Here is a 144,179-nt window from a genome sequence, read left to right on the forward strand (position 1 = left end):
AGCTCATTACCTTTGTACCTAGTTCAGCTATCAAAACTTTGGGGGCCCAGTCCCTGGACCCATTACGTACCTCTGTAATCTGTAAATACCTTTGTAACTTGTCATGATTGTGACCAGACTTACCTGGAGTTCATTACCTTTGTAAATTGTGAGTTCATTACCTTTGTAAATTGTGAGTTCATTACCTTTGTAAATTGTGAGTTCATTACCTTTGTAAATTGTGAGTTCATTACCTCTGTAACTTGCTCAGCTATCAAAACTTTGGAGTCCAGTCCCTGGACCAATTATGTACCTCTGTAATCTTTTGACTACCGCCCACAGGATGGGTATGGGGTGCATAATAAACATATTAAACTAACTAAACTAACCCCCCAAAACTCTTCTTAAATCACAACCAAAGCTTCGTCTTGAAGCCAAACATGATGCCTTAAGCTGTATTGATAACTTAGTCACACAGAACAATCTTTCACAAATTATTTACGTTGATGGTTCTGTTCACCAGGCCACTGGTGCAGCTGGTAGTGCTGCTGTTGTCACACAGAGTGATGGCTCTCATAAAGAAATTGGAGCACGCATCAATAACTGGGCCTCTACCCTTCAAACAGAACTGTTTGCCATACTCCTTGCACTCAAATGTGTCCATGTATCTAAGGTTGACACTTTAATTGTAACTGATTCTCTGTCATCCATAAATGCTCTCAACTCATTAAGTATAAATTGTGGCATGCTTGTGTCAGAAGCCAGACACAGGTATGGTAAGATTGTGGACAGTGGAGTCAGAGTGCACATGCTGTGGATTCCATCTCACATTGGTCTTCAGATGCATGATAGAAATGATAAATTGGCTAAGCTGTATGCTTTCAAAGAGGGGGTAGATTACAATCTTGGGTTGTCAGTTAGCAGTTTGAGAACAATAATACGAAAAGAACTTCAAATGAACTTTATTGACTTAAGACTTAGGGAGATTGACACAAGTCAGTCCATCTATCATCATTCCATCATGCAGGAGGAGCCACATGTCTATGGTGCATCAAACAAGATGAGCAGACTCTTGGATGTCACTACTGCCCGGCTCCGGCTGGGTTACAAGTATCTTTGGCAGGTTAAATCACCACCACCAGATGTAGACCAAACGAAATGTAAACTTTGCCAGATGGACTATTGTCACACATTGCGTCATTATGTACTGGAGTGTTTACCTGGAGTTTACCTGGAGAGAGTTTCGGGGGTCAACGCCCCCGCGGCCCGGTCTGTGACCAGGCCTCCTGGTGGATCAGCGCCTGATCAACCAGGCTGTTGCTGCTGGCTGCACGCAAACCAACGTACGAGCCACAGCCCGGCTGATCAGGAACTGACTTTAGGTGCTTGTCCAGTGCCAGCTTGAAGACTGCCAGGGGTCTGTTGGTAATCCCCCTTATGTGTGCTGGGAGGCAGTTGAACAGTCTCGGGCCCCTGACACTTATTGTATGGTCTCTTAACGTGCTAGTGACACCCCTGCTTTTCATTGGGGGGATGGTGCATCGTCTGCCAAGTCTTTTGCTTTCGTAGTGAGTGATTTTCGTGTGCAAGTTCGGTACTAGTCCCTCTAGGATTTTCCAGGTGTATATAATCATGTATCTCTCCCTCCTGCGTTCCAGGGAATACAGGTTTAGAAACCTCAAGCGCTCCCAGTAATTGAGGTGTTTTATCTCCGTTATGCGCGCCGTGAAAGTTCTCTGTACATTTTCTAGGTCGGCAATTTCACCTGCCTTGAAAGGTGCTGTTAGAGTGCAGCAATATTCCAGCCTAGATAGAACAAGTGACCTGAAGAGTGTCATCATGGGCTTGGCCTCCCTAGTTTTGAAGGTTCTCATTATCCATCCTGTCATTTTTCTAGCAGATGCGATTGATACAATGTTATGGTCCTTGAAGGTGAGATCCTTCGACATAATCACTCCCAGGTCTTTGACGTTGGTGTTTCGCTCTATTTTGTGGCCAGAATTTGTTTTGTACTCTGATGAAGATTTAATTTCCTCATGTTTACCATATCTGAGTAATTGAAATTTCTCATCGTTGAACTTCATATTGTTTTCTGCAGCCCACTGAAAGATTTGGTTGATGTCCGCCTGGAGCCTTGCAGTGTCTGCAATGGAAGACACTGTCATGCAGATTTGGGTGTCATCTGCAAAGGAAGACACGGTGCTGTGGCTGACATCCTTGTCTATGTCGGATATGAGGATGAGGAACAAGATGGGAGCTAGTACTGTGCCTTGTGGAACAGAGCTTTTCACCGTAGCTGCCTCGGACTTTACTCTGTTGACGACTACTCTCTGTGTTCTGTTAGTGAGGAAATTATAGATCCATCGACCGACTTTTCCTGTTATTCCTTTAGCGCGCATTTTGTGCGCTATTACGCCATGGTCACACTTGTCGAAGGCTTTTGCAAAGTCTGTATATATTACATCTGCATTCTTTTTGTCTTCTAGTGCATTTAGGACCTTGTCGTAGTGATCCAGTAGTTGAGACAGACAGGAGCGACCTGTTCTAAACCCATGTTGCCCTGGGTTGTGTAACTGATGGGTTTCTAGATGGGTGGTGATCTTGCTTCTTAGGACCCTTTCAAAGATTTTTATGATATGGGATGTTAGTGCTATTGGTCTGTAGTTCTTTGCTGTTGCTTTACTGCCCCCTTTGTGGAGTGGGGCTATGTCTGTTGTTTTTAGTAACTGAGGGACGACCCCCGTGTCCATGCTCCCTCTCCATAGGATGGAAAAGGCTCGTGATAGGGGCTTCTTGCAGTTCTTGATGAACACAGAGTTCCATGAGTCTGGCCCTGGGGCAGAGTGCATGGGCATGTCATTTATCGCCTGTTCGAAGTCATTTGGCGTCAGGATAACATCGGATAGGCTTGTGTTAATCAAATTTTGTGGCTCTCTCATAAAAAATTCATTTTGATCTTCGACTCTCAGTCTGGTTAGCGGCTTGCTAAAAACTGAGTCATATTGGGACTTGAGTAGCTCACTCATTTCCTTGTTGTCATCTGTGTAGGACCCATCTTGTTTAAGTAGGGGCCCAATACTGGACGTTGTTCTCGATTTTGATTTGGCATAGGAGAAGAAATACTTTGGGTTTCTTTCGATTTCATTTATGGCTTTTAGTTCTTCCCGCGATTCCTGACTCCTAAAGGATTCTTTTAGCTTAAGTTCGATGCTTGCTATTTCTCTGACCAGTGTCTCCCTGCGCATTTCAGATATATTGACCTCTTTTAGCCGCTCTGTTATTCTTTTCCGTCGCCTGTAAAGGGAGCGCCTGTCTCTTTCTATTTTACATCTACTCCTCCTTTTTCTTAGAGGAATAAGCCTTGTGCATACATCGAGTGCCACCGAGTTAATCTGTTCTAGGCATAAGTTTGGGTCTGTGTTGCTTAGTATATCTTCCCAGCTTATATCGGTTAGGACTTGGTTTACTTGGTCCCACTTTATGTTTTTGTTATTGAAGTTGAATTTGGTGAATGCTCCCTCGTGACTAGTCTCATTTTGTCGGTCTGGGGCTCCACGCATACATGTCTGAACCTCAATTATGTTGTGATCTGAGTATATTGTTTTTGATATGGTGACATTTCTTATCAGATCATCATTGTTAGTGAAGATGAGGTCTAGTGTATTCTCCAGTCTAGTAGGCTCTATTATTTGCTGGTTTAGATTGAATTTTGTGCAGAGATTTAAAAGCTCGTGTGAGTGTGAGTTTTCATCAGAGCTGCCTCCTGGTGTTATTACTGCAACAATATTATTTGCTATATTCCTCCATTTTAGGTGCCTTAAGTTGAAATCCCCCAGGAGCAAGATGTTGGGTGCAGGAGCTGGAAGATTTTCCAGACAGTGGTCAATTTTTAACAGCTGTTCCTGGAATTGCTGGGATGTTGCATCCGGAGGCTTGTAGACTACCACAATGACTAGGTTTTGGTTCTCGACCTTTACTGCTAAAACTTCCACTACGTCATTTGAGGCATTAAGCAGTTCTGTGCAAACAAGTGACTCTGCAATGTACAGGCCAACCAAATTAATGAATTTAGAAACAACTCACTCAGAAATGTTCAAGAAATGGCAAAGTATTTTATCCACAGTGGTATATTACAGACCATTCTGGAGAAATACCCTGACTTTGCTAGCTGTAAATAATGCATTACTATGTGTGTGTGTGTGTGTGTGTACTCACCTAGTTCTACTCACCTAGTTGAGGTTGCGGGGGTCGAGTCCGAGCTCCTGGCCCCGCCTCTTCACTGATCGCTACTAGGTCACTCTCCCTGAACCGTGAGCTTTATCATACCTCTGCTTAAAGCTATGTATGGATCCTGCCTCCACTACATCGCTTCCCAAACTATTCCACTTACTGACTACTCTGTGGCTGAAGAAATACTTCCTAACATCCCTGTGATTCATCTGTGTCTTCAACTTCCAACTGTGTCCCCTTGTTACTGTGTCCAATCTCTGGAACATCCTGTCTTTGTCCACCTTGTCAATTCCTCTCAGTATTTTGTATGTCGTTATCATGTCCCCCCTATCTCTCCTGTCCTCCAGTGTCGTCAGGTTGATTTCCCTTAACCTCTCCTCGTAGGACATACCTCTTAGCTCTGGGACTAGTCTTGTTGCAAACCTTTGCACTTTCTCTAGTTTCTTTACGTGCTTGGCTAGGTGTGGGTTCCAAACTGGTGCCGCATACTCCAATATGGGCCTACCGTACACGGTGTACAGGGTCCTGAACGATTCCTTATTAAGATGTCGGAATGCTGTTCTGAGGTTTGCTAGGCGCCCATATGCTGCAGCAGTTATTTGATTGATGTGCGCTTCAGATGTGCCTGGTGTTATACTCACCCCAAGATCTTTTTCCTTGAGTGAGGTTTGTAGTCTCTGGCCCCATAGACTGTACTCCGTCTGCGGTCTTCTTTGCCCTTCCCCAATCCTCATGACTTTGCACTTGGTGGGATTGAACTCCAGGAGCCAATTGCTGGACCAGGTCTGCAGCCTGTCCAGATCCCTTTGTAGTTCTGCCTGGTCTTCGATCGAGTGAATTCTTCTCATCAACTTCACGTCATCTGCAAACAGGGACACCTCAGAGTCTATTCCTTCTGTCATGTCGTTCACAAATACCAGAAACAGCACTGGTCCTAGGACTGACCCCTGTGGGACCCCGCTGGTCACAGGTGCCCACTCTGACACCTCGCCACGTACCATGACTCGCTGCTGTCTTCCTGACAAGTATTCCCTGATCCATTGTAGTGCCTTCCCTGTTATCCCTGCTTGGTCCTCCAGTTTTTGCACCAATCTCTTGTGTGGAACTGTGTCAAACGCCTTCTTGCAGTCCAAGAATATGCAATCCACCCACCCCTCTCTCTCTTGTCTTACTGCTGTCACCATGTCATAGAACTCCAGTAGGTTTGTGACAGGATTTCCCGTCCCTGAAACCATGTTGGCTACTGTTGATGAGATCATTCCTTTCTAGGTGTTCCACCACTCTTCTGATAATCTTCTCCATGATTTTGCATACTATACATGTCAGTGACACTGGTCTGTAGTTTAATGCTTCATGTCTGTCTCCTTTTTTAAAGATTGGGACTACATTTGCTGTCTTCCATGCCTCAGGCAATCTCCCTGTTTCGATAGATGTATTGAATATTGTTGTTAGGGGTACACATAGTATCATGTGGGAGTTCGACACGTGGATTAGGTAAGAAATACTCACGTAGGCTGGTAGTACGTATAATTATAGATAATGTGTGTAACGCCCTTGCAGCCGTACCTATCTCCTTGCTCACACTCGTAACACTGACTGACTGGCCGCCCGTACCCATATGTGAGAGGGTCTTTGAATAATGTCAGGTCAGCTCAATATGAATAGACAGTGACTCAGGCAGAGACGGTTGGTCGTGAGTCAACTGGCACAGTGGTTACTGGTAACTGGTTACTACTACTGAGAGCTCGGCGACGCTAATGTATGTCGTCCCGACATACAACTAATACAAACTAAGGCAGGTATACGGCTTGGGCTGATTCTATACAATGTCAAAGTACACAACAATTAAACATTATAACATACATAAGTAGAACATTGGAATGGAAGCTTACGTGACTGAAACTGTAATGCAATACAAGGTATACTATAGTACAACTTAAAACTCAACAAATGAACAACGAACTCAACGTTGAGATTACAAGTGATAAAAAAAAATTTTGATCGATCGATCTGTATTCATGTGATCTACGGATTCTGAGGAAGGAATATATACAAAGAAAGAGTGTTTAACAGAAAGGCAGATTCGGTGCACTCAAATCTAGACTGTTAACTCTCAGAACGCGGAGAGAACATGAACACAAAAAAAAAATTCTTGAATACTGATAAGTTGATACTGTAATTATTCATCTATACAGGTTATTTACATTTAACCCCAACTCTGCTAGGGTGAGATTGACATATGCAGAATGGGTGTCATCTCTGGGAGGATCAAACTCTGTAGCATTGGCTAACTCATGCTGTATTTGAGGCAAATCTGAATTGGAAGTTACAAATGATACTTGAGGATTTCTCAATACCTGTCGTGTACGTAGGGAATAACGACATTCAGGTTGATCATCTGACTGAGTATCAGAGGAAGAGAGTACAGGATCAGGAGGATTGTCAGAGTCTGTCACATTAGTCTGGGTTGGAACATCATTATCATCACATACTAACTTCATATGATCCAAATGCGATTCTTTATACTGACCAGTACTAATCTCTCTAACCTTATACTTATTACCAGTGATATGTTCAACTACTCGATAAGGACCAATAAACTTTTGATCAAGCTTTGGCATTGCAGACGTTTTGTTAAAGTTAATCAGCATAACTCTCGAACCTACTTTGATTTTGGATGGCTCTGATCGAGTGTTTGCGACTCTTGTAAATTCAGCTGTTGATTTATGAAGTGTTTCACGGATTCTTCTAAAAACACTTTGAGCTAAGCTGGTACGAGTTGCTATGAAATCATCAGGGTTGTAATTTGGTTTTGGATTAGAATATAACAACTCATAAGGCAAACGTTTATCTACACCATACAATGCATAATGTGGAGTGTCACCTATAGAAACATTGTAAGCAGAATTTATAGCACACTGCACATCAGGTATAACTTCATCCCAAGTTTCACTGTTGGGATTGATAGTGGCTCTCAAGACATCAAGTACTTTCTTATTGGTTCGTTCCGCTAACCCATTGCTGGCAGGATGATGAGGAACAATGATGGATTTAGAGATCTTGTACAAGGTGCACAAATTTTCAAGAATTTCATTACAGAATTCACCTCCATTATCTGTTACTAGGGACTTAGGAGTGGTATGCCTGCAGATAATGCGTTCTTTAAACGCTTTAGCTACTGTCTCGGCAGTCTTATCTGCAATAGGAACTAACTCACAATATCTGGTGAAATGGTCTACCATAACACACAGATGTTTGTTGCCTTGGAGGGAACATTGGAAATTAGTTAACAAATCTAGCGCAACTCTTTCCCAAGGTTCGCTAGTAGTTGGATATACTTGGATTGGGTTAGGACCATTAGCATTGCCTTTATGTTGCATGCAGACACTACATTTCTTAACATACTCAGAAATATCAGTTGCCATACGAGGCCAAAAGTATTTCAATCTGGCTTGTTTTACTGAACGATCCATACCAGGGTGTGCAACACCTGGTACATCGTGAACTAGCTGTAAGGCTACATTCACTAGTGACTGTGGAATTACTAACTGGTATACTCTTCTGCTAGGAGTACCCAACTCGGCTGTTCGATACAGTAATTCTTGGTTCATGACAAAGTCACTGATGGGTGCTGGTGGCTTCACAGTCAGAATAAGATCTTCCTGGAGCAGGAATCGAATCACACCAGACCACATGGGATCTGTTCGTTGAGCATTCTTTACATCTTCAGCACTAAATGGAGGGTCTGCAGTTACTATACTAACATGTCGCGATAAGGCATCTGCGACTACATTTGACTTGCCAGGTAAATGCTCAAAGGTGGGATTGAACTCTTGGATAGTCAAGGTCCATCTAGCTAACCTTCCAGTAGGTTGTTTGTTCTGGAATAAGGGTATCAGTGGAGCATGGTCTGTCAAGACATGAACAGAGTACTGATAAATAATGTCTCGGAAGTGCTTTAAAGACCATACTATTGCTAAAGCTTCTTGCTCAGTTACTGTATAATTACGTTCAGCCTTCGTAAGGACTCGGCTAGCAAATGCAACTGCGTTGTACTTGCCATCGGTCTTCTGAGCTAGTACGGCACCTATGCCAATTGAACTAGCATCAGTTGTCAGATAGAAGGGCTTAGAAAAATCTGGAAATTTCAAAATTGGAGCAGAAGTTAGCTTTTCTTTTAGAGTTTGGAATGCTCTTTCTTGACGGAAGGTCCAAACAAAAGGAGCATCTTTCTTAAGCAACTCAGTTAGAGGAGCAGCTATGGAAGAAAAATTGGCAATGAAAGATCTATAAAAACCTGCTAAGCCCACAAAGGATCTTACGGCATCAGCAGTTTTGGGAGTTGGAAAATTTAGTACTGCAGTTACTTTACTTTGGTCAGTCGTAACCCCTCTAGGAGTGACTACGTGACCAAGAAACTTAATTTCTGATCTGAAAAATTGACATTTAGACAGTTTGATCTTTAAATTGGCTTCTTCAAGCTTACCAAGTACTACATCAAGTCTTTTCAAGTGTGTATCCACGTCTTTAGACATGACGATTACGTCATCTAAGTACACCATAAGTGCATTACCTATGAGACCTCTAAAGATATTAGTCATGAGCCTTGAGAACGTGATAGGGGAAGATCGTAATCCAAACGCCATACGGAGGAAGTGATAATGACCTGTAGGAGTGGAGAATGCAGTTAGCTCTTGGCTGTCCTCGTGAAGAGGGACTTGCCAAAACCCTTGTAACAAATCCAGGGTTGAAAAGACTTTGTTATCTCCGATATTACGTAAAAGATCACCCAGTACAGGGAGTGGAAAGCGATCTGGAATGGTTTTCACGTTTAACTTCCTAAAGTCAATCACTGGGCGCCAAGTACCATCCTTCTTAGGTACTAGTATCAAGGGTGCATTCCAAGGGGAATTGCTAGGTGCAATAACTCCATCATCAAGCATTTGATTGATCAATTCTTCTGCGACAGCAACTTGTGAATGAGGCATTCTGTACGCAGGTATGTAGATAGGTCTAGTACCAGGTTCAAGTGGAATACGATGGGACAATAAGTTCGTTATACCCATCTTCTCACCTGGTAAAGCAATGGCTTTACGACGTTTGTTCAACAGAGTCAACAAACGCTTGACTTCATCTGGGAAGTCAGTGGGAGCTAAGTCTTTCTCCTCAACTGGTGGAACAGATTGATCCAGTGAAGTGGATGAGGTCTCCCCGGCAGAAATAGCACCGACCCACTGGTCAGGTGACAACTCATCCTCTACCTGAACAGGGTAAGGATAGTGAACAAGGTCAACAAGATTGGTATTTGCTCTGAGGCGAACACTGTGACCAGAAGTGTTGGCCAGGTAGAAATGGATCTTACTATCTCGTACAACATGTAAGGATGGTTCAACAAATAGGCCTTTTACTTTGCAAGAATCACTGTCAACTAGGACGTTATCACCATCTGGAACACTAGGTACAACTACAGACACTCTAGTGAGAGCACTAGCCGCAACAGAGACGTCTTTCTGCAGACGGCATGTGACATCAACAAGAGATGGCATTACTAGTTGCAAGTAATTGTTTTCCGACAAGGCGTCCCCTGTGGAGAAACTACTACTCGAACTAGCAGGCATTGCAGGGATAGGTTGTGCACTCAAGGCAATCTGAGTGTCCTCGGACACTTGAGGCATCGGACTATCCTGCAAGTCTGAAGGTATAGGTGGAACACTGATGGGAGTGACAGAATTACCAGTGCCTGACCGCTTGGGTACGCTACTGGAGAATGCATTAGCTTGTAAGGACTTAATCCGTACATCATACTCTGCAGCAGTATAACAGATTTCTGATCCAAGCTGGTAACCCCAGAATGGAACGATCAAGTCGTCAATTTGGGCATGCCATCGATAAGGGTCGAGCACAATGCGTAAGTCTCGCATGGAAGCAAATCCCAGTAGAAGGTCACCAGGGAAAGTAATCTGGTTGACAACAAGGAAGGAAACAGTGAAGTCTCTACCTTGGATAGAAAAGGTTAGGGAAGTCCGACCTCGGACACGCAGGTGAGAACCAGATACTCCACTAAGGGAGGACACATGAGTCGGTTCTACGAGAAGGACATGTCGTAACTTCTTATCCTTAAACAAAATAGACCTAATAATATTGACTTGCGCACCAGAGTCCATGAACAAATGAACGGGCGCATTATAAACAGATGCTTGCACTATAGGGCCTATGGTTGCATTGGAAGTTATGTGCAAACAAAAAGGTGGATTGTCATCAGAAAAGACTTGTTCTACTTCATCCCCAAAATCATCTATGTCAGAGACATGTGAAGCAACATCATCAGCAGGATTGTCATTCTCGAGACTGCTTAAGGCTTCAAAGGAATTGTGAACGGGGATGGTGTACTCATTATCACCTACTGTCACCATGGGACGGTTTGACTGGGGCGCTCGAATTCCCCCGAATTGGAAGAACGAGCCTGGTTCTGGTTAGTTTGAGAATTGGAAGAATGAGCCTGGTTCTGGTTATTTTGAGAACCACGATATCTGTTTGCTCTACGGGTTCTGCGGTTGGAACGGCCACGGAAAGACCTAGAGTACTGAAGGTTATAGAGAGCATTGCACTCAGATGTGTCATGTCCATGTATTCTATGATAAGTACAGTAGGAAAGATCTGGGTACTCATCATCGGTACGACGTCTCTTAGGGTAACTATCAGGACAATTAATTGCAATATGGCCACGGAAACCACAGTTGTAACAATTCCGCCGACTATGGTTACTGAATGTACTATGAATACTACGAGGTGTATAACGACTCTGTACACTGGTTCTTGGTGATCTCTGAGATGGTTGACGACCATGATTTGTCTCTGTGGCACAAACAAGAGGTGGTGCAGACTGAGGCATATGTGTGACATTACTTTTGATACAAGGGAAAGTACCCTGGGGGCACAAGGAACGTACATGATTTAAGGCTGTAAGTGGTTCCATCGTCACAGTTGGAGGATGAGCCTCATAAGCACACACAGAAGCAGGTGGCATTAGTTCTTTAATTGCTCCAAAAGCTGCCAATTTAGCAAACGATGCTGTGGATGGTTTATCCTCGTCAGGGACAAAAGATGATGATTGGACAGCATTGATAAATGATGATAAAAGTTTGTCTAATCTAACAGCAAATGCACTCAACGATTCATTACTCATGGGTGTAGCATTCACTAGTTCCCCAAGAACGACATATGGATCAGCTGTTTTTACTGGGACAAGGAAAGAACGAATCAGTTCCTCATATTGTGACCACTTAGTAAGATTCCTGAAGTCTCGCATATCAAGGAGATCAACAACGTGAACAGCAGCAGGGGATCGATAAAGAGCTTCTTTAGCAAGTCTGATAAGGCTTTCCTCTGAAGGAGGACCTTCAACTAGAGCACTAGCACGAGAACGAATGGCTGCAAACCATGCTTCAAGACTATGTACATGGCCATTGAATAAAGGTAACGCATCAAGGGAATCACGAGTATAACTATAGTATCTCGGTATCTGGGTCGGTCTGTCAGTCGCTAAGGAACTGTGAGGACTGATGACAGGGGCAACAGTAGCGTGAGAGGTCGGAGTGTCGACATTCACTAAAGTATCACTTGACGGTATGTGAGACATAATGGCAAAGTAGCACGAGAACAAATAAGGCAAAAATAATGAACAATAAAAATGATATAAAATTCTAGAATTGAAATAAAAGATATACAACTAATTCTGCAGAAGGAATAAAAAAAAAATGTCTAAGATACACTGCAAGAGGAAGGACAACTCAAGGTCAAGAAAAATTTACATTGAAATATACAAGTAAAAATATTACTGGAGACTGAATTAAATGCAAAATGAGCTGTCTTTACTCTTGCTAATAAAGAAATTAATTAATTAAATTTTAAATCAAAGTAAAAGTATAAAATAAAATTATTAAATTGTTAACTGGGAAATTTAAGTATTTTCTAAGAATGCATAGACAAAATTAAAATATAAATCATAAAAATATCAATAAAAGAAAATAATTCACTGCAGAACAAGTGCAACAAAATAATTCACTGCAGAACAAGTGCAACAAAATAATTCACTGCAGAACAAGTGCAACAAAATAATTCACTGCAGAACAAGTGCAACAAAATAAAGTGTAGAAATAATCACTGCAGTAATAAAGTGTCACTGGGAAAACTCAGGTTAAATGATAAAATTAAAATATGAAGAAAAAACTGATTGAACACTTTAACTCTTAATTGTAAATTAGACAAAACAATTTACTCAAGCAGAGTAAAGAAAACACTTTACGTTAAAAGTAATTAAAATTTCATCAAGAGTGAATTTGATCAAAGAAATATAAAAATATGAATAAAATAAAACAAAGGAACAAAACGGGTAGGTTAACACTTACAGTGGCAGGGCACACTTCATTATTATAATATATTCTTACAACAAAATCCTGCTGTGACTGATACGACAATACAACAAAATCTTGCTGTGACTGATACGACAAAAATTTGCTGGCAAAAATAATGGTACACAGTCTGCGAAAAAAATAGAGGAATGAGACACTGCTGGCATACAAAAAAAAAGACACACATAGAAATAAATGGATAATTTGGTATACTGGGGTGAATATCACTGCATGAAATACAATGACAATTACTGGAGAATACAACGCTGAAAGAATACACAATAAAAAAAAAATGAATCACTTCACACAGAGTGACTGACTGGTACACTACACAATAATACTTACTAGAGACAGGAGTAGCATAAAGAAAAACACAGATAAAAAAAATATAAGATGAGTGAAAACACTGAAAAACACAAGGTTTAGAGTACACAAGAAATTTACTATAAATGTCTCACACACGCAAATGTCTTTAAATGCTAGAAAAAATGACTCTAAATTATCACTGAAGTCTGTAGTAGTCGGGTGATTACTGGTGATGAGGGTAGGTTGTAGGTTGTCCTGCGCGGTGACTGATGCCTCCTACACTCACTGTTGTCGGAAGAAATGCGCTCACTCGGTGAACTCCCATAATTGGATTTTATCGGTGGCGCTCACCTACAATCTCTTGACCAATTATGTGAGCCAAAACAGTAGTAGGACCCGGTACAAGGGTGCAAACAACCACAGGTAGATGAGGTGGGTGTCTGGTGGTGGGTGGATAGTGTGTGGAGGGAGAGAGTATGGTGGGTGAGACTCTCGCTGGGGCACTGCCGCGCACCCCACTCTACCCACGAAGGTGGCTTGATAAGCCACTCTATGCCACAGGAATGGTGAAAACCACTCTTAGCATCCAACAGGGAGCACAAAGCGATATAGACAATACTTCAGAGGAACTTGGCTTACTTCTTACTGCGTGGCTTACTTCTCTCTCGCAGCTGGGTTAGAAGCTGGGTTGGCTGACTGGCTTACCCCACGAGAATGGCTGATTGGAAGATGTGTAACGATGCACAAAGCACGGAGGAGCAGTTGGATGACAGGAGACAGGCTGGATGATAGGCTGACTGGCATTCACTTCCACAGTCTGGCTTACTGACTGGCTTAATTGCAAAATCCGGGTCAACCCCTCGGAGATTGAAGCAATTAGCACACGAACTAAGCCAGGAAGCTTGAAACGGCTGCAACAGGCTTGCAGGCTGAAGGTGGTGAGTGAAGGTAAGGCGGCTGGCTGGGCTGGCTGGAGGTTCACCTTTGACCCTGCCGCTACTCACAAACAGACTTCTAACGTCTTGAATTACTCGTAAAAACTAAATCCACGCTCCACACCGGTGCCACCATTTATCATGTGGGAGTTCGACACGTGGATTAGGTAAGAAATACTCACGTAGGCTGGTAGTATGTATAATTATAGATAATGTGTGTAACGCCCTTGCAGCCGTACCTATCTCCTTGCTCACACTCGTAACACTGACTGACTGGCCGCCCGTACCCATATGTGAGAGGGTCTTTGAATAATGTCAGGTCAGCTCAATATGAATAGACAGTGACTCAGGCAGAGACGGTTGGTCGTGAGTCAACTGGCACAGTGGTTACTGGTAACTGGTTACTACTACTGAGAATAGTGCCTCTGCTCCCTCTCTCAATATGCATGGGGAGATGTTATCTGGCCCCATTGCCTTTGAGGTATCTAGCTCACTCAGAAGCCTCTTCACTTCTTCCTCGGTTGTGTGCGCTGTGTCCAGCACATGGTGGTGTGCCCCACCTCTCCGTCTTTCTGGAGCCCCTTCTGTCTCCACTGTGAACACTTCTTTGAATCTCTTGTTGAGTTCCTCACATACTTCACGGTCATTTCTTGTTGTCTCTCCTCCTTCCTTTCTTAGCCTGATTACCTGGTCCTTGAATGTTGTTTTCCTCCTGATGTGGCTGTACAACAGTTTCGGGTCAGATTTGGCTTTCGCTGCTATGTCATTTTCATATTGTCTTTGGGCCTCCCTTCTTATCTGTGCATATTCGTTTCTGGCTCTACGACTGCTCTCCTTATTCTCCTGGGTCCTTTGCCTTCTATATTTCTTCCATTCCCTAGCACACTTGGTTTTTGCCTCCCTGCACCTTTGGGTAAACCATGGGCTCATCCTGGCTTTTTCATTATTCCTGTTACCCATGGGTACAAACCTCTCCTCAGCCTCCTTGCATTTTGTTGCTACATATTCCATCATCTCATTAACTGGCTTCCCTGCCAGTTCTCTGTCCCACTGAACCCCGTTCAGGAAGTTCCTCATTCCTGTGTAGTCCCCTTTCTTGTAGTTTGGCTTCATTCGTCCTGGCCTTCCTGCTTCTCCCTCCACTTGTAGCTCTACTGTGTATTCGAAGCTTAAAACCACATGGTCACTGGCCCCAAGGGGTCTTTCATATGTGATGTCCTCGATATCTGCACTACTCAAGGTGAATACTAAGTCCAGCCTTGCTGGTTCATCCTCTCCTCTCTCTCTTGTAGTGTCCCTTATGTGTTGGTACATAAAGTTTTCCAGTACCACCTCCATCATCTTAGCCCTCCATGTATCTTGGCCCCCATGCGGGTCCAAGTTCTCCCAATCGATCTCCTTGTGGTTAAAGTCACCCATGATCAGGAGCTTTGCCCTGCATGCATGAGCTCTTCTGGCCACTCTAGCCAGTGTGTCAACCATCGTTCTATTGCTCTCGTCGTACTCTTGCCTTGGCCTCCTGCTGTTCTGTGGTGGGTTATACATCACTGCTATTACCACCTTGGGACCTCCAGAGTGAAGCATTCCCGCTATGTAATCACTTTCTTCTCTGCTGTCTCCTCTCTCCAGCTCATCAAAATTCCAGCGATTTTTGATCAGCAATGCCACTCCTCCACCCCCCCTGTTCCCTCTGTCTTTCCTCAGGATTTGGTATCCCGTTGGAAAGATGGCATCTGTTATCATACCTGTAAGCTTGGTTTCTGTGAGAGCTATGATGTCCGGTGATGCCTCTTTGACTCTTTCATGCCACTCCTCCCACTTATTTGTTATACCATCAGCGTTTGTGTACCATACCTTCAGTTTCCTTTCCAACACTGTGGTTTGTGGGGCCTGTGAGGGTGGGAGACCTGGTGGCATACTGTGGGATTCTATAGCTCGGTGTTGGGTGCAACTTCTCTTCAGAATCTCCCAAGAGCACAGTGTCATCAGCAAAGAGCAACTGTGACAACTCCCAATTTATGTGTGATTCTTTATCTTTTAATTCCACGCCTCTTGCCAAGACCCTCGCATTTACTTCTCTTACAACCCCATCTATAAATATATTAAACAACCATGGTGACATCACACATCCTTGTCTAAGGCCTACTTTTACTGGGAAATAATTTCCCTCTTTCCTACATACTCTAACTTGAGCCTCACTATCCTTGTAAAAACTCTTTACTGCTTTCAGTAACCTACCTCCTACACCATACATTTGCAACATCTGCCACATTGCCCCCCTATCCACCCTGTCATACGCCCTTTCCAAATCCATAAATGCCACAAAGACCTCTTTAGCCTTATCTAAATACTGTTCACTTATATGTTTCACTGTAAACACCTGGTCCACACACCCCCTACCTTTCCTAAAGCCTCCTTGTTCATCTGCTATCCTATTCTCCGTCTTACTCTAAATTCTTTCAATAATAACTCTACCATACACTTTACCAGGTGTACTCAACAGACTTATCCCCCTATAATTTTTGCACTCTCTTTTGTCCCCTTTGCCTTTATACAAAGGAACTGTTCAACTGCCTCCCAGCATACATAAGGGGGATTACCAACAGACCCCTGGCAGTCTTCAAGCTGGCACTGGACAAGCACCTAAAGTCGGTTCCTGACCAGCCGGGCTGTGGCTCGTACGTTGGTTTGCGTGCAGCCAGCAGCAACAGCCTGGTTGATCAGGCTCTGATCCACCAGGAGGCCTGGTCACAGACCGGGCCGCGGGGGCGTTGACCCCCGGAACTCTCTCCAGGTAAACTCCAGGTAAAGGGCTCCCATTATCATTTACACCTGGCACCCCAAACTTACCTACCACACCCTCTCTAAAAGTTTCTCCTACTTTAGCATTCAGATCCCCTACCACAATTACTCTCTCACTTGGTTCAAAGGCTCCTATACATTCACTTAACATCTCCCAAAATCTCTCTCTCCTCTCTACATTCCTCTCTTCTCCAGGTGCATACACGCTTATTATGACCCACTTTTCGCATCCAACCTTTACTTTAATCCACATAATTCTTGAATTTACACATTCATATTCTCTTTTTTCCTTCCATAACTGATCCTTCAACATTACTGCTACCCCTTCCTTTGCTCTAACTCTCTCAGATACTCCAGATTTAATCCCATTTATTTCCCCCCACCGAAACTCCCCTACCCCCTTCAGCTTTGTTTCGCTTAGGGCCAGGACATCCAACTTCTTTTCATTCATAACATCAGCAATCATCTGTTTCTTGTCATCCGCACTACATCCACGCACATTCAAGCATCCCAGTTTTATAAAGTTTTTCTTCTTCTCTTTTCTAGTAAATGTCTACAGGAGAAGGGGTTACTAGCCCATTGCTCCCGGCATTTTAGTCGCCTCATACGACACGCATGGCTTACGGAGGAAAGATTCTTTTCCACTTCCCCATGGACAATAGAAGAAATAAAGAAGAACAAGAGCTATTTAGAAAAAAGAGAAAAGCCTAGATGTATGTATATATATATATATATATATATATATATATATATATATATATATATATATATATATATATATATATATATGCATGTGCGTGTCTGTGAAATGTGACCAAAGTGTAAGTAGGAGTAACAAGATATCCCGGTTATCTAGCGTGTTTATGAGACAGAAAAAGAAACCAGCAATCCTACCATCATGCAAAACAGTTGCAGGTTTCTGTTTCACAGTCATCTGGCAGGACGGTAGTACTTCCCTGGGTGGTTGCTGTCTACGAACCTACTACCTACTACTAAATATAGCCCCAATTTCTCTATTATAGAACCTTTCACAATTTTTCTTTCCATCATCAATTTAATCTCATTTCCATAGATTTCTTCTTGTACCCTCTTTATCCAATATTCAAGAGGATGTGAAAACTTATATGAGATATTCATCTTGTTTAAAAATTTAAACACCAACTTAGTTACATTGATTAGTTTGAGTAAAGAAGAATATCTATTTATATCAATGGCTAGGGAAGGACAAACTATTGGAGCGGTGGTCACAGTAATTTCAACAGGAGCAATATATGCCTTTTGTACAGGCCAATTAGCTTTATTTACCAACCAGCTCGGTCCTTTAAACCATGATACAGCATTTACAAATTTAGCATAAGGTAAACCTCGAGACAAGAAATTAGCTGGATTCTCCTCACCAGGTATATGATTAAATGTTAACATATGCTAACCCAAACTATTATACTTCTCTTGCATCTGATTAATTTCAGCAACTCTGTTTTGTACGTACACAATTTTACTGTTTCCATTACGAATCCATTGTAAGGATACCTCATTATCAGACCAAATTACAGTGTTGCTAATATTTATCTCCTGCAACTTATTTCTTATATAATTAGCTAATTTGACACCTACATAAATGGCTGTTAATTCCAACTGAGGCAAGGTACGTGATTTAATTGGAGACACTTTAGCCTTAGACATAACAAAAGAAATAACACTATTACATTGAAGATAAGCAACTGCTCCATATGCCAATTTTGAAGCATCACAAAAAATGTGGAGTACATTTTTCCCATTTGGATTGGCCACCTGGCGTGGGAACTCCAACATTGGAATTTTTTCATAATCACCAGTTAATTCATCCCACCTGTTAATGAATTCCTCAGGTAGAATTTCATCCCAAGGACATTTAAGTTTCCAAGCTTCCTGTATTAATAATTTCCCTCTTATAGTAAGGGGTGACACTAAACCTAGTGGATCAAAACATTTGGAAACTTCAGCAAGCAAGACTCTCTTAGTTAATTTATTGGGCATACTGTAATTATTAGGTTTTAACATTAACAAATCTCTCTCAGTATCCCAAGTTAAACCCAATACATTACTACATTTTGGCACCTCATCTCCAGGGTAATCTTTACTTATTTTGTCCTTTAATTTGGACAAATTACTATTCCATTCCCTCAGAGGCATATTTGCACTTTGCATTATTTTATTAGCCTCTCTATAAGTCATTAACAGTTCCTCTTCAGTTGACGTCACACCCAGGAAATTGTCCACATAAAATTGTTTGCTCATTACTTTACTCAATGGACTTTCCATACGTTTAAGGTGTGCATTTATCGTCGCTTGAAGTAGGAACGGACTGGATGTAGCACCAAATAATACGCTCCTAAAGCGAAAGGTTTTCAGAGAGCTAAGTGGGTCACTAGGATTCTCAGGCCATAAGAAGCGGGTACAATCCCGGTCACCCTCTTGTAAACACACTCTTAGGAAAGCTTTACTTATGTCAGCCGTAAAGGCATAATTTTTTATCCTGAAATTTAATAAGATATCTCCTAATTTTTCCATCAACGACAGACCTGTCATCAAACAGTCATTTAAACTAGGTACATTTTTGTTACTTCTGGCACTACAATTAAACACAATTCTCAGAGGAGTGGTCTTAGAATCCTTCTTCACTCCGTGATGTGGCAAATAGTGACCATAAATTTTGGCTTGCTCAGGAGGTACCACTTCTATAAATTTATTAATTAACTGCTCAGCAATTATATCATTATAGGCAGTTAACAATTCTGGTGTCTTACTCAGTTCGCGGAGCTGAGCCTTAGTCATGAATTATTATTACAAGGAATCCTACCATACATTACATGGCCTCCTGCAGTCTTCAAAAGGGTGACATCACATTTCTTTACCATACCCTTTACAAAGGAGTCACTACCTATCAAAATATTTATTGGGCCTACAGAATCATCACTTACACCAGAAGGTGCTAAATTTACATTATGTGAGAGTCTTTCTGTAGCTTTATAAGCCCTGCTGTAGATATTTTCTCTGGAAGTCTATCTACAATTACTGCATTAACACGTTTTTTCTCATTGCCCAACCTGACAGTTACATAAACAGTGTCATACAATTGAGCTCTTTTATCTGAGAGAAAACCAGATAATTTTAGAGTGGTAGGATCGCCCATTTGTACTTTCATCCCATCAAGACATTTACGTTTAATGAAAGTACATTGGGATCCTTGGTCTAATAATGCAGTTACATTTTTTTTTATTTATGCCTTTTATCATCAATTTTTACCTGTAACACAGGCAATGCTACTTCAGCAAAACCATCATTATTAACATTAGCAGCAATTTTTTACATTAGCTACTGTTGTGTCAGAATTGTCAACATTATCATTGTTATCAACATTATCATATAGACCCTTACACATGACTATATGGTGTCTTCCTTTGTGACATTGATAACAGTTGTTTAATTTGGCATGACAACCCTTTACATAGTGATTACCTAAACACCTTATACATCTGTCAAGTTCCTCCAATCTTTCAACTTTATCATTCCATGAATTGTATGCATTGCAATTCTTAGAAAAATGAGTACCCTTGCAGAAAAGACAATCTATCTTTTCTCTGACTGGTTTCTTATTAACTGGGCTACTCTTAGGAGGGTACTTATTCTTCTTACCTTTTGGAGAATCATTATTTCTGATTCTTGCTACTTGATATGCACCTATGCAACTATTTTTAGGAAATGAATTTTGATTATTACCATTGGGATAATTTTTCCCTTTGTGAAACTTGACAGATACTTCAGAGTTATTATGTGTTGCATCTTTAAAATGAGTTGGTTGGCTGGTCTGCAACTGAACAATTAATTCTTGTAGACCTAGTCTTATTTCCTCTAGACCAAAATAACCCTTGTGATACTTGTTCGAGAACCATTCAAGTGTTTTACTGCTTAATTTATTCTGTACCATGGCACTCAATAACCAGTCTGATTCCTTCAGATTATATTAATTACTTAAAGTTTTGAGAGTGCTCTCCAGTTTAACTCTAAACTGCTGTAAACCTTTGTAAGTGTGATCTGGAGATTTTAAATTAACAATGATATTCACTAGATCCAACCTATTTTGTTCTATATTACCATAAGTGACCTTCAACAAGTCAACTGCTTCCTTGTAAGAGTCATCTACATTGGGAAAGGCTTGTATTTGTATGTGAGCATCTCCTCTTACCTGTCCTTTGAGGTAAAATAATTTAGTTACACAGGCTAGGTCACTCCTGTCATGCACAGCTGCTTTAAAAATTGACCAAAATTCCTCCCAATTTTCTCCAGGATTAAACACAGGTAAACATAATTCTGGGAGTTTTGGCAAAGACATATTATTTGTTGGAGCAGACTGATTAACTGCCTGGTTTACACATTTTAATTTATTCAAGACCTGACTTTTACAAGAAAGAATCTTTTCCTCTAATTCATAATACTGATTAATCATAAGATCTACTTCAGTCTCATCTACACAGTTTACTAACAAATCTCCTTCATATTTGTTGTAATATAATTTGTATGAATCATATCTATTACCTAAAGCATCTAAACACAATTTTAAATCATCAGTATTCACAGTTTCTTGATTCATTAATTCCAAACATTTATTGTATGCTTTTGTTACATGCCTTTTTCTAGCTTGCAGTGATGCTTTTTTTGATCTGTATTCCATATGTTTGTCTTCTATATTAATTTCCTCATTTTCAGCCATGATGCAATGTATTAAATTCAACTATATTAATAACACTGATTACAACTTACAACACTGATACAACTTACCTTTGAATAAATCCTAGCTACTTGAGCTTAGCAATTACATGTAAGAAAATTATAATATAAATTTTAGCTACACTTGAGCTTAGCAATTACACATATACTGATATAAATCTTGGCCAGAATTGGCTTATCAAAATTAATATTATACAAATACATTAATATAAATCCTAGCCACTTGAGCTTAGCAATTACATGCAAGAAAATTGCAATATAAATTTTAAATACACATTAATAATGTTAGCTACACTTGAGTTTAGTAATTACACATACACTGATATAAATCTTGGCCAGAATTGTCTTATCAAATTAATATTATACAAATTAATATAAATCCTTGCCAGAATTTGGCATAGCAAAATTAATATTATACACAATATGATCTTTAGCCACACTTGGCTTATCTAAATTAATATTATACAAATTAATATAAATCCTTGCCAGAATTTGGCATAGCAAAATTAATATTATACACACTAATATAATCTTTAGTCGTACTTGACTTGGCTTATCCAAATTAATATTGTAATAATTAAATCCACTACACATTAAGTAAATTTGTGAACTTAACATCCACCTCCTGTCATTTCACATATAATTATTAAGTAATTAACTAATTAATAACTTCACTAATTACATCCGGTTTGAAGGACCAATGGGCAAATTAAATATGGAAAATTACATTTATCTGAATGTAACTCATTATGTACATAACAGTAAATGATAACAAAGATAATTATTATTATCAGTTACATAGACAAGTAGGAATTTGGGACACCTAGGTCGCAAAAATGTCCCCCTTCGATACCTACAACTGTCTTATCCACAAGTTGCTCTAGACCTATTAATTACAAATGGAATATGTATCACCAGGAATTCTGGTAAATATATAAATTTGTGGACTGTATATTAAAAATAATAAATGATTATATATATATATATATATATATATATATATATATATATATATATATATATATATATATATATATATATATATATATATATATATATATACATATACATAACAGAAGGAGAATATCTTAAAATCACTCACCAATTTGACTGGAGATCAAGGTGTATCATACTCAGAAAAACTCAGTAACTAAATTTATGAAAATACTGGCCAGAATTATAACACGAATCTAGATAGCTTATCTGAGGTTCCTGGAGCTGTCTTGTCCAGTTGTCTGATATCTCAATTTATGCAGGAATGCATATCCAACAATTTCGCCTCCTATTTGAGAGGTGTCAACCCAATTTTACCTCTAGAGCACGAAAATTCTTCACATTATTAACTAACGTCTGCTACTCAATTCAAAACAACAATGGCGAGTCTCGTCTGTGCAGGCGCAGGCTTCTTTCCCATTTTTTAATAACATAAATTTTATTAAATACAGTATGGCCATCTATTTACATATAACTACTGTATTTTTGGAAAATATATACAGTATTTTCCACAATACTTAAATAATCATACCATGTTTTTTTCTTGGCCCATGGTGAGCTTTACTAAACACCCCTCAAGGGAGGTTCCTTGATATTGGTAAGGGGCTCTTGATCTAGGGAACTGGATCTTTGCTCAACTTCCCTTCCATCCCCCACATGCGCTATATAATCCTACGGGTTTTGCGCTCCCCCATAATTATAATAATAATAATCTGACAGGGTACTTAATAGTAACAATAAACTACGACAGATAAGTCATGCTGGATTATATTAGGTCAAATGTTACATAATTTAATATATATAAAACCTTTGTAACCGCTTAAAATTGAGCAAGTAGTCAAATACAATAAAATTTAGGTGGTGATCCCCTCAGAAGCATCTGGCAAGATGTCTCATTCAACACAGTTTATTTTTCATTGTCGCTATTTGCAACACTTGAGCCATAACATCAATATTACTTTATACACAAGATGGACGTTATAGTCGAAGAGAATAAAATAAACATTTGTGGTTCAGAGATGATAATATTGTTAAAGCCAATAAGTGTATTGGGGAAAATATAAAACTGTGCTAGATGAGAAGAGTGACGTCACTGTTTTCATGCTAACATCTGGTGCACCTAGTTACTAGAGCAGTACCTAGTGAGGACTTATACCTAGTTACTGGAGCAGGAGCAGCAACACCTAGTTACTGGAGCAGGAGCAGCAACACCTAGTTACTGGAGCAGCAACAGCACTAGGATGGGGGAGGCCGAGGAGAGTAGGTTGGCAGGTTATTATGGAGAGCTGAAGAAGTTTATTGAGAACAACAACTACCAGAAGGTCATTAAGGTTGCTAATAAAAGTAAGTAGTGGTTGATGGTGGTGGTGGTTGATGGTGGTGGTGGTTGATGGTGGTGGTTGATGGTAGTAATGGTGGTAGTGGTGGTGGTTAGTGGTGGTGGCTGATGGTGGTAGTGTGGTGGTTGATGGTAGTAATGGTAGATGGTGGTAGTGTGGTGGTTGATGGTGGTAGTGGTTGATGGTGGTAGTGTGGTAGTTGATGGTAGTAATGGTGGTAGTGGTTGATGGTGGTAGTGTGGTGGTTGATGGTGGTAGTGGTTGATGGTGGTAGTGTGGTAGTTGATGGTAGTAATGGTGGTTGATGGTGGTAGTGTGGTGGTTGATGGTAGTAATGGTAGTGGTTGATGGTGGTAGTGGTGGTTGATGGTAGTAATGGTGGTGGTTGATGGTGGTAGTTGATGGTAGTAATGATGGTAGTGGTGGTGGTTGATGGTGGTAGTGGTGGTTGATGGTAGTGGTGGTGGTTGGTAGTGGTGGTGGTTGATGGTAGTGGTGGTGGTTGATGGTGGTGGTGGTTGATGGTGGTAGTGGTGGTGGTTGATGGTAGTTGATGGTAGTGGTGGTTGATGGTGGTGGTGGTGATTGATGGTGGTAGTAGTGGTGGTTGATGGTGGTGGTGGTGATTGATGGTGGTTGATGGTGGTGGTGGTTGGTAGTGGTGGTGGTTGATGGTAGTGGTGGTGGTTGATGGTGGTGGTTGATGGTAGTGGTGGTTGATGGTGGTAGTTGATGGTAGTGGTGGTTGATGGTGGTGGTGGTGGTTGATGGTGGTAGTGGTGATTGATGGTGGTGGTGGTTGATGGTGGTAGTGGTGGTGGTTGATGGTAGTTGATGGTAGTGGTGGTTGATGGTGGTGGTGGTGATTGATGGTGGTAGTGGTGGTTGATGGTGGTGGTTGATGGTGGTGGTGGTGATTGATGGTGGTAGTAGTGGTGGTTGGTAGTGGTGGTGGTTGATGGTAGTGGTGGTGGGGGATGGTGGTGGTTGATGGTAGTGGTGGTTGATGGTGGTAGTTGATGGTAGTGGTGGTTGATGGTGGTGGTTGGTGGTGGTGGTGGTTGATGGTGGTAGTGGTGGTGATTGATGGTAGTGGTGGTGGTTGATGGTGGTAGTGGTGGTGGTTGATGGTGGTAGTGGTGGTTGATGGTGGTAGTGGTGGTTGATGGTAAGTGGTGGTTGATGGTGGTAATAGTGGTGGTTGATGGTGGTAGTGGTGGTGGTTGATGGTGGTAGTGGTGGTGGTTGATGGTGGTAGTGGTGGTGGTTGATGGTAGTAGTGGTGGTTGATGGTAGTAGTGGTCGTTGATGGTAGTAGTGGTGGTTGATGGTGGTAGTGGTGGTTGATGGTGGTAAGTGGTGGTTGATGGTAATAGTGGTGGTTGATGGTGGTAGTAGTGGTGATTGATGGTGGTGGTGGTTGATGGTGGTAGTTGATGGTAGTTGAGCATCAGTGATCTCAGCCTCCTGAGGAATTGGTTTAGATTGATAGGGGTAAGTTTATTTAGGTACAGGTATACGTAAGTACAATTATCATACATAGTTTAACGTGTGTAAATTACCTGGAATGACCCATATCATCTTCCCATTGTATCTCATTTAGGTCATAATTTATAGGGTCCCAGTTGATGTTCTTGTTGAAATTTAATTTATTGAATTTACCTCTCACGACCGAGTATATTTCTGCCACAGGCCTCTGTGCACACTGGTCTGAACCTCGATAATGTTGTGGTCTGACACTGTAGAATTTGACACCATTATGTCCCAGACCAGATTCCATTGTTAATAAATATGGGGTCTAGGGTGTTTCAAAATATGGCCGTAGCGCTCCAAACCTTGATTTTCTCCATAAGAAAGCATGTAAAAAAACGTAGATCTACGTTTGGAGTGCCACACGAGTGAACGTAGATCTACGTTTGGAGTGCCACACGAGTGAACGTAGATCTACGTTTGGAGTGCCACACGAGTGAACGTAGATCTACGTTTGGAGTGCCACACGAGTGAACGTAGATCTACGTTTGGAGTGCCACACGAGTGAACGTAGATCTACGTTTGGAGTGCCACACGAGTGAACGTAGATCTACGTTTGGAGTGCCACACGCGTGATCTCGTTTGGAGTGCCCACGCGTGAGCGATAGATCTCGTTTGGGTGCCGCAGTGAGCGTAGATCTACGTTTGAGTGCGTTTGGACCGCACGAGGTGAGCGTGATCTCGTTTGGAGTGCCACCGCGGTGAGCGTGATCTTTCGTTTGGGTGCCACCGCAGTGAGCGTAGATCTACGTTTGGAAGTGCCACCGCGAGTGAGCGTAGATCTCGTTTGAGTGAGCAGTGAGCGTAGATCTCGTTTGGAGGGTGCCACCGCAGTGAGCGTGATCTAGAGTGCCACCTCGGTGAGCGTGTCCACGTTTGAGTGCCACGTGAGCGTAGATCTACGTTTGGAGTGCACGAGTGAGCGTGATCTCGTTTGGAGTGCCGCACGAGGTGAGCGTGGATCGTTTGGAGTGCCACCTGCAGTGAGCGTAGATCTCGTTTGGAGGGTGCCCGCGAGTGAGCGTAGATCTGCGTTTGGAGTGCCTGCAGTGAGCGTGAATCTGCGTTTGGGTGCCACACGAGTGAGCGTAGATCTCGTTTGGAGTGCCGCAGTGAGCGTAGATCTCGTTTGGAGTGCCACCGCAGTGAGCGTAGATCTCGTTTGAGGGTGCCACGGTGAGCGTAGATCTCGTTTGGATGCCACCGCAGTGAGCGTGGATCTCGTTTGGAGTGCCACAGTGAGCGTAGATCTGCGTTTGGAGTGCCACCGCAGTGAGCGTAGATCTACGTTTGGAAGTACCACTGCAGTGAGCGTAGATCTCGTTTGGAGTGCCACCGCGGTGAGCGTAGATCTCGTTTGGAGTGCCCTGCAGTGAGCGTAGATCGTTTGGGTGCCGCGTGACGTGTCTCCACACGAGGTGAGCGTGATCTGCGTTTGGAGTGCCACAGTGCGTAGAGCGTTTGGGAGTCGCGGTGAGCGTGATCGTTTGGGTGCCACGCAGTGAGCGTAGATCTCGTTTGGAGTGCCACGAGGTGAGCGTGATCTGCGTTTGGAGTGCAGTGAGCGTAGATCTCGTTTGAGGGTGCCACCGCGAGTGAGCGTAGATCTCGTTTGGAGTGCCACCGCAGTGAGCGTAGATCTCTACGTTTGGTCCTGCAGTGAGCGTGATCTCGTTTGGAGTGCCACCTGCAGTGAGCGTAGATCTCGTTTGGAGTGCCGCGAGCGTAGATCTGGAGTGAGCGGTGGCGTAGATCTCGTTTGGAGTGCCACCGCAGTGAGCGTGATCTGCGTTTGGAGGGTGCCTGCAGTGAGCGTGATCTCGTTTGGAGTGCCACTGCAGTGAAAGCGTAGATCGTTTGGAGTGCGTGCTAGTGCCAGCGGCGTAGATCTACGTTTGGGTGCCGCAGTGACGTAGATCTCGTTTGGAGGGTGCCACCGCAGTGAGCGTAGATCTCGTTTGGGTGCTGCAGGTGACGTAGATCTGCGTTTGAGTGCCACGCATGACGGCGTGATCTCGTTTGGAGTGCCACGCGGCCGAGGCGTGATCTCGTTTGGAGGGTGCCACCGCGGCGAGCGTGATCTCGTTTTGGAATGCCTACGAGCGAGCGTGATCTCGTTTGGAGTGCCACCTGACGTAGATCTGTTTGACGCGGCGACGTGATCTCGTTTGGAGTGCCACCGCAGCGAGCGAGATCGTTTGGGTGCCTGCAGCGACGTCTCGTTTGGAGTGCCACGCGGCGACGTAGATCTCGTTTGGGTGCCCTGCAAGGGCCGTGAATCTCCTTTGGAGTGCCACGCGGCGGAGCGTGATCTACGTTTGGAGTGCCACGAAAGCGGAGCGTAGATCTACGTTTGGAGTGCCACGGCGACGTAGATCTCGTTTGGAGTGCCACCGCGGCTGACGTAGATCTACGTTTGGAGGGTGCCACCGCGGCGGCGTGAATCTACGTTTGGAGTGACCAATTTGGACGTAGATCTACCGTTTGGGTGCCCGGCGACGTGTCCGTGAGGTGGGCAATGACGTTTAGATCGTTTGGAGTGCCCCACGAGGCGTAGATCGTGGAGGTGCACGTAGATCTACGTTTGGAGTGCCACACGAGCGAACGTAGATCTACGTTTGGAGTGCCACACGAGCGAACGTAGATCTACGTTTGGAGTGCCACACGAGCGAACGTAGATCTACGTTTGGAGTGCCACACGAGCGAACGTAGATCTACGTTTGGAGTGCCACACGAGCGAACGTAGATCTACGTTTGGAGTGCCACACGAGCGAACGTAGATCTACGTTTGGAGTGCCACACGAGCGAACGTAGATCTACGTTTGGAGTGCCACACGAGCGAACGTAGATCTACGTTTGGAGTGCCACACGAGCGAACGTAGATCTACGTTTGGAGTGCCACACGAGCGAACGTAGATCTACGTTTGGACAGTTTATGGGTTAAGGTGAATTTAATGCAGAGGTTTAATACAGTGTAACCTCGGTTGTCAACTGCATTAGTTGTCGAACAAATCGGTTTTCAAACTAGGAATTTGAAAAAAAAAATGACCTGATTTTTGTATGTTTTCTTGGTTGTCAACCGAAAATTTGAACATCTTGGGTCATGTGCTCACTGTCTCGCATGCTGTAAACATCTCTTGACCTTTTCTTGTGCATCGTGTGAATTTTTTTATTTTGAAGTTTTGGTGCAATTTTGTTTTATTGAGATAATCCATCATGGATCCAAAGAATGACCATTTCAATATCCTCACCTGTTTGAGGCTTATAGACAAAGCCTGGGGGAATGTGTCTTCCAGGACCATGCAGTCAGCATGGAAGAAATTGCGGCCTGACTTTGTGGCAGCCAGGGATTTTGAAGGCTTTGAAGATGACCCTGAGCCAGAAGGAGACCTGTGGAGTTGGTGGAGGAGCATAGAACTGGTATGAAGTGAAGGAGGTTTGCTGAAAAATATCCAGACAAAGCAGTGGCCATCCGCCTCTCTAACATGTACAGTGACAGTGTAATGTTACAGTTTAGACAAGTGTTAAAACGGAGCCTTAACCAAACCTCACTGGAAGCAGGAGGTGGAGGAGAGGAGGGGGTATGTTACTGCTTGGAGAGTCACCTTTTGTTACTATGTCAGGCAACTGTGCTTCTGGTGTTGCTTCTCCTTTTTTTCTCTTTTCACCACTAATACCTTATTCTGGCTCACTGAGACAAAGAACCAGTGAGCCAGAATAAGGTATTAGTAGTGAAAAGAGACAAAAAAAGAGAAGCAACACCAGAAGCACAGTTGCCTGACATAGTAACAAAAGGTGACTCTCCGAGCAGTAACATACCCCCTCCTCTCCTCCACCTCCTGCTTCCAGTATGCCATTAGATTTCCTCTGGCAGGTAAGAGGCAGTTAAATTTTCATTTACTGTACAGTATTTCAGTCAAAGTTTCTTTTAGTATTCATTTTTATAGTTTTATGTAGAACAGGTTGGCCATCACTAATCCAGCAATCAGTTATCTGGTTCCATCAGTAATCCGGCACTAATTTCGGCTAGCATAATCTCAAATTTCATCATTATACTAACTCGAAAATTGTGCAGATGGTTGTAAATCCACAGTAGCAAGCCAGTGGAGGAGAAAGCAGTGATGAAAATGAGGAAGATGTAGCAAAGAGAGTCTCTATTGATAGGTTAATTAAGTGTACTCTAACCTAACCACTCTGTAATTCAGCAAACTCGTTAATCTGGCACACTACAGGTCCCAGTGATGCAAGATTAATGATGGCCGACCTGTAGTAAGTACATTTTTAATAAATTATTATATTGTCATTTGGGTTCTGGAATGGATTAATTTTATTTACATTATTCTTAATGGGAAAAATTGCTTTGGTTGTCGTCCATTTTGGTTGTCAAATTGACATCTGGAACGACTTAAGTTCGACAACTTGGAATATACCTGGAGAGGGTTTTGGGGGTCAGCGCCCCCACGGCTCGGTCCGAAACCAGGCAGTGTGGTGGATCAGGGTCTGATCAACCAGGCTGTTAATGCTGGACTCTCGCAAACTGACATACGAACCACAGCCTGGCTGGTCAGGTACTGACTTAGGTACCTGTCCAGTGCCTTCTTGAAGACAGCCAGGGGTCTGTTGGTAAGCCCCCTTATGTATGCTGGGAGGCAGTTGAACAGTCTTGGGCCCCTGACACTTATTGTGTTGTCTCTCAGTGTACTCGTGGCACCCCAGCTTTTCATTGGGGAATATTGCATCTCCTGCAGAATCTTTTGCTTTCATTGGGAGTGATTTTCATGTGCAAGCTTGGTATTAATCCCTCTAGGATTTTCCAAGTGTGTATTATCATGTATCTCTCTTGCCTGCATTATAGGAATACAAATCAAGGGACTTCAACCGTTTCTAGTAATTTAGGTGTCTTATTGTACAGTGGACCCCCAAATTTCGTGATTAATCCGTTCCAGAGAGTCTGCCGAAAGTCGAAACTCACGAATTTTGAAACCATTTCCCCCATACGAAGTAATGTAAATCCAATTAATCCATTCCAGACACACAACAGTATTAACAAAAATTATTTTTTTTATAGATTAAATATAGATTTAAATACAGAAAAGAACGATAAATCGAGTATAAAACAATAACATCACACTTATCTTTATTGAAGACTCTTGTTGGTGTATGGATGATGGGAGGAGGGGAGAGGATGGAGAGGTTACACTATTGTTTGGAAGGGAAATCCCCTTCCATAAAGACTTTAGGTACCAAGTCCTTATCCTGGGTTACTTGCCTTCTTTGTTTTTTAATGGCACTGTGACCAGCTTGAGTCACTGGACCCGTGTCACACACAAAAAAAAAAAACGTCCAGAGAGCTCTTGCAGCTCTTCCCTCTACCATAATCACTACCACCATCACAACCACTACCACTCTCTACCACCATCACTACCACCATCACAACCACTACCACCCTCTACCAACATCACTATCACCCTCTACCACCATCACAAGCACTACCACCCTCTACCACCATCACAAGCACTACCACCCTCTACCACCACCATTTCGTATTTTTCTACAAACTTTTTCTTTAATTCTATCACGTTTCTCACCTTCTTTACCAAAGGGCTGGCACTAGAAGCTTTCTTAGGGCCCATGGTGGCTTATTTAGCAGTTGCAAGCACAAAAAAGAATGGATTATTTTGAAATGTATCGTACGAGTGCTGAGTGGACTAATAGACAGACAGGTTGTATTAGATTTATCAGTCATTTATATTTCACTTTCTGGGGGTGTTTTTTTAACACTATTTTTGAATCACTTGTAATATAAGAAACATTTAGAATCATCTAGTACATATAAAGCTGCATATTTTGGGCCATTTGTATATAAAGGTTTTGCTCAGGTTGAGTCATGCACTTGCAGTATCAGGGGTGTGTGCTTTTTGTATTGTTCCTATTGATGCAGCTCTTCAAGAAGCTTTAGGGCAGGATTTATTTATATTAGGTATCATATAAACCCTGTCATTAACTCAGGCCATATAAACTGTTCCACCACCAAGGTAGAGGCAACATGAAGACAATTGATAATGTTCTGTTCAGTTTTAGCTGATGACCCCAAGGAGGTGAAGGCTTGGCAGTGCAAGATTGTGGCTCTCATCCACCTCGACCAATTCTCTGATGCTCTCAACATCGCTAACAAGTCAAAGTTGACAGAGTGAGTCCTTGCACCATTGATACCTTCTATTTAATGTATAGCCATGATACTAATTGTCAAGTCTTAATTATGTACAACTGCCATTAATTGGTTAGGCTTAATTATATACAAATAATATACGTACTAATTTTTTACAACACTGGCTATCTTCCACACAGGCAAGGCGATTCAGAAAAGTAGGAAATATATTCACCTTTATTCATTCAATCACTGTGTTGCCAAAAGTGTGCTAACATTGCATTTCAGTTGATCCTCTGAACTGTAACGTCCTCACCCCTCTCCTACGGAGTGCAGTCACTGTACTTCCCACCTCCAGGACTGTAACATCCCCACCCATTGTTCATAGTACAGGCACTATACTTCCTGCCTTCAGGACTGTAATGTCCCCACCCTTTATAGTGCAAGCACTCTGAAGACTTTCTTTCAGATATATTTTACAAAGACTGTAGCTTTTAGTCACTCCTGCATGACTGCTGCACCCACCTGTCACTCCTGCATGACTGCTGCACCCACCTGTCACTCCTGCATGACTGCTGCACCCACCTGTCACTCATTCATGACTGCTGCACCCACCTGTCACTCCTTCGTGACTGCTGCTCCCAACATAATCAACTATGTGTTTCACATTGTCTTCCTCACAGACAGCTGGCGTTTGAGAAGGCATATTGTCAGTACCGGCTGAACCAAGTGTCAGAGGCCTATGACACCATCTGCAAGGCTGCTGATGTGACACCTCGCGTCCAGGAGCTCCAGGCACAGATCCTTTATCGTCTGGAGAGGTTAGTCACCAAGTTATCACCTGGAGAGGTTAATCACCAAGTTATCTCCTGGAGAGGTTAGTCGCCAAGTTATCACCAGGAGAGGTTAGCTGCCAAAACACAGATAACCCGCACTTAGTAGACTGAAACTTACGACAAAGTTTTGGTCCAACTTGGACCGTTAAAAAAAAACGTACCATGGGCTGGGATGGAATCCGTGATCAGAGAGTCTCAAAACTCCAGACCGTCGTGTTAGCCACTGGGCCAGCTAGCCGTTAACCTGAGTGACTGGTTAATGGTTCAAGTCAGACCAGAAAGTTGTTAAAAGTTTGTCTTCTAAGTGTGAGTTACTTGTGTAATGTTCCAACCACAGTATTATGACTATTTTTCTGAGGTTAGCCACCAAGTTATCATTTTCCGAGGTTAGCCACCAAGTTATCTTTTCCGAGGTTAGCCCCAAGTTATCATTTTCCGAGGTTAGCCCCAAGTTATCATTTTCCGAGGTTAGCCCCAAGTTATCATTTTCCGAGGTTAGCCCCAAGTTATCATTTTCCGAGGTTAGCCCCAAGTTATCATTTTCCGAGGTTAGCCCCAAGTTATCATTTTCCGAGGTTAGCCCCAAGTTATCCTCCGAGGTTAGCCACCAAGTTATCATCTCGCTGGCCAGCAAGACACTATATAACACAAGTTGTTGTGGCCTTATAAACCCAACTAGCTAAAAGCTTTTTTTTTTTTTTTTTTTTCTTCAACAAGTCAGCCGTCTCCCACCGAGGCAGGGTGACCCAAAAAAGAAAGAAAATCCCCAAAAAGAAAATACTTTCATCATCATTCAACACTTTCACCACACTCACACATTATCACTGTTTTTGCAGAGGTGCTCAGAATACAACAGTTTAGAAGCATATACATATAAAGATACACAACATATCCCTCCAAACTGCCAATATCCCAAACCCCTCCTTTAAAGTGCAGGCATTGTACTTCCCATTTCCAGGACTCGAGTCCGACTATATGAAAATAACCGGTTTCCCTTAATCCCTTTAAATATTACCCTGCTCACACTCCAACAGATCGTTATGTCCCAAGTACCATTCGTCTCCATTCACTCCTATCTAACACGCTCGCGCACGCTTGCTGGAAGTCCAAGCCCCTCGCCCACAAAACCTCCTTTACCCCCTCTCTCCAACCCTTTCGAGGATGACCCCTACCCCACCTTCCTCCACATATTTTAAGTGTAATAGTAGTTTTTCTTTGGTTTGGCTTTATAAAATGCATTTGTTTGTTACAAGTCTGGAGAGCTCCTATAAGTTTGTTTGGTACAGGTCTGGAGAGTTCCTATATGTTTGTTACAAATGTGGAGTTCCTGTAAGTTTGTTTTGTATAAGTGTGGAGAGTTCCTATATGTTTGGTGCAATTTGGCAAGAAATTTGGCTCTTATTTTGACAGTAGTTACACATAGTATGTGTTCGGTTGACAAATCTTCCTACATCCAAAGTAACCCAGCAGACCCACTAACAGTATGTAAGGCAAGATACAGTATTAATTTTACTAGAATTTAAAAATGTTTCACAAATTTGGAGGTGTCCAGATTGTATTCCTATATTTTCCACGAGTTTTTCACACGAGTTATTGCTGTTTTAGATTTGACACCTCTTTTTCAGGGTTGTAGCCTTAGCACTGATAAAGAATCTACTGCATGTTAGTTAGATTTGGATAAGAGATAAGCTTAAAATAATAACATTGTCTATTGTATAATTGGAACTTGTATCCTTTAGTTTTGCTGTATCTTCAACTCTGTGTCTACCGACAGGTACAGCGAGTGTTATGATGTGTACCGTGAAATTATTCGCACTACTAGTGATGACTATGATGTGGAGCGTGAGACCAACCTGACAGCCGTAGCTGTCAATTGTGCATTAGATGGAACCGTGAGTCTTTCTCTTGCTATTTTGATCTTCATAATGTTAGGTGTTTCAGAAATGAAATAAGGCTATACAGTGGTACCTTGACTTACGAGTGCCCCAACTTATGAGTTTTCCGAGTTACGAGCTGTTGCTTGGTTGAATTTTTGCTTTGAGTTGTGAGCCAAAATCTGAGTATATATCATGTTTCTATGTTATTTATATTGTTTGTTATGTCATACTAGATCATTTTGTTTTTTTTCTCTCGACAAACCCGCCGTATCCCACTAAGGCAGGGTGGCCAAAAAAGAAAAACGAAAGTTTCTCTTTTTAAATTTAGTAATTTATATGGGAAAAGGGGGTTACTAGCCTCTTGCTCCCGGCATTTTAGTCGCCTCTTACAACACGCATGGCTTACGGAGGAAGAATTCTGTTCCACTTCCCCATGGAAATAAGAGGAAATAAACAAGAACTAGAAAGAAAATAGAAGAAAACCCAGAGGGATGTGTGTGTATATATATATATGCTTGTACATGTATGTGTAGTGTGACCTAAGTGTAAGTAGAAGTAGCAAGACGTACGTGAAATCTTGCATGTTTATGAGACAGAAAAAAGGACACCAGCAATCCTACCATCATGTAAAACAATTAGATCATTTGTGATAGATAAATAAGCCGTAGAGTTGACATTAGTGTTATATTGAAGTATTTTTCTCCTGCCTCCCGAGAGCCAGGAATTCCGCTAGAACGGATTAATGGCATTTCAATTAATTTCAATGAGGAAAATTGATTTGATATACGAGCAAATTGAGTTACGAGCTCAGTCATGGAATGAATTAAACTTGTAAGTAAGGTACCACTGTATTAATAAGTAAAGAATGAAGTATTAATATAATTTTTTTTTTTTTTCAACAAGTCGGCCGTCTCCCACCGAGGCAGGGTGACCCAAAAAAGAAAGAAAATCCCCAAAAAGAAAATACTTTCATCATCATTCAACATTTTCACCACACTCACACATCATCACTGCTTTTGTAGAGGTGCTCAGAATACAACAGTTTAGAAGCATATACGTATAAAGATACACAACATACCCCTCCAAACTGCCAATATCCCAAACCCCTCCTTTAAAGTGCAGGCATTGTACTTCCCATTTCCAGGACTCAAGTCCAACTATATGAAAATAGCCGGTTTCCCTGAATCCCTTCACTAAATATTACCCTGCTCACACTCCAACAGATCGTCAGGTCCCAAGTATCATTTGTCTCCATTCACTCCTATCTAACACGCTCATGCACGCTTGCTGGAAGTCCAAGCCCCTCGCCCACAAAACCTCCTTTACCCCTCTTTCCAACCCTTTCGAGGACGACCCCTACCCCTCCTTCCTTCCTCTATAGATTTATATGCTTTCCATGTCATTCTACTTTGATCCATTCTCTCTAAATGACCAAACCACCTCAACAACCCCTCTTCTGCCTTCTGACTAATGCTTTTATTAACTCCACACCTTCTCCTAATTTCCACACTCCGAATTTTCTGCATAATATTTACACCACACATTGCCCTTAGACAGGACATCTCCACTGCCTCCAACCGTCTCCTCGCTGCTGCATTTACCACCCAAGCTTCACATCCATATAAGAGTGTTGGTACTACTATACCTTCATACATTCCCTTCTTTGCCTCCATAGATAACGTTTTTTGACTCCACATATATCTCAACGCACCACTCACCTTTTTTTCCCTCATCAATTCTGTGATTAACCTCATCCTATAAATCCATCCGCTGACACGTCAACTCCCAAGTATCCGAAAACATTCACTTCTTCCATACTCCTCCTCCCCAATTTGATATCCAATTTTTCTTTATCTAAATCATTTGATACCCTCATCACCTTACTCTTTTCTATGTTCACTTTCAACTTTCTACCTTTACACACATTCTCAAACTCATCTACTAACCTTTGCAATTTTTCTTTAGAATCTCCCATAAGCACAGTATCATCAGCAAAAAGTAACTGTATCAATTCCCATTTTGAATTTGATTCCCCATAATTTAATCCCACCCCTCTCCCGAACACCCTAGCATTTACTTCTTTTACAACCCCATCTATAAATATATTAAACAACCATGGTGACATTACACATCCCTGTCTAAGACCTACTTTTACCGGGAAGTATTCTCCCTCTCTTCAACACACCCTAACCTGAGCCTCACTATCCTCATAAAAGCTCTTTACAGCATTTAGTAACTTACCACCTATTCCATATACTTGCAACATCTGCCACATTGCTCCTCTATCCACTCTATCATATGCCTTTTCTAAATCCATAAATGCAATAAAAACTTCCCTACCTTTATCTAAATACTGTTCACATATATGCTTCAATGTAAACACTTGATCTACACATCCCCTACCCACTCTGAAGCCTCCCTGCTCATCTGCAATCCTACATTCTGTCTTACCTCTAATTCTTTCAATTATAACCCTACCGTATACTTTTCCTGGTATACTCAGTACACTTATTCCTCTATAATTTTTACAATCTCTTTTGTCCCCTTTCCTTTTATATAAAGGGACTATACATGCTCTCCGCCAATCCCTAGGTACCTTCCCCTCTTTCATACATTTATTAAACAAAAGTACCAACCACTCCAACACTATATCCCCCCCTGCTTTTAACATTTCTGTCATGATCCCATCAGTTCCAGCTGCTTTACCCCCTTTTGTTCTACGTAATGCCTCACGTACCTCCACCACACTTACATTCTGCTCTTCTTCACTCCTAGAAGATGGTATACCTCCCTGGCCAGTGCATGAATATAATATACGTATATAATATTTTATATATAATAATCCTTTATTTGGGTAGATTTCCTGTGAACAAATATGCTTTTATGTGATGATTTTGTTGACTCGTGAAATCATAATGACATGATTGCAAGCAAACCATGGTATGGGTGGGGATTGAGCATGTGGCAAGTGAGTCATAAAACTTCAGTGGCTTAGGTGCTGGCCTGGAATTTTATGACTTACTTGCCACGAGTTCATTCCCCACCAGTACTGTGGGATGATTCCATTTTTACCATTCATTCCATGTGCGCTGCATAAATGTGCTTATGTGTAGTCAGTGGCATTCACAAAATATACTTTAGGAAGGCTTACAATGTTGGGAGTGCCATGGACAACATTAAGGCTTCATGGGATGTAGTGAAGTCTTCAACCTTGAATGATGCTTACAAGCTCCTTGGGAAGACGCATTTTGAACTTCAAGAGCTTCTCCAAATTGTTCACAACTGTGTGAGAAGTCAAGCTGGGACAGAAGGTGGGACGAGAAAGTTGCTCACACCTTGAGGTGGGTCAAGAAGGTTGCTCACACCTTGAGGTGGGTCAAGAAGGTTGCCCACACCTTGAGGTGGTTCAAGAAGGTTGCTCACACCTTGAGGTGGGTCAAGAAGGTTACATCTTGTGGAGGAGGACATTTTGGAACTTTTTACTCCCACGGCTAGTCTGGGACTGGCTATGGGAGCAGTGACCCTTAGATTTGTCTACAGGTACAGGTCTAGAGGCTTTTTGATTTTCATTTGAGAGCCTGAATACAGTTATTAACATTCCTTCATTACAGAACTGCCATAATCTCCATTATTTCCTGTATATTGATTACTTTGGGAGCAAGGGGCTAGTAACCCCCCTTCTATATACATTACTAAAGTTAAAAAGAGAAACTTTCGTTTTACTTTTTGGGCCACCCTGCCTTGGTGGAATATGACCAGTTTGTTGAAAGAAAAAGAAGATTGATTGCTTTATCACCTGTCCAGCCTTTTACATGCACCACAATTACAGATACAAAGTACAGTGGAACCTCAAAAATCGAACGTATCACATATCGAACGTTTCGAAAATAGGACCATTTTTTCGGGACAAACTGTGTCCTCATTATCGAACGCGCCCCTATTTTCGGACCGCCGGGTACGGGACCTGTCTGCCGCCCGCTCTGTCCGCGTCCCCGCGCAGGCGCCGTGAGCAGTCTAGCTTTGTTTATGCTTGAGTGAACACTAACCTGCGCTCTCATTCACGCATTTTACGATTATTTCGTTGTGTTTAGTGTTTGTGGGACTGTGAAATAAGCTGCCATGGGCCCAAAGAAACTTGCTAGTTGTACCCCTGTGGTAAAGAAAGTGAGAAACACCATAGATGTGAAGAAGGAAATTAATACAGAAGTATGAGAGTGGTGCGAGACTTGTTGTGTTTACCAGGATGTATGGGAAAAACAAGTCGACCATCGGTTCTATCCTGTCAAAGAAAGAACAAATCAAGGAAGCTGATGTTGCGAAAGGTGTTAATATAGGGAGTGGATGAGGTGCCTTCTTCAAAGATTAAGGAGATTTGTGCCAAGTGGAATGATGTCCAAATGTTTGTGCAGAAGTACCACCCGGAGCAAGCTGAAACAAGCCATCTTTGCAACAAGTTCAGTGACAGGATCATGTCCCATTTTAGGGAAATGTTAAAGAGGTGCCAGAAACAGAGGACTGTATACAGTTATTTTGTGAGACAGGGGTCCAGTGACTCTCAAGCTGGTCCTAGTGGCATTAAAAGACAGAGAAGGGAAGTAATCCCAGAGAGGGCTTTACCTGAAGTCCTCATGGAGGGGGATTCTCCTACCAAACACTAACTACAACTCCCTCTCTCCTCCTCCCTATCTTCCAGATGCCATCACCAATCTTCAATAAAGGTAAGTAAAAATGTTATTTTATATGTATTACTTTACATAATTAAAAACTATAGTATTTGTTGTATGTAAAACTGTAATTAATCTCTATAAAATGTATTTTTTGTGTGAATATTTTTGGGTTTCTGGAACGGATTAATTGTATTTCCATTATTTCTTATGGGAAATATTGCTTCGAATTTCAGACTTTTCAAATTTAGAACTAGCTCCTGGAATGGATTAAGTTCGATTTTTGAGGTTCCACTGTATTAGTAAAGCTAATATCTGTAATTGTTGCTTCCATGTATTTTTTTTTTTTTTTTTTTTTTTTTTTTTAACATGTCAGCAGTCTCCCACCAAGGCAAGGTGACCCCAAAAGAAAGAAAAACCCAAAAAGAAAGAAAAAACTTCCATTATCAGTCAACACTTTCACCATCACTCATACATAATCACTGTCTTTGCAGAGGTGCCCAGATACAACAGTTTACTCACTCTAAACTGCCCGTATCCCAAACCCCTCCTTTGCAGACATTGTACTTCCCATTTCTAGGACTCCTTTTAATCTCCATGCTAGAGCTGTTAGTAATATCCCTTAATTTGCCCCCCATCTCTCTTTATGCTCACCTTAGATTGTATTTTATTCATCCCTCCTTCCTTAAGAATACTCCATGATTCAGGTTTTACTCTTTTCCTTCCAGGCCCCAAGGTTCAAATGTCTGCTATGAAGAAGTGCAGTCTCCTAAACATTTTCATTCATATTTGCACCCTACAGCAACATACACCTGCAGTTCCATATCCCCAGATGGTGTAGGGTGTGCTTTTTTTTTCATAATGAGTTAACCAAGGACATTAACTAAAATTGGCTAGCAGAGTAATCCAAGGACAGTAACTAGAGATGGCCAGCAGATAATTGTAAATAGTGGTACAGTTTGGGTCAATTTAGAATATGGTAATGTCTCAATGGAACAGTCTAAAAACAATTTACAATAACTGGCAGTAACAGATAATTATATGAGCATTATTACAAATAATGGCAAAAGTGGAATTGATATACAATATGAGTGTATTACAATGGGACAATTTAAAAAAAAACTTACAATATGAGATTATTACAATTTAGTATAATGTAATTTAGAACAATTAAATGTAATTAATAATTATTACATTTTAGTAATATTTAATGTAAAGAATTTAAGCATGTAATTTAGAGTAATGAGTTTATGGCTGAGTAATTTTTAGCACTATATATATAGTAGTGAAGGTGAATTAAGTTTGAGTTGAAGAGACTTGTATTATTTAGAAGTTTTTTATACAGCCATTGAGTAACTGGTAGGTATTGAGTATGGTTAGTCTGGTTAATTTTGGGTAAGTAGGTGATTTCTAAGTTGAGCCTTAAATTGATTTGCAGGCAGGGGTCCTTTAGTGTTCTCTGGCAATAAATTCCAGTTCTTAGGTCCCTTGATGTGCATTGCATTTTTGCATAGGGATAGATGGATATGAGGGATATCAAAGAGTGATTTGTCTTGTATTATGTTAAGTCCTTGTACAGTAATATATTTGGGAACAGGAGAACACTATTGGGTTTAGATACATGTAAATGGGAATGACATACATAAGCAGTGAGACAAGGGTTACAATTTAACTGACGAAACAGAATATTTACTTAAAATAAGTTCAGAGGGACAGTTCACCCCAGGTACTCAGTCAGATTCTAACCAGAGATCCCAAGACATGCACAGCACAAGCACTGCTCCAAGCCAGTACTCTGCCCAGTGTCTCCAACATTCTCTCCTCCAGAGACTCTCCAGCAGCCCTCTCCCAGAGGTCTGCACACAGGCCAGAGCTCCACCAGAATCTCTTCTCTAGCTGTTTCCTAGAGCTTATATGGTCCTCTCTGCATCCCCCTAAATTCCAGGTTTTGGGGGTAGATTTCACCAGTCTCTCTAACCACTCCTTACTGTCTCCGTCAAGAACAAAAGACCTGAGACCGCGATGGCGCCAAGTGTCTTTCTACAGTAGCACACTTCCCTGCCAAGGCAGGGAATGCGACAATTTACTCTGGTTGGTTAAGTCAAACTGTTGACCTCATAGTTGATCTACATCACAAGGTCATCTTCACCCAGTGGGGGGCAGCCGAAGTTTTAAAAATAATGATAATAATTATTAACAAAGAGTTCACAAATTAAAAAATGAATGTTTTTTCCCTTGGTTGTACAGAAAGAGGAAGACAACATTGAGTTGGATGACTCTTCTTATGAACTGCTGTACAATGGTGCATGTCACCTGCTGGCTGCTGGTCGTGTCAATGAGGCCTTGACCAAACTACAAGCTGCTGAGACCTCTTGTAGGGCCTACCTCACACAAGATGAAGCCACCACTGAGGAGGAAGTCAATGATGAGGTGGCTATTATCAGGTGAGTGATGGCACTATTGAGGAGGAAGTCAGTGATAGGGTGGCTATTATCAGGTGAGTGATGCCACCACCGAGGAAGAAGTCAGTGATGAGGTGGCTGTCATCAGGTGAGTTGTCAGATCCCAGTCTAGATAACCACAACTTCTGGTCTGGCACAGTAATTGTATTCAGGCTATTCTGGCCTGAATACAATTATTGTGGCAAAGAAGAGATACATCTCAGCTACCATGTCTTCTTTCACCGGTGTAGTGATTGTGGCGAAATCATTGTGTTGGTCTTCATATAATCAAAGTATCAATTCATTTCCCTGACAATAATTTCCATCATTGGTAGATCAAAAATTAGCTCAAAGATTTCTAGTTCACTGGCATTTTTCTCAAGGGTACAGTTAGGCAGGATTCCACTGTGGGTGTCATCAAATTGATGGAGATTGGGCACAAAATTTGCATGTTTCTTTCAATCCCAGATGCAGTCTGGTGGTAGGTACTGGATATTAGTAGCTGGTTGTGGTTGTGGTCATGCAAATTGTGGTGTGTGGGTGGTTGAGGATGCCTTGGGTCATTGTAATATTGATTGAGGGTCATGACTCCCAGCCTGGGGTATGGTTGGTGCCACATCCCTTGTGCCACCACCTACTGCCACATGCGGTCTAGTATTTATCCCAATTGAAGTGACTTGATCATCACTATCACTGTCAGTTGCTGGTGTAGGAACACGAGATGTACTCCGTCTTCGTGGGATAGCATATGGCACACTCCCAGACCGCATACAGCACCATATAAAATGACGCTTCATACGTAGATATTCATCACTGTCGTTACTCAGATGGTCATTGATAGGTAGGAAATCAAAATTCACATCATTATCATCAGGATTACTCTCATCTGACTCCTGACCATGGGAGAAAATAAGCTTTCGCTTATGGCATTGTAAAACCGTCGGTGAAAGCTAACTGTTAGAACCATAGAGCTCATCTTTGCCTCTATATTCCTCACTGTTAGAACTATCTCTTGGGAACAGAAGATTCTCAGTTCACTAAGGAGTGAGGTTTTTTCATCTGCGAGGCATGGTGAACAGAGGGTACTAATATGGCATTTCCACAATGCAGTGTGGGTGCCCTGATTTTTTTTTGTGTGTGTTTGTGTACTGTGCACACTAACCACACAGACTCATTCTCTCATATGTAGGCCTACCAGCCTTCTCAAACTAAATTTAAAACCGCTAAAATTTAGGTGTAGAACTACGGTACAGACCCTGAGCTCAAACCCGCAGTACTACATTATGGACAGCAAAAGGTTCAGTTTTGAACCTTTGTCAGTTACTAATTCTTTAGATGGTGTTCAGATACAATTACAAAGTAATGACAGGCCTTATTCAGGGCTATATCATGTAGAGTATAAATTATGATGACAGGCCATGTTCAGGGCTGTATCATGTGGAGTGTATCCTGTTATGAAAGGCTTTGTTCAGGGCTGTATCATGTGGAGTATAAATTATGATGACAGGCCTTCTTCAGGGCTGTATCATGTTTGATGCATCCTGTAATCATGTTGTAATAAAGTTGGTAGAATTACCGACAATATGTAAAGTAAAAGGACACAAGTGCAACTAATGTGACATTTTATTGTGGCAACGTTTTGTTCTCCAGGAGCTTTATCAAGCCAATGGCTTGATAAAGCTCCTGGAGAGCGAAACGTTGCCACAATAAAATGTCACATTAGTTGCACTTGTGTCCTTTTACTTTACATGTAATCATGTTGCAGGGTGCAGCAAGGTCATTGCATGCAACTGCTGGGACGGGACCGCGAGGCTCTCGCTGTCTACAATAGTGTGCTCAAGTCTAAGCCTGAAGACCCAGCTCTCCTTGCTATCATAAACAACAATTTGGTTTCCATCAATCGAGCCGCCAATGTGTTCGATTCCCGCAAGAGGATGAAGACTGCCATGGCACCTGGGCTGGAGCACAAGCTGACCAGCTACCAGCGCTCTACGATCGGCCTCAACCACTGCCTTCTTGCATACCACACCAATCAGGTAGTGTATAAAACTAATAAAGCAATAATAATATTGATTACTCTTGAGAGAGGGGTGTTAATGTTGCAGTTTTGTAACTGTAGTGTAAGCATGCCTCTGGCAAGGCAGTGATGGAGTGAATGATGAAAGTTTTTCTTTTTTGGGCTACCCTGCCTTGGTGGGAAGCAGCCAATGTGTTAATAAAAAATAAAAAAAAATATTGATTACCACTATTCTGCAGGCAGATAATTCAAGGGTGAATGAATTTGACTTTTTGTCAACTCGAGTTGATAATTATTTGATCATTTTAGGATTTTGCTCGAGATGACTTAATGAAGATATTAGTCACTGGCACCCATACTAAGGCACTGTTTTTTGTTTTTTACTACAATTACCTGACATCATGTATGGATCAAAGGATATTTCAGTGAAGTCACTGTAGAGATGGGTTCCTTGTTATATAATACAACAAGGTTATTTACCATTTTTCTGTTTACCCTAAGTACAATAACAATTTATCTATTTACCATTTGCTGCAAGACTGTAGTTCCAGTGACAGTACTTTAGCTATATCCTGTAGGTCTTTACCTTAGACTAGGAGAGCATTCTCATCTGTATTTAAAAAAGTTTGCATTCAACTCTAGTGGGCACATCATTTACATAAGAGTAAGGGGCCCCAAGATACAGGTTAGGTAAGGTTTGTCAGGAAACGGGACAAGTGTTACCTGATGAAGGTCGTAGTCATACAATGACCTGTAGCTGGAGCTTGTGGTCATCTGACCAAGGCCTTCTTGTGGCTATCCCATCTACCCCTATAAAAAATATGGTATGGATTATAACCATTTTACATTTATTAACACAAGATACAGTCAGCTCTTCGTAAATGTGATTGAAAAGTGCATCGGAACTTTAAATAGCTTTCTATGAGCTATTCAATTTTAAATGCACTATTTTTTTTCCATTGCATTTATGAAAAATTCCATTGAATAGAGGAGCCTTATAAGAGAGTTAATAACTGTACTGTCTTTGGGAACACGTTATATTATAAACAGGGGTTCTGATTCTGTATTATTGACCCTAAAAATTTGTTTACTGTTGAACCAGAAACCTGTTAAATTTTTTTCTGTCTTGAAGAATTGATTATCTTTTTTCTCATGACCTTGTCAGATCACATGTAAATATTACCAAGTTCTTTTACTTTCAACATACACTTGCCTATACTTTCTTAACCCTTAAACTGTCCAAACGTAGATCTACGTTTTTTCAACATTTGAAAGTATGTAAAAAAAAGTAGGTCTTTTTTTTTTTTTACATTTGAAAACTTGTAAAAAAAACTTTGATCTACTTTTTTTTTTTTTTTTATTTGAAAATGTATAAAAAAAATGTAGATCTACTTTTGGAGTGTTACGCATGTGAACGTAGATCTGCATGGACAGTTTAAGGGTTAATAGTTATTTATCTTGTGATACTCCCTTTTTAACCTAGGAGGCCTGGTTTGAGACTGGGCTGTGGGAAAGGTAATTCCCAGTACCACTTAACACAAGTCTATAGGACAGGTACTAATATCTATGGTTCACTGTATCAAATGCCTTTTGCAGGTCTAAAGTGACCATGCCTATGAAATCCCCTTTTCACAGTTGGGCTCTTATATAATCCATCAGATTAATTAAGGAAGTATCCATCTAGTGAGATCCCTGAAATTTGATTGGTAACTATGATATTATTTAACATCTTGATAATACAGGAGGGCCCTGTTTTACAGTGCTTCACTTTAGTGTTTCAATAATGCAGCAGTTTTCAATTGCACATTCTTCATTTATTCAGACTTCCTACAGTAAATATATTCACCACTAAGGGCAAAAATATTTTAAGGTAAGTAATGTGTGTACTATATATACATTTTTAAAGGCCTAGTTCTATTGATCACTTAATGTGATACTGTAAACATGTTATTAAGCTTTTATATGCAGTTGAAAGGTTAAAAAAAGGTTGTTTCACTTTACAGCAGTAGCCCAGAACCTAATTGCTGTATAAACAGGGCCTGCCTATATATACAGTACATATTTGCCCTAAAAATTTGACATAAAATTTTGTGCCTCATGATTCTATCTTAGTAGTTATCTTTCCTGAGGTTGTAAGATTCATTTCCCCTCTACCTATCCTCATAGTACAGGCTTTTCACTTCTAAACTAGTAGCAAACCTTTGTATCTTTATTGAGTTTCTGCAGATGCTTGTTTAAATGAAGGGCACATACTCAGTAATGGCATAGTGTCTCATTTATATAAATAAAATTCTAAAATATATTTTCCAAGTTCTTGAATGCTGAGATTTAGCAGTTCTGTACATGTCACTAAAGGAATAAGGAATAATTACTACATACCTGACATTATTTCATGTTTGTTATTACATCTTTTTTTTTTTATTATTAACACAATGGTCATTTTCCACCGAGGCAGGATGACCTGAAAAAGAAGGAACACTCATCATATTCATTGATGCATTATAATGCTAGTTATTTTGACAAGCTAAGACAGTAGATACTGTATCTTTTTAACTGTAGGTTTTGATCTTTAAATGTTGCAGGATGAAGTGTGCCGAACAGAAGCTCAAAAGCTGACAGAAGAATACCCACAACTGACTCTGGAAGCCAAAGTGATCCAAGCTGCCCAAATGGGACGAGAGGGCAAGCTGAATGAAGCACGTGATGTACTCAGACAGTGTGCTCAAGATCATCAAGATAAAGCTCTCTATATCAGTCTAGTTGCAACTCAGATTCTCTTAGCCAAGGTGGGAAGCCGCACTGTTGTATGTGGCTTTAGAGTAAAAATGTCTAATATTGTCACTGTTAGCTAATGTAGGAGGCTACAGTGCTGTGCTTGGCACTGTAATACTGTCACTTAGCTAATGTAGGAAGCTGCAGTGCTGGTCTGCAGACTGTCTTCTGCTCTGTCATAAGTACAAAGTGAAGTCAAGGTCTGACATCATCATCCACATTAAGGTTCATTTCATCCATGTCAAGTTCTACCTTAGTACCACTTTCATCTTGACTGGGTGTCACTTGTAAAAGTGTATGTGCTTGTAATAGCTATATGTGCTTATCTGGAAAAATAATTTTTATGCACTTACTGTTGGCATGTAATTGTTACCTTCACTATCACCATACAGTGGACCCTCCATTTTCATTAGGCGCTCTTTTCATGATTTTTCAGTTATCGCCGACTTTTTTCATAAAAATATAGGCTTTGTTTTTGTTACTTTCCTCTGTTTTTGTCAATTGTACAAAACACGTCCGAGTGGCCGCTCGCACACACAGCCTCCTACACATGCATTCTGAGTTAGTCTGGCATTGTTTCTTGGCAATTGAACATAACCCTGCGAGGTCATACGAAACATTTTGTAATAATCCATCATTTTTTGCACTTGTGTATTGTGTGTGTGACTGCCAAATAAGCCACCATGGGCCCAAAGAAAGCTCCTAGTGCCAGCCCTATGGTAAAGAAGGTGAGAAACATGATAGAATTCAAGAAAGATCTCGTAGCAAAGTACCAAAGTGGAGGAGGAAGAGAGAAGGGAGAATGTGCCTTAGTGAGTGATTCAGTGATTCTACGATATGTATGATACTAAAGCAAAGGACAGTGCTGAGAAGAAAAAGAGGATGATGTCCATGGAATTAAAGCATGAAATCATAGATAAACACGAGAGGTGTGCGAGTTGTGGGTTGTAGCATTAAGATCGTAGCAAATAAATCGGTGAAAAGTGAAGTAAAAAAAAATAAAAAAAAATTGTAGCAGTTCAGCAATAAATTGTAGCATTAAGAGTGTAGCAAGTAAATTAAGCGATAGGAAAGGGATGCAAGGAAACAAACTCCTCCAGTGTTGTTGTTGGGGTTTATAGGGCCACTGACAGCATATGCCACTCTGCCAGCATCTCTTCTCCAAGGTAAATATGTACATAGACTTTATAAAACCTGTTTATTTCTTTACATTCTCTGTTATGATTTTATACAATACGTATTTCTTATTTATAAATGCATTGTTTGTGTTTTCCCTATGAAACTAGTGATCTAGTGCAGTTAGCCTCATAAACACTGTTTTCTCTTAAAATAAGAGCATAGGAAGATATGGTCAGAGAGTGGGAATGGCCGCCACCACTCATCACATAATGACATATTTTATTCATTTTAGAGTATATATCATGTTTCTGTGTTATTCTTATTGTAAATTATGTCATATTAGATCAATTGTGATAGATAAATAAGCTGTAGACTTGATATTAGTGGTTTTTTTTTTTTTTTTTTATAAACAAGTCGGCCGTCTCCCACTGAGGCAGGGTGACCCAAAAAGAAAGAAAATCCCCAAAAAGAAAATACTTTCATCATTATTCAACACTTTCACCTCACTCGCGCATAATTGCTGTTTTTGCAGAGGTGCTCAGAACACAACAGTTTAGAAGCATATACGTATAAAGATGCACAACATATCCCTCCAAACTGCTAATATCCCAAAACCCCTCCTTTAGAGTGCAGGCATTGTACTTCCCATTTCCAGGACTCCAGTCCAGCTATATAAAAATAACCAGTTCCCCTGAATCCCTTAACTAAATATTACCCTGCTCACACTCAAACAGATCGTCAGGTCCCAAATACCATTCGTCTCCATTCACTCTTATCGAACACGCTCGTGCACGCCTGCTGGAAGTCCAAGCCCCTCGCCCACAAAACCTCCCTTACCCCTTCCTTCCAACCTTTTTGAGGACGACCCCTACCCTGCCTTCCTTCTACAGATTTAAATGCTCTCCATGTCATTCTACTTTGATCCATTCTCTCTAAATGACCAAACCACCTTGTTTATTTCCTTTTATCTCCATGGGGAAGTGGAACAGAATTCTTCCTCCGTAAGCCATGTATGTCATCAGTGGTGACTAAAATGCCAGGAGCAAGGGGCTAGTAACCCCTTTTCCTGTATACATTACTAAATTTAGAAAGAGAAATTTTCCTTTTTCTTTTTAGCCCATCCTTCCTTAGTGGGATATGGCTGGTTTATTGAAAGAAGTTTAAGTAAATTTGTGCTTGCACTTCTCATGACAAAATATCATTGTAAGAAGCACGCATGGGGTTTGATGTTTTCCTGATAATCCTTCAAAAGGCGCTCCCTCGCTGGCTTTACTTTTTACCAGAATAGTTTACACACTGGATTATTTTTTATTATGCAAAGTAGCCTACAGAATTCATCCAGACTTTATACCAGGTAATTATATTTGAAAAATAAGTCAAAATTCCATCGCTGGAACAGTTCACAAATAATCTGGACTTAGAAGGAAAAATTTTGACAGTATTTAGTCTGTCCTGGACCATCATCAAGTGACCTTGATGGTCCAGGTTGATAATATTATCTCATGTTTCCTTTCTAAATGTGGATTATTTGTGAATACAGTACGTAATTGTATTTGCTTGTAACCTGTGCTGAGTCTGTATGAATGTAGTGTTGTGACCCAGACTTTGGTGTCTACTGTCACATGACAGCAAGTGAGCACTGGCATCAGAAGTTCTAGTATTTTCTTATTCTTATTTCCCAGCATTAAATAAAGAAAACAATTATTTTATCTTTTTCTAGGGCGAAAAGAAGGGTGCCTGTGAGATGCTAATGTCCTTGGACGAGAGTGAAATGTACCGTCAAGGCATTGTGTCCGCCATGGTCGCACTGTACGTGTCATTGGAAGATCGTGGCAGTGCCTCTGCCATCCTGAGGCAAGCAGTGGAGTGGCACAAGAAAAATAAGGTAAGGAATTATATGTTAATGACAGGGATATTTTTATCGTTGCACTAAGTCATACTTGACTGATACAGTGAGTGCAATCCGGTATTTGTTGAATTATTGAACAAAATAATTTCATAAATACCTTAGTACCTGGAGTACATGAAACCTCCCTAACACTAGTGCTACTGTACTGCCAGGGCTGTGGCAAGGGGGTGTTGCTATTGCTGCTGTACTACCAGGGCTGTGGCAAGGGGGTGTCACTAGTGCTGCTGTACTGCCAGGGCTGTGGCAGGGGGGCACTGAAAAGCCAGAGGCAATAAGTTTTTTTTTTTTTTTTTTTTTTTTTTTGCTCAGGTGTACTTAGTGTACTTAGTACTTAGGTAAAGGTAGAGAAGTTTTCATTGCATTTATGTATTTAGAAAAGGCATATGATAGGGTGAATAGGGGAGCAATGTCGCAGATGTTGCAAGTGTATGGAATAAGTAGTAAGTTACTAAATGCTGTGAAGAGTTTTTGTGAGTGAGGTTCAAGTTAGGGTGTGTAGGAGAGAGGGAGATTACTTTCCAGTAAAAGTAGGCCTTAAACAAGGATGAGTAATGTCACCATGGTTATTTAACATATTTATAGATGGGGTTGTAAAAGAAGTAAATAACAGGATGTTGAGGAGAGGGGCAGGCTTAAATTATAGGGAATCAAATACAAAATGGGAGTTGACACAATTACATTTGGCTGATGATACTGTGCTTTTGGGAGATTCTAAAGAATAGTTGGAAAGGATAGTGGACAAGTTTGGGAGGGTGTGTAAAAGAAGAAAGTGGATATTAAACATAGATAAGAGTAAGGTGATGAGGGTATCAAATGCATTAGGTAAAGAAAAATTGGATATCACATTGGAGGGAGGCAGTATGAAAGAAATGAATGTGTTCAGATATTTGGGAGTAGATTTGTCAGCGAATGGGTTTACGAAGGATGAGGTTAATTATAGAATTGATGGAGGAAAAAATGGCAAGTAGTGCATCGAAGTATCTGTGGCGATAACAAAAGTTATCCATGCAGGCAAAGAAGGGAATGTATGAGAGTACAGTGGAACCTTGGCATACGAGTTTTTCAGGATACGAGCAGTCGCACGGTCAATTTTTTGTTTCTGGATACGAACAAAAATTCAGGATGCGAGCTTCCCCCTCAAACAACTTTTTTTTAGACTTCCAGATCTTACAAAAGTAAAAGTGAGTAGTATATAATTGTAGTTCATTGTTGTGATGCATTATGTTGTTTTTACTGCTTAAGACTATAACTGCAACAGAAATAGTATTAGTATTTCAAGTCATTCAGTCAAGTCAGTCAATCAGTCAGTCAGTCAGTCAGTCAGTCAGCAACACTGGTATGCCTACTGGGTGCCATGATTATGGTAATTAAAAGATCAAAACACAATTCACAAACACAGTGAAACTGAACAAGTAAGCTGGGATGGTAGTGTCAGGGGATGGCAGGAGGTCTCTCCTGGTGACCCAAAACAAGGTAGGAAATGGCCGCCACCACTTGTCATGTATTTTATTCATTCTAGAGTATGTATCAGGTTTCTATGTTATTTATATTGTTTATGTCATATTAGATGAATTGTGATAGATAAATAAGCTGTAGAGTTGATATTAGCATCATATTACTGCCTCCTGAGAGCAGGAATTGCACTGGAACAGATTAATGACATTTCAGATAGTAATTTAAATGAGGAAAATTGACTCGGCATACGAACAGATCAGGATATGAGCAAGGTCATGGAATGGATTAAACTCGTAAGCTGAGGTTCCACTGTATAGTGATACCAGCACTCGTATGTGGGTGTGAAGCATGGGTTGTAAATGCTGCAGCAAGAAGTGGGCTGGAGGCAGTGGAGATATTGTGTCTAAGGGCAATGCGTGGTGTAAATATTATGCAGACAATTCAGCGTGGAAATTAGGAAATATGGAGTTACTAAAAGTATTAGTCGGTGGGCTGAAGAGGGGTTGTTAAGGTGGTTTAGTCATTTGGAGAGGATGGAGGAATAGAATGACTTGGAGAGTGTACAAGTCTGTAATAGATGGAAAGCAGGGTAGGGGTCGACTTAGGAAAGATTGGAGGGAGGGGGTAAAGGAGGTTTTGTGGGCGAGGGGCTTGGACTTCCAGTAAGCGTACGTGAGCATGTTAGATAGGAAAGAATGAAGACGAATGGTTTTTGGAACCTGACAAGTTGTTGGAGTGTGAATGTAGATCTATGTTTGGACAGTTTAAGGGTTAAGATTAAAGTTTGTGAACATAAGAGATTACATATAACAGCTGTATTCCTCTGGTCAAACCACCTCACCTGTTCATCAGAGTTCATTCTGAATCTCGCAATCATCCTCCGAGTTCTGTATGACCTTTGTGGGTTTAGCGTTTAGTTGAATTTAAATTTAAAAAAAAAAAAATACACGAAGTCCAGATGACTTTAAAATTATAGCTACAGCACATAATTTGGATTTAGTCTTTCCCACCTAACAAAATTCTGATTTTTGGAGTTCATTCTTCTTTCATGTAATATATTTGATATTATACATATTGTAGTTGCTTTAATGAATTTTTTGTTGATTTTATTATCATAATTGAGTACTAAATGTTTTATCACCAAATACAGGCATACCTCACTAATACAGTGGGTTATGTTCCAGACCGTCACCTTAAAGTGAATCATTGCCTTTTTTTTTTCACTTGCCAGTGCATATAAAAACCTAGAAACATTTATTTTATCATTTATTAGGTATGCAATAGCACTAGGTCTTAAAAAAATGATGTAAAAGTAAAAATAATAAACACAATTTTTGAAAACTGCCAAAAACCATCTTAAAAGAAAGGCAAGTGCTGAAAATAATAAACATGAATATGCAATGAAACCCCGAATATTGGGCCACTCACTCGGTAATATTATTTTTACTTTTATTCTGTTTTTTCTTTTCATTTCTAATATTTTAATTCTTTCAAGTAACTTCTGTGGCCTGTGAGACCAATATAATGCATAATATACAGTGGCCCCTTGGGTAACGAACGCATCGTATAACGTTAAATCCACCCAACGAAGCATTTGAGCGTAAAAATTTTGGCCTGGCTAACGATAAAAAACTCGCCCAATGTGATTCGTCCTGAACCTGTCCGTCCAGCCTGAGCGCCTCAGCTGCCCTGCCGTCAGTGTTTACAAGCCGGGGTGGCCGGTTTCATGCATTCATTAGATACATTTTGTATTATTCCATTGTTTATAGTGCTTGTAACTGCTAAATAAGCCACAATGGCCCAAAAGAAAGCTTCTAGTGCCAACCCTGGGGCAAAAAGGGTGAGAAATACTATTGAAATATACTATCATACCATGGTTAGCTGCTGCTGCACCACCATCAGCTGTTGCTGCACCACCATCAGCTGTACTACTCGAAGATGTGGAGAGACTGTTGTTGGTGTGGCTTAACAAGAAATAATTACCGAGAAACAATTAACCTCAGAGGGTTAGCCACCCAGGATAACCCAAGAAAGTCATTGAGTCATCAAGGACTGTCTAACTTATTTCCATTGGGGTCCTTAATCTTGTCCCCCAGGATGCAACCCACATCAGTCAACTAACACCCAGGTGAACAGGAAGAAATGCCTGGAACTACTTCTCATATTGGTGAATTTAAGGCCAACAAAGGTTGGTTTGAGAGTTTTAAGAATCATAGTGGCATACACAGTGTGACAAGGCATGGCGAAGCTGAAAAATTCCAACCCCAACAAGTGCGTAACTGTGACTAAACAGGCCTGTTCTGGAGGAAAATGCCAAACAGGAACTACATTACTCAGGAGGAAAAGGCACTCCCAGGACACAAGCCTATGAAACACAGGCTAACTTTCTTGTTTTGTTGTAATGCTAGTGGTGGGGATCGCAAAGTGAAGCCTTTCTTAATGTATCATTCTGAATATCCCAGTGTGTTTAAGAAAAAGTCTCATCACTCATCAATACTCTTCAGTATAGGTAAGTGTCATTTTAACATTCATTTTTATAGTTATTGTGCATGTCTCATTGTTTTGTTTCTAGGGAAATGTATATTTCATTTTTTTTTTTAATACTTTTGGCTGTCTGGAACGGATTAATTGGATTTCCATTGTTTCTTATGGGGAAAATTAATTCGGCTACCAATAATTTCGTCTAATGATGAGCTCTCAGGAACAGATTAATATCCTTAGCCGAGGATCCACTGTATATATATATCCACTCGTTGTATGCAACACAATAACCACACAAACATTATCATTATATTGTTTACAAAACAGGTTTACACAAGCCCACGCTGTCCTTCCCACCCACACTGTCTTCCCCACCACCCATGCTTAACTTTTTTGGGTTATCCTAGATTCTCTACATAAGCTGCTGTGTGTGTGATAATTTGTGTAACTGTATTCGTGTATACCTGAATAAACTTACACTCTGTCTTCCCAACCACCCATGTTGTCTTCCCCACCCACACACCATCATCCCCACCATCCACGGTGCTTTCCCCACCACTCACGCTGCCTTCCCCAGACCCGTGCTGCCTTCCCCAGACCCATGCTGCCTTCCCCACACCCATGCTGTCTTCCCCCGACTGGGTACGAGGGTTGAAGACTTGGCAAGTTCAGTACAAGCGTAGCCCCTCTACTATGTGTACCTACGGGTTTAGCGCTTCCCCATGATGATGATGATGATGATGATAATAATAATAATAATAATCTACTATATGTACAATACTAAAGCAGGAGTCTATAAAGGCTATAGCACCAGCAAAGGGCATTACATTAATTTCTAAGCAGTGGACCTCTGTCAATTAAAAGATGGAAAAGCTGCTGTTGACATGGTTGATGGAGAAACAGCTCACAGGAGATAGGTAGTGTAGTGAGATAGACATAAAAATTGTACATAGCAGTTCTTAAGAAAAGTGTGAACTTCTGACAAGATATGCCACTCTGCATTTCTTCTCCAAGGTATCTAAATGTCGTATGTACACCAGATCTAATTCAGTTAGCCTCACAAACTTCGTTTTCTCTTATAATGACAACTCTGACGTTTTCATAGAGAGAATGCGCGACCACTCCCAACCACAATCCTCCTCCCTCCACAGTCCATGTAATGACATATTTTATTCATTCTAGAGTGTATATCATGTTTCTATGTTATATTGTTTATGTCATATTAGATGAATTGTGACAGATAAATAAGCCGTAGAGTTGATATTAAGGTTATTTTGTCATGCCTCCTGAGAGCAGAAATTCAGCTGGAACGAATTAATTGCATTTCAATTAATTTAATTGAAGAAAATTGACAAATCAGGATACGAATAAGTCCACGGAACAGATTAAATTCATAACCTGAGGTTCCACTGTATTATAATATTTCATAGTATGTGTTTGTGTTTTGGTATGTGTGTTGGGGAGGGGCAGCATAATGCCGTGACTAGCACTGTAATTTACAGTTTTAAGAAACTTTACACAAAAGCACTGTTTAAAAGATGCTTTGAAGTGACCTCTGAAACAGAGCTTACCCGTAGCAAATTTTGGAAAAATAATTTTGATATCCTCCAGTGTTTAAGGATATTAGACAAAGCCTAGGGGAAAAGTTTCTTTCAGGACAATGAGCTCTGCCTGAAAGAAACTGTGGCTAGACTGTGTGTCAGAGATTTTGAAGGCTTTGAGGCAGAGCTAGTAGTAAAGGATATTGTTTCTCTGGGCCAGTCCATGGGTTTAGAAATGGACGATGAAGATACAGAGAAGTTTGTTCAGGGTCACAAGAATGAGCTGACCACAGAAGAACTTCAAGACCTGCACAAGGAGCAGAAAGAAGTGATTGAGGAAATTTCTTCTTCAGAGGAGGGAATCAGTAAAGGCAACATATCCACTGCAGAAATTAAGGAACTGTGTTATCATTGGGCTCAAACACTGAGCCTGGTAAAAAAAAAAGGCATCCTAACATTACTGTTGTGAATAAGGGCATCATCCTGTTCAGTGACAGTGTTGTTGACTACTTTTGAAAATTTTTTGGACAGCTTCTTTAGCCATGGAAAAAAAAAATCAAATGCTAGTGAATTCCCATCATCTTTAAGTGCTGCTACACAGAGACAGAAAAGAGAAAAAAACACCAGATGGGCAGTTACCTGATGGCTTTATGGGCGATGACACCCTTTCCAAACAACATCTCTCCACCTTCCTCTTAGGCCGTCAGCACTCCTCAGTAAAGGTAAAGTAAAGTTAAATTTGCATTTATTTCATGTATTTATTGTTTTTATAGTTTTCATGTATGATTTTATGGATGCAAATATTACTATACAGATTTAAATAAGCAATATTTTCACTTAAAATGTTTTATAATTGGTAATTTTTTAGGGTCTGGAACAGATTAATCCAATTTACTATATTTCTTGTGGGAAAAATTGATTCAGTGTTTGTACATCTTGCTATTAGAACAACCTCCTGGAATGGATTAAGTTCTAATATTGAGGTACCACTGTAACTGAAGAGCACCATATTAGCGAAGCACTCTAAAGCAAGCGCTGTTTTAACGAGGTATGTCTGTAACAGTTCATTTAACATGGTCAGTGTCCCAAGTAACAACAAGAACATTCTTGATTCAGCCATCCTGTCTGAAAGAACAGATCAGTAAGAGAAGCAAATCAGTTAAAAGGATAGATTAGTAAGAAGATATATTGATAATAAAACAAGTAATGTAGTGGTAATTAAAATGTTTGTGATTGTGTGTGTGTGTGTGTGTATATGCGCAGACATCAGCTGTTCACCTGGGTGAGCTGTGGCGACACGCAGCTGACTTCCACCTGCGGAGTGGTGATGCTGCTGCTGCTGCAGCATCATTATTGGAACTTCGCAAACTCGACCCCAAAGATGTCAACACACTTGCACAATTGATTAGTGCATATGCAAGGGTAGGTCAGAATTATAGTATATTATTTTTAAATATATTTTTACTGTGATAAATGTTTTATTGACAGATGATTCTATACTTTATTACAATTGCTATGAGATTGGGCAAGTTTAACCCTTTCAGGGTCCGTCCCGTAGATCTACGGCTTTACGTTCAGGGTCCAAACCGTAGATCTACGTCACGAGCTCAGCTCACTCTGATAAACTGTGAGTGGTACATTTGGGTCTAGATATGAGAGAATACATCTATGTGGTATGTGTGCACCACATAAAACAGATCCTGCAGCACACTGTGTATAATGAGAGAAAAAAACTGAAATCATGATTTTTCGATTAAAACAGCAACTTTGCAGTGTTTTTTCGTATGTTTTTTATAGTTGTATTTGCGATTTCTTGGTCTCATTTGATAGAATGGAAGACATATTACAGAAATAAAGATGATTTTGATTGGTTTCAGCACTAGAAATGGCTTGAAACTGAGCTCAAAGTAGCAGAAATGTTAAATTTTTGCCGATATTCAAGAGTAAACAAACGACCTCGCACGTCTAATACACGCCAGCTGGTGGGTCTAATATGCATTCACAAATATGGTGATGATATACAATTATTACAGTATTGCATAATAGTAAATCTTCTATTTTTTGGTGTGAATAAAAATTCATTATGTGAATAAAAAATGAAAATGGAATTTATTTGTAAAGCCTCAAAACATAACTAATGAACAGAGGAAATGTTAGTTTAGTTCCAGGAATACCTACATTGTTTATTCTGGACCCTATTTTGAAATTGGAATATTTTGAACTTTGTGTTAAATTGGCCAAATTAACAATTTCCGATCACTTTAATTTGTAGTTGAAACACTTGACTTGGCGATTTCTTGTGCTCAATCGATAGAATAGAAGTAATACTAGTGAAATAGCTAAGAATTTGGTTGACTGGAATAATATAATTGGCCTAAAATGGGAGTCAAAGTCAGCAAAATCACCGATTTGTAAATATTGCTGACACATCAAAATTCGCGAGAGCATAATTTCGTCAGTTTTCCATCAAATTTCGTACTTTTTGTTTTATTACCTTCACAAAAAGATTCTCTACCATTTCATAAGAAAAAATAACTTTTTTTTTTTTTTTAAATTCTTGGACACTGGGGCACCACTTCAGATTTGGGCCTTGGACCCTGAAGGGGTTAATGTAAAGATGTGTATTTTGATGAGTGTATATAATGTACAGCATTCTGGGCAGATCTGTGTGAAAAATTTAGTACCAAACAATACACATTTACTCCATTCATGTGGGCAGATTATATTTAGTTGTGGTAATGTTTGATGTCAGCACACTTGTGGAATGACAGCCGTTGAATGAATAATGGTGAATGTGATTTTTTCTTTGGGTCACCCTTAATTTTAATATCAAATTTGCATTGCTTAATTTTAATTCCGCTTTAAAGATAAGGAAATTCGATATTTGTTATAAGTATTACAGCCTCTCCTCACTTAGCGACGTACTTGTTTACTGATGAGTCGGACTTTACAGCGGGCTCTCTGACCAGTATGCATATCTAAATAATGTACTTATATTAGAACTGATTTCCTCTATTCTGTTTATTACAATATACAGAACACTACTGTATAAACATTTAAAAATATACTAAAAATGTTATAAATGGTGCAAGGGTGACGTTAAAGCAATATAAAAATTGGTTGATATAAACCCACTACCATTATAGTATGCTCCTTGTTTAGCGACGAATTCATTTATCAAGTGGTAACAGGAATGGAGCTCTGTCGTTAAGTGAGGAGAGGCTGTATTATTTTATTAACGTCAATGGCAGAGTCCTACTCTACCATTGAGATTAATAAAATAATAATAATTATAATAAATATTGAATTTCCTTATTTTTAAAGCAGAATTAAAATTAAGCAATTCAAAGATGATATTAAATTTTTTAAATAAGTGATATTTGTTACTGGGTAAAATAAACAATTACTTAATGAAAATGTTAAAGTTTAGTAACTATTTTAAATGACATAATTTGGTGCGAGGGTCTTAGCAAGAGGCGTGGAGTTAAAAGATAAAGAATCGCACATAAATTGGGAGTTGTCACAGCTGCTCTTTGCTGATGACACTGTGCTCTTGGGAGATTCTGAAGAGAAGTTGCAGAGATTGGTGGATGAATTTGGTAGGGTGTGCAAAAGAAGAAAATTAAAGGTGAATACAAGAAAGAGTAAGGTTATGAGGATAACAAAAAGATTAGGTGATGAAAGATTGGATATCAGATTGGAGGGAGAGAGTATGGAGGAGGTGAATGTATTCAGATATTTGGGAGTGAATGTGTCAGCGGATGGGTCTATGAAAGATGAGGTGAATCATAGAATTGATGAGGGGAAAAGGGTGAGTGGTGCACTTAGGAGTCTGTGGAGACAAAGAACTTTGTCCTTGGAGGCAAAGAGGGGAATGTATGAGAGTATATTTTTACCAACGCTCTTATATGGGTGTGAAGCATGGGTGATGAATGTTGCAGTGAGGAGAAGGCTAGAGGCAGTGGAGATGTCATGTCTGAGGGCAATGTGTGGTGTGAATATAATGCAGAGAATTCGTAGTTTGGAAGTTAGGAGGAGGTGCGGGATTACCAAAACTGTTGTCCATAGGGCTGAGGAAGGGTTGTTGAGGTGGTTCGGACATGTAGAGAGAATGGAGCGAAACAGAATGACTTCAAGAGTGTATCAGTCTGTAGTGGAAGGAAGGCGGGGTAGGGGTCGGCCTAGGAAAGGTTGGAGGGAGGGGGTAAAGGTGGTTTTGTGTGCGAGGGGCTTGGACTTCCAGCAGGCATGCGTGAGCGTGTTTGATAGGAGTGAATGGGGACAAATGGTTTTTAATACTTGACGTGCTGTTGGAGTGTGAGCAAAGTAACATTTATGAAGGGATTCAGGGAAACCGGCAGGCCGGACTTGAGTCCTGGAGATGGGAAGTACAGTGCCTGCACTTTGAAGGAGGGGTGTTAATGTTGCAGTTTAAAAACTGTAGCGTAAAGCACCCTTCTGGCAAGACAGTGATGGAGTGAATGATGGTGAAAGTTTTTCTTTTTCGGGCCACCCTGCCTTGGTGGGAATCGGCCAGTGTGATGACAATAAAAAAAAATTTGGTGTCTCCATAGGAAAATGGAACAGAATTCGTAAGCCATGTGTGTCATGAGAGACAACTAAAATGCATGGAGCAAGGGGCTAGTAACACCTTCTGTATATATTACTAACTTTAAAAGGAGAAGCTTCTGTTTTTTTCCTTTGGGCCACCCTGCCTTGGTGGGATATGGCCGGTTTGTTGAAAGAAGAATTTGATGTATCTTAGTGCAGAAGAAACTTGACAACTAGCTGAGAAGAGTAACACTTTGTGTAACACTAACTAACATAACTTGGTGTCAATTTTTTTTTTTTTTCCAACAAGTTGGCCATCTCCCACCGAGGAAGGGTGACCCAAAGAGAAAGAAAATTCCCAAAAAGAAAATACCTTCATCATCATTGAACACTTTCACCACACTCACACATTATCACTGCTTTTGCAGAGGTGCCTAGAATACAATAGTTTAGAAGCATATACGTATAAAGATACACAACATATCCCTCCAAACTGCCAATATCCTAAACCACTCCTTTAAAGTGCAGGCATTGTACTTCCCATTTCCAGGACTCGAGTCCGACTATATGAAAATAACCTGTTTCTCTGAATCCCTTCACTAAATATTACCCTGCTCACACTCCAACAGATCGTCAGGTCCCAAGTATCATTCGTCTCCATTCACTCCTATCTAACACGCTCATGCACGCTTGCTGGAAGTCCAAGCCCCTCGCCCACAAAACCTCCTTTACCCCCTCTTTCCAACCCATTCGAGGACGACCCCTACCCCTCTTTCCTTCCCCTATAGATTTATATGCTTTCCATGTCATTCTACTTTGATCCATTCTCTCTAAATGACCAAACCACCTCAACAACCCCTCTTCTGCCCTCTGACTAATGCTTTTATTAACTCCACACCTTCTCCTAATTTCCAAACTCCGAATTTTCTGCATAATATTTAAACCACACATTGCCCTTAGACAGGACATCTCCACTACCTCCAACCGTCTCCTCGCTGCTGCATTTACCACCCAAGCTTCACATCCATACAAGAGTGTTGGTACTACTATACGTACTTTCATACATTCCCTTCTTTGCCTCCATAGATAACGTTTTTTGACTCCACATATACCTCAACGCACCACTCGCCTTTTTTCCCTCGTCAATTCTATGATTAACCTCATCCTTCATAAATCCATCCGCCTACACGTCAACTCCCAAGTATCTGAAAACATTCACTTCTTCCATACTCCTCCTCCCCAATTTGATATCCAATTTTTCTTTATCTAAATCATTTGATACCCTCATCACCTTACTCTTTTCTATGTTCACTTTCAACTTTCTACCTTTACACACATTCTCAAACTCGTCCACTAACCTTTGCGATTTTTCTTTAGAATCACCCATAAGCACAGTATCATCAGCAAAAAGTAACTGTGTCAATTCCCATTTTGAATTTGATTCCCCATAATTTAATCCTACCCCTCTCCCGAACGCCCTAGCATTTACTTCTTTTACAACCCCATCTATAAATATATTAAACAACCATGGTGACATTACACATCCCTGTCTAAGACCTACTTTTACCAGGAAGTATTCTCCCTCTCTTCTACACACCCTAACCTGAGCCTCACTATCCTCATAAAAGCTGTTTACAGCATTTAGTAACTTACCACCTATTCCATAAACTTGCAACATCTGCCACATTGCTCCTCTATCCACTCTAACATATGCCTTTTCTAAATCCATAAATGCAATAAAAACTTCCCTACCTTTATCTAAATACTGTTCACATATATGCTTCAATGTAAACACTTGATCTACACATCCCCTACCCACTCTGAAGCCCCCTTGCTCATCTGCAATTCTACATTGTCTTACCTCTAATTCTTTCAATTATAACCCTACCGTACACTTTTCCTGGTATACTCAGTAAACTTATTCCTCTATCATTTTTACAATCTCTTTTGTCCCCTTTCCCTTTATATAAAGGGACTATACATGCTCTCTGCCAATCCCTAGGTACCTTCCCCTCTTTCATACATTTATTAAACAAAAGTACCAACCACTCCAACACTATATCCCCCCCTGCTTTTAACATTTCTGTCATGATCCCATCAGTTCCAGCTGCTTTACCCCCTTTCATTCTACGTAATGCCTCACGTACCTCCACCACACTTACATTCTGCTCTTCTTCACTCCTAAAAGATGGTATACCTCCCTGGCCAGTGCATGAAATTACCGCCTCCCTTTCTTCCTCAACATTTAAAAGTTCCTCAAAATATTCTCGCCATCTACCTAATACCTCCCTCTCCCCATCTACTAACTCCCCTACTCTGTTTTTAATGGACAAATCCATACTTTCCCTAGGCTTTCTTAACTTGTTTAACTCACTCCAAAATTTTTTCTTATTTTCATTAAAATTTCTTGACAGTGCCTCTCCCACTCTTTCATCTGCTCTCCTTTTGCATTCTCTCACCACTCTCTTCACCTTTCTTTTACTCTCCATATACTCTGCTCTTCTTATAACACTTCTGCTTTGTAAAAACCTCTCGTAAGCTACCTTTTTCTCTTTTATCACACCCTTTACTTCATCATTCTACCAATCACTCCTCTTTCCTCCTGTCCCCACCCTCCTGTAACCACAAACTTCTGCCCCACATTCTAATACTGCATTTTTAAAACTATTCCAACCCTCTTCAACCCCCCCCCCCCCACTACTCATCTTTGCACTAGCCCACCTTTCTGCCAATAGTCGCTTATATCTTGCCTGAACTTCCTCCTCCCTTAGTTTATACACTTTCACCTCCCTCTTACTTGTTGTTGCCGCCTTCCTCTTTTCCCATCTACCTCTTACTCTAACTGTAGCTACAACTAAATAATGATCTGATATATCAGTTGCCCCTCTATAAACATGTACATCCTGGAGCCTACCCATCAACCTTTTATCCACCAATACATAATCTAACAAACTACTTTCATTACGTGCTACATCATACCTTGTATATTTATTTATCCTCTTTTTCATAAAATATGTATTACTTATTACCAAATTTCTTTCTACACATAGCTCAATTAAAGGCTCCCCATTTACATTTACCCCTGGCACCCCAAATTTACCTACTACTCCCTCCATAACATTTTTACCCACTTTAGCATTGAAATCCCCAACCACCATTACTCTCACACTTGATTCAAAACTCCCCACGCATTCACTCAACATTTCCCAGAATCTCTCTCTCTCCTCTACACTTCTCTCTTCTCCAGGTGCATACACGCTTACTATAACCCACTTTTCACATCCAATCTTTATTTTACTCCACATAATCCTTGAATTTATGCATTTGTAGTCCCTCTTTTCCTGCCATAGCTTATCCTTCAACATTATTGCTACTCCTTCTTTAGCTCTAACTCTATTTGAAACCCCTGACCTAATCCCATTTATTCCTCTCCACTGAAACTCTCCCACCCCCTTCAGCTTTGTTTCACTTAAAGCCAGGACATCCAGTTTCTTCTCATTCATAACATCCACAATCATCTCTTTCTTATCATTGCACAACATCCACGCACATTCAGACTTCCCACTTTGACAATTTTCTTCTTATTCTTTTTAGTGATCTTTACAGGAAAAGGGGTTACTAGCCCATTGTTCCCAGCATTTTAGTTGACTTTTACAACACGCATGGCTTACGGAGGAAAGATTCTTATTCCACTTCCCCTGCTCGCACTACAACAGATCGTCAGGTCCCAAATACCATTTGTCTCCATTCACTCCTATCTAACATGGTCACGCATGCTTTCTGGAAGTACAAACCCCTCACCCACAACACCTGCTTTACTCCCTCCCTCCAACCTTTTCGAGGACGACCCCTATCCCGCCTTAATTCCCCTACAGATGTATATGCTCTCCATGTCATTCTACTTTGATCCATTCTCTCTAAATGACCAAACCACCTCAACAAACCCTCTTCAGCCCTCTGACTAATACTTTTATTACTCCACACCTTCTAATTTCCAAACTCCGAATTTTTTGCATAATATTTACACCACTCATTGCTCTTAGACAGGACATCTCCACTGCCTCCAACCGCCTCCTTGCTGCAGCATTTACAACCCAAGCTTCACACCCATATAAGAATATTGGTACTACTATACTTTCATACATTCCCTTCTTTGCCTCCATAGATAAAATTTTTTGCCTCCACATATACCTCAATGCACCACTCACCTTTTTTCCTTCATCAATTCTATGATTTACCTCGTCCTTCGTAAATCCATCCGCTGACACGTCAACTCCCAAATATCTGAAAACATTCACTTCTTCCATACTCCTCCTCCCCAATTTGATATCCAATTTTTCTTTATCTAAATCATTTGATATTCATCACTTTACTTTTTTCTATGTTCACTTTCAACTTTCTACCTTTACACACATTACCAAATTCGTCCACTAACCTTTGCAAATTTTCTATCTCCCATAAGCACAGTATCATCAGCAAAAAGTAACTGTGTCACTTCCCATTTTGTATTTAATTCCCCATAATTTAATCCCACCCCTCTCCTGAACACCCTAGCAATTACTTCTTTTACAACCCCATCTATAAATATATTAAACAACCATGGTGGTGACATTACACATCCCTGTCTAAGACCTACTTTTACTGGGAAGTAGTCTCCCTCTTTTCTACACACCCTAACCTGAGCCTCACTATCCTCATAAATTTTTTTTACAGCATTTAGTAACTTATCACCTATTCCATACACTTGCAACAACTGCCACATTGCTCCCCTATCCACTCTGTCATATACCTATTCTAAATCCATAAATGCAATAAAAACTTCCCTACCTTTATCTAAATACTGTTCACATATATGCTTCAATGTAAACACTTGATCTACACATCCCCTACCCACTCTGAAACCTCCTTGCTCATCCGCAATTCTACATTCTGTCTTGCCTCTTCTTTCAATAATAACCCTACCGTACACTTTTCCTGGTATACTCAGTAAACTTATTCCTCCATAATTTTTACAATCTCTTTTGTCCCCCTTCCCTTTATATAAAGGGACTATACACGCTCTCCGCCAATCCCTAGGTACCTTCCCCTCTTTCATACATTTATTAAACAAAAATACCAACCACTCCAACACTATGTACCCCCCTGCTTTTAACATTTCTGTCATGATCCCGTCAGTTCCAGCTGCTTTACCCCCTTTCATTCTATATAATGCCTCGCGCACCTCCCCCACACTCACATCGTGCTCTTCTTCTCTCCTAAAAGATGATATACCTCCCTAGCCAGTGCATGAAATTACCGCCTCCCTTTCTTCGTCGACATTTAAAAGTTCCTCAAAATATTCTCGCCATCTACCCAAAGCCTCCATCTCCCCATCTACTAATTCCCCTTCTCTGTTTTTAACCGATAAATCCATTACGTAAAATCCATTACATTAAATGAAAGGGGGTAAAGCAGCTGGAACTGATGGGATCTTGACAGAAATGTTAAAAGCAGGGGGGATATAGTGTTGGAGTGGTTGGTACTTTTGTTTAATAAATGTATGAAAGAGGGGAAGGTACCTAGGGATTGGAGGAGAGCATGTATACTCCATTTATATAAAGGGAAAGGGGACAAAAGAGACTAAAAATTATAGAGGAATAAGCTTACTGAGTATACCAGGAAAAGTGTACGGTAGGGTTATAATTGAAAGAATTAGAGTTAAGACAGAATGTAGGATTGCGGATGAGCAAGGAGGTTTCAGAGTGGGTAGGGGATGTGTAAATCAAGTGTTTACATTGAAGCATATATGGGAACAGTATTTAGATAAAGGTAGGGAAGTTTTTATTGCATTTATGGATTTAGAAAAGGCATATGATAGTGGATAGAGGAGCAATGTGGCAGATGTTGCAAGGATATGTAATAGGTGGTAAGTTATTAAATGCTGTAAAGAGTTTTTATGAGGATAGTGAGGCTCAGGTTAGGGTGTGTAGAAGAGAGGGAGACTACTTCCCAGTAAAAGTAGGTCTTAGACAGGGATGTGTAATGTCACCATGGTTGTTTAATATATTTATAGATGGGGTTGTAAAGGAAGTAAATGCTAGGGTGTTTGGGAGAGGGGTGGGATTAAATTTTGGGGAATCAAATTCAAAATGGGAATTGACACTGTTACTTTTTGCTGATGATACTGTGCTTATGGGAGATTCTAAAGAAAAATTGCAAAGGTTAGTGGATGAGTTTGGGAATGTGTGTAAAGGTAGAAAGTTGAAAGTAAACATAGAAAAGAGTAAGGTGATGAGGGTGTCAAATGATTTAGATAAAGAAAAATTGGATATCAAATTGGGGAGGAGGAGTATGGAAGAAGTGAATGTTTTCAGGTACTTGGGAGTTGACGTGTCGGTGGATGGATTTATGAAGGATGAGGTTAATCATAGAATTGATGAGGGAAAAAAGGTGAGTGGTGCGTTGAGGTATATGTGGAGTCAAAAAACGTTATCTATGGAGGCAAAGAAGGGAATGTATGAAAGTATAGTAGTACCAACACTCTTATATGGGTGTGAAGCTTGGGTGGTAAATGCAGCAGCGAGGAGACGGTTGGAGGCAGTGGAGATGTCCTGTTTAAGGGCAATGTGTGGTGTAAATATTATGCAGAAAATTCGGAGTGTGGAAATTAGGAAAAGGTGTGGAGTTAATAAAAGTATTAGTCAGAGGGCAGAAGAGGGGTTGTTGAGGTGGTTTGGTCATTTAGAGAGAATGGATCAAAGTAGAATGACATGGAAAGCATATAAATCTATAGGGGAAGGAAGGCTGGGTAGGGGTCGTCCTCGAAAGGGTTGGAGAGAGGGGGTAAAGGAGGTTTTGTGGGCAAGGGGCTTGGACTTCCAGCAAGCGTGCGTGAGCATGTTAGATAGGAGTGAATGGAGACGAATGGTACTTGGGACCTGACGATCTGTTGGAGTGTGAGCAGGGTAATATTTAGTGAAGGGATTCAGGGAAACCGGTTATTTTCATATAGTCGGACTTGAGTCCTGGAAATGGGAAGTACAATGCCTGCACTTTAAAGGAGGGGTTTGGGATATTGGCAGTTTGGAGGGATATGTTTTGTATCTTTATATGTGTATGCTTCTAGACTGTTGTATCCTGAGCACCTCTGCAAAAACAGTGATAATGTGCGAGTGTGGTGAAAGTGTTGAATGATGATGAAAGTATTTTCTTTTTGGGGATTTTCTTTCTTTTTTGGGTCACCCTGCCTCGGTGGGAGACGGCCGACTTGTTGGAAAAATAAAAAATCCATTTGTTCCCTAGGCTTTCTTAACTTGTTTAACTCGCTCCAGAATTCTTATTCACGCAAAAATAGATTTACCAATCTATATCACGGATAGTAAAATATAACCAGGAAAGATTGGTCATGGTTTCCAGCATCCCAATAATTGAATCAGATCTGTTAACCCTTTCAGTGGCCATCACATAAAACTGAGACCAGGATCCCTATGTAGTTCTACATCATGAGCTTGGCTCACTCAGATGAGCTGTGAGTAGTAAATTTTGGCCTAGATATGAGAGAATGGGTCTGTGTGGCGCATGTGCACAGTATAAAAGGAAAAATTCCTTCCCCACGCGTTATGTGATGGGAAAAGCAAAGCTCAGACTGTGTGTATGGTTTAAAACAGCAACTTTGAGGTGTTTTCTGGATCGTTTTTATGGTTTTACTGGCTGTTTCTTGGCATCATTTGATAGAATGGAAGACATACTACTGAAATAAAGATAATTTTGATTGGTTTCAGGACTGGAAGTAGCTTGAAATTGAGCTCGAAGTAGCAGAAATATTAAATTTTTGCTAATATTCCAGAGGATGGGTAAGGCTTTTCCCCCTACAATCCCCAGTCTGTTTTTTAGGTTTCCAAACCTTTCACTGTCCAGACCCCTGAAAATAATACTCTTAGTTACTCCTGGCCTCAATGACATAGTTGTACATGACAGTGAAAGGGATAAGAAACAGCATCTTGAATTTAAAGAAAGTGTATTCACAGTGCTTGACTTTCCTTAATGTGCTTATAGCATCTGCTTGCCTTCTAAAATCATAATGCACTTTTGAGTTTATGGTTTTAGGTGAAATGAGTGTTTACAAAAGAAGTTTTGGCCATTTCAGAGAGATACAACACAACCTATTCTTTTCCATAAGTTATTCACTGCATATGTTGCATATTCACACATAGTTCAGTTTTTCTGGAACATATCTCGGATGAATTGTAGTTGTCTACTGTATTTTATCCTAGAAATAGGGTAAATCTTCAATTTTTTGTTTGGTGATAAATTCAAAATGGAAGGCAGGTGTAATATAGGAGAGGCTTGGAGATGTGATTAATTAACAAAGGAAATGTTTTAGTGGCTGGAATGTCTACAGTGTTTATTTTGGAATCTTGTTTTTAAAGTGGGTTTTTTTTTTTTTTAATTTTGTGTAAAATTGGCAAAAATTTGACTTTTGTATTTATAGGGTAATTTTGATATATGAATGGACCATTTCTTGTGTGCAGTTGATAGAACAGAAAGCATACTAGTGAAATGGCTAGGAATTTGGTCAAATTGTGCAATGAAACCGACTTAAAAGAGAACTCAAACTTGATGAAATTACCAGTGAATAAATAGCATCTGGACCTCTAACTTTGCACCTGTGTAATTCCATAAATTTTCCACCAAATTTCATATTTTTGGTGTCATTACCTTCAGAAAAAGATTCTCTTATTATTATTGGAAGAATTTTTTTTAATGTAGACACTGTAAGCACATCATTTTGGGGGTCTGGGCAGTGAAGGGGTCAAATAATGTACTTCAGTTCTGTAAGGAAATATTTGACGTGTGCTAGACAGGAGTGTGTGAAGGCAAGTGGTTTTTATGACTTATGTACTGTTGGAGTGTGAGCAAGGTAACATTTATGAAGAGATTCAGGGAAACCAGCTAGCCAGACTCGAGTCCTGGAGGTGGGAATTACAGTGCTTGCATTCTAAAGTAGGGGTGAGGATAATTGCAGTTTTGAACTGTAGTATTGGCACCCCTTTGGCAAGAGAGTGATGGAGTGAATGATAGTGAAAGAGTTTCTTCTTTTTTGAGTCGCCCTATGTCAGTGAGAGAGAGTTGGTTAGCTGAGAAGAAAAATCTAAAGCCAGAATGATTTAACATAAATAAGTTAGGTGCCTTAGGTTGATATGAATAAGTTGGATTAACAAATATCCACAGTATGATGTAAGTGCAGCTAAGACATTATCACGAGAGCTTCCACCAGTGAGTAGCATCGTTGGAAGTGTGGATGGAGACGCACTTGAAGCATCACTGGGTCACCGTTACTTCAAGAAGATCCAGCAGGCACGTGGAGAGGGATCACCCTCATCACCAGCCTCACCAAAGTCTGCCATGTTAGTTTCTCTCTCATGCTGTTGGAGTATGAACAGGTAACTTTTATGAAGGGATTCAGGGAAACCAGTTAACCAGACTTGAGTCCTGGAAGTGGAAGAGGCAGTTGCTAGCATTTTGAAGGATGGGTGAGCATGTTGCATTTGGGTCACTCTGCCTTGGCAGATGGCCATTGAGTTAAAAAATATATATAGTAATGAAAATAATATCAGTAATGATAGTTTATTTTCAAAGATACATATGTCTTACAAAATTGGATAACACTTAATGGTACACATGAAAAGCCCCTGGTTATGTAGAGCATTTTGGGCAAGCTAAAAATATGACATTTGATATGTGTGGTGCTGTACCCTATTTTTTCTTCCCCTCTTATTATTTTTTTAATCAGTGTAGTATTTACTGAATTGTAATTTATGTGCAAATTGTATCGTTAACCTTTTCGGGGTTAGTCCTGTAATATTATGGCTTTGAAGCCAGGGTTGATCCCGTAATGCTACAACAAAATTCTAGTAGCTTCAAATCTTGCAGGAGAAAGTTGGTGGTAGGCCTACATATGAGAGAATGGGTCTGCATGGTCAGTGTGTGTAGTATAAAAAATAAAAAATCCTGCAGCATGCAGTGCATAATGAGGGAAAAAACTGCGACTGTGTTTTTGGTGTAAAACAGTGAATTTGCTGTGTATTTTTGTATGTTTTTATGGTTGTATCCTCAGTTTCTTAGTCTCATTTGATAGAATGGAATATATATTACAGAAATAAAGATGATTTTTGAATGGTTTACAGACTAAAAGTAGCTTGAAATTGAGCTCAAAGTAGCAAAAAATTAAAAATTTTTGCCAGTGTTCAAGAGTAAACAAAACATATCACGCATACAATACACGTCAACTGGCTGGTCTAATATGTCCTCATGAATGCACTGTCATTATTTATACAATTATTACCATTATGCAGTAGTCTGAAAGACAGTAAATCTATTTTTGTGTGAATAAAAATTCAAAATGAAAAGTAAGCATAATATAAGAGGGGCCTGAAGATGTGACTAATGAACAGAGAAAATGTTTTAGTGCCAGGAATGTCTGTATTTTGAAATTGGCCTTTCTTGAAATTTGTGGGAAATTGGCCAAACTAGTAATTTCTGATCATTGTATTGGGTAGTTGAAATAGGTAAGTGGGCAGTTTCTTGTACTCAGTTGATAGAACAAAAAGGAGTTCTAGCTCAACAGCTATGAGTTTGGTCAATTGGAACAATGGAATTGGCCCAAAATAGGGCTCAAAGTGGATAAAATTGCCGTTGTGTAAATATTGCCTAGGCTGCTAACTTTGTGAGAGCATAATTCCATAAGTTTTCCATCAAATTTTGTGCTCTTGGTTTCATTACCTTCAGAAGAAGATTCTCTATCATTTCATAAGAAAAAATAATTTTTTTTAAATTCTTCAGCCCTTAAACTGTCCAAACGTATATATACGTTCACTCGCGTAGCGCCCAAAATTTTTGGAGAGAAAAAAATTCTTTTTTTAATAGGAAAAAAGACCATATGGTACCCAGGCATCCCCAATTATTTTAATATGGCGCACAGTGAGTGCACACACCCAGTCTCTCATGTCTAGGTGACTCAGGCTTATCGTGGCAATGTTGAATGAATGACAAAGAAAACGTATATATACGTTTGGGATGCTACACACGTGAACGTATATATACGTTTGGACCGTTGAAGGGTTAACCATGGGAGCAAGTTTGCTAGCAGGGGTCTCGACCTTCAAAGGATCAAGACAGGATACCATGACGGGGATAATACACACATAACCTGCACATAGACTGAAACTTATGAGATTTTGGTCTAGCTTGTGACCATTAACCATTTCATTGTTGGTCCCGTTGTATCACGGCTTTGAAGCCAATTTCAGTCCCATAGTGAGACTGGAGAAAATTCTTCATAGTCACACTATGTCCAAACAAAGATCTACGTTCACTTGTGCAGCACTCTGAATATTTTTTTTTTTTTTTTTAAATAAGAGAGGGCAATTTTCTGTGTGTTATAAGATGAAAACAAAAAAATTAGGATCAGTACTTATTGAGATAAGACCACGAAGTTGATGCTGGATGCTCACCTGACAGCAACATGGAGTCCTGCCGCTTGCAGAAGTATTGCTGATATACCTTTTTTCTCATTTTTATTTAAAAAAAAAAAAAAAGAGAGAGAAAAAAGGTATATCAGCAACACTTCTGCAAGCAGCAGGACTCCATGTTGCTGTCAGGTGAGCATCCAGCATCAACTTCGTGGTCTTACCTCAGTAAAGTACTGATCCTAAATTTTTTTTTTTTCATCTTATAACACACAGAAAATTGCCCTCTTTTATTTAAAAAAAATTATTTTTCATTTTGTTCTGATAATTACAATTTATAATAGTTCTTGTGATTTTATAGCCAGTCTTTGTTCTGACACTAATATTAGGTACTGAAATAATACTCAAATAGTCAGTCACACCAACAGGTGAATATTTTCACCTTCCTTTGTCATTTACTATTGTTTAGAAATATATACAAAGTATTTATAGGTCTCAGCAATGTTTTAGACATGCTGGAGTATGTGAAACTTCTTGAAGCATGGTGTTTATGGTGAGTCACTAAACTGCTGACATGGTAAGTGGTGGAGTGACACTTGATGATAAAGCACTGCTGCAGGGAACCCTGGTTTTTTGTTTTCACTGTTACACACAAACATGTATGTCTATCTGTCTAGCTCTGCTTATCTTTGTCTGCCTGTGTATCTCGGTCTTTCTGTCTGCCTATGTGTGTGTGTTTCCGTCTGCTTGTCTGTCTCAGAAAGCGGCTCGTAAGCCAACAGGTACAATTTACACACGATGCAGAAGTGACAGTGCACTGTATAGCACTTTGCCTGGAATTTTTGGGTTATCCTAGGTAATTTACATTGTGTATAATTGTACTTATGTGTACATGTGAGAGACAGAGATATAGAGATAGACAGATATAGAGATAGACAGATATAGAGATAGACAGAGATATAGAGATAGACAGAGATATAGACATATATAGGCAGAGAGAGATGTAGCCGGGCGGAGGTGTAGCCGGGCGGAGGTGTAGACAGATATAGATGGATGGAGATATAGACGAAGATACAGATATAGACAGACAGCGCCAAATCCAGCCAGCCGGCCAGCCTGATACCATTGATACCAATGGTATCAAAAATGAAAGGATGTTGCACAAATGTTACGCATGGGTTATTATCGAGGTTTTTGATATTTTCTCAACCACTTGTGGCCACATCCATCACTTTCCTCTTAAAATGGGAGTGTTAATATGACATGACATCAGTGAATCCCTGGTGTTTGCCACGCTATTTGCTCTAGCTGGCGCTCAATTGAACTGGTGCTTCCACAAGGTACTACATTGTCCCAGATTTTTTTAATACTGTACACACTGAGTGTTAATACCCATTCTATACTGACCAGGCATCTCAGGCCAGTCATGCCAAATTTGGAGGCAGGAAAAATAAAACGTAGATCTACACTTGGAGCGCTACGTGAGCGAATGTAGATCTGCATTTGGACAGTTTAAGGATTAAAGGGAGGGTAGCCCTCAGCCTCTCAGAAAGGAGCTGATGGACTATGACTTCCTTGTTCCCGCAACAGCTTTTTAAAGACATATGTACCAAGCATCACCATGAACGTCTCTCCTTGCTAGAATTTCTAAGAGACTACACAACCAGGGTTAAAGCTAGAGTAATTGCTCTTTTCCCATATCAGGAAAGTTACAAGAAAACCTGCGCCCCACTTAGTCTACAAGTCAGGGGCATTATAACTATTAGCCCATGGCTGAACAACAGGAAACATTCCTTTGTTAAACTACGTTGCAATGTCTAGCAGGAATGTCTATAAAGCTGAAATCAGCATTCCCTTTGTGGGTACGAGGAACAAGGTCACTAAGGAGGGTGGAGGGGTCAAATTGACTTCAGGACTCAGAGCGTATATACGTCACAAAATTTCCCATTGAGAACAAAGACGATAGTGAATTTGAGCGGTAAACTCTGAAATATTATCAGCCTCCACTAGGAAATTTAGCTGTGTAAACAAACACGAGTGTAGTGATCAGCAGTATAAATCATGATAAAGTACATTAACCTGTGTTTTGCGGCGTACACTCAGGCATGATGCATTACAAATGAGGACAATATAACTACACATCTGTAGCAACCGACTCAAGACAGTGATATCGGGGTCATTGAACCTCCCCTACAACAAGCTAGAGAATTGGGTCAGTTACAATACCCAGATAAGTTTAGTCACACCAACATCATCTTATGTTAGATGAAGCTAATAGGTTGATATGGGATTTGATTGGAGTTACCAATAGATCCCGTGACACGAGGGCAATACGCCTATTGCAAGTGAGTACCAAGGTGCATTTTATTTACAATCAGTTGAAAAATGCTAGATATATACACTCCTTTGGGGCAAATTTTAATATGTTACTCGACAGCTCAGTAGTGGGGACTTGACTCATTCGAAGGAGACTCCTTGAACCGCACCTGTAAGAAGTCTGAGTCATCACTGAAGCTAAGTATATTTCAGTTTATGTCGGAAAGTAGACTTGGCTGGTGAACTTCCCCATGGTGACGCCATGAGCTCAGCTCACTCAGATAAGCTGTGAGTGCTAAATTTGGGCCTAGATACGAGAAAATTGGTCCATGCGGTAAGTGAGCACTATATAACAAAAATCCTGTGGCGCATAGTGCATAATAAGAAAAAATTGACTGTTTTTGGTTTAAAATGGCAACTTTGCGGTGTATTTTTGTATGGTTTTTACGGTTGAATTTTCAGTTTCTTGGTCTCATTTGATAGAATGGAAGATCTATTACAGAAATAAAAATAATTTTGATGAGTTTCAGGACTGAAAGTAGCTTGAAATTGAGCTCAAAGTAGCAGATATGTTCAATTTTTGATGATATTCCATAGTACACAAATGACACCGCTTGTCCAATACATGTCCAACTGGTCAGTCTAATACACATTGAGGAATGCACTGACATTATTTATACAATTATTACAATAATGCAGTAATCTCCATAAAAGTAAATTTCTATTTTTTTGTGTGAATAAAATTCCAAAATGAAAACAAGTGTATTATGAGAGGGACCTGGATAAATGACTAAAGAGCAGAGGAAATGTTTATTTAGTGCCAGGAATGTCTACTTTGTTTATTATGGACCCTATTTTCAAATTGGCAGTTATATTTTGTGTGAAATTGGCCAAATTACCGATTTCTGATCTCTCTATTTTGTAGTTGAAGTAGGTAAATGGGCATTTTCTTGGACTCGGTCGATAGAAGGAATACTAGCGAAATAGCTGAGAGTTTGAGCGACTGTAACAGAAGCGTGAAGGGAAGGGTACCAGAATATATCTGAGAGGGGGTGGAGACAGGAGTGGTATAACAAGAGGGAATAGTACTATTGTGGTGGTGGTAGGAGTGGTACAGTAGTGTGCAAAATTATTGGGACAGGAGTAAATTTTGTGATTCTCCCCTAATATGTCTTAGTCTCTTGGCTTAATTAACCCTTTCAGTGTTGTGGCCCCTGCTCACAAACTTGCTCTTAGTGGCGAAGAATTTTCAAAAATAAATAAATAAATTAATAAATAAATAATTATTATATATATATATATATATATATATATATATATATATATATATATATATATATATATATATATATATATATATATATATATATACACAGTGGACCCCCGCATAACGATTACCTTGGAATGCGACCAATTATGTAAGTGTATTTATGTAAGTGCGTTTGTACGTGTATGTTTGGGGGTCTGAAATGGACTAATCTACTTCACAATATTCCTTATGGGAATAAATTCGGTCAGTACTGGCACCTGAACATACTTATGGAGTGAAAAAATATCGTTAACCGGGGGTTCACTGTATAATATATATATATATATATATATATATATATATATATATATATATATATATATATATATATATATATATATATATATATATATATATTTCTCTCTCTCAACAAGTCAGCTGTCTCCCACCAAGGCAGGGTGACCCAAAAAAGAAAGAAAATCCCCAAAAAGAAAATACTTTCATCATCATTCAACACTTTAACCACACTCGCACATTATCACTGTTTTTGCAGAGGTGCTCAGAATACAACAGTTTAGAAGCATGTACGTATAAAGATACACAACATATCCCTCCAAACTGCCAATATCCCAAACCCCTCCTTTAAAGTGCAGGCATTGTACTTCCCATTTCCAGGACTCAAGTCCGACTATATGAAAATAACCGGTTTCCCTGAATCCCTTCACTAAATATTACCCTGCTCACACTCCAACAGATCGTCAGGTCCCAAGTATCATTCGTCTCCATTCACTCCTATCTAACAGGCTCATGCACGCTTGCTGGAAGTCCAAGCCCCTCGCCCACAAAACCTCCTTTACCCCCTCTTTCCAACCCTTTCGAGGACGACACCTACCCAGCCTTCCTTCCCTATAGATTTATATGCTCTCCATGTCATTCTACTTTGATCCATTCTCTCTAAATGACCAAACCACCTCAACAACCCCTCTTCTGCCCTCTGACTAATACTTTTATTAACTCCACACCTTCTCCTAATTTCCACACTCCGAATTTTCTGCATAATATTTACACCACACATTGCCCTTAGACAGGACATCTCCACTGCCTCCAACCGTCTCCTCACTGCTGCATTTACCATCCAAGCTTCACATCCATATAAGAGTGTTGGTACTACTATACTTTCATACATTCCCTTCTTTGCCTCCATAGATAACGTTTTTTTTTGACTCCACATATACCTCAACGCACCACTCGCCTTTTTTCCCTCATCAGTTCTATGATTAACCTCATCCTTCATAAATCCATCTGCCAACACATCAACTCCCAAGTATCTGAAAACATTCACTTCTTCCATACTACTCCTCCCCAATTTGATATCCAATTTTTCTTATCTAAATCATTTGATACCCTCATCACCTTACTCTTTTCTATGTTCACTTTCAACTTTCTACCTTTACACACATTCTCAAACTCATCCACTAACCTTTGCAATTTTTCTTTAGAATCTCCCATAAGCACAGTATCATCAGCAAAAAGTAACTGTGTCAATTCCCATTTTGAATTTGATTCCCCATAATTTAACCCCACCCCTCTCCCGAACGCCCTAGCATTTACTTCTTTTACAACCCCATCTATAAATATATTAAACAACCATGGTGACATTACACATCCCTGTCTATGACCTACTTTTACCGGGAAGTATTTTCCCTCTCTTCTACACCCTAACCTGAGCCTCACTATCCTCATAAAAGCTCTTTACAGCATTTAGTAACTTACCACCTATTCCATATACTTGCAACATCTGCCACATTGCTCTTCTATCCACTGTATCATATGCCTTTTCTAAATCCATAAATGCAATAAAAACTTCCCTACCTTTATCTAAATACTGTTCACATATATGCTTCAATGTAAACACTTGATCTACACATCCCCTACCCACTCTGAAGCCTCCCTGCTCATCCGCAATCTTACATTCTGTCTTACCTCTAATTCTTTCAATTATAACCCTACCGTATACTTTTCCTGGTATACTCAGTAAACTTATTCCTCTATAATTTTTACAGTCTCTTTTGTCCCCTTTCCCTTTATATAAAGGGACTATACATGCTCTCTGCCAATCCCTAGGTACCTTCCCCTCTTTCATACATTTATTAAACAAAAGTACCAACCACTCCAACACTATATCCCCCCTGCTTTTAACATTTCTGTCATGATCCCATCAGTTCCAGCTGCTTTACCCCCTTTCATTCTACGTAATGCCTCATGTACCTTCACCACACTTACATTCTGCTCTTCTTCACTCCTAAAAGATAGTATACCTCCCTGGCCAGTGCATGAAATTACCGCCTCCCTTTCTTCCTCAACATTTAAAAGTTCCTCAAAATATTCTCGCCATCTACCTAATACCTCCCTTTCCCCATCTACTAACTCCCCTACTCTGTTTTTAACTGACAAATCCATACTTTCCCTAGGCTTTCTTAAGTTGTTTAACTCCAAAATTTTTTCTTATTTTCATTAAAATTTCTTGACAGTGCCTCTCCCACTCTTTCATCTGCTCTCCTTTTGCACTCTCACCACTCTCTTCACCTTTCTTTTACTCTCCATATACTCTGCTCTTCTTATAACACTTCTGCTTTGTAAAAACCTCTCATAAGCTACCTTTTTCTCTTTTATCACACCCTTTACTTCATCATTCCACCAGTCACTCCTCTTTCCTCCTATAACCACAAACTTCTGCCCCACATTCTAATACTGCATTTTTAAAACTATTCCAACCCTCTTCAACCCCCCCACTACTCATCTTCGCACTAGCCCACCTTTCTGCCAATAGTCGCTTATATCTCACCCGAACTTCCTCCTCCCTTAGTTTATACACTTTCACCTCCCTCTTACTTGTTTTTACCACCTTCCTCTTTTCCCATCTACCTCTTACTCTAACTGTAGCTACAACTAAATAATGATCCGATATATCATTTGCCCCTCTATAAATATGTACATCCTGGAGCCTACCCATCAACCTTTTATCCACCAATACATAATCTAACAAACTACTTTCATTACATGCTACATCATACCTTGTATATTTATTTATCCTCTTTTTCATAAAATATGTGTGTAGGGCAAGGAGGAATAACATCTTGTAGGAGTGAGGAAGAGCCAGTTGTGAGTGTGGGGGAAGTTCCTGAGGCAGTAGGTAAAATGAAAGGGGTAAGGCAGCCGGGATTGATGGGATAAAGATAGAAATGTTAAAAGCAGGTGGGGATATAGTTTTGGAGTGGTTGGTGCAATTATTTAATAAATGTATGGAAGAGGGTAAGGTACCTAGGGATTGGCAGAGAGCATGCATAGTTCCTTTGTATAAAGACAAAGGGGACAAAAGAGAGTGCAAAAATTATAGGGGGATAAGTCTGTTGAGTATACCTGGTAAAGTGTATGGTAGAGTTATTATTGAAAGAATTAAGAGTAAGATGGAGAATAGGATAGCAGATGAACAAGGAGGCTTTAGGAAAGGTAGGGGGTGTGTGGACCAGGTGTTTACAGTGAAACATGTAAGTGAACAGTATTTAGATAAGGCTAAAGAGGTCTTTGTGGCATTTATGGATTTGTAAAAGGCGTATGACAGGGTGGATAGGGGGCAATGTGGCAGATGTTGCAGGTGTATGGTGTAGGAGGTAGGTTACTGAAAGCAGTGAAGAGTTTTTACGAGGATAGTGAGGCTCAAGTAAGAGTATGTAGGAAAGAGGGAAATTATTTCCCATTAAAAGTAGGCCTTAGACAAGGATGTGTGATGTCACCGTGGTTGTTTAATATATTTATAGCTGAGGTTGTAAGAGAAGTAAATGCAAGGGTCTTGGCAAGAGGCGTGGAGTTAAAAGATAAAGAATCACACATAAAGTGGGAGTTGTCACAGTTGCTCTTTGCTGATGACACTGTGCTCTTGGGAGATTCTGAAGAGAAGTTGCAGAGATTGGTGGATGAATTTGGTAGGGTGTGCAAAAGAAGAAAATTAAAAGTGAATACAGGAAAGAGTTAGGTTATGAGGATAACAAAAAGATTAGGTGATGAAAGATTGGATATCAGATTGGAGGGAGAGAGTATGGAGGAGGTGAATGTATTCAGATATTTGGGAGTGGACGTGTCAGCGGATGGGTCTATGAAAGATGAGGTGAATCATAGAATTGATGAGGGGAAAAGGGTGAGTGGTGCACTTAGGAGTCTGTGGAGACAAAGAACTTTGTCCTTGGAGGCAAAGAGGGGAATGTATGAGAGTATAGTTTTACCAACGCTCTTATATGGGTGTGAAGCATGGGTGATGAATGTTGCAGCGAGGAGAAGGCTGGAGGCAGTGGAGATGTCATGTCTGAGGGCAATGTGTGGTGTGAATATAATGCAGAGAATTCGTAGTTTGGAAGTTAGGAGGAGGTGCGGGATTACCAAAACTGTTGTCCAGAGGCCTGAGGAAGGGTTGTTGTGGTGGTTCGGACATGTAGAGAGAATGGAGCGAAACAGTGTGTATCAGTCTGTAGTGGAAGGAAGGCGGGGTAGGGTTCGGCCTAGGAAAGGTTGGAGGGAGGGGGTAAAGGAGGTTTTGTGTGCGAGGGGCTTGGACTTCCAGCAGGCATGCGTGAGCGTGTTTGATAGGAGTGAATGGAGACAAATGGTTTTTAATATTTGACGTGCTGTTGGAGTGTGAGCAAAGTAACATTTATGAAGGGGTTCAGGGAAACCGGCAGGCCGGACTTGAGTCCTGGAGATGGGAAGTACAGTGCCTGCACTCTGAAGGAGGGGTGTTAATGTTGCAGTTTAAAAACTGTAGTGTAAAGCACCCTTCTGGCAAGACAGTGATGGAGTGAATGATGGTGAAAGTTTTTCTTTTTCGGGCCACCCTGCCTTGGTGGGAATCGGCCAGTGTGATAATAAAAAAAATGTATTACTTATTACCAAATTTCTTTCTACACATAGGTCAATTAAAGGCTCCCCATTTACATTTACCCCTGGCACCCCAAATTTACCTACTACTCCCTCCATAACATTTTTACCCACTTTAGCATTGAAATCCCCAACCACCATTACTCTCACACTTGATTCAAAACTCCCCACGCATTCACTCAACATTTGTGTTTCCTAAGAAAACACAAAGATCTACAGAAAGACTGGGCTTCAGCTGGCATAAATGTTGATTTTCAACTGTTTGATGAAGCTTCTTTGATGTGAGAACTGCCAGAAAGCTGGTAAAGAAACAATTATTGACTGCTGCTATGAAGAAAAAATGGCTGGTGTGGGCACTCGATCATAACGGATGGATGACAGATGAGTGAAAAAGTTATATTTTCAGATAAGCCGCATGTTGAAGTACTGTGCATTGGTACAGATCAATGGTAATGAGACAGAGCAGAGGGAAACCTCTTTGGAATGGACACATGCAACAAATGCTGAAACAGCCACCTAAGATGTTTTGGGGTAGTTTTACTGCTAAAGGCCTGGACAGCTTGTTATTGTTGAGGGAACGATGAACAGTGACAAATAGAAGGAAATCCAATTGTGGATAGAGACTTTCCTGAAGGAAAAGGCATTTTCCAGCAGGATCTTGTTCCTTGCTAAAATGTGTTCAACATTGGTCAATTTTATTCCAAAGCATGCAGCAGTGCTCATAAAAGCAAAGGGCAGTCATATCTCTTATTAAATCAATTATCTGTTATCATTGCCGTGTATGCAAATAAACGTCAGTTTTCCAAATGTGTTATTTCATCGTTGTCCCAGTTAATATGCACACTACTGTACCATCCCTACTACTACTACCACAATAATACTATTCCCTCCTCTTGTTGTATCATTCCCGTTCCTCTCCCCTTTCATATTCTGGGTCCCTTCCCTTTGTGCTTCTGTGTGACTAGGTCATGGTCCATGTCAGGCAAAAATATCAGCATAAGTTTGTCTCCTATGTACAGGTTTTGTGTAGTCTACAACACATCATTAAAGCATGCTAGATAGTGTGCATATCAGATAATACTTATTTACAGTTAGATAAGTTGTATAATACAGCTAGATAGGCAGTATAGTACATATATCATTTGGCTTCAATAGGACTCCAGGAACAGAGATAAAGAAGACGAAGACAAAGAAGAAAAGAAAGCCACGTCTTCCCAAGAACTACAACCCCAATGTCCCGGCTGACCCAGAACGTTGGTTACCCAAGTGGCAGCGCAAGGGTTACCGCAAGAAGAAGGATCGTCGCATCAAGGACGTGATGAAAGGAACACAAGGAGTGTCAAGTGATGCAGCTGATAAGTTGTAAGTATTCTCTCTCACTCTTACCTTAGTAATTTATCTCTATCACAATGGAGCCTTGTTATCAGGCTTCTTATAAAGAATGAATTTCACAATGGTGAGGTGACCACTTCAGTAAATGTAATGCAAATTTTCTTGAGTAGACGAACCTGTAAAAGAATTGCCTTCTTTTACCGTAAAACAAATCCAGGCCCAATAAAATATTTGAGTGAACCCAGGGCTGGAGCACTGAAAACTGGTCCTCTCTGGAAAATCTTTGTAAGTGCCAAAGTAAGAAGGAAGCTGATCCCTGATGGGTAGTTGGTTACAATAGCCAGTAGTCAGATGCAAAAACTTTATATATTTGCTAAGAATTCCAACATAATGGCAATACTGTACAGGAGAGCCCCATTTATATGGCTCTTAGGGTTCTGACTCCGTCCAGTAAGTGAAAATTGCCAGTTGGTGGAAAAGTTTTTCATTATCGATTGCCTCTAAAACTCCTGATAATGTGTGTATCATATATTAAGTGTTCAGTACAGCTATGCATAATAAAAACAGATTAAGTAAAATAAATACCCTTTGTGTGGAGTTACTAAAAGTATTAGTCAGAGGGCTGAAGAGGGGTTGTTGAGGTGGTTTGGTCATTTAGAGAGAATGGAACAAAGAATGACTTGGAGAGCGTATAAATCTGTAGTGGAGGGAAGGCAGGGTAGGGGTCGTCCTCAAAAAGGGTGGAGGGAGAGGGTAAAGGAGGTTTTGTGGGCGAGGGGCTTGGACTTCCAGCAAGCGTGTTAAGAGTGAATGGAGATGAATGGTTTTGGGGACCTGACAAGCTGTTGGAGTGTGAGCAGGGTAATATTTTGTGAAGGGATTCAGGGAAACTGGTTAGCCGGACTTGAGTCCTGGAGGTGGGAAGTACAATGCCTGCACTTTAAAAGAAGGGGTTTGGGATATTGACTGGAGTGACATTTAAAGTGTTATATCTGAGTGCCTCTGCAAAGGTAGTGATTATGTGTGAATGATGGTGAAAGTGTTTCCTTCTTTTTTTGGGTCACCCTGCCTCAATGGGAGATGGTCAACCTGTTAAAAAAAATATTTCAGAGGTTCATCATTTAAGAAATATTTATAAATCATACTGATAAGTGGTTATGCTTGCAGTGACATCACCAAAACAGCGGGTCAGCATAAACCAACGCAAGCAGTGGTCAGTCCACAAGCAGAGTCTCAGGGACCACGACGTAACATGCAGAAGAAGAAGGGTGGTAACAAGAAGAAGAAAGGCAGTGGCTGGTAGTGAAGAACATATAAAACAAAATTGAGATGGCCGATTCAGATCAAGCACATCCTTTGTGTACCACCACATTCAGTGGATACAATGTGTAATGTTTCCAGAGCTTTTCTCAAAGATAAATTTGACTGTGCAATGTTGTAGGAATATAGTATGGGTCAGGTCAGTGAAATAGGTGAGGACCACTGTCCACATCATAGTTAATTTTCTTTCATTTATTTTTATTTCTTAGAAGCATGAAGACTAAATCCTTTGAGGTTATACAGCATCTTGGGGAATGGGAAGCAATCAGATTTGATCCAAGGAAAGGGAGGGCACTTCTAATTCCTTGAATCAAGAGTGCTTCAAGGAGCCTCCTCTGATAGGAACTTCCCTTCATCTTCTCTAAGATGTGGAGAAAACTCATCATCCAGGTATGATTCAACAATATTTATTTAACCAAATAAAACATTTGTTATGTATAACTCGCAGCTTTGTTTCCGTAATATTTTCCAGTTTAAAAACACGCAGGTGATGGCATGGAAATGAAGCATTTTTAAATTAAAAGTATTTTTATATTTTACTCTCCTGATTATATCTGTTATTTAAATAGACCTTTGACACATTATTATTGTTAAACTAATAGTATAGTGCCTGTGCTCTGAATGGTAGACAAATGGAAGATGGCAACACTGTGCCAATATTGAAAAGAAAAAACCTGCCCACGAAGACCCTTTAAACTATAGGTAAGTTTTTTTCAAAAAATATTGGAAAAAATGCCACCAAGAAAAATATGAAAGTGAGGAAGATCAAACAATGCTAACTGCTGGATAGTCTGGTAGAGTATACAGCATTACAGTATGGTATACAGCATTACAGTACGGTATACAGCATTACAGTACGGTATTCAGCATTACAGTATGGTATACCTCATTACAGTATGGTATACAGCATTACAGTACAGAGCGCTGGGTGAGAGAATGTAGATCTACATTTGGACAGTTAACGGGTTAATCAGATCCTGGAAACTAAACCAGTCTTTCATATGGCAGATGTTGCAAAAGCTACAGAAGGGCTCTTGATCCAAGGACTAATACCTGATTTCTCTTTTCTTGGTTCAAGCCTGATTCCCTCCCACTTTCCCAGGTGCTATAAGACCCCATGGGTATGCACTCCCTGACACTAACTCTTTGAGGGTCCAAACCGTAGATCTACGCCTTGTCCACAGGGTCCAAGCCGTAGTTCTGCGCCAAGAGCTCAGCTCACTCGGATAAGCTGTGATCAGTAAATTTTTGCCTAGATGTGAGAGACTGGATCTGTGGTGTGTACCTTATAAAACAAATCCTGCAGCAAGCAGTGCATAGAGAAAAAAAACTGCAGCCATGTTTTGGATTAAAACGGCAGCTTTGCAGTGTATTTCTGTATGGTTTTTATGATTGTATTCATGGTTTCTTGGTCTCATTTGATAAAATGGAAGATATTTTACAGAAATAGAGATGATTTTGATTAGTTTTACTACTTGAAATTGAGTTCAAAAGAGCTGAAATGTTCAAGAGTAAACAAATGATGTTACGTGTTCAATACACGTCAACTGGTGGGTCTAGTATACGTTCACGAATGTGCTGATATTATTTATACAATTATTACAGTATTGCATAACAGTAAATCTTCTATTTTTTGGTGTGAATAAAAATTCTGTGAATAAAAATAAAAATGAAATTAATCTGTAAAGCCTGGAAATATAACAATAAATGAAGGAAATTTTGTTTGTGCTGGGAATGCCTGCATTATTTATTCTGGACCCTATTTTGAAATTGGAATATTTTGAACTGTGTGAAATTGGCCAAATTACCAATTTCAGATCACTTTATTGGGTAGTTGAAATAGTTGATTGGGCAGTTTCTTGTGCTCATTCGATAAAATAGAAATAATACTAGCGAAATAGCTTAAGAATTTTGTCAACTAAAATTTGTCGCCTAAAATAGGAGTCAAAGTGGGCAAAATCGCCGATGCATAAATATCGTTGATGCAGTATAATTTGCACTAGTGTAATTTCATAAATTTTCCATCAAATTTTTTAATTTTCGTTTTATTACCTTCAGAAAAGGATTCTCTACCATTTTACAAGAGAAAATAGCAAAAAAAATTTTTTTGAAAATTCTTGGACCCTGTTGACAAGGCATATATATATATATAGTATATAGAACTACAGCTTGGACCCTCAGTGGGGTTAATGTACAGTGGACCCCCGCATAACGATTACCTCCGAATGCGACCAATTATGTAAGTGTATTTATGTAAGTGCGTTTGTACGTGTATGTTTGGGGGTCTGAAATGGACTAATCTACTTCACAATATTCCTTATGGGAATAAATTCGGTCAGTACTGGCACCTGAACATACTTATGGAGTGAAAAAATATCGTTAACCGGGGGTCCACTGTAATAATAAATGTATGGATTATTACAATAATGACTAGGCGCTAAACTCATAAGGGTCATACAGCGCTGCACACGTTTGGAATAGGAAGTAGGTTACCAAGAACAGCAACTATTATGTGGATAGTGAGGCTCATGTTAAGGTTTGTATTAGGGAGGAGGATTGTTTTCCAGTAAAAATGGCCTGAGGCAGAGATATGTGATGTCATAGTTGTTTACCATATTTATAGACTTGGTGGTAAAAGAAGTGAATGCTAGGATATTGGGAGGTGTGGGGGGTTACAAGATGTTGGCTCTGATACAAAGTAGGAGTTATCACAGCTTCTTTTATGGGAAAGACTGAAAAGTTACAAAGGTTGGTAGATGAATTTCAGAGGGTATGTAAGAGAAAGAAATTAAAAGTGAACATGAGAAAGAGAGAAACAAAAAGTTTAGGGAATGAAAGATTGTATACCAGATTATCTGGAGGAGTAAATGGATTTAGATGTTTTGGAGTAGATATGTCAGTAAATGGGTCTATGAAAGATGTGACGACCCATGTGATATACGAGTGGGAAAAAAGGTAGGCGTGTCGAGGCATATGTGGAAAGAAAAAAAGTTTATCAGCAGAAGTCAAAAAAGGAAATGTGCCAGAGTATCGTGGTACCAACACTTTTATATGATTTTGAGCATAGGCTTCAAAAGTTGCAGCAAAGAGGAGGCTACTAGTAGTGTTATGATAAACTCGAGACGTGCAACACTTGTCGGTTCTCTGAACCATTTTTCTGCATTATTATCTTTGAGAGCAATGTGTGGTGTGAATATTATGCAGAGAATTCAGGTAGGTTCACCAGGACTGGTCCTGGCCTGGGTCTTCTCCATGTGGTGACCTCGCAAATCACCTGTGAAACTGCAGCATCACCCTGACCCCTCAAGAAAGGTGCTAGTGAGGGCTCTTAATCCTTCCCTTTCTTGGATTAAACCTGAATGCCTCCCTGATTATAACTAAAATTGGCTAACTTCCTGAATACCACAATAGTCATAGGTGTATGGCATCAAAGCTTTCTAAAGGACAGACACAAAATTGCCTGAATTACCCAAATTCTCTCTAGGTTCCTAGCAATGAAATCAGAATTGTGAATGATTTACATAGACTGCTGCACTGAATTTTTTTTTTCTCGTGCATTTGTTTGATTTTCTGTATAGTCAAAATCGCACATCTTTCACACTGTGATGATAGTGCTGGCTGCATGACTTCTTAGACCAAGATGCTAATGGCATTATTGCACAACTTTGTGCCATGACTTGTGGGCAATGGCTACTAAGAATCTGAAATCACACTAACTGGCTGTCATTGTCTGAAACATGTTGCTATTTGGGATTGAAAGGATCAAAATTATTTCTAAAATACCCCTCAGGGAAGGTTCCTTGATGTTGGTGAGGGGCTCTTGATTTAGGGAATTGGATCTGTGCTCCAGTTCCCCGAATTAAGCCTGAATGCCTTCCACATCCCCCCCAGGCGCTGTATAATCCTACGGGTTTAGTGCTTCCCCTTGATTATTATAATAATATTTCTAAAAAAATTATAGAGGAATAAGTTTACTGAGTATACCAGGAAAAGTATACGGTAGGGTTATAATTGAAAGAATTACAGGTAAGACAGAATGTAGGATTGTGGATGAGCAGGGAGGCTTCAGAGTGGGTAGGGGATGTGTAGATCAAGTGTTTACATTGAAGCATATATGTGAACAGTATTTAGATAAAGGTAGGGAAGTTTTTATTGCATTTATGGATTTAGAAAAGGCATATGATAGTGGATAGAGGAGCAATGTGGCAGATGTTGCAAGTATATGGAATAGGTGGTAAGTTACTAAATGCTGTAAAGAGCTTTTATGAGGATAGTGAGGCTCAGGTTAGGGTGTGTAGAAGAGAGGGAAAATACTTCCCAGTAAAAGTAGGTCTTAGACAGGGACGTGTAATGTCACCATGGTTGTTTAATATATTTATAGATGAGGTTGTAAAAGAAGTAAATGCTAGGGTGTTCGGGAGAGGGGTGGGATTAAATTTTGGGGAATCAAATTCAAAATGGGAATTGACAGTTACTTTTTGCTGATGATACTGTGCTTATGGGAGATTCTAAAGAAAAATTGCAGAGGTTAGTGGATGAGTTTGGGAATGTGTGTAAAGGTAGAAAGTTGAAAGTGAACATAGAAAAGAGTAAGGTGATGAGGGTATCAAATGATTTAGATAAAGAAAAATTGGATATCAAATTGGGGAGGAGTATGGAAGAAGTGAATGTTTTCAGATACTTGGGAGTTGACGTGTCGGCTGATGGATTTATGAAGGATGAGGTTAATCATAGAATTGATGAGGGAAAAAAGGTGAGTGGTGCATTGAGGTATATGTGGAGTCAAAAAACGCTATCTATGGAGGCGAAGAAGGGCATGTATGAAAGTATAGTGGTACCAACACTCTTATATGGATGTGAAGCTTGAGTGGTAAATGCAGCAGCGAGGAGACGGTTGGAGGCAGTGGAGATGTCCTGTCTAAGGGCAATGTGTGGTGTAAATATGCAGAAAATTCGGAGTGTGGAAATTAGGAGAAGGTGTGGAGTTAATAAAAGCATTAGTCAGAGGGCAGAAGAGGGGTTGTTGAGGTGGTTTGGTCATTTAGAGAGAATGGATCAAAGTAGAATGACATGGAAAGCATATAAATCTATAGGGGAAGGAAGGAGGGGTAGGGGTCATCCTCGAAAGGGTTGGAGAGAGGGGGTAAAGGAGGTTTTGTGGGCGAGGGGCTTGGACTTCCAGCAAGCGTGTGTGAGCGTGTTAGATAAGAGTGAATGGAGATGAATGATACTTGGGACCTGACGATCTGTTGGAGTGTGAGCAGGGTAATATTTAGTGAAGGGATTCAGGGAAACTGGTTATTTTCATATAGTTGGACTTGAGTCCTGGAAATGGGAAGTACAATGCCTGCACTTTAAAGGAGGGGTTTGGGATATTGGCAGTTTGGAGGGATATGTTGTGTATCTTTATACGTATATGCTTCTAAACTGTTGTATTCTGAGCACCTCTGCAAAAACAGTGATAATGTGTGAGTGTGGTTAAAGTGTTGAATGATGGTGAAAGTATTTTCTTTTTGGGGATTTTCTTTCTTTTTTGGGTCACCCTGCCTCGATGGGAGACGGCCGACTTGTTGAAAAAAAAAAATTCTAAAAAAAAAAAAAAAAAAAAAAAAAAACACTGCCTCAATCAATGCTGCATCAAGCATCACCTGTTTCACTGTGGCATCAAGGTGACTCGGTGCATTTGGGGGGGGGAGAAAGTCAAACCGACGTATATTTCAACTTGCAACCAACATGGCAGATCTGTTATACAGACTGATTTCTGGAACAATAAAAAAACATAACACTAGGTCAGGAGAAGCAAGAAGCTGTTTTTATTATTATTATCACACTGGCCGATTCCCACCAAGGCAGGGTGGCCCGAAAAAGAAAAACTTTCACCATCATTCACTCCATCACTGTCTTGCCAGAAGGGTGCTTTACACTACAGTTTTTAAACTGCAACATTAACACCCCTCCTTCAGAGTGCAGGCCCCTCAAGGAAGGTTCCTTGATGTTGGTGAGGGGCTCTTGATTTAGGGAATTGGATCTGTGCTCCAGTTCCCCGAATTAAGCCTGAATGCCTTCCACATATCCCCCCCCCCCAGGCGCTGTATAATCCTCCGGGTTTAGCGCTTCCCCCTTGATTATTATAATAATAATCAGAGTGCAGGCACTGTACTTCCCATCTCCAGGACTCAAGTCCGGCCTGCCGGTTTCCCTGAACCCCTTCATAAGTGTTACTTTGCTCACACTCCAACAGCACGTCAAGTATTAAAAACCATTTGTCTCCATTCACTCCTATCAAACATGCTCACGCATGCCTGCTGGAAGTCCAAGCCCCTCGCGCACAAAACCTCCTTTACCCCCTCCCTCCAACCTTTCCTAGGCCGACCCCTACCCCGCCTTCCTTCCACTACAGACTGATACACTCTTGAAGTTATTCTGTTTCGCTCCATTCTCTCCACATGTCCGAACCACCTCAACAACCCTTCCTCAGCCCTTTGGACAACAGTTTTGGTAATCCCGCACCTCCTCCTAACTTCCAAACTACGAATTCTCTGCATTATATTCACACCACACATTGCTCTCAGACGTGACATCTCCACTGCCTCCAGCCTTCTCGCTGCAACATTCATCACCCATGCTTCACACCCATATAAGAGCGTTGGTAAAACTATACTCTCATACATTCCCCTCTTTGCCTCCAAGGACAAAGTTCTTTGTCTCCACAGACTCCTAAGTGCACCACTCACCCTTTTCCCCTCATCAATTCTATGATTCACCTCATCTTTCATAGACCCATCGGCTGACACGTCCACTCCCAAATATCTGAATACATTCACCTCCTCCATACTCTCTCCCTCCAATCTGATATCCAATCTTTCATCACCTAATCTTTTTATCCTCATAACCTTACTCTTTCCTGTATTCACTTTCAATTTTCTTCTTTTGCACACCCTACCAAATTCATCCACCAATCTCTGCAACTTCTCTTCAGAATCTCCCAAGAGCACAGTGTCATCAGCAAAGAGCAACTGTGACAACTCCCACTTTATGTGTGATTCTTTATCTTTTAACTCCACGCCTCTTGCCAAGACCCTCGCATTTACTTCTCTTACAACCCCATCTATAAATATATTAAACAACCACGGTGACATCACACATCCTTGTCTAAGGCCTACTTTTACTGGGAAATAATTTCCCTCTTTCCTACACACCCTAACTTGAGCCTCACTATCCTCGTAAAAACTCTTCACTGCTTTCAGTAACCTACCTCCTACACCATACACCTGCAACATCTGCCACATTGCCCCCCTATCCACCCTGTCATATGCCTTTTCCAAATCCATAAATGCCACAAAGACCTCTTTAGCCTTACCTAAATACTGTTCACTTATATGTTTCACTGTAAACACCTGGTCCACGCACCCCCTACCTTTCCTAAAGCCTCCTTGTTCATCTGCTATCCTATTCTCCGTCTTACTCTTAATTCTTTCAATAATAACTCTACCATACACTTTGCCAGGTATACTCAACAGACTTATCCCCCTATAATTTTTGCACTCTCTTTTATCCCCTTTGCCTTTATACAAAGGAACTATGCATGCTCTCTGCCAATCCCTAGGTACCTTACCCTCTTCCATACATTTATTAAATAATTGGACCAACCACTCCAAAGCTATATCCCCACCTGCTTTTAACATTTCTATCTTTATCCCATCAATCCCGGCTGCCTTACCCCCTTTCATTTTACCTACTGCCTCACGAACTTCCCCCACACTCACAACTGGCTCTTCCTCACTCCTACAAGATGTTCCTCCTTGCCCTATACACGAAATCACAGCTTCCCTATCTTCATCAACATTTAACAATTCCTCAAAATATTCCCTCCATCTTCCCAATACCTCTAACTCTCCATTTAATAACTCTCCTCTCCTATTTTTAACTGACAAATCCAGTTTGTGTTCATATATTCAAATTCAAATTCAAATTCAAATTCAAAGTTTATTCTCTATAAAGATTATAATGTTGAATTTACTGTAACTGATCAAACTAATTCTTGCTGTTAGGGCGGTGACCTTATACTACTGTTAAGGTTCACTGTCGAGATCTGAATTCCCCATCATGTAAGTTCTATCAGTGGTAGTAGTATTACAGTATAATAAAAAAGTGCTGAATTATCAGAATATTTTATATTTAAATGTGTGGCATATATTAAATAAAACTCGTATGGATGTACAGTGGTACCTCGGGTTATGAACTTAATTCGTTCCAGAAGGCTGTTAGAGTGCCAATACCGAACGAATTTGTTCCCATAAGGAATAATGTAAATTAGATTAATCTGTTTCAGACCCCCAAAAATACTTACAAAAGCACTTACAAGAATACACTTGCATAATTGTTCGAGTTGGGAGCTGTTTGTGTGCCGAGATACCACTGTACATACGTGTAGTAGTTTAATAGATTACAAAAAAAAATTTCAGGTAATTGTCCTTTCTCCAAATTAGTATCCTTTATTTTTTTCTATTTTGCCTGAATCTGCAATCTAAGGCAATTTACCCAAAATCTGCCCCAGCCAGTAGGCTTATGAGTGCAACCAGAAACCCAGCAAAGACTATTTTTGTGCCTGTTAAAAATGTGGCTATGTAGTCACTGAAAAATATGATGGGATGAAATGATTCAAGGGCAGATTTTTATGTATAATGTACCTTGAAAGTACATTATTATTATTATCATCAAAAAGAAGTGCTAAACCCACTAGGGTTTGAAAGTACAGTGCTGCATAGCCCTTGTGGCTTAGCGCTTCTTTTTGATCATCATAATAATAATAATTGAAAGTACAGTATACATAAAATGATGAGACAAACATGGTAACATTGTCAACAAAGTGAAGAATTGTACATTATTATATATATATATATATATATATATATATATATATATATATATATATATATATTATAATCATGGGGGAGCACTAGACCCGTAGGATTATACAGCGCATGGGGGGGATGGAAGGTATTCAGGCTCAATTCAGGGAACTGGAGCAGAGATCCAGTTCCCTAGATCAAGAGCCCCTCACCAGCATCAAGAAACCTCCCTTGAGGGGAAAGAATTGTACAGCTCAGCTTTGAAGTGTGGTATGACCCTAGTAGGTTTAGTGCATCTTTTTGATTATAATAATAATCAGTGTTGAAGACACATGCAACAGTACTAATACTGTATACTCTTGCTTATGGTATATGTGCAGGGATCTACAGGTAATCTACCTTTCACAATGCAACACACGGCTGCCTTAAGAATATTACTCGTGACTCGTCATCCCACACCCACTATAAATGAACTTAAAAAAAAAAAAAAAGTAACACATTGGGTGTTTCCCGCTGAGGCAGGGTGACCCAGAAAGAAAGAAAGAAAAAACTTTCATCACTTGTACATAATCATCGTCTTTGCAGAGGCGCTCAGATACAACAGTTTAGGTGTCCCTCCAAACTGCCAATATCCCAAACCCCTCCTTTCCAGTGCAGGCACTGTACTTCCCATTTCCAGGACTCGAGTCCGGCTAACCATTTTCCCGAAATCCCTTCACAAAATATTACCCTGTTCACACTCCAACAGCTCTTCAGGTCCCAAAAGCCATTCGTTTCCATTCACTCCTATCTAACACACTCACGCACACTTGCTGGAAGTCCAAGCCCCTTGCCCACAAAACCTCCTTTACCCCCTCCCTCCAACCTTCTTATGGATGACCCTACCCCCGCCTTCTCCAACAGATTTATACGCTCTCAAAGTCATTCTACTTTATTCCATTCTTTCTAAATGACCAAACCACCTCAACAGCCCCTCTTCAGCCCTCTTGACTAATACTTCTAGTAGCTCCACATTTCCTCCTAATTTCCACACTACGAATTCTCTGCATAATATTTAAACCAAACATTGTCCTTACGTGACATCTCCACTGCCTCCAGTCGCCTCCTCACTGCAGCATTTACAACCCATGCTTCACACTAATATAAGAGTGTTGGTACCACTATACTCTCATAGATTCCCTTCTTTGCCTCCATGGATAATGTTCTTTGTCTCCACAGTACCTCAATTCACCATTCACCTTTTTTCCTTCATCAGTTCTATGGCTTACCTCATCCTTCATAAACTCATCTGCTGATGAGTCAGCTCCCAAGTACACGTATATGAAAACATTCACTTCTTCCATACTTCCTCCAATGTGATATCCAATTTTTATCTAAATCATTTGATACCCTCATCACCTTACTCTTACACTTTCAACTTTCTACCTTTATTCACCCTCCCAAACTCATCCACTAGCCTTTAGAACCTTTCTTTAGAATCCCCCAAAGTCACATTATCATCAGCAAAAAGTAACTGTGTCAACTCCCATTTTGTATATGATTCCCCATAATTTAATCCCACCCCTCTCCCCAATGCCTTAGCATTTACTTCTTTTACAACCCCATCTATAAATATGTTAAACAACCAAGGTGACATTACACATCCCTGTCTAAGACCTACTTTTACTGGGAAGTAATCTCCCTCTATCCTACACACCCTAACCTGAGCCTCGCTATCCTCATAAAAAAACTCTACAGCATTTAGTAACTTACTATCTATTCCATACACTTGCAACATCTGCCACATTGCTCCCCTATCCACTTTATCATATACCTTTTCTAAATCCATAAATGCAATGAAAACTTCCCTACCTTTATCAAAATACTGTTCACATATATGTTTCAATGTAAACACCTGATCTACACATCCTCTACCCCCATCTAAACCCTTGCTTATCTCCAGTCCTGCTCTCTGTCTTACCTCTAATTCTTTCAGTAATAACCCTAGCATACACTTTACCTGGTATACTCAGTACACTTTTTTTTTTTTTTTTTTTTTCAAGTCGGCCGTCTCCCACCGAGGCAGGGTGACCCAAAAAAGAAAGAAAATCCCCAAAAAGAAAATACTTTCATCATCATTCAACACTTTCACCACACTCACACATTATCACTGCTTTTGCAGAGGTGCTCAGAATACAACAGTTCAGAAGCATATACGTATAAAGATACACAACATATCCCTCCAAACTGCCAATATCCCAAACCCCTCCTTTAAAGTGCAGGCATTGTACTTCCCATTTCCAGGACTCAAGTCCGACTATATGAAAATAACCGGTTTCCCTGAATCCCTTCACTAAATATTACCCTGCTCACACTCCAACAGATCGTCAGGTCCCAAGTATCATTCGTCTCCATTCACTCCTATCTAATACGCTCATGCACGCTTGCTGGAAGTCCAAGCCCCTAGCCCACAAAACCTCCTTTACCCCCTCTTTCCAACCCTTTCGAGGACGACCCCTACCCCTCCTTCCTTCCCCTATAGATTTATATGCTTTCCATGTCATTCTACTTTGATCCATTCTCTCTAAATGACCATACCACCTCAACAACCCCTCTTCTGCCCTCTTGACTAATGCTTTTATTAACTCCACACCTTCTCCTAATTTCCACACTCCGAATTTTCTGCATAATATTTACACCACACATTGCCCTTAGACAGGACATCTCCACTGCCTCCAACCGTCTCCTCGCTGCTGCATTTACCACCCAAGCTTCACATCCATATAAGAGTGTTGGTACTACCATACTTTCATACATTCCCTTCTTTGCCTCCATAGATAACGTTTTTTGACTCCACATATACCTCAACGCACCACTCACCTTTTTTCCTTCATCAATTCTATGATTAACCTCATCCTTCATAAATCCATCCGCCGACACGTCAACTCCCAAGTATCTGAAAACATTCACTTCTTCCATACTCCTCCTCCCCAATTTGATATCCAATTTTTCTTTATCTAAATCATTTGATACCCTCATCACCTTACTCTTTTCTATGTTCACTTTCAACTTTCTACCTTTACACACATTCTCAAACTCATCCACTAACCTTTGCAATTTTTCTTTAGAATCTCCCATAAGCACAGTATCATCAGCAAAAAGTAACTGTGTCAATTCCCATTTTGAATTTGATTCCCCATAATTTAATCCCACCCCTCTCCCGAACACCCTAGCATTTACTTCTTTTACAACCCCATCTATAAATATATTAAACAACCATGGTGACATTACACATCCCTGTCTAAGACCTACTTTTACCGGGAAGTATTCTCCCTCTCTTCTACACACCCTAACCTGAGCCTCACTATCCTCATAAAAACTCTTTACAGCATTTAGTAACTTACCACCTATTCCATATACTTGCAACATCTGCCACATTGCTCCTCTATCCACTCTATCATATGCCTTTTCTAAATCCATAAATGCAATAAAAACTTCCCTACCTTTATCTAAATACTGTTCACATATATGCTTCAATGTAAACACTTGATCTACACATCCCCTACCCACTCTGAAGCCTCCCTGCTCATCCGCAATCCTACATTCTGTCTTACCTCTAATTCTTTCAATTATAACCCTACCGTATACTTTTCCTGGTATACTCAGTAAACTTATTCCTCTATAATTTTTACAATCTCTTTTGTCCCCTTTCCCTTTATATAAAGGGACTATACATGCTCTCCGCCAATCCCTAGGTACCTTCCCCTCTTTCATACATTTATTAAACAAAAGTACCAACCACTCCAACACTATATCCCCCCCTGCTTTTAACATTTCTGTCATGATCCCATCTGTTCCAGCTGCTTTACCCCCTTTCATTCTACGTAATGCCTCACGTACCTCCACCACACTTACATTCTGCTCTTCTTCACTCCTAAAAGATGGTATACCTCCCTGGCCAGTGCATGAAATTACCGCCTCCCTTTCTTCCTTAACATTTAAAAGTTCCTCAAAATATTCTCGCCATCTACCTAATACCTCCCTCTCCCCATCTACTAACTCCCCTACTCTGTGTTTAACTGAGAAATCCATTCATTCCGTACGCTTTCTTAACTTGTTTATCTCGCTCCAAAATTTTTTCTTATTCTCATCAAAATTTCTTGACAGTGCCTCTCCCACTCTATCATTTGCTCTCCTTTTGCACTGTCTTCACCTTTCTTTTACTCTCCATATACTCTGCCCTTCTTATATCACTTCTGCTTTGTAAAAACCTCTCATAAGCTACCTTTTTCTCTTTATCACACCCTGTACCTCATTTCACCAATCACTCCTCTCTCCTCCTGCACCCACCCTCCTATAGCCACAAACTTCTGCTCCACATTCTAATACAAATACAAATTATCTCTTTCAAATTTAACCTAATTACTTTCTATTGTATATGTGCTGTATAACCCTACAGGTTTAGTGCTTCCCCAGTGAATAAAGTACATCATTATATTCCTGGAGAAGCACTGAATCTGGGGAATGGAAGGTATTGGGCTTGATCAAAGAAAAGGAAGGGTAGCTCTAATTCTTTGGATCAAGAGCCCTTCACCAGCATCAAGGCATCTTCCCTTAAACCCTACTGAATATAATACTACAGTGCATTCTTGTATAGAGGACAATCAACAATGTTAACCCAGCCTTAAAAATCATCTTGGAGAGCTGCAACACAATATAAACACAAGTGTTAGCAAATTAGTATAATATCAAAGAAAATTAAAAGTGAATATAGGAAAGAGTAAGGTGATGAGGAAAAAAATTAGGTGACAAAAGATTGGATATCAGATTGCAGGGAGAAAGTATGGAGGAGGTGAATGTATTCAGATATTTAGGAGTAGATGTGTCAGCAGATGGGTCTATGAAGGATGAGGTGAATCATAGAAATGATTAGGAGAAAAAGGCGAGTGGTGCACTGAGGAGTCTGTGGAGACAAATAACTTTGTCCATGGAAGCAGAGGGAAATGTATGAGAGTATAGTTATACCAACATTCTTATATGGGTGTGAAGCATGGGTGGTGAATGTTGCAACAAGGAGAAGGCTGGAGGAAGTGGAGATGTCATGTCTGAAGGCAATGTGTGGTGTGAATATAATGCAGTGTGTCCATAGTTTGGAAATTAGGTGGTGTGGGATTACCAAAACTATTATTGAGAGGGCTGAGGAGGGGTTGTTGAGGTGGTTCGAACATGTAGAGAGGATGGAACAAAATAGAATGGCTTCGAGTGTATAAATAAAACAAATATTATTATTATTATTATAATCAAAAAGAAGCGCTAAGCCACAAGGACTATACAGCGCTGCAGGGCAGGAAGGAAGCGAGGGCATCAGGTGGCAAAAGGGAGATGGATGAGTAATAGGTTACGGATAACAGCGGGGTAGTGGATGGTGAAAGGGTAAAGGGCAGCAAGAGACTGAACTAGAAAGGGCTGAGGGGAGAGCGAAAAGTATCATCAGAGTTTGTGGAGTAAATCAGTCATTGTCAAGAAGTCAATGAGAGAGTCAGGATTAAAGGAGGGTCCATCAGCAAGAAGGGAAGGTAAAGAGAGAGTAGTAGAACGAAGACGACATTGGAGGTAAATTCTGCGTGCTCGTTGATAGAGAGGGCAGTCTAACAGAATGTGGCTAATCGATACTGGAACTTGACACTGCTCACAGAGAGGAACAGGGTGCCTCTCCATGAGATACCCATGAGTAAGACGAGTGTGGCCAATGCGAAGGCGGGAGAGAGTGGTCTCCCAACCTCGGCACTGATGACAAGAAGACGGCCAGTAACCTATGCTCGGTTTAATAGAATGAAGTTTGTTACCGAGCAGAGTTGACCAACGTTGTTGCCAATGGGTGCGAAGGTGGGTAGCTATTGCAGCAAAATAGTCCAGAAATGGAACACCTCGATAGGAAATTGGTAGGTCATATACTGCTGACCGCGCAGCAGTGTCTGCCTGTTCATTGCCCTGTACGTCGACATGACCAGGGACCCAACAAAAAACAATATCTTTATGTTTGGTAGAGATACGGCCTAGCCAAAGTTGGATACGGAGAACTAGGGGATGAGATGTATCAAATTTTCGTATAGCCTGTAGAGCACTAAGGGAGTCTGAGACTACTACAAATGATGACACAGGCATAGATGCGATACGAATAAGTGCTGCAAGAATGGCATACAGTTCAGCAGTAAAAATGCTAGCTGAAGATAGTAAATGCCCCCGCACGACGCTGTCCGGAAACACTGCTGCGAATCCGACGCCATCTGAAGACTTAGAGCCATCTGTGTACACAGCGGTGGCATGAGAATGGGAGTGGAAGTGATCAAGAAAAAGAGAGCGGGAACCCACCTTAGGCAGTTGAGCTTTCGAGCAAGGGAGTGAGAAAGAACAGACCCAAACAGCTGGAACTTCCCAGGGGGGTAGGGAAAAGTGAGATGCTACATGAACATATAAAGGTGGGAACTGAAGGGAAGACGAGTGAATGCAGGCGAAGAGAAAAGGGACGGAGCAAACAGGGGCGGCGAACGAATAAAGAATGTCTACTAATATCGGTGATCATTCTATAAATAGAAGGATTGTGTAGATCGTGAGAGCGTACATAGTAGCGAAGGCAATGGGCATCACGGCGATCAGACAAGGATGGAACATTCGCTTCTGTATAGAGGCTCTCAACAGGGGAAGAGCGAAAAGCACCAAGGCACAAACGTAATCCTTAGTGATGGATAGAGTTAAGGCTAGAGAGAGTAGCAGGAGAGGCCGCGGAATAAATCTGGTCACCATAATCGAGTTTCGATAAAACGAGGGCTGAATGTAGGCGAAGCAGAGTTCGACGATCAGCTCCCCAGGGAAGATGAGCAAGGGTTTTAAGAAGGTTTAGCCGGCTGTGACAAGTTGCCTTCAGAGAGGTAATGTGAGGTTTCCAGGATAACCTACGGTCAAAGAGAAGGCCTAGAAACCTGACTGTATCACGTTCGGGGATACGGGAGCCATAGAGATACAAAGGATGATCGGAGATAACAGAGCGTCTAGTGAAAGTAATTTGGTGAGTTTTGGTACTTGAAAATTTAAACCCATGCGTGGTGGCCCAAGTGGAAACACGGTCGACCGCATGCTGGAGAGAGACTGCAATAAGATGACAGTCAGCGCCTGCACAAGCAATAGCGAAGTCATCAACATAGAGTGATGACCAAATATTGGGTGGAAGAACAGAGGCCAAATCATTTATAGCAAGGAGAAAAAGTGTTGTGCTTAGAACACATCCCTGAGGGACACCTTCAGCTTGGACGAAGTCCGGGGAAAGAACATTATTGACTCGAACACGGAAATGTCTGTCAGTTAAAAAGTTCTTAAGGAAGGATGGTAGATTGCCTCGGAGGCCTAAGGAATGGGTCTGGGCCAAAATATTATACCTCCAAGTTGTGTCATATGCCTTCTCAAGGTCAAAAAATATGGCAATAACTGAGTGATTAATCGCAAAGGCATTACGAACATACGTATCCAAGCGTAATCTATGGTAGAACGACCCTTACGAAAGCCATATTGACTAGCGGAGAGACTGTTGTGTGTCTCTAAATACCACATTAAACGTTGATTTACGAGACGTTCCATCACTTTGCAAACTGCACTAGTAAGAGCGATGGGACGATAGTGGGAGGCATCATGTCCTGTAGTACCTGGTTTGAGGAAAGGGAGAACAATGGCAGATTTCCACAGCTGGGGAAGAACTCCTTGTGCCTAAATAAGATTGAAGAGGTGTAAGAGGACTACAAGGGCTGACCGATGTAAATGTTGTAACATACGAATATGAATGTCGTCAGGCCCAGCTGCCGATGATCGGCAAGCTGAGAGCGTTGCCTCAGTTCTTGAAGTGTAAAAGGCACATTATACTGTTCTTCTCTGAGAGAAGAAAAGTCCAAGGGTACTAACTCTCTGGCAGACTTTGAGGAAAGAAACAAGGGGCATAGATGGAGCCCTCGGGAAATACGGACAAGATGTGTGCCAAGTTCAATGGCAATGTCGAGAGGGTTTGCTACATCAACACCAGCGACCCGTAGAACAGGAGCCGGGTCAGGAGAGTATTTACCACTCAATTTCCTCACTTTTTTCCAGACTGCACTCATAGAAGAAGCAGAGGTGATGGTGGAAACATAGTCTCGCCAACAAGTGCGTTTAGCTTCACGGATGACACGGCGAGCGATCGCACGCTTCTGCTTAAAATCAAGAAGTCTCTCAGCGGTTCTATTGTACCGGTACCTGCCCCATGCAGCACGTTTCAAACGTACTGCACGAGCACAAGCAGGAGACCACCAAGGCACGCACTTCTGAGAATGCCTGCCTGAGGTTTGGGGTATAGAATGAGAAGCTGCGGTATAAACTGACGTCGAGAAGATGTGTAGGAGCTCATCAATGGAGGATGAAGAAGGAACCTCACTAAAAGCAGTGAGGTGTGAGTAAAGATCCCAATTTGCCCGATCAAATTGCCATGTAAGTCCGGTAGAACAGACCAGGTGAAGTCTAGTGCAGTGGAGGAAGAGCAGACTGATAGATCGATGCAAGAGAGAGTATGAGTACGAGGATCAAAATGGGTGGGAGTACCCGTATTTAAAACATGGAGGGGGTGAGAGGCGAGAAAAGCCTCCAACTGGATGCCACGTGAGTCACAATGAGACCCCCCCCAGAGGAAATGGTGGGCATTAAAATCACCAAGTAACAGAAGTGGTGGTGGTAAGGATGAAACAAGAAAGGCAAAGTCTGGGATAGAAAATGCTCGAGAAGGAGAGAGATATAAAGAACATATTGTAAACCACTTATTCAAGTGGATACGGGCTGCAGTGTAATGCAGCGAGGTATGGACAAATAGTTGACAGTACGGAATATCATTGCGTAGAAGAAGGGCACTTTCATTAAAGGTCCCATCTGAGAAAGGATTCGAAGAATACAATAAATTATAGCCTGAGATAGGTTGGAAGACAGCCGAGTGTAATTTTGGTTCTTGTAAGCAAGCACCAACAGGGGAAAACCTGGAAAGCAACATCTGAAGCTCACCCTGATTACCCCTGAGGCCGCGGATATTCCACTGTAAATAGGCCATGATTGGCGATGAAGAAAATACCAGGAATCTGTAGGTAAAGGCACCTACGGACTAGAGGGGTTAGAAAAGTCAACGTGTGGTGGCATTGGAAGACGTTCAAGTAGCGTTGCGAAGGTTGGGGTTGTGAAGATGGAGGAGAGGGAAGAGAAGGAACAGGAAGTGAATCAGTGTCCATTGAAGGTTTAGTCTCTGCAATATATTCTGAAATGGCTTCAAGTGTTTCTGAATTCAAAGATGTATGGGAGACCATATTGGAGATAGAAGGAGGAGGGCGAGTAAAGATTGGGACAGTAATGGACTGTACCAAAGTAGAGGGGGAGGGAAGAGTGTAAGAAACTGGAGATGAAGTGTGGGGGGGGGGACAGAAGAGGCAGAAACCTGGGAGGTGGCAGAAGAGGGAGAAACTTGGGAGGGGACGGGGGTGGAAGGTATAGTACGAGGAGGAGGGTGAATCTCCACACTTGTAATAGAGCCAGAGAGAGGGGAAGAACTAGGTACAGAGACTGGAAAGGTAAAGTGTGGAGGTGGAAGAAGGGAAGGAAGGGGCAAAGAAGATTTGAGCAATGTGGATTTTTTGGACTTCTGAGAAGTAGAGGGGCGATTGGTATTAGGTGTCGTACGAGGTCTTGTCGATACTGGGGCTTGTGAGGAAGGACGCGAAGATGTGAGAACAGACTGAGTTGTAGTCGGGACGTCAGAGCCAAGGACAGCAAAAGGATTAGATGCCGGAGTGGCTATGGGAGGGGTAACAACAGAGGAGGCTGCAGAAGATGGGACCCCAGAAGTGGAGGGATGTTTGGAAACACGAGAATAAGAAACACGGGGTAGTCTCCCTTGGAGGCGGAGATGAATAACTGTCATAGCATAAGGGAGACCTTCTGCCTCTTTGAGGCAACGGATTTCACGTTCATTTAAGTAGACCTGGCAACGGCGGGAGTACGAAGGGTGAGCTTCATTACAATTAAGGCAAGATGGAGGTTGACTGCAAGATGTATTAGAATGGTCGTCGGCACCACAGACTGGGCATTCGGCCATAGATCTGCAATATTTCGCTGGGTGGCCAAAACGCCAGCAATTTCTACATTGTTGCGGTGTAGGTATCACCTTTCGAACTTGTAACCGATGTCCTGCGACATATACAGAGGACGGGAGTTCTCGGCTGTCAAAAGTTAAACGAGCCACATTGCAAGGGTAACGTCTCTGCCCCCGGGCAGGAAGGACATAAGTGTCTACTTTGAGGATTGGGAGATCCTGGAGTTCCAGCTGTTCAAAAATGTCATTGCCACATGACTGGAAATTCTGTTGGACTATGGTATGGGGCAGAATGACAGTACCACTACAAGAATTGAGAAAAAGATGTTTTTCAATAGTGATAGGAGTAGTATCAATATTCGAAAGGAGAGAAAGATCATGAGCTTGGGTAGCATTCTGGACAGTGACGATGCGCGTACCGCTCTTGAGAGCATGAAATGAAATATCTCTACCAACATGACGCAGGAGCGCTTTGCCAATACTATGGTCAGAAAGGTAGGCAGAAGAAGAAGTCGGTCTTAAAGTAAAGAATTTAGTCCATTGTGTGGTCCGAAACTGAGAGTGGAGAGGGAGTGCTTGACGTGTCGGTATTTCCGAGTAGAATGGGAAGGTAACAAAGGAGGAGCATCATCAGGAGATTGACGTTGGCGTTTAGGAGTAGGACCGGAGTTGGTCCGGCGTGAAATGGGCGGGCGATTCGAAAACTGCCGTACCGTAGAGGGAGAAGCCGGAAGCATAGTCAAAGGAGAGCGGAGTTCAGACAAATCAAAGGAGTCAGTCGAAGCCCCGGTACCTGAAGCGGGTGAGGAAACCGCACCAGCAAGAGGTACAGGGGCATCAGGAGTGTCCAAAGAGTGGTCTAAACACAAGGCAGGGTCAGAATGGGGTGCGGTATCAAGAAGGGGCCCGGGGGTAGTGGATTCATGGATTGGGTTCTCCATGGTTAGGTTACTCCTTTGCTTTTTGTTTTTAAGAAAAAAAAAAGAAAGAAGAAAAGAAAATAAAAATAAAAAAAAAGAATAAAAAAAGGGGGGAGCAGGGAGGAATAGTTCCCAGGAGGAATGAAAGGGCCGGAAATCTCCCTCCGCGCCCAAGAGGACCTCAGCACCGCTAGTAGCGCAGATGCAGCATGGAACCCGTGCCATACCCTACCCTTCATGCCAGTAAACCAGCAGCATACCTCCTTTGTCCACCACCCCCGGAATCCGAAAGGTGGCTTCCAGAGATACACCCGTCGCCCGAAAGACACCCAAAGCTACTCCGGGATACCGGAGAGGGATCGGGACATCCCCAGGCAATCCAGATTCCATGGCAAACTACGCCACCGCCAAGAACCTCAACGGAATGGGATGGACCCCGGTGTCCTTTCCCCTACCTAGGAACTAGCGCGCCTGTGGGAGAAATCCCAAAGGCCAAAAAGAGGAAGGGCAAAAGGGAGGGGTGGGGAGGAGGAGGAGGAATGGAAAAAGGGGAGGATGGGATAGGGGGGGGAGAATGGGGGGTAATTAGGTTCGGTCTGAGGAAGAAGACCGACAGGGCTAATTCCTCAGACCAAGAGCCTCTTCACCACGCCAAGGAGCCCCCCTTGAAGAGGATAAAATAAATATTTCTTTGCTAAGGTTACAACGTGTGTTTACATATAGTATGAATGAAGCAGAGAAAGCTACTTTCATGTATAAATCTGTAGTGGAGGGAAGGCAGGTTAGGGGTCAGCCTAGGAAAGGGAGGGAGTAAAGGAGGGTTTGTGTGTGAGGGGCTTGGACTTCCAGCAGCACGTGTGAGCGTGTTTGAAAGGAGTGAATGGAGACAAATGGTTTTTAGGACTTGACGTGCTGTTGGAGTGTGAGCAAGGTAACATTTATGAAGGGATTCAGGGAAACCGACAGGCTAGACTTGATTATTATTATTATAATCAAAAAGAAGTGCTAAGCCACAAGGACTATACAGCAGGCTAGACTTGAGTCCTGGAGATGGGAGTTACAGCATCTGCACTCTCAAGGAGGGGTATTAATGTTGCAGTTTTATACCTGTGTAAGCGTGCCTCTGGCAAGGCAGTGATGGAGTGAATGATGTTGAAAGCTTTTCTTTTTCGGGCTGCCCTGCCTTGGTGGGAGATGGTCAATGTGTTAATAAAAAAAAAAATCAAGGGGCATTAAGGAACTTCTGCGCCAGCCTTCGTTAGGTGTGGCTGTCTCGCTCTCACCTGAGTATCAGGTGAGAGTGAGACGTTTGTCTTGATCTACTTTGCCCATCGGGCATATTAGAGGAAGGGAACCTATCATTGGTTTACTGTTAGCCAAGTCCCTGTTTCTGCTCTGTAGATAATTCTTTAACCCTTAAACTGTCCAAACGTAAATCTACGTTTTTTCAACATTTGAAAGTACTGTATGTAAAAAAACATAAGAGCTTTTTTTCTTTTTTTACATTTGAAAAGTTTAAAAAAAGTTTTGATCTACTTTTTTTTGTTATATTTGAAAATATGTAAAAAAATGTAGATCTACTTTTGGAGCACTACGCATGTGAACGTAGATCTGTTTGGACAGTTTAAGGGTTAATGATTTTGGTGGGAAACTGGTTACTGAATTTAGGTGTGGGTATGGGCGTCCTGCTCTGCTGGGGCTTGGCAAGGAGTCTACTTGATATAATTGGGAACTTCTAGTTCCTGTTTCTATTTACAAAGGAACTCTTGTTCCTTTTTCTTTCATTGCCCAGCTTTGGGCAACAAATCTTCCCCATACATCGATACTGAGTAAGCTGTCAGTGGCCCTGATAAAACCAAGAAAGAAAAGGGGCATTAAGTATAGGTTAACTCAAGAGTATTTATTTATAAATGTCTACAGCAGTCGGGCAGCATTGTACAGTACATCTACAACTGACAGTAGACCTGAACAGCAGCGGCAGCAAGACAAGACATACAGTACTAAAAGTTGGAAGTGATTAGCAACTATGCACCCCTTGTGAAAATTGTGTATAAAAACAAAAAAGAACAACGCTGGGTATCCAAATTATTTTGCCTATCTTTAGTGCTTTAAATGCACCATCCTTTTAGACAAGGATCAATTATTGTCAAAACTTGGAAGCTACTGATGCACTGACCTTATAATTCTTAACAATCACTTATAGGTAAAACCTACAACACCTAACAATGACATGGTCCTAAATATTTTACAATATTCTACTTTCAGGCATCATTAACCCTTTCACTGTCGAGACCCCTGATCACAAACATGCTCTCAGTGTCGAAAAATATTCAAAAAAAAAAAAAAAAAATTCTTGTCAAAATCTTAAGAATATTGTTCCGAGTGTTTTAGAAGAAAAAAAGTTTTTGCAATCGGTACTTACCAAGATATAGAGGTGTGAAGTTGACGGAAAGCGAACTGCTTATGGCAATATTAGCGACTGCCGCTCACTCGGTAATATTATTTTTACTTTTATTCTATTTTTTCTTTTCTAATATATTAGTTCTTCAAGTACCTTTTGTAGCATGTGAGACCAATATAGTGCATAATGTATATATGTCTACCCGTTGTATGCACCACAATAACCACACAAATATTATCATTATACAGTTTACAAAACTTGTTTACACAAACCCACATTGCCTTTCCCATCACCCATGCTGGAAATAAGTAACTTTTTTGGGTTATCCTAGATTCTCTATACTTGCTACTATGTATGATAATCTATGAATACCTGAATAAACTTACACGCCATCCTCCCAACCACCCACGCTGTCTTCCCCTTTCACTATCTCTATCTGGTATCCTGGGCATTGCTTTTGGTCACAAACTCCTCAGAACCATGAAATTCATCTTCACTGACACTTCCATTTGTGTTAGAACCATCATTTGGGAAGAGAAGTCCCAATTCGCTGGGAGTGAGGTATTTCTTACCTCAAGGTATAGTGAACAAGGACTACTGAAATGGCATTCCCATAATGCACCACTGGCTCCCCAATTTTTTTTATACTGCACACTGAGCAGGCAGAGCCATTCTCTGACATGTAGGTCTACCAGCTTTCCCCTGCTAGATTTGAAGCCACTAGAATTTTGGCATAATATTACGGCACCAACACTGGCTTGCAAGCCATGATATTACGGCACCAACAGTGAAAGGGTTAAACATCACTTAATAATTATTTGATCAAAAAGCATTCATTTTTTTAAATTTCATTCATGGAATTATGCATGAAAGTGTTGAAATGAAGAATGCTACAAATCAATTAAGTTCATTCATGGAACATAAGAAAGTATAAAAAGGTTTTCTTAGTTTGACAAACTTAACATATGGTTGTTTATGACTTACTAACTTATTGCTCTTCTGTTTGTTTTCCTACAAAAAAGTTAGAAAAATAAGACAAAAGATAGCTGTATTTCACACACGGTCAAAGTACCCCTCAGTGGTTGTAGGCTTTTAATTGGTTCTCAAGTGCCCAGTTTCTTCCTGCAAATTTACCACTTTAGTATGAGTAATGTATAATAATAATAAAATTAATGTAACTATAAACATTTGTACACTAAACTTGCTGAACACGGTTACTGAGTTTACCTGAGTGAAAAAACCTCATGAGCAAAATTGTATCATGTGAAGGGAAGCTCTAAAGTATGAGTGTCTGCAGACTGCAGCAGCAACAATGAATGACAAAAGTGCAGGCTGCAGCAGCAACAATGAATTGTCTGACAAAGTGTCTGCAGACCCTATCATGCCGGCCGGTGTGTTGAAAGAAAGAAAGAATATAAAATAACTTTCAAATACTGTTTATGGATGGAGGAATGCTAAAGAACTGTTAACAAAATTAGCCAAAGTTAGAATATGCAGCAACTGTGGTATCCATGACAAAGAATTTGTGGATCAGACAGAAAAAGTCTAAAGAACCAAAATGTGGCTCACAGAAAATAAGTTATAGATGAACGGCTCAATATGCTATAGCTGCCACACTGGCTGATAGCTGCCACACTGGCTGATAGCTGCCACACTGGTTCATGCCACATTGGCTGATAGCTGCCACACTGGTTCATGCCACATTGGCTGATAGATGCCACACTGGCAGATACATGCCACATCAGCTGATAGATGCCACACTGGCTGATAGATACCACACTGGCTGATACATGCACCATTAGCTGATACATGCCACACTGGCTGATACATGCACTATTAGCTGATACATGCCACAGTGGCTGATAGATGCCACATTAGCTGAGATGCCACACTGGCTGATAGATGCCACATTAGCTGAGATGCCACACTGGCTGATAGAGACCACATTGACTGATAGGAGGAAAAAAGACATGATAACCACCTATAAGGTCATGCAAGAAGGTAAATTAAGGATACAACATTTTTAGTACCTGCAACAGGGATAACAGGAAACAACAGTCATAAGTTAAAGAGAGAGACAAGGATAAAGTATCTGAACAGTATTCCTTGCAAACAGAGGTGGAACAATGGAATAAAAGAGGAAAAAGTAAATGCTACAACCATTGGAAATTCTAAAAAAAAAAAAAAAAATATAAAAATTACTGAAGATGGGACACAGCAAGAATTTTTCTGTTCCTGTAGTTACAAAACAAGGTACTGTAAATACAGGAACATGTGGTGTAAGACAGTGTCTGCAGACTCAGCAGCAGCAAGAATGAGTGACATAATTGTCTGCAGACTCAGCAGCAGCAAGAATGAGTGACATAATTGTCTGCAGACTCAGCAGCAGCAAGAATGAGTGACATAATTGTCTGCAGACTCAGCAGCAGCAAGAATGAGTGACATAATTGTCTGCAGACTCAGCAGCAGCAGCTAGAATAAATAAGACCCTTTGAAAGGATATTTTGAGCTTCATAAAAATCTAAAAAATTATATGTAACATTTTTATAAAAAAAAAAAAAAAAACATTTACAAATAAACTCTATTCACTATAAAGTTAATTTACCAGAATTATAATATATAACCTTGTATTTTTATTGCACATGTTTTTCATCTAAATACAAGTGCTCCTCGACTTAGGATGGAGTTACGTTCTGACAGCCCATCTAAAGTTAAAAATATAAGTCAAATATGAATGTGATAAGAAAATTAAATAAAGAAAAAGCTACTGTCACTGAATAAGTAAATAAACAAATAATTACTGTAACTAAATACCAATATTGAAAAGTATATTAATAAATACAAGTAATGGACTTGCTACCTTCATGCTGCTTAATTATCTTTAATCTCCAAAGTAATTGATTTTGCACCATCGTAAGTCAAGGAGCACTTGTATTGTAAAGGGCCTATCTAATGTCTAAAAAATAACATTGCAAAATACAGCACACTGCTGTACTTGATAACAGATACAGTAGTGTGTATATCTACAATTACTGAACCATATCCCAGTGCATTACTGCTGACAAAGATTACCATACAGGTAGATCCCAGGAGCTGTAGATCAACCCTCCTAAAATTCAGATAAGTAAGAGAAATACCTATTCCAATACCCATGGTATGCCCATATAACTAAGAGAAGCTATCTGGGTGTACCATATAGCTAAGACAAGTGTGGCTCTTACCAATACCCATGGTATAATCAGATACCTAATAGATGAATGACTACAGCCTCTCCTCACTGAACAGCAGAATTCTGTTCCTAAGACTACACTGGTAAATGAATTCATTGCTAAGCAAGGAGCATACTATAATGGTAGCAGGTCTGTGTCAACCATCTTTGATATTGTTTTTATGTCACCTTTGCACCATTTATAACATTTCTGGTATATTTTTAAATGTTTATACAGTAGTGTACTGTATATTGTAATAAACAGAATAGAGGAAATCAGCTCTAATATATATTATTTAGGTACGCATACCGGTCAGAGAGCCCGTCCCAAGTCCGAGTCATCGGTAAACAAGTACGTTGCTAAATGAGGAAAGGCTGTATTTCTATTACCTATGGTACACCCAGATATTTATGAGGAGAATGGATATGACCAACATTCATGGTACACCCAGATACCCATGAGATGCATACCTATTATCAATATAAATGGTACACTCAGATAAGACACACACATTACTTATACTTATGATACTAAACCAACTAATAAATATACCAATGTGAAGCTACAATACAAAGTTGATACCAAAAATACAGTATTACTAACATTTATGCTAAAGAGGTAACATTCAACTGTCTTTATCCAGCCAATGTATATAAAGTTGTTGTTATTTAGTGAGTTGAACAAGATCATTATAATTGATGAGTAACATGTCCATATGACATTAAACATTATTAAACATGGGGTATTTTATGTATCAACAGACAGCCATATATTTTTCATGATATAGTCTTATTAGTGCACCCAAATACACAAATAACATCTAACATATAATAACTTGAACATCAACAAAACCTCCTGTTCCTTCACCTACCTGAAATACAATACTGTCAGCCATTACAAGATTACGAAAGTAATCAAAGACTGCGGGTAATGATACATATTTATAAGATGGGATCAATGCAGGTAAAGTTACAGAGTACATATTAGGAATGAGATTTGAGAAAGCCTTTGTAAACAATGCATAGCATTTCCACCACCACAACCTGATTTATTTAAAAAATGTTTACTGATGTAAGTTATCTTAAAAAATAAAGTTTAATTTTAATTTAGCACTTTTTTATGAATATTACAAACAATAAATTTAATTTAAAAAACAATTAAAACCTTTCACTACTGAGATTCCAATTTTGAACTAAACTGCTTCAATTTTCTGACCAAAAAAGCTGAGATAGCATTCTGGTCAAATTTTTTTCTTGTACATCTTGTGAAATAATGACTCAAGAACCAAGATATGAAAATTCCATCAGTTAAAAGCTGCCATCCACAAGCTAGTTAATTAATAATTAATAATGATTAAATAATTATAATAAATAATCAGTAAGTGTTTATTTTCCAAGAAGATACATTTGTGTTACAGAGATTGTTTTACATTACAGGAAGGCCACAGTTTATGGCACTTCGCTTCTTGGTGCTTTGCTAATACAGCTGTTTCAAATTATACCCAAATATTTGTTTATACAGCCCCTGATTTGTCATCACGGCCTAAGCTCCCGGCTGGGCATCCGCATATCATTTTCTTTCTCACAGTTTGTTTATATTGTCCATAAGCTCTGTGTCTCTCTCGATTCTGTCTGGAAATTTTCCAAAGCTTTAAATATTTTAGTTATTGTGTATCTTATATATACAGTAAGACCTCACTTGACACTCAATAGGTCCTTGGAAACTGCGACTTTAAGCGAAATGACATATAACAAAACCAATTTTACCATAGGTTAATTGATATACGTAAACAAGAGTTAAGTTCCTATGGAATATTTTTGGTCACAAAAACATCTCCAAACTTCTAAGACCCAAAACATTTCTAATATTCAATACTGAAATAAGTGTGAGTTATACATACATTTAAAAAAATATTAATAAAAACAAGTAAGATAATTATTTACCTGTCTGCCTGAAATGCCTAGGCATGCTAGTGGCCTTCTTTGTAATTAATATTTTATAATATGTAAACCACACATTGTAAGCTTTGCAAGAAAATAAACATTTTCATTTTCAATTTTTGAAATCAGTGAGTGACAGTGATGAGTGTGGTGGTGGGTGCACCATCAGCACTCACTGCAGCAAGGTTAAATCAAGGAATACATGTTCGCAAAGTGAAAATTGTAAGAAGCAGCTCCTATTACCACACAGTTCAAAAACAAACAATAACAAATATGGCAGCCTCACTGGGCACTTTCGTACCACATCATTTACACCTGTGCTCTGTACAATTATCATATACTTTACAAATTTTTTATTTTACAATAATTTGTATTCATTCGATTTTTTGTTCTCATCAACGATTTTATTCGAGAACCTGCTGTACTATTTTTGTGTTACAATGACATCTTAGGGTTGTTGTGATAAAAAGAGGAGTTGTAAGGCTCTTACTTTAAGAGCAAAGTTATATAAGATTAAGTTCAATGAGCAAGGTATGTCTATGGCTGAGATAAGACTGAAATAGTACTTACTGATAACTGTACTCATGTGTACATGATTCTAAATAAACTTACACACTGTGCTGGCATTCAGGTATCTTAAAATCAGGTGAGGAAGCAGCTAACAATGTCTCACTAGTGTTGAAGATGCAATAACATAAGGAGCATAATAATAATATTAATTGCTCTGGGGCACTTTATATCTTGTACATCATGTTATTATAGACATTTCCATTAATCCATTTTTTCAAAATTATGTATATAAGAATTGCACTACATATTATATAAACATAATACAGACAACCATACTAGAACAAACTGCCATAATTGTGAGGTGTGGCAGTTGGTCAGCTTGTAGGAGTGTACGGCAAGAATTACAACAGAGAAACTGTGTGTGTATATTATTGAAGGTAACTGTAGAAAAACATTTCTTTCATATGCCTTTACTCATAAACAGCATCACTCACTCTCAAAAGGGTGTGTTGCATGAGCCTGGGAGTGTTGCTGTTGTAAAGGCTATTGCATTAATGTTTACCTGGAGTTTACCTGGAGAGAGTTTCGGGGGTCAATGCCCCCGCGGCCCGGTCTGTGACCAGGCCTCCTGGTGGATCAGCACCTGATCAACCAGGCTGTTGCTGCTGGCTGCACGCAAACCAACGTACGAGCCACAGCCCGGCTGATCAGGAACTGACTTTAGGTGCTTGTCCAGTGCCAGCTTGAAGACTGCCAGGGGTCTGTTGGTAATCCCCCTTGTGTGTGCTGGGAGGCAGTTGAACAGTCTCGGGCCCCTGACACTTATTGTATGGTCTCTTAACGTGCTAGTGACACCCCTGCTTTTCATTGGGGGGATGGTGCATCGTCTGCCAAGTCTTTTGCTTTCGTAGTGAGTGATTTTCGTGTGCAAGTTCGGTACTAGTCCCTCTAGGATTTTCCAGGTGTATATAATCATGTATCTCTCCCTCCTGCATTCCAGGGAATACAGGTTTAGAAACCTCAAGCGCTCCCAGTAATTGAGGTGTTTTATCTCCGTTATGCGCGCCGTGAAAGTTCTCTGTACATTTTCTAGGTCGGCAATTTCACTTGCCTTGAAAGGTGCTGTTAGAGTGCAGCAATATTCCAGCCTAGATAGAACAAGTGACCTGAAGAGTGTCATCATGGGCTTGGCCTCCCTAGTTTTGAAGGTTCTCATTATCCATCCTGTCATTTTTCTAGCAGATGCGATTGATACAATGTTATGGTCCTTGAAGGTGAGATCCTCCGACATAATCACTCCCAGGTCTTTGACGTTGGTGTTTCGCTCTATTTTGTGGCCAGAATTTGTTTTGTACTCTGATGAAGATTTAATTTCCTCATGTTTACCATATCTGAGTAATTGAAATTTCTCATCGTTGAACTTCATATTGTTTTCTGCAGCCCACTGAAAGATTTGGTTGATGTCCGCCTGGAGCCTTGCAGTGTCTGCAATGGAAGACACTGTCATGCAGATTCGGGTGTCATCTGCAAAGGAAGACACGGTGCTGTGTCTGACATCCTTGTCTATGTCGGATATGAGGATGAGGAACAAGATGGGAGCTAGTACTGTGCCTTGTGGAACAGAGCTTTTCACCCTAGCTGCCTCGGACTTTACTCTGTTGACGACTACTCTCTGTGTTCTGTTAGTGAGGAAATTATAGATCCATCGACCGACTTTTCCTGTTATTCCTTTAGCGCGCATTTTGTGCGCTATTACGCCATGGTCACACTTGTCGAAGGCTTTTGCAAAGTCTGTATATATTACATCTGCATTCTTTTTGTCTTCTAGTGGATTTAGGACCTTGTCGTAGTGATCCAGTAGTTGAGACAGACAGGAGCGACCTGTTCTAAACCCATGTTGCCCTGGGTTGTGTAACTGATGGGTTTCTAGATGGGTGGTGATCTTGCTTCTTAGGACCCTTTCAAAGATTTTTATGATATGGGATGTTAGTGCTATTGGTCTGTAGTTCTTTGCTGTTGCTTTACTGCCCCCTTTGTGGAGTGGGGCTATGTCTGTTGTTTTTAGTAACTGAGGGACGACCCCCGTGTCCATGCTCCCTCTCCATAGGATGGAAAAGGCTCGTGATAGGGGCTTCTTGCAGTTCTTGATGAACACAGAGTTCCATGAGTCTGTGAGGACAACTTGTATACAATGTAAGGTGTTTTTTTTTTTTTTTTCAACAAACCAGCCGTATCCCACCAAGGCAGGGTGGCCCAAAAAGAAAAACGAAAGTTTCTCTTTTTAAATTTAGTAATTTATACGGGAGGAGGGGTTACTAGCCCCTTGCTCCCGGCATTTTAGTCGCCTCTTACAACACGCATGGCTTATGGAGGAAGAATTCTGTTCCACTTCCCCATGGAGATAAGAGGAAATAAACAACAACAAGAACTAGAAAGAAAATAGAAGAAAACCCAGAGGGATGTGTATATATATGCTTGTACATGTATGTGCAGTGTGACCTAAGTGTAAGTAGAAGTAGCAAGACGTACCTGAAATCTTGCATGTTTATGAGACAGAAAAAAAGGACACCAGCAACCCTACCATTATGTAAAACAATTACAGGCTTTCGTTTTACACTCACTTGGTAGGACGGTAGTACCTCCCTGGGCGGTTGCTGTCTACCAACCTACTACCTATAAGGTGTTTGTATTGTGGGGAAAACACTTCACAAACACATGCATAATGCCAGATGAACACATATCAATGGCCAGTGGACAGGTATTAAATTTGTGTCCATCCGACCGCTCACCCAAAACAATGACACCATATACACATCTATGGAGCACCCTCCCCACAGTGTTTTATTATAATAATAATAATAATGTTTCTGCAACCGAACCTGAGTGTGTTGCCATAAGCTTTGCATCTCTCTCAGTTGTCTGGAAACTACCCAAAGTTTCAAGTGTTTTAAAGTTATTACATATATCATATGTACTATTTTTGCATACAATGGCATCTAAGGGTATTTGTGATAAAAAGAGGAGTTGTAAAGCTCTTACTTTAAATGCCAAGTTAGAAATGATTAAGCTCATTGAGCAAGGCATGTCAATGGCTGAGAAAGAACGTATGTAAATTTGGTTTGGCTCGTCAAACAGATAATTCAATTGTCATCTCTTAGGAGAAAGTGTTGAAGAAAATTCAAAGTGGTACACCAGGAACACTAAAGTTATAAAAAAAAAAAAGTGATAACCTTATTGCTGACATAAAAAAACTTTTACTGGTACAGACTGAAGATCAAACTAGTCACAACGTGCCTTAAAGGTAAGTACGTAATGAGTGTACTGTATATGCATTTTACTTTATTGTTTTTTAGGCCTAGTTCTACTGCTAACTTAATATATGATAGTGTAAACATGTTCTCAGACATTTATAGGCATTTAACCCTTAACCCTCGAACATAGATCTACGTTTTTTCTACATTCTTTCTTATGGAGAAAATCAAGGTTGGAGCGCTATGCACCCAAATGTAGATCTACGTTTGGACAGTTTAAGGGTTAAAAGTGAAACTAATGGCAATTTTCACTTTTTGGTGATTTCCACTTTGCAGTGGTAGCCTGGAAGCTAACCCGTCATATAATCAGGGCTCTCCTGTATGTAAATTTACATCAGGTTCAGGAAGTATTTTTAGACATTTTTGAAGCAGTTGGCACATGGGAGTTTTAGAATTTTCTGGTAATGAGTTTCATATTTTTGGGGTCTTTTATATATATATGGAGTTTCTACTCGGGCTGAGTTAATACAATTTATTAATGAAACTTGATTTTATTTAAATAATGTTGACATATACTTGCAATGAGTCAGGTGATCAACCTTACTATATGCAACTAAGATTTTCAAGTGAGCTCCTTCACCACCCACCACATGGTGTTATATCTAGTGTTGTTTAGGCATTCATTATGTTCTTTAGAAGAAAGATATGCCAAGACTATTTGTAACTTCAAGACACTCACTATATAAGTTCAAATTTTATTTAAAAAATGCAGTGAGGCAGTGGGTAAAGCAAAAGGGAGTAAGGAGCTGGGATTGATGGGATCAAGACAAATGATAAAAGCAGGTTTAATAAATATATGAAAGAGGGGATGTTACCTAGGGGTTGGTAGAGAGCATGCAGTTTCTTTGTATAAAATTTATAGGAGAATAAGCCTGTTGAGTATACCAGTAAAATGTAGAGTTATTATTGAAAGAATTAAGGGTAAGATGGAAAGCAGGACTGCGGATAACAAGGAGGCTTTAGGAAGGGTAGGGGCTGTGTAGACCAAGTGTTTACAGTGAAGCATATAAGTGAACAGTATTTAGAAAAAGGTAAAAAAGCTTTTGTTGCTTTCATGGATTTACAAAAGGCATATGATAGGATGAATAGGGAAGTGATGTGGCAGATGTTACAGGTGTATGGAATATGTGGTAGGTTACTAAACCTTGTCAAGAATTTGTATGAGGATAGTGAGGCTCAGGTTACAGTACATAGGATGGAGATTATTTTCCAGTAAAAGTAGGCCTTAGACAGGGATGTGTGATGTCACCATGGTTGTTTATCATATTTATATCAGGGGTTGTAAAATAAGTAAATGCTAGTGTGTTGGGGTGAGGTATGGGATTAAAATATATTAAATATAATACACAATGGGTAGTAGGTTGGTAGACAGCAACCACCCAGGGAAGTACTACCGTCCTGCCAGATGACTGTGAAACAGAAACCTGTAACTGTTTTGCATGATGGTAGGATTGCTGGTTTCTTTTTCTGTCTCATAAACACGCTAGATAACAGGGATATCTTGCTACTCCTACTTACACTTTGGTCACACTTCACAGACACGCACATGCATATATATATACATACATCTAGGTTTTTCTCCTTTTTCTAAATAGCTCTTGTTCTTTTTTATTTCTTCTATTGTCCATGGGGAAGTGGAAAAGAATCTTTCCTCTGTAAGCCATGCGTGTCGTATGAGGCGACTAAAATGCCGGGAGCAATGGGCTAGTAACCCCTTCTCCTGTAGACATTTACTAAAAAAGAGAAGAAGAAAAACTTTATAAAACTGGGATGCTTAAATGTGCGTGGATGTAGTGCGGATGACAAGAAACAGATGATTGCTGATGTTATGAATGAAAAGAAGTTGGATGTCCTGGCCCTAAGTGAAACAAAGCTGAAGGGGGTAGGGGAGTTTCAGTGGGGGGAAATAAATGGGATTAAATCTGGAGTATCTGAGAGAGTTAGAGCAAAGGAAGGGGTAGCAGTAATGTTAAATGATCAGTTATGGAAGGAGAAAAGAGAATATGAATGTGTAAATTCAAGAATTATGTGGATTAAAGTAAAGGTTGGATGCGAGAAGTGGGTCATAATAAGCGTGTATGCACCTGGAGAAGAGAGGAATGCAGAGGAGTGAGAGAGATTTTGGGAGATGTTAAGTGAATGTATAGGAGCCTTTGAACCAAGTGAGAGAGTAATTGTGGTAGGGGACCTGAATGCTAAAGTAGGAGAAACTTTTAGAGAGGGTGTGGTAGGTAAGTTTGGGGTGCCAGGTGTAAATGATAATGGGAGCCCTTTGATTGAACTTTGTATAGAAAGGGGTTTAGTTATAGGTAATACATATTTTAAGAAAAAGAGGATAAATAAGTATACAAGATATGATGTAGGGCGAAATGACAGTAGTTTGTTGGATTATGTATTGGTAGATAAAAGACTGTTGAGTAGACTTCAGGATATACATGTTTATAGAGGGGCCACAGATATATCAGATCACTTTCTAGTTGTAGCTACACTGAGAGTAAAAGGTAGATGGGATACAAGGAGAATAGAAGCATCAGGGAAGAGAGAGGTGAAGGTTTATAAACTAAAAGAGGAGGCAGTTAGGGTAAGATATAAACAGCTATTGGAGGATAGATGGGCTAATGAGAGCATAGGCAATGGGGTCGAAGAGGTATGGGGTAGGTTTAAAAATGTAGTGTTAGAGTGTTCAGCAGAAGTTTGTGGTTACAGGAAAGTGGGTTCGGGAGGGAAGAGGAGCGATTGGTGGAATGATGATGTAAAGAGAGTAGTAAGGGAGAAAAAGTTAGCATATGAGAAGTTTTTACAAAGTAGAAGTGATGCAAGGAGGGAAGAGTATATGGAGAAAAAGAGAGAGGTTAAGAGAGTGGTGAAGCAATGTAAAAAGAGAGCAAATGAGAGAGTGGGTGAGATGTTATCAACAAATTTTGTTGAAAATAAGAAAAAGTTTTGGAGTGAGATTAACAAGTTAAGGAAGCCTAGAGAACAAATGGATTTGTCAGTTAAAAATAAGAGAGGAGAGTTATTAAATGGAGAGTTAGAGGTATTGGGAAGATGGAGGGAATATTTTGAGGAATTGTTAAATGTTGATGAAGATAGGGAAGCTGTGATTTCGTGTATAGGGCAAGGAGGAATAACATCTTGTAGGAGTGAGGAAGAGCCAGTTGTGAGTGTGGGGGAAGTTCGTGAGGCAGTAGGTAAAATGAAAGCGGGTAAGGCAGCCGGGATTGATGGGATAAAGATAGAAATGTTAAAAGCAGGTGGGGATATAGTTTTGGAGTGGTTGGTGCAATTATTTAATAAATGTATGGAAGAGGGTAAGGTACCTAGGGATTGGCAGAGAGCACGCATAGTTCCTTTGTATAAAGGCAAAGGGGATAAAAGAGAGTGCAAAAATTATAGGGGGATAAGTCTGTTGCAGTTTAAAAACTGTAGTGTAAAGCACCCTTCTGGCAAGACAGTGATGGAGTGAATGATGGTGAAAGTTTTTCTTTTTCGGGCCACCCTGCCTTGGTGGGAATCGGCCAGTGTGATAATAAAAAAAAAAAATAAGTCTGCTGAGTATACCTGGTAAAGTGTATGGTAGAGTTATTATTGAAAGAATTAAGAGTAAGATGGAGAATAGGATAGCAGATGAACAAGGAGGCTTTAGGAAAGGTAGGGGGTGTGTGGACCAGGTGTTTACAGTGAAACATATAAGTGAACAGTATTTAGATAAGGCTAAAGAGGTCTTTGTGGCATTTATGGATTTGGAAAGGGCGTATGACAGGGTGGATAGGGGGGCAATGTGGCAGATGTTGCAAGTGTATGGTGTAGGAGGTAGGTTACTGAAAGCAGTGAAGAGTTTTTACGAGGATAGTGAGGCTCAAGTTAGAGTATGTAGGAAAGAGGGAAATTATTTCCCAGTAAAAGTAGGCCTTAGACAAGGATGTGTGATGTCACCGTGGTTGTTTAATATATTTATAGATGGGGTTGTAAGAGAAGTAAATGCGAGGGTCTTGGCAAAAGGCGTGGAGTTAAAAGATAAAGAATCACACACAAAGTGGGAGTTGTCACAGCTGCTCTTTGCTGATGACAATGTGCTCTTGGGAGATTCTGAAGAGAAGTTGCAGAGATTGGTGGATGAATTTGGTAGGGTGTGCAAAAGAAGAAAATTAAAGGTGAATACAGGAAAGAGTAAGGTTATGAGGACAACAAAAAGATTAGGTGATGAAAGATTGAATATCAGATTGGAGGGAGAGAGTATGGAGGAGGTGAATGTATTCAGATATTTGGAAGTGGACGTGTCAGCGGATGGGTCTATGAAAGATGAGGTGAATCATAGAATTGATGAGGGGAAAAGAGTGAGTGGTGCACTTAGGAGTCTCTGGAGACAAAGAACTTTGTCCTTGGAGGCAAAGAGGGGAATGTATGAGAGTATAGTTTTACCAACGCTCTTATATGGGTGTGAAGCATGGGTGATGAATGTTGCAGCGAGGAGAAGGCTGGAGGCAGTGGAGATGTCATGTCTGAGGGCAATGTGTGGTGTGAATATAATGCAGAGAATTCGTAGTTTGGAAGTTAGGAGGAGGTGCGGGATTACCAAAACTGTTGTCCAGAGGGCTGAGGAAGGGTTGTTGAGGTGGTTCGGACATGTAGAGAGAATGGAGCGAAACAGAATGACTTCAAGAGTGTATCAGTCTGTAGTGGAAGGAAGGCAGGGTAGGGGTCGGCCTACGAAAGGTTGGAGAGAGGGGGTAAAGGAGATTTTGTGTGCGAGGGGCTTGGACTTCCAGCAGGCATGCGTGAGCGTGTTTGATAGGAGTGAATGGAGACAAATGGTTTTTAATACTTGACGTGGTGTTGGAGTGTGAGCAAAGTAACATTTATGAAGGGGTTCAGGGAAACCGGCAGGCCGGACTTGAGTCCTGGAGATGGGAAGTACAGTGCCTGCACTCTGAAGGAGGGGTGTTAATGTTGCAGTTTAAAAACTGTAGTGTAAAGCACCCTTCTGGCAAGACAGTGATGGAGTGAATGATGGTGAAAGTTTTTCTTTTTCGGGCCACCCTGCCTTGGTGGGAATCGGCCGGTGTGATAATAAAAAAAAAAAAAAAAAAAAATATTTTATTTCTCGAGTTACCCTGCCTTGGCAGGAGATGGCTGCTGAGTTAACTAAAAATAAATAAATAATAATAATAAAATAATAAAAACAACAACTCCGAGTTGTAGCAACTATCTAACTTTAAGTAAATATTTTATAATTAAAGAGTTATGATATATCAAAACCTCATGCACAGTAAGTCAACAAGAAGAGTTGTTGAGATGGTGTGATCATTTAGAAAGATGGTCCAGCAAGGTAAGTGGACCAAGAGTGTGTATAAAGCTGGAATAGATGAATGGCACACTCCAAGGGTTGGCAGGAGAGTATAAAAGTTTCAAGTGGTAGGAACTTGAACACCCAGTAAGCATTCACAAGCACGTTAGATTACAGTGAACAGATACAAGTGATTTTTGACATCTGATGTGCTCATGGAGTGTAAGCAGGGCAACATCTATTAAGGCTTTCAGATAAACTGGTTAGCCTGTATCCCAGTTCTGTAGGTGTGAAGTACAGTGCTTGCACTTACACATCCATGAGTTAGTTGCTACAGTGGGGTCCATACATCCATGGATCAGTCACTACAGTGGGGTCCATACATCCATGGATCAGTCACTACAGTGGGGTCCATACATCCATGGATCAGTCACTACAGTGGGGTCCATACATCCATGGATCAGTCACTACAGTGGGGTCCATACATCCATGGATCAGTCACTACAGTGGGGTCCATACATCCATGGATCAGTCACTACAGTGGGGTCCATACATCCATGGATCAGTCACTACAGTGGGGTCCATACATCCATGGATCAGTCACTACAGTGGGGTCCATACATCCATGGATCAGTCACTACAGTGAGGTTCATACATCCATGGATCAGTCACTACAGTGGGGTCCACACATCTATGGCTCAGTCACTACAGTGGGGTCCATGCATCAGTCACTACAGTGGGGTCCATACATCCATGGATCAGTCACTACAGTGGGGTCCATACATCCATGGATCAGTCACTACAGTGGGACTACACAGTCTAGGGGATGTGCCAGAAGGAATATGCTGACATTTTCGACAAATCATATTCAAAATGGAACATGAAAACAAGAGTCAACCTGGCAAGAAGATTTAAACAAACTGAGAACAAAATAACATGAATTAAAGGGTAACATAATGGAAATAACTGGAAGGAAAAATATGATCCAATAAAGATTATATATTGAGATAAAATTCTACAAACATTAGAAAATATGATCCTGGTGTGAAAATAGACAATTGGTAATGACTTTAAATGCTATCTATACTTTACTGAGAAACATCTGTTACACACTACTGATGTACTTCAAAATAGATTTGAAATACGTACATATATAACAAAATGTTAAAAAATCAACATATTTTGGGCCTAAATTTGAATGTATATGAGAAAATGATGTTTGCACCTTAAAAATCTCGAAGATGTGCCACATAATAGATCCCAGTCTTATGAAATATGAAGAATGAATTAAGACAGAAATCACTTTAGCATGTTAATATGGTAGCAGAGGAGGAAGAGCAAACAAGGTATCATACCACATACAAGTTCATCAAATTATGTTTGAAAATAAGTAAAGAATATTTCTTGATATCATAAGAAAATCCAAGAAACTACAATTTAAAATTATGAAAAGTGCAGCAAGGAAAGAATGCTTATGAATTATGGTTTTACACATAGTGTTAGATAGCTGGAGTGGTATAGCTAAGAGTAAGCAATGTAAGCTACAACTACTGGAAACATTTACATGAGGGGACACCATGAGCATAGCTGCTCCTCTAACCACAAACAACAATCCTAAAGAGTAAGTCATCACAGACTACACTACACTACACTACTCTCCCTCCTACATCATGGGAAAAGTAACAACAAAAATTATATGCTCATGAACACTGCATCATTATTTTTAATTGAATGATACAATTAGAACTTGAGCACTGGCAACTTACATAAGCTTCTCAAATGGAAATTATGTCAATGCCTTCATCGAGGTAGTGAGCATCCCATCCTTGTGTACCTCCACCTACGAACAAAGGATCTTCTGGTGCATGGAGTGATGGTCCCTCTTCTCTTACTTTAGGCAAAGACAGAGAGTTGCAGTAACTTGGTAACGTGTGCAGTTCTGTCTCGGGTGTCGATCTGTTGCCATAGTCTGACATTTGTCTCATTTTTAGTGACTCATGTTTTGAAGGCTTTTTGTTAGCCAACAAAGACATTCGTTTATTTTTCTCTTTTTTATTACAACTTCGGAATACGTAATCTGTGCCCATCATTACTGGAGGTGAATCAAGAGGGTTCATGTTGTACGTGGACATTCTTCTGATTTTACGAAGAGCAGCTGTGCCTCCCAGTTCCTGCTTTCCAGCGACATCATCAGCAGCAATGTCATTAACTGACACATCTCCAGACAATTCCTTAAAAGCTTCAATGGGAAGGATGGTCATCACTCTCAATTTTCCAGGCAAAATTTCATCCCTTTGCTTTTTTATATTAATTTTTTTTATCTTATTATTTTGTCCATTCCCACCCAGCTTTTTCATTCCCTTGCAGAAAGCCGTTTTGCTTATTTTTTTACGTTTCTCCATTAGCTGGCATTCTTGTGTCACTGTGTGCTGCCAGCGGTGGTTAATAAGTTGCTCCAAGTCCTCAACTGTTACATCACAAACATCGCATGTAAAATATTTGTGTTCACAGTCTTGCATGTGTTTAATCAATGCTACTTGAGAAGTAAATTTTGACATACATCTCGAGCACTTGTATGATGGGATCATCAGACTCTCTTGCTGTGGCAGTGTGTGCCCATGAGTGACACTTACATGTAGACACAGAGAGTATATTGAAGAATAGCATGTCTGGCATTTAGCACACTGATATGGGACATCTTTTGTGTGTACCATTCTGATGTGACAGAGCAATTTTTGCCTGTTGGAGTAACTCTTGGAGCAATAATTACATCTGGCTGCTCCACGTTTCCTTTTGTCCCCTTTGCTAAACATTTCTCTTTCATATTGCTTTCTGTGAGTTTTGCGATGCTCACTCAACCCAGAAGAGTTTCTAAACCTTCGCTTACATTCAATACACTCGTAGGGTTTCTCTCCTGTGTGCTGCCGCCGATGATCTTGCAGTGATTTACCAATTGCAAACGCTTTCTCACATATGTCACACTTAAATGGCTTTTCACCCGTGTGAATACGCTCATGTTTTGTCAAGTCTGACTTTTGAGCAAAAGCCCGCTCACAATAACTGCACTTGAATGGTTTTTCTCCAGTATGGGTACGCATATGAATTTGAAAGTGAGCATTATGTTGACACAAGAGACCACATATACTGCATGTAAGTTGACGATTTCCCCTCTTTCTCAAGATTTCCAGACTATCGGTTTGTTGCCGACATAAGCCTTCACTAGGCCAGCTAGTATTAACGTTTGTGATTTTCTTCTTAACTTTCCAATTCTTTTGTCTGACATCACTGCTGTTGATGATGTTGCTGCTGCTGTTGTTGTTCTTGTTGTTGCTGCTGCTGTTCTTGTTGTTGTTGTTGCTGCTGCTGCTGCTCCTGATGTTGTTGTTGCTGCTGCTGCTGCTGCTAATACTTTTGCTGCTGTTGCTGTTGCTGCTGCTGCTGCTGCTGCTACAGTTAACACCATCACTGTGTTTCTTAGCTTCCTTCACTTTACTTACAAAAACTGGGATGTCCTCGTGTGGCCTTGAGGGATTCTGCTCTTCATATAAGAAGGACTTCTTCATAGCCAGCCATTCCTGATGAATTTCTTCCAGTAAAAGGCTAGCAGATTTGTTCAACTCCCAGTTGTTAGCAGCTATGAAGGAGTCCAGGTCCATTAGATCCTCTTTCTTACACACAGCAACAACCCTGAAAGGCAGAACATTGGTGAAATTCAGACTTATACAGGGCAAGGGAGATAAGGTAGTTTCCTGTCTGAGCTAGTACTGACCTTACTACAAGTAAGGTGATATTCTTAACTTCTTCTATATCTTGGACATCAGTGACAGCAACTGTAAGGGAAGATGATATCAGAGGAGGATGATCATGTGTTGATAAGAGAAGACAAAACTCAGAATAGCAACACCTGGAGGAGCATAGCAAGACCTGGAGGAGGACAACAAGACCTGGAGGAGCATAGCAAGACCTGGAGAAGGACAACAAGACCTGCAGGAGAATAGCAAGACCTGCAGGAGGATAGCAAGAATTGCAGGAGGACAACAAGACCTGCAGGAGGATAGCAAGACCTGGAGGAGGACAAGACATGCTGGAGGATAGCAAGACCTGGAGGAGGACAAGACCTGCTGGAGGATGGCAGGACCTGCAGGAGGACAGCAAGACCTGCAGGAGGATAGCAAGACCTGGAGGACAACAAGACCTGCAGGAGGATAGCAAGACCTGTAGGAGGCCAGCAAGACCTGCAGGAGGATAGCAAGACCTACAGGAGGATAGCAAGACCTGGAGGAGAAGAACAAGACCTGCAGGAGGATAGCAAGACCTGCAGGGGAACAACAAGACCTGGAGGAGAACAGCAAAATCTGGAAGAGGATAGTAAGACCTGCAGGAGGATAGCAAGATCTGGAAGAGGACAAGACCTGCTGGAGGATGGCAAGACCTGCAGGAGGACAGCAAGACCTGCAGAAGGATAGCAAGACCTGGAGGACAACAAGACCTGCAGGAGGATAGCAAGACCTGCAGGAGGCCAGCAAGACCTGTGGGAGGATAGCAAGACCTGCAGGAGGCCAGCAAGACCTGTGGGAGGATAGCAAGACTGCAGGAGGATAGCAAGACCTGGAGGAGGAGAACAAGACCTGCAGGAAGATAGCAAGACCTGGAGGAGGAGAACAAGACCTGGAGGAGAACAGCAAGACCTGGAGGAGAACTGTAAGATCTGGAAGAGGATAGCAAGACCTGCAGGAGGACAAGACCTATAGGAGGAGAATAAGAAGACCTGGAGAACAGCAAGACCTGGAAGAGAATAACAATATATGGAGGAGAATAACAAGACCTGGAGGAGGACAGCAAGCTATGGAGGGTGGATACCAAGCCTTGGAGGGTGGGTACAAAGACCTGGAGGGTGGACAAGTTTCAGATCAGGGGGTCTGGACCCTCAAAGGGTTAAATGGGTCGTTTCTTGTACTCAATTGATAGAATGGAAGACATACTAGTAAAATAGTTAAGAGTTTGGTTGGCTGGAACAATGGAATTGGCCTAAAATAGGACTCAAAGTGAGCAAAATCATCGATGCATGAATACTGCCAAGACTGCTAACTTTGCAAAAGTGTAATTCTGTAAGTTTTCCATCAAATTTTATACTTTTGGTGTCATTACTTTCGGAAAAAGATTCTCTATCATTTCATAAGAAAAAAAATATTTTTTTTTAAATTCTTGGGCCCTGAGAGCAATTTTCAGATAAGAGGGCTGGACACTGAAAAGGTTAAAACCAAATGAGGAAAAAAAAAAAACATGCCTGTGATGAGCAAGAAATTCAGAAAACATCCAACAAAGACAACAAAACAAAACAACCATGCACCTTGTGTTTGTAGCTCTGGCAACCAGAGTTCTGTGCTAATGCTGAGAGTAGTAGTGGTGAAGGTAGCACTTAGAGCCTCAATATACTTGGTGTGGTCGGAGTACACTTTAGCGTGAGCAGTTGTTGTACGGGTGTCTCTGACCATCTCATCTGGCCAACACTTGTTTTAAGTTTCTTTCTGAGGGCCTCATCTTACAAGCACTTGTCTTGAGGGTATTCCTGTGAGCAATAAATAATTTTTTAAAAGTGTGACAGAGCAGTTCAAATTAAATAATGCCTACAATATTACTAAATATTTGTAACCACATTATACTGCCTTTATGGAGTCAAAAATAGAAATGTATCTTAGTGTACTGGTACTAACACTGTTATGTGGGTGAGAGTGGGTTTTAAACAGTGTAGCAAGAAGGAGGCTGGATGCAGTGGGGATATCATGTTTGAGGGCAATGTGTGAGAATAATAAGTAATCTCTCCTCAGAGGGCAGAGGAGTTGAGGTGGTTTGGGCATCTATTAAGGGAGCAGAATAGTATGACTAAAAGGGTATATAAATCTGGAGTGGAAGAAAGAAGGGATAGGGGTCATCCCAGAAAGAGTTGGAGAGAGGAGGTAATATAAGTTTTAAGTACTAGGGGTTTGAACTTCCAACAGGCTTGTATGAGTGCATTGGAACAGAAAGAGTGGAAACAAGTGGTTTTAATGACCTAATGTGAATTCGGGGGAAACAGTTAGCTGAACTAGAGTCCTGGAAGTGGTAAGTATAGTGCCTGCACTCTGAAGGAGAGGCAAAGATGTTGCAGTTTTAGAGGGCCATCTAATATCCCACAGCACATATGCTGTATATTCCCAGCAGGCATATGCCAGATATCCCCAACACATAAAAAAACTTCATCTGGAATATTAATACTGGAGGGCTAATAACCCAGGATAACCCAAGAAATCCAAGCAGTGTATCTTAATTTCACTGTGGCTCAGACTATTCCCAGGTACTGTACCTATTTATTGCTAGGTGGAGAGGGGTGGCAGGAGCATGGAGACTTTCCCATACATCTCATCTAATCATAAATAAAATTTTAACTTGTTGTAAAGGAGTGAGCTACAAGGTCTTAGTTTTGTTCAGTATAAAGTGGTTATTAAAGTATTACTCCAGTAAAGTCTTGTATCCTATTATTAATCATGTTAAGAGAAACCAGGTCTGCCAAATGTGATAACACAATACCATAATTCCCAGCTTACAGAAGACGGAGTGACCTTGCAAGTAAGTAAATTGATTTAGGTGTCCCGTGGCCTGTAAGTTTATTCAGGTACAGCTACACATAAATACAGTTACATAAATTATCATACATAGCAGCATATGTGTAGGTTACCTAGGATAACCCAAGAAAAGGGTCATACCTTATACCTTTGATATACCTTTGAAGAGTTTCGAGAGTTTATCTACTCTCTGAGCCCGGCCATGGGCCAGGCGCATCTGGTGCTTGCCTGGTCAACCAGGCTGTTGCTGCTGGAGGCCTGCTGCCCCACATATCCATCATAGCCTGGTTGATCTGGTCAAAGTGATTTATTTCCATTGGGGTCCTTGGCCTGGTAGGTAACACTCTCACTTCACACACTGAGTATCTGTAGCTCAGTCCCCAGCAAGGGTAGAAACACTGGACGTTTCCTTACACCTGTCCCATTCACCTAGCAGTAAGTAGCTACCTGGGTGTTAGTCAACTGGTGTGGATCGCATCTTGGGGGACAAGACTGAAAAACTCCAATGGAAATAAGACAGACAGTCCTCGATGACACACTGACTTTCTTGGGTTATCCTGGGTGATTAACCCTTTGGGGTTAAAAATGTTAAAAAGAAAAAATCTTATCTTAAGTGCAATTACACAATTTTAGAGAATTGCAACAGTTTTACATAATAAAATGTGCAAGCTCCCAGGATTATAAACAAATAGTCAGAGTGACTTATTTCCATTGTGGTCCTTGTCATACCAATTAGAGTAGTGGTATATTACAGTTGAAGCCTAACTATTACATTACAAGCCTATTACATTAGAAGCCTAACTATTACATTAGAAGCCTAACTATTACATTAGAAGCCTAATTATTACAGTAGAAGCCTAACTATTACATTACAAGCCTAACTTACATTACAAGCCTAACTATTACATTAGAAGCCTAACTATTACAGTAGAAGCCTATTATATTAGAAGCCTATTACAGCAGAAGCCTATTACAATAGAAGCCTCAGTAAAGTCAGTAAGACACTATTACAGTAAAGTCAATAAGTCAAACTATTACAGTAAAGTAAGTAAGACACTATTACAGTAGAAGTCAATAAGTCAAACTATTACAGTAAAGTCAATAAGTCAAACTATTACAGTAGAAGTCAATAAGTCAAACTATTACAATATAAGCCTATTGCTGTAGAAACTTAATTGTTACAGTGGCACAACAGTAATACAACAGTACCACCAGGTACCACACACAACATAAACACACCAACAGTACCACCAGGTACCACACACAACATAAACATACCAACAATAATACAACAGTACCACCAGGTACCGCAAACAACATAAACATACCAACAATAATACAACAGTACCACCAGGTATCCCACACAACATAAACATACCAACAATAATACAACAGTACCACCAGGTACCACACACAACATAAACAAACAAACAATAATACAACAGTACCACCAGGTACCCCACACAACATAAACATACCAACAATAATACAACAGTACCACCAGGTACCACACACAACATACACACACCAACAATAATACAACAGTACCACCAGGTACCACACACAACATACACACACCAACAATAATACAAAAATACCACCAGGTACCACACACAACATAAACACACCAACAATAATACAACAGTACCACCAGGTACCACACACAACATAAACACACCAACAATAATACAACAGTACCACCAGGTACCACACACAACATAAACACACCAACAATAATACAACAGTACCACCAGGTACCACACACAACATAAACACACCAACAATAATACAACAGTACCACCAGGTACCACACACAACAAACACACCAACAGTACCACCAGGTACCACACACAACATAAAGACACCAACAGTACCACCAGGTACGACACACAACATAAACACACCAACAGTACCACTGGGTACCACACACAACACACCAACAATACCACCAGGTACCATACACAACATAAACAAACCAACAATAATAATACACAACATAAACCAACAATAATAATGCACAACATAAACAAACAACAATAATACCACCAGGTACCACACATAAACACACCAACAACAATACAACAGTACCACCAGGTACCACACACAACAAACATACCAACAATAATACAACAGTATCAGCAGGTACCACACACAACATAAACACACCAACAATAATACAACAGTACCACCAGGTACCACACACAATATAAACACACCAAAAATACCACCAGGTACCACACACAACATAAACACACCAAAAATACCACCAGGTACCACACACAACATAAACACACCAAAAGTACCACCATGTACCATACAGAACATAAACATACCAACAGTACCACCAGGTACCACACAACAAACACACCAACAGTACCACCAGGTACCACACACAACAAACACACCAACAGTACCACCAGGTACCACACAACATAAACACACCAACAATAATACAACAGTACCACCAGGTACCACACAAAACATAAACATACCAACAGTACCACCAGGTACCACATACAACATAAACACACCAACAGTACCACCAGGTACGACACACAACATAAACACACCAACAGTACCACCAGGTACGACACACAACATAAACACACCAACAGTACCACCAGGTACGACACACAACATAAACACACCAACAGTACCACCAGGTACCACACACAACATAAACACACTAACAGTACCACCAAGTACCACACACAACATAAACACACCAACAGTACCACCAGGTACCACACACAACATAAACACACTAACAGTACCACCAGGTACCACACACAACAAATACACCAACAGTACCACCAGATACCACACACAACATAAACACACTAACAGTACCACCAGGTACCACACACAACATAAACACACCAACAGTACCACCAGGTACCACACACAACATAAACACACTAACAGTACCACCAGGTACCACACACAACATAAACACACCAACAGTACCACCAGGTACCACACACAACATAAACACACCAACAGTACCACCAGGTACCACAGACAACATAAACACACCAACAGTACCACCAGGTACCACACACAACATAAACACACCAACAGTACCACCAGGTACCACACACAACATAAACACACCAACAGTACCACCAGGTACCACACACAACATAAACACACCAACAGTACCACCAGGTACCACACACAACATAAACACACCAACAGTACCACCAGGTACCACACACAACATAAACACACCAACAATAACACACCACCAGCACAAATATTTTTTACTGATTAACCCCGCATCCTCTCCAACGATATTATTATCATTATTATTATTATTATTATTATTATTATTATTATTATTATTATTATTATTATTATTATTATTATTATTATTATTATTTAACCGATAATAATCATAATAATGATTCAGTAGCTACAATGGTAACATCGTAACTCCAGGATCCTCATGAAAATAAACCGCTGAGTTTTTTTTGTTATTATAGATAACTGATTCAGATATTATTATAAGACATATTGTAATCATCCAGAGATTAGGTAATTGTACCTGAATGAGTTTCAACTGATCGTATCTTAATTCTGAAAACCATCCTCGTCCACAATGTTGCTCAGGTTCCTCAACTTGTTCTTGCAAGTGACTCAACTTTTGTCATCTGCTCTGCAGATACACTTTATCTCAGCAACATTGTTGATATGGAGGTCATTGAGATGTCGGCTTGGATGACACCTGATACTCTCTCTTACTACTGACATCTGCATGATGTTTGGGAACACAGCTGTACATGGATCTCATAAAGATACTGGAGCAGGCATCAACAACTGGAGCAGGCATCAACTGGAGCAGGCATCAACAACTGGAGCAGGCATCAACTGGAGCAGGCATCAACTGGAGCAGGCATCAACAACTGGAGCAGGCATCAACTGGAGCAGGCATCAACAACTGGAGCAGGCATCAACAACTGGAGCAGGCATCAACTGGAGCAGGCATCAACAACTGGAGCAGGCATCAACAACTGGAGCAGGCATCAACTGGAGCAGGCATCAACAACTGGAGCAGGCATCAACAACTGGAGCAGGCATCAACTGGAGCAGGCATCAACAACTGGGGCAGGCATCAACAACTGGGGCAACCGTCAACAACTGGAGCAGGCATCAACTGGAGCAGGCATCAACTGGAGCATGCATCAACAACTGGAGCAGACATCAACAACTGGGGCAGACATCAACTGGGGCAGGCATCATCAACTGGAGCAGGCATCAACAACTGGAGCAGGCATCAACAACTGGAGCAGGCATCAACAACTGGAGCAGGCATCAACTGGAGCAGGCATCAACAACTGGGGCAGGCATCAACAACTGGGGCAGGCATCAACAACTGGAGCAGGCATCAACAACTGGAGCAGGCATCAACAACTGGAGCAGGCATCAACAACTGGAGCAGGCATCAACTGGAGCAGGCATCAACAACTGGGGCAGGCATCAACAACTGGGGCAACCGTCAACAACTGGAGCAGGCATCAACTGGAGCATGCATCAACTGGAGCAGGCATCAACAACTGGAGCAGACATCAACAACTGGGGCAGGCATCAACAACTGGGGCAGGCATCATCAACTGGGGCAGGCATCAACTGGAGCAGGCATCAACTGGAGTAGGCATCAGCTGGAGCAGGTCTAAGTAGTAGTACCTGGTTAATGGTAACTGGTTACTAGGTACTGGTAGTACTACTGAGACAGGCATCAACAACTGGGGCAGGCATCAACTGGAGCAGGCATCAACAACTGGGGCAGGCATCAACAATTGGGGCAGGCATCAACTGGAGCAGGCATCAACTGGAGCAGGCATCAACTGGAGCAGGCATCAACAACTGGGGCAGGCATCAACTGGAGCAGGCATCAACAACTGGGGCAGGCATCAACAACTGGGGCAGGCATCAACTGGAGCAGGCATCAACTGGAGCAGGCATCAACCGGAGCAGGCATCAACTGGAGCAGGCATCAGCAACTGGAGTAGGCATCAACTGGAGCAGACCTCAACAACTGGAGCAGGCCTCAACAACTGGAGCAGGTCTCAACAACTGGAGTAGGCACCAACCAAGGCAGGCATCAACAACTGAAGCAGGCATCAACCGGAGCAGGCATCAACTGTAGCAGGCATCAATGTGGGCAGGCATCAACTGGAGCAGGCATCAACAACTGGAGCAGGCATCAACAACTGGAGTAGGTATCAACAACTGGAGCAGGCACATCCTGTCTCTGTCCACCTTGTACTCACCTAGTTGTACTCACCTAGTTGAGGTTGCTGGGGCCGAGTCCTAGCTCCTGGCCCCGCCTCTTTACTGGTCGCTAATAGGTCACTCTCCCTGAACCGTGAGCTTTATCATACCTCTGCTTAAAGCTATTGTAGTGATACTGGTCCTGTGGGGAGCAGCAGCAGGATAATACTGCACCACCTCTTGGGGCCCTTAACAACAACAACAGTTTGGTGTGTGTCATGGGCGCCAACACACGGTGTGTGATTCTCTCCTACTATATCCATTTATCAGTGATGCAGATTACATGGTGAGTTTAAATATGTGGCCTGTAGTTATAACTTTTCTCTTGACATATGCAAGACATCACCATCCCTGTAGAAGCCATTATTAGATGTACTAGTCATTATATTTTGTTGTTGCAGAAGTACTATGAAGATTCTATGTTCAATAAAGCCTAGAGATAAGGCCTGTGTTTCTATCACAACAATTTATTGAACATAAAATCCTGGGCTACCTGGTGGTGATCCTGCGCTAGACTACATCACAACATGGAGCGTTTACTGAAACCTGAGAGGCTAGACTGTGACCCCAGCTTATCAACGGCTGCTCAGGAATGGAAGCACTGGTTTAAGACTTTCGAAAACTTCTTGGGAGCCCTTCCTAAAGAAGATCTAGATAAACTAAGTCTGCTCATCAATTTTGTGTCACCTAAGATATACGAGGCTATTTCTGAGTGTAATACCTACGAAGATGCTATCAAAACCCTCAAGTCTCAGTATATTAAACCTACAAATGAAATCTTTGCACGCTATCGCCTTGCAACTCGCCGCCAGCAGATTGATGAATCCTTAGAGGAATACTTTCAAGCACTGAAAATTTTAGGTAAGGACTGTCACTTCCAAGCAGTGACAGCTGCTCAGTATTGTGAAGAGTCCATCAGGGATGCTTTTATCAGTGGCCTGCAATCACCAATAATAAGGCAGCGTTTATTGGAGAATAAAACTCTCGACTTAGCCGCTGCCTTTGACCAGGCAAGAGCTCTAGATTCAGCCCAGAAGAATTCTGAAGTATACAGTACCACTCAGCCTTCTCGAGTGGTAAGTGCTGCAATTCCTGACCAAGACTCTTGCAATGAAGTTACTGTGGAACCTGCCTCAGTGACAGCAGCAGCAGGTACGGTGTGTTTCTTTTGTGGTTTTTCAAGACATCCACGTCCAAAGTGTCCTGCTCGTGAAGCAATGTGCCATAAATGCCACAAGAAAGGTCACTTTGCTAAAGTATGTCGTGCTAAGGCGTCAACAAGAGCTAGTGCCTCCACACATTCCAGTGATCATGCGACTCTAGCAACAGTGACTTCTGCGGCTACTCCAAATTCACTGTCAAAGGCAGTTGTGAAAGTATTCATCAAAGGAACAGAAGTAGATGGTCTTATTGATAGTGGCAGCTCAGAGAGTTTCATCAACCTTGACTTAGTTAAACGGCTCTCCTTGACTCTACATCACTCATCAGGTACCGTTTCCATGGCATCAACATCTCTCTCTATTCAGACCTTAGGGTTTTGTAAGGTAAATCTCAGAGTTAATGGAAAGGATTATCAAGATGTACATTTAGCTATTCTGCCACAACTGTGCTCTGATGTTATCCTTGGTCAGGACTTTCAGAAGCTGCATGGTAGTGTCACCTTAACATATGGAGGTGAACTGCCTCCTCTTGTTGTCTGTGGACTTAGCACTTTAAGGGTAGACCCACCAAAGCTGTTTGCAAATCTTACCGCGGATTGCCATCCTATATCAGCTAAGTCACGCCGCTATTCTTATGAGGATCGGATGTTCATTGAGAAAGAAACTCAGAGGCTGCTGAAGGAGGGTATTATAGAACCGAGTGATTCCCCTTGGCGTGCACAGGTTGTTGTTGTTAAAGATGGTTATAGGAAACGGAGACTGGCTATCGATTACTCTGAGACAATCAACAAATTTACACTTCTTGATGGGTACCCTCTACCTCGAATTGACGATACAGTGAACAAAATTGCTCAGTACTATGTGTTTAGCACAATTGATCTACAGAGTGCCTATCATCAAGTCCCTATAAGGAATGAAGATAAACCATATACAGCGTTTCAGGCTAGTGATGGCCTGTATCAGTTTACCAGAGTCCCTTTTGGAGTCACCAATGGGGTAGCCTGCTTCCAACGAATTATGGATTCACTCATTCAGGAAGAGCAACTCATGGGAACTTACGCGTAAGTTCAGTGGTCAGTCGTCACGTGAGGTCACAGACCCTGAGCTGCTTGGGGATTAGCGTGGACGGTTACAAAGCATGGCTTGCTTCTACAGTGTTTTAAAAGCTGAGGTTGGAGAGTTGAAGGAGGAGGTCTTGCTTCTCCAGGAGGAGATTAGGAGGCTGAAGGTCCACCTCAATGGGCCTGGGAGAGAGTGTGAGGTGGTTGGAGATGTGGGGAATGAGGCTTCTAGCAGTGAGGTGCAGTCTGTCTCTCACTGTGAGGAGGCTGTAGGTGGGGTGGTAGCAACGGCTACCAGCAGTGGGGTGCAGCCCAGCACCTGCTACAAGTGGCGAGTTGTTCACAGTAATGGGAGGCGCATCAGAGTAAGGAAAGTTAAGAGTGCAGATCTGAAGGTAGGAAATCGCTTCTCTGTTCTCCAGGATGAATGTACTTCAGTGGCCAGTGAAGGTAAGGGTACTACTGCCCCTGCTAATGAAGGTAAGCGCATTCTTGTGGTTGGTGACTCTCAGGTAAGATATGTTGATCGTGCTTTTTGTAATAGGAATAAGAAGATGAGAGATAGAGTGTGCTTCCCTGGAGCTGGTGTTGGGGACATTGTCAACAGACTGGATAATATCATGTCAGGTAATGGGAACAAGCCCATTATCTGTCTCAGTGCTGGTGGAAATGATATTGGGAAGGGTAGGAGAGAAGAGCTGCTAGATAAGTACAGGTCAGCTATAGATTTCATTAAGTCTAAGGGAGGGATCCCAATCATATGTAGCATCTTGCCTAGAAGGGGAGTAGGAAATGAATGGTTGTCTAGGGCAATTGGTGTAAATTGCTGGCTAGACAGATACTGCAAGGAACTTGCAATCCCATTCATTGACAACTGGAACAACTTTTATGGCAAACATGATATGTATGCAAGGGATGGGGTTCATCTCTCTGGGGCAGGGGTGGTAGCACTTGCAGACTCGATTGAGAAGGCCATTGGTGAAATGCCTATGATTTTAAACTGATGGAAGATAGAGGTATGGGTGTGTGTGGGAAACAAGCAGGTTGCAACACTAGGGTTGGAAACAGTAAATGTATAAAAGGCATTCAGCATGAAGTTATAAATAAAGACAATAGAACAGGTCAGCAAACAAAGGGGGACAGCAGAGGGCAGCAAGGGACTAGCTCCCTTAAGGTTTACTATACTAATAGCAGGAGTGTTAGAAATAAGATAGATGAGCTAAGATTAATTGCAAGTGCAGGAAACATAGATATTATTGCTATAACAGAGACCTGGCTCAATCTGAAAGATAGAGAGATGCCCTCTGAATGTCACATACAAGGCTATAAATTATTCCACACTGACAGGGTCAACAGGAAAGGTGGTGGAGTAGCGATGTATGTCAGAGACAATTTAAATTGTTGTGTTAGACAAGATATTAAATTAGAAGCGTCAGCCACTGAATCTGTTTGGTTACAGCTTCTCGAGGGCCGAGAAAAACTAATTTTGGGTGTGATTTACAGGGCCCCAAATCTTGATAGGGAGTGCAGTAAACTTCTATGGGACGAAATTCGTAAGGCATCTACATACGAAAATGTTGTGCTAATGGGAGATTTCAACTATAGACAGATTGACTGGAGCAATTTGACAGGAAATTTAGAGTCGGGTGACTTTCTTGATACGATCCAGGATTGTTTTTTAAAACAGTTTGTGACAGAGCCAACTAGGGGAAATAACCTCCTTGACTTGGTTCTTGCCAGTAGGGAAACACTAATTAATAATCTTGAGGTTAATGATGAGCTTGGGGAGAGTGATCACAAATCACTCAGTTTTAACATATCATGGAATTCCCCTAATAATGGCAATCAAGTCTCCGTCCCTGACTTTCGCTTGGCTGATTTCATAGGACTGAAAAATTACTTAGGTGGGCTGAACTGGAATGACCTGACTAGGGGTCAGGTAGGTGGTGATGGTTGCCGATATGATGCTTTCCAGGGCATAGTTCTAGCTGCTCAGTCAAATTATGTTCCAAATAGGGAAATCAGATCAAACAAAAATGATCCTAAATGGATGAACAATAGATTAAAATATCTGATTGGTCAAAAGAGAGGCATATATAGGCAAATCAAAAGAGGAGAGGGGCAATTAAGAAATCGATATATTCAGTTAAAGAGAGAAATAAAAAAGGGAATTAGAAAAGCAAATAGAGATTATGAGGTTAAAGTTGCAAGAGAATCGAAGACTAACCCAAAAGGATTCTTTCAGGTATACAGAAGTAAGATCAGGGACAAGATAGGCCCAATCAAAAGTTCCTCGGGTCAGCTCACTGACAGTGATAAGGAAATGTGTAGAATTTTTAACACATACTTCCTCTCAGTTTTTACACAGGAGGATACCAGCGATATTCCAGTAATGATAAATTATGTAGAACAGGACGATAATAAACTGTGCACTATTAGGGTCACAAGTGACATGGTCCTTAGGCAAATAGATAAATTAAAACCTAACAAATCCCCAGGCCCTGATGAACTGTATGCAAGGGTTCTAAAGGAATGTAAAGAGGAGCTTAGCACACCTTTGGCTAATCTTTTCAACATATCACTACAAACTGGCATGGTGCCAGATAAGTGGAAAATGGCAAATGTGATACCTATTTTCAAAACAGGTGACAGGTCCTTAGCTTCGAACTATAGACCAATAAGCCTAACCTCCATAGTGGGAAAATTTATGGAATCAATAATTGCCGAGGCAGTTCGTAGCCACCTTGAAAAGCATAAATTAATCAACGAATCTCAGCATGGTTTTACAAAGGGGCGTTCCTGCCTTACGAATTTATTAACTTTTTTCACTAAGGTATTTGAGGAGGTAGATCATGGTAATGAATATGATATTGTGTATATGGACTTCAGTAAGGCTTTTGACAGGGTCCCACATCAGAGACTATTGAGGAAAATTAAAGCACATGGAATAGGAGGAGAAATTTTTTCCTGGATAGAGGCATGGTTGACAAATAGGCAGCAGAGAGTTTGCATAAATGGGGAGAAATCAGAGTGGGGAAGCGTCACGAGCGGTGTTCCACAGGGGTCAGTGTTGGGCCCCCTGCTGTTCACAATCTACATAAACGACATAGATGAGGGCATAAAGAGCGACATCGGCAAGTTTGCCGATGACACCAAAATAGGCCGTCGAATTCATTCTGACGAGGACATTCGAGCACTCCAGGAAGATTTGAATAGACTGATGCAGTGGTCGGAGAAGTGGCAGATGCAGTTTAATATAGACAAATGCAAAGTTCTAAATGTTGGACAGGACAATAACCATGCCACATATAAACTAAATAATGTAGATCTTAATATTACGGATTGCGAAAAAGATTTAGGAGTTCTGGTTAGCAGTAATCTGAAACCAAGACAACAGTGCATAAGTGTTCGCAATAAAGCTAATAGAATCCTTGGCTTCATATCAAGAAGCATAAATAATAGGAGTCCTCAGGTTGTTCTTCAACTCTATACATCCTTGGTTAGGCCTCATTTAGATTATGCTGCACAGTTTTGGTCACCGTATTACAGAATGGATATAAATTCTCTGGAAAATGTACAAAGGAGGATGACAAAGATGATCCCATGTATCAGAAACCTTCCCTATGAGGATAGACTAAGGGCCCTGAAACTGCACTCTCTAGAAAGACGTAGAATTAGGGGGGATATGATTGAGGTTTATAAGTGGAAGACAGGAATAAATAAAGGGGATGTAAATAGTGTGCTGAAAATATCTAGCCTAGACAGGACTCGCAGCAATGGTTTTAAGTTGGAAAAATTCAGATTCAGGAGGGATATAGGAAAGTACTGGTTTGGTAATAGAGTTGTGGATGAGTGGAACAAACTCCCAAGTACCGTTATAGAGGCCAGAACGTTGTGTAGCTTTAAAAATAGGTTGGATAAATACATGAGTAGATGTGGGTGGGTGTGAGTTGGACCTGATAGCTTGTGCTAACAGGTCGGTTGCCGTGTTCCTCCCTTAAGTCAATGTGACCTGACCTGACTAGGTTGGGTGCATTGGCTTAAGCCGGTAGGGACTTGGACCTGCCTCGCATGGGCCAGTAGGCCTTCTGCAGTGTTCCTTCGTTCTTCTTATGTTCTTCTTAGATAATGTTACTATTTGTGGCAAGACCCAGGAGGAACATGATGCAAACCTTGATAAGTTTTTGGAAGCCGCCAAGAAGAAAAATATCAGTTACAATGAGGAAAAGTGCACTTTTTCAACTAAAAGGCTTAGCATCCTTGGTTATGTAGTGGAAGGAGGTTCAATATTCCCAGACCCTGAACGACTACGACCTCTACGGGAACTTCCAATGCCTCAAGACAAAAAGTCACTCCGAAGAACTCTTGGTCTCTTTGCTTATTACTCACAATGGATCTACAACTATTCAAGTAAAGTCCGCCCATTGAGTGCTACCACATTTCCTGTGACAAAGGAAGCAGAAGCCACTTTCCATACTCTCAAACAAGACATTGAAAACTCAGTAGTTCAAGCCATTGATGAGTCCCTACCATTTGAAGTGGAAACGGATGCATCTGACATTGCCATTGCTGCAGTCTTATCTCTGGCAGGACGACCAGTAGCCTTCTTTTCGAGAACTTTTCAAGGATCAGAGAAATGTTATGCTGCTGTAGAAAAGGAAGCCCAGGCCATCATAGAAGCAGTTCGCCACTGGAGGCATTATTTAACTGGTAGACATTTCACCATAAGGACTGACCAACGGTCCGTGATGTATATGTTCGACAAGAAGCACAAAAGTAGGATAAAGAATGACAAGATATTACGCTGGAGGATGGAACTATCGTGTTATGACTTTGATATTCTGTACCGACCGGGTCAAGAGAACATCTCACCTGATGCATTCTCTAGGTCCCACTGTGGAGCAGCATGTCATGATTTGCAATCACTCTCAGCTCTCCACAAGGCTTTGTGTCACCCAGGAGTTACACGCCTGTACCATTTTGTCAAATCAAAGAACATGCCCTACTCAGTGGAAGATGTGCGACAAGTGATCAGAGCATGCAGAGTATGTGCAGAGTGCAAGCCAAACTTTCATCAGCCAGAGAAGACTCATCTCATAAAATCCACCCAGCCTTTCGAAAGACTGAATATAGATTTCAAAGGACCTCTACCAAGCACAAATCAGAATAGGTATTTCCTTAACATAGTAGATGAATATTCAAGGTTTCCCTTTGTATTCCCCTGTGCAAATATGGCTGCTTCAACTGTTATTAGTTGTCTTTCACAGTTGTTCTCTATTTTTGGTATGCCAGCTTATATCCATTCAGACAGGGGATCCTCGTTCATGAGTAACAAACTTCAGGAGTTTTTGGCTAGCAAAGGTATTGCCTGCAGCAGAACAACAAGCTACAACCCTCAAGGCAATGGTCAAGTGGAGCGGTTCAATGGTACTATATGGAAGGCAGTTACAATGACATTGAAGTCACGCAATCTACCTGTTCAACACTGGCAAACTGTCCTACCTGATGCTCTTCACTCTATTAGATCACTGCTGTGCACAGCTACTAATGCAACCCCTCATGAAAGACTCCTCAACTATTCACGTCGTTCCTCTACGGGAGCCTCCGTGCCCACTTGGTTATGTCATCCTGGACCCGTTCTCCTGAAGAGTCACCGTAGGATGAACAAGACGGATCCTTTAGTGGAAGAGGTAGAGCTCCTGCAAGCTAATCCACATTACGCCCACATTCGCTACCAAAATGGTGAAGAGACTACAGTATCTACAAGACATTTAGCCCCAGTTGAAATCCCTATTAGTGTGGAATCTCAAGATACACCAATAGATGTGAAAGATGCTTCGTTTTCTCCTGGAAAGCCCCTTGAGACTACCCCTATGGAAATAGAGGATTCTGCTCCAGCAGTTAATCAAACCCCGCTGGAAAATATCGAACCTGGTGAAGAGGCTCAAGGGCTACGAAGGTCGGGACGTGTACGTCGCCCACCTAACAGTTTGGGAGATTACTGTCTCTGATATTTTAGAAGGGGGAGATTGTAGTGATACTGGTCCTGTGGGGAGCAGCAGCAGGATAATACTGCACCACCTCTTGGGGCCCTTAACAACAACAACAGTTTGGTGTGTGTCATGGGCGCCAACACACGGTGTGTGATTCTCTCCTACTATATCCATTTATCAGTGATGCAGATTACATGGTGAGTTTAAATGTGGCCTGTAGTTATAACTTTTCTCTTGACATATGCAAGACATCACCATCCCTGTAGAAGCCATTATTAGATGTACTAGTCATTATATTTTGTTGTTGCAGAAGTACTATGAAGATTCTATGTTCAATAAAGCCTAGAGATAAGGCCTGTGTTTCTATCACAACAGCTATGTATGGATCCTGCCTCCACTTAATATTGCTTCCCAAACTATTCCACTTCCTGACTACTCTGTGACTGAAGAAATACTTCCTAACGTGTGTGTGTGTGCGTGTGTGTACTCACCTAATTGTGGTTGCAGGGGTCAAGTCATAGCTCCTGGCCCCCGCCTCTTTACTGATTGCTACTAGGTCCTCTCTCTCCCTGCTCCATAAGCTTTATCACACCTCATCTTAAAACTATGTATGGTTCCCGGCTCCACTACGTCACTTTCTAGGTGTGTGTGTGTATACTCACCTAATTGTGGTTGCAGGCGTCGATGTTCAGCTCCTGGCCCCGTGTGTATGTGTGTGTGTGTGTGTGTGCTACTTTGCAAGGTAGACGTACACGAAGACATATATACAGATAAAAGTGGTAGCCGCCTGGAAGCTGTTATCAGTATAGATAAGTATAAGTGTCTCCTTGTTGACACTATATAAGCACCACCACCCCAGCACCACCACCCCAGCAACACCACCACAGCACTACCTCCCCAGCGCCACCACCCCAGCACCACCTCCCAGGGACCACCATCACCCTAGAAAATGTACAGAGAACTTTCACGGCGCGCATAACGGAGATAAAACACCTCAATTACTGGGAGCGCTTGAGGTTCCTAAACCTGTATTCCCTGGAACGCAGGAGGGAGAGATACATGATTATATACACCTGGAAAATCTTAGAGGGATTAGTACCGAACTTGCACACGAAAATCACTCACTACGAAAGCAAAAGACTTGGCAGACGATGCACCATCCCCCCAATGAAAAGCAGGGGTGTCACTAACACGTTAAGAGACCATACAATAAGTGTCAGGGGCCCGAGACTGTTCAACTGCCTCCCAGCACACATAAGGGGGATTACCAACAGACCCCTGGCAGTCTTCAAGCTGGCACTGGACAAGCACCCAAAGTCAGTTCCTGATCAGCCGGGCTGTGGCTCGTACGTTGGTTTGCGTGCAGCCAGCAGCAACAGCCTGGTTGATCAGGGGCTGATCCACCAGGAGGCCTGGTCACAGACCGGGCCGTGGGGGCGTTGACCCCCGAAACTCTCTCCAGGTAAACTCCAGGTAGCACAGTGGTTCCCAAACTGGGGGTAAATTACCCCCTGGGGGTAATTTAACCATTTTTGGGGGGTAATGGAAGGGTGACAGAAAAAAAGTTATGAATTCTGAAAATAAAGAAAACAATGCGGTACCCGGTATGAGGATTATTGTTAACTTTGTCTTAGTATATAAAGTTGTAAAGTAAACCTATTATAAGTAAGTAATAAAGTTAAACCAAATAACAATAAACATCAAAAACTAATATACAGTATTAGAAAAGAAGAAATATATAGCTAAGTGTGTGGAAACCCAAAAGTATTTTGACAAGTATGCTTCAGGACAAAAGTCACTCAGTAGCCCAGATCGACCTGTCCAGTACGCGTCACTCACTTCCTGAGGCTGCCTCTATTTCACACTGTCAGTTTATCTGTGAGCATCAGCCGAGGTAGACATAAGCTGGTATGTATGTGTACTGCCCTGTGCAGTATATAGTTAGTATTTACCCACTGTTACTCAATGGTTTTGCTAGGATTAGCAGAGTATGCGAGGCTGTATACGTTCACGTTTAGCCATATATATCAATAATAACAACATTTTGTGAAAGGGGTAACATGCTTTATGTGGCATGTTAAATTGGGTAACAAGCTGAAAAAGTTTGGGAACCACTGCGGCCTAGCACCACACACACCTTGCTCAGCTATCAAAACTTTGGAGTCCAGTCCCTGGACCAGTTATGTACCTCTGTAATCTTTTGACTACCGCCCACAGGATGGGTATGGGGTGCATAATAAACATATTAAACTAACACCACCCCAGCACCACCACCCCAGCACCGCCACCCCAGCACCACCACCACCCCAGCACCACCACCCCAGCACCACCACCCCAGCACCACTACCCCAGCACCACCACCCCAGCACCACCACCACCACCCCAGCACCACCACCACCACCCCAGCACCACCACCACCACCACCACCACCCAGCACCACCACCACCACCACCACCCAAGCAGCACCACCCCAGCACCACAACCACCACAGCGCCACCACCCCAGTACCACCACCACCACAGCACCACCACCCCAGCACCACCACCACCCCAGCAAAATCACCCTAGAACCACAACCACAGCACCACCACCCCAGCACCACCACCCCAGCAAAAACACCCCAGCACCACCACCACAGCACCACCACCCCAGCATCACCCCAGCACCACCACCCCAGCACCACCACCCCAGCAAAATCTCCCCAGTACCACCACCCCAGCACCACCACCCCAGCACCACCACCACCACAGCGCCACCACCCCAGTACCACCACCACCACAGCACCACCACCCCAGCACCACCACCACCTCAGCAAAATCACCCTAGAACCACCACCACAGCACCACCACCCCAGCACCACCACCCCAGCACCACCACCCCAGCAAAATCACCCCAGCACCACCACCACAGCACCACCACCCCAGCATCACCCCAGCACCACCACCCCAGCAACACCACCACAGCAACATCACCACAGCACCACCTCCCCAGCACCACCTCCCCATCTCCACCTCCCCATCACCACCAGCCCAGCACCACCTTCAGGACCACCCTAGCACCACCTTCAGGACCACCCTAGCACTACCTTCAAGGGGACCCTAGCACCACCTTCAGGGGGACCCTAGCACCACCTTCAGGGCGACCCTAGCACCATCTTCAGGGCGGCCCTAGCACCACCTTCAGGGCGACCCTAGCAACACCTTCAGGGGGGCCCTAGCACCACCTTCAGTGCCACCCTAGCACTACCTTCAGGGCGACCCTAGCACCACCTTCAGGGCGGCCCTAGCACCACCTTCAGGGCGGCCTTAGCACCACCTTCAGTGCCATCCTAGCACTACCTACAGGGCGACCCTAGCACCACCTTCAGGGCGGCCTTAACACCACCTTCAGTGCCATCCTAGCACTGCCTTCAGGGCGGCCCTAGCACCACCTTCAGTGCCACCCTAGCACTACCTTCAGGGCGACCCTAGAACCACCTTCAGGGCGGCCCTAGCACCACCTTCAGGGCGGCCTTAGCACCACCTTCAGTGCCATCCTAGCACTACCTTCAGGGCGACCCTAGCACTACCTTCAGGGCAGCCCTAGCACCACCTTCAGGGTGGCCTTAGCACCACCTTCAGGGAGGCCCTAGCACCACCTTCAGTGCCATCACAGTACCACAACAACTCCATCATCACTTCTGCCACCAGGCTAAAGCTCTCGCTTCACACACGGAGGGCCCAGGTTCGATTCCCGGAGGGTTTACCTGGAGAGAGTTCCGGGGGTCAACGCCCCCGCGGCCCGATCTGTGACCAGGCCTCCTGGTGGATCAGAGCCTGATCAACCAGGCTGTTACTGCTGGCTGCACGCAAACCAACGTACGAGCCACAGCCCGGCTGATCAGGAACCGACTTTAGGTGCTTGTCCAGTGCCAGCTTGAAGACTGCCAGGGGTCTGTTGGTAATCCCCCTTATGTATGCTGGGAGGCAGTTGAACAGTCTCGAGCCCCTGACACTTATTGTATGGACTCTTAACGTGCTAGTGACACCCCTGCTTTTCATTGGGGGGATGTTGCATCGTCTGCCAAGTCTTTTGCTTTCGTAGTGAGTGATTTTCGTGTGCAAGTTCAGTACTAGTCCCTCTAGGATTTTCCAGGTGTATATAATCATGTATCTCTCCCGCCTGCGTTCCAGGGAATACAGGTTCAGGAACCTCAAGCGCTCCCAGTAATTGAGGTGTTTTATCTCCGTTATGCGCGCCGTGAAGGTTCTCTGTACATTTTCTAGGTCAGCAATTTCACCTGCCTTGAAAGGTGCTGTTAGTGTGCAGCAATATTCCAGCCTAGATAGAACAAGTGACCTGAAGAGTGTCATCATGGGCTTGGCATCCCTCGTTTTGAAGGTTCTCATTATCCATCTTGTCATTTTTCTAGCAGATGCGATCGATGCAATGTTATGGTCCTTGAAGGTGAGATCCTCCGACATGATCACTCCCAGGTCTTTGACGTTGGTGTTTCGCTCTATTTTGTGGCCAGAATTTGTTTTGTACTCTGATGAAGATTTAATTTCCTCGTGTTTTCGATATCTGAGTAATTGAAATTTCTCATCATTGAACTTCATATTGTTTTCTGCAGCCCACTGAAAGATTTGGTTGATGTCCGCCTGGAGCCTTGCAGTGTCTGCAATGGAAGACACTGTCATGCAGATTCGGGTGTCATCTGCAAAGGAAGACACGGTGCTGTGGCTGACATCCTTGTCTATGTCAGATATGAGGATGAGGAACAAGATGGGAGTGAGTACTGTGCCTTGTGGAACAGAGCTTTTCACCGTGCCTGCTCGGACTTTACTCTGTTGACTACTACTCTCTGTGTTCTCTTAGTGAGGAAATTATAGATCTATCGACCGACTTTTCCTGTTATTCCTTTAGCACGCATTTTGTGCGCTATTACGCCATGGTCACACTTGTTGAAGGCTTTTGCAAAGTCTGTGTATATTACATCTGCATTCTTTTTGTCTTCTAGTGCATCTAGGACCTAGTCGTAGTGATCCAATAGTTGAGACAGACAGGAGCGACCTGTTCTAAACCCATGTTGCCCTGGGTTGTGTAACTGATGGGTTTCTAGATGGGTGGTGATCTTGCTTCTTAGGACTCTTTCAAATATTTTTATGATATGGGATGTTAGTGCTATCGGTCTGTAGTTCTTTGCTGTTGCTTTACTGCCCCCTTTGTGGAGTGGGGCTATGTCTGTTGTTTTTAGTAACTGTGGGACGACCCCCGTGTCCATGCTCCCTCTCCATAGGATGGTAAAGGCTCGTGATAGGGGCTTCTTGCAGTTCTTGATGAACACGGAGTTCCATGAGTCTGGCCCTGGGGCAGAGTGCATGGGCATGTCATTTATCGCCTGTTCGAAGTCATTTGGCATCAGAATAACATCAGATAGGCTTGTGTTAACCAAATTCTGTGGCTCTCTCATAAAAAATTAATTTTGATCTTCGACTCTCAGTCTGGTTAGTGGCTTGCTAAAAACTGAGTCATATTGGGACTTGAGTAGCTCACTCATTTCCTTGCTGTCATCTGTGTAGGACCCATCTTGTTTAAGTAAGGGCCCAATACTGGACGTTGTTCTCGACTTTGATTTGGCATAGGAGAAGAAATACTTTGGGTTTCTTTCGATTTCATTTATGGCTTTTAGTTCTTCCCGCGATTCCTGACTCCTATAAGATTCCTTTAGCTTAAGTTCGATGTTTGCTATTTCTCTGACCTGTGTCTCCCTACGCATTTCAGATAGATTGACCTCTTTTAGCCGCTCTGTTATTCTTTTCCGTCGCCTGTAAAGAGAGTGCCCGTCTCTTTCTATT

At 41.2% G+C, this 144,179-nt stretch overlaps 2 protein-coding genes across 3 annotated transcripts; one reads left to right on the forward strand and one right to left on the reverse strand.

Annotated features, from left to right (window-relative positions):
* The first annotated feature begins 23,520 nt into the window (after nucleotides 1-23,520).
* Srp72 (signal recognition particle 72) lies at nucleotides 23,521-82,245 on the forward strand. Its single transcript, XM_070096743.1, has 12 exons — nucleotides 23,521-23,767; nucleotides 31,369-31,483; nucleotides 32,125-32,262; nucleotides 34,052-34,169; nucleotides 41,066-41,262; nucleotides 43,025-43,295; nucleotides 45,859-46,062; nucleotides 48,888-49,052; nucleotides 55,817-55,975; nucleotides 68,315-68,490; nucleotides 80,201-80,407; nucleotides 81,545-82,245. The coding sequence occupies exons 1-12, from the start codon at nucleotides 23,665-23,667 to the stop codon at nucleotides 81,678-81,680; spliced, it is 1,989 nt and encodes a 662-aa protein (XP_069952844.1). The 5' UTR covers nucleotides 23,521-23,664; the 3' UTR covers nucleotides 81,681-82,245.
* A 21,235-nt stretch (nucleotides 82,246-103,480) lies between these two features.
* On the reverse strand, nucleotides 103,481-127,061 carry LOC128699167 (zinc finger protein 525). Of its 2 annotated transcripts, XM_053791722.2 has the most exons (5): nucleotides 126,065-127,061; nucleotides 123,604-123,822; nucleotides 122,023-122,083; nucleotides 120,020-121,940; nucleotides 103,481-106,468 (listed from the first exon to the last, which is right to left on the reverse strand). In XM_053791722.2, the coding sequence occupies exons 2-4, from the start codon at nucleotides 123,746-123,748 to the stop codon at nucleotides 120,029-120,031; spliced, it is 2,118 nt and encodes a 705-aa protein (XP_053647697.2). In that variant the 5' UTR covers nucleotides 123,749-123,822; nucleotides 126,065-127,061; the 3' UTR covers nucleotides 103,481-106,468; nucleotides 120,020-120,028. The 2 variants fall into 2 exon arrangements, with proteins under 2 accessions (XP_053647697.2, XP_069952845.1); XM_070096744.1 differs by lacking the exons at nucleotides 103,481-106,468; nucleotides 122,023-122,083; nucleotides 126,065-127,061 and having other exon boundaries at nucleotides 117,949-121,940; nucleotides 123,604-123,817.
* Between the last annotated feature and the right edge of the window lie 17,118 nt (nucleotides 127,062-144,179).

Source organism: Cherax quadricarinatus, chromosome 54, assembly GCF_038502225.1.
Source record: "Cherax quadricarinatus isolate ZL_2023a chromosome 54, ASM3850222v1, whole genome shotgun sequence".
In the NCBI taxonomy this organism is placed as follows: domain Eukaryota; kingdom Metazoa; phylum Arthropoda; class Malacostraca; order Decapoda; family Parastacidae; genus Cherax; species Cherax quadricarinatus.

Excerpts from the sequence above, each read along its gene's own strand:
- Srp72 (XM_070096743.1), top strand. The coding sequence starts at position 23,665 with ATGGGGGAGGCCGAGGAGAGTAGGTTGGCAGGTTATTATGGAGAGCTG. Across the intron at positions 41,263-43,024 it reads GATGAGGTGGCTATTATCAG|GGTGCAGCAAGGTCATTGCA; the intron begins GTGAGTGATGGC and ends ATCATGTTGCAG. Across the intron at positions 68,491-80,200 it reads GCCTCACCAAAGTCTGCCAT|GACTCCAGGAACAGAGATAA; the intron begins GTTAGTTTCTCT and ends TGGCTTCAATAG.
- LOC128699167 (XM_053791722.2), bottom strand. The coding sequence starts at position 123,748 with ATGGTCAGAGACACCCGTACAACAACTGCTCACGCTAAAGTGTACTCC. Across the intron at positions 122,084-123,603 it reads GCCAGAGCTACAAACACAAG|TTGCTGTCACTGATGTCCAA; the intron begins GTGCATGGTTGT and ends CTTCCCTTACAG. Across the intron at positions 121,941-122,022 it reads ATCACCTTACTTGTAGTAAG|GGTTGTTGCTGTGTGTAAGA; the intron begins GTCAGTACTAGC and ends TCTGCCTTTCAG.